General features: G+C 42.9%; 4 protein-coding genes and 1 long non-coding RNA gene across 11 annotated transcripts; 3 read left to right on the forward strand and 2 right to left on the reverse strand.

Annotated features, from left to right (window-relative positions):
* Positions 1 to 586: 586 nt before the first annotated feature.
* On the forward strand, positions 587 to 5,263 carry echdc1 (enoyl CoA hydratase domain containing 1). Its single transcript, XM_086114397.1, has 7 exons — positions 587 to 928; positions 1,507 to 1,575; positions 1,805 to 1,977; positions 3,198 to 3,340; positions 3,642 to 3,694; positions 3,784 to 3,864; positions 4,448 to 5,263. Exons 1-7 carry the CDS (start codon positions 837 to 839, stop codon positions 4,863 to 4,865), a joined length of 1,029 nt encoding a protein of 342 aa, XP_085970523.1. The 5' UTR covers positions 587 to 836; the 3' UTR covers positions 4,866 to 5,263.
* A 336-nt stretch (positions 5,264 to 5,599) lies between these two features.
* rnf146 (ring finger protein 146) lies at positions 5,600 to 13,345 on the reverse strand. Of its 6 annotated transcripts, none has more exons than XM_086114392.1 (3): positions 13,032 to 13,345; positions 12,125 to 12,184; positions 5,600 to 7,731 (listed from the first exon to the last, which is right to left on the reverse strand). In XM_086114392.1, exon 3 carries the CDS (start codon positions 7,717 to 7,719, stop codon positions 6,541 to 6,543), a length of 1,179 nt encoding a protein of 392 aa, XP_085970518.1. In that variant the 5' UTR covers positions 7,720 to 7,731; positions 12,125 to 12,184; positions 13,032 to 13,345; the 3' UTR covers positions 5,600 to 6,540. The 6 variants fall into 6 exon arrangements, with proteins under 6 accessions (XP_085970518.1, XP_085970516.1, XP_085970517.1 ...); XM_086114390.1 differs by lacking the exon at positions 13,032 to 13,345 and adding an exon at positions 12,882 to 13,024; XM_086114391.1 differs by lacking the exon at positions 13,032 to 13,345 and adding an exon at positions 12,839 to 13,006.
* Positions 13,346 to 13,494: 149 nt separating this feature from the next.
* LOC147203294 (uncharacterized) lies at positions 13,495 to 16,559 on the forward strand. Its single transcript, XR_015101074.1, has 3 exons — positions 13,495 to 13,573; positions 14,287 to 14,439; positions 14,609 to 16,559. It is a non-coding gene; the product is annotated as an uncharacterized LOC147203294 (long non-coding RNA).
* Positions 16,560 to 17,015: 456 nt separating this feature from the next.
* On the forward strand, positions 17,016 to 18,247 carry mdh2 (malate dehydrogenase 2, NAD (mitochondrial)). The gene has a single exon (XM_086114457.1). It carries the CDS (start codon positions 17,156 to 17,158, stop codon positions 18,167 to 18,169), a length of 1,014 nt encoding a protein of 337 aa, XP_085970583.1. The 5' UTR covers positions 17,016 to 17,155; the 3' UTR covers positions 18,170 to 18,247.
* A 4,504-nt stretch (positions 18,248 to 22,751) lies between these two features.
* rspo3 (R-spondin 3) lies at positions 22,752 to 56,932 on the reverse strand. Of its 2 annotated transcripts, XM_086114497.1 has the most exons (7): positions 56,193 to 56,932; positions 43,802 to 43,996; positions 42,700 to 42,843; positions 42,227 to 42,379; positions 40,265 to 40,450; positions 24,738 to 24,866; positions 22,752 to 23,742 (listed from the first exon to the last, which is right to left on the reverse strand). In XM_086114497.1, exons 1-7 carry the CDS (start codon positions 56,290 to 56,292, stop codon positions 23,537 to 23,539), a joined length of 1,113 nt encoding a protein of 370 aa, XP_085970623.1. In that variant the 5' UTR covers positions 56,293 to 56,932; the 3' UTR covers positions 22,752 to 23,536. The 2 variants fall into 2 exon arrangements, with proteins under 2 accessions (XP_085970623.1, XP_085970624.1); XM_086114498.1 differs by lacking the exon at positions 24,738 to 24,866.
* Between the last annotated feature and the right edge of the window lie 87,247 nt (positions 56,933 to 144,179).

The raw sequence follows: 144,179 nt of genomic DNA on the forward strand, positions 1-144,179 counted from the left end.
CAGCACCCCCGGCGACCCTAGTGAGGATCAAGCGGTTCGGAAGATGAATGAATGAATGTTTGCCCAACGTGCATGGCAGTATTTATTTGTTCAACAGTGCATTATTTTACCACGACTGCTGCCACATTGGCGAGTCGGCTCTGATGTCATTTCCGCCTATGGACCTGCTTTTACATTCTGTAGGAGACTACTGTATTACAACCTACTATTGTGGCGCTATCGTTATGATATTTTTCTTAAAAATAGCTATATTATTTTTACAATACAGCATATCGAACTTGGTGATTATCGTTCTTTTTCTTTTACTGGACACCAATATTATTTGTTGATCGGCTGCAATGCACATTTTCGTGGGACAGTATCTCTATTTTTTACGCATAAATATTTCATTGGCTCTCGTTTCCCTAAACGGCAGTCGGTTAAGAAATAACTAAGAAGGTAAGCACACACGTCCCTGTCACTGCACACACCGAGTAAAATGTCATCCATCCATCCCTTATCTGACCCGCTTATCCTCGAGGGTCCGTTTTAAAAACTTAATTAATCCTCAATTGCGGGTCTCTGCAGAGGGCGGTCATTGTACGTAGTATCAAATGTCAAAGTTAAAATAGATTCCATCAAAAAACAAACAAACAAAAACACAGCAAATTTCCAGGGGTTGAAATGGCCCAAATCGTTGCTTTTTACATTGCCCCACTAGTTTTCAGTCCAAATTTGGGAGCAGAGAAAATTCACTTGCCCGTACTGCTTGCGACGGGTCGACAAACAAACCACCTTGGTCCTTGGTGCTTAAAGTCTAACCCTGCTGATCCACACAAGTTCGGTAGGTGGCGGTGATGCGCCCGATTGCTGGTTGCAAAGCGCCATTCAAATCAAAGGAGAAGACTTTCTGTTCGCTGTTCGGCGGAGATTCATTTCAACGTTCAAGGTTAGTTTTGTCCACTTGCGCTGCAAAAGTGAGATCGTTATCTACCAATGTGTTCGCACGCAACTCACCCTACAACTTAAAATATGTGGTTCACAGTAAAGAACATGTTATGTCCCCGATACAAACACACTGTGTGACAATATTTTCTTATCGCTGATGCTAAATCCGCCTGAACGCCGTTTCTAAGTATCCACACATCCGTGTTTTTACTCACATTTATTTCGCCCATTCGACCCGGAGTCAGACAAATGTCGCATTCACGTGACAGCACAAGCTTTAACACAGCACGTGATGGTAAGAGCCATCAAATAACACAAAAGTAGCTCACTCATCGGGAGGGTCAAGTTTTTCCTTACTCTTGATTATTATCAAATCACTTGATTCTTCCAATCGACTCACAATGTGAATCGAATCGACACACACACACACACACACATATATATATATATATATAGATAGAGAGAGTATATATAGAGAGAGAGAGCAACGAAATTGTTGTTTTTCATGGTCGTTTAGCCAAATCCATCAATGTACAGTAAATGTAAACATTATGCTTCTGCTTCATGTCCATGCTGAAGGATCATGGTTATCCATGCAGTGAGGCGTCATTTCCTGAGGGAGAGTCATGTGTGTGGCAGCTGGGCCAGGTATGAGAGACTTTTCCCCCTTGTCGAATACACTCTAATGTCAAAAGCTTCAATGTCAAGTCAATGAGATGCAATTGCAACAACAACAACAAAAAAATGCCTTGACAAAAATAGTAATGCTCATTTTGACATTGTCAGAGTGGTCTTCAATTGACATTTGTTATTTCATGCAGAAGACAATTATCTGCATATTGGTTCAATGTGACTTAACATGCCATATCTTCTCAAGGATGTGGCAGAGACAGATGGGTGGCAGAGTTTACACCGAGAAGGATTTTGACCAGGAGGAAACAAGGGCCAAGCTGCTGGGCTTCCCTGGAGGTTCCATTGATCTTTCCAAACAGGAGTCTGGCATTGCCGTCCTCACAATCAACAACCCATCCCACATGAATGCCTTTACCGGTTAAGTTTGATCAAAAACTCCGGATATCCTCTCTGTACATGTCTTTTCTCTTTGCTAATACATGTAAACTAGAAAATCCCACCTAGTCTGCCATTGGCACGTTAGTGTGCCATAAGTCAAGATGGCGCCCGAGTAGGCAGCCGTCGACAAGTGCTCTCATGAGCCTTGCTTTTTTTGTGTTTGCTTTGTCACTTTGTGGTTGTTGTTATGTCGTGTGGACCTGATGTGGACTTTTTTCAGCATTTTTTGGCCATGACATTCATCAAGGAGGAGACTCGGTGCTTGGTGGTTGCGCCTTCTCGGCAGCATGGGTATACCAGCACTGTTTTTGATTGGGAGGAATGTCGGTGCCATTTGACTGTAATGGCCAGCATTTTAAACAGCCCCCGCTTTGTTCAGCGGAGAGATCGGTGCTGTTGGACTGTTTGCGGCTAGATGGATGCAAGGCTTGAGGAGCCGACGATGAGAAGAAAGGAGCGTTAGCGCGGAGCGCCGATGCGGATTTGGAACTGGGAGTCGCGGCTTGGAATTGAAGTGGATTTACATGGGACAGGAGATGTGAGCCAATCTCTTTTTCGTCAATGGACGCTACAGCTTCGTGTTTGTTTTCAAAACTTAGCTTGTAGCAGACGTGTGCACATTTTCAGCATGACGTCTCTGATCCACTGGTGAAAGGACACTTTGATCCTCTCCTCTTTCATCTAAAACTGCTTCAGACAACAAAGTGTAAGCAGAAAAGTGGTGAAGATTGCACGACTGTCTGTGTCCTATGTGTTGTGTTATTTTTGTTATTTTGACTTCAAAATGGCGCCGCGAGAGTGGCTGCCTTTCCAGCAGCTCCTATATTTTGTTGTTCTACTTCTTCCTTTCATAACTTTGCTGCTGTGAATTGGGAATTTCTCCATTGCGAGACTAATAAAGGGGTTCTTATCTTAAGTGATCAACTGGTATGCTGTGGGAAAGTATCGCATTTCATTTCATTGGTCCAAAATCATGAATTACAAATCTTTGTTCATCTATTTATGCCAGCAGCGTATAGTGACAGGCAGAGACGATTAAATGCTCTTTCAGTTAAGTTGAGAAATGACACCATTAAAACCGGTGGATCAACCTTTTTTTCTTTTTGACAAATAGGTTTGGTGGTGTGTCATGAGGTTTTCGAATGTAAAATGTGTTCCTTAGTTCACTAATAGTTGGGAATTGTGCTGTTCTATCCCAGGTACCATGATGGTGCAGTTGGAGGAAAAGGTGAGCCTCCTGGAAAAGTGGGCCGATGGAAAAGGCCTCATACTCCAGGGTGCTGTGGGAACGTTCTGTTCCGGATCGGACCTCAATGCTGTCAAAGAATTATCCAAACCCCAAGTATGACTCTAAAAGTTTGCAGCTCTGAAGCATACACCCTTAAGCAGAGTACTTCTCATACGATCAAAGTCGGCAAATTTTTGGAAGTGTGAAGAATTATTCTGAACACATTCTTTTTTTTCTTTTTTTTTTACGTGTCCTATTCAGCTGCTTGGTCATCCAGAATAGATGACCTGTATTGCTTTTCATGTGGAAATAGTTTGCTTCTGTGTAACGGGGACTCTTGATAAACTCCCACTAGTTATTTGTATTGTGGATGTAAATTATTCTCTCCTTAAGTGATGTTGCTTTTGTCTTGTAGGATGGCATGGAGATGTGTATGTTTATGCAGAATGTTCTGACAAGACTACTCAGGCAAGGGGCCATTTTTATGCCGCACCATTAAAGCTTACGCGGTTTTATGTACTTGGAGCACAATACTCCATGTGGTGTTCCCAGTGCAGGCTTCCTCTGATCTCCGTTGCCCTTGTGGAAGGGAGAGCTCTGGGCGGAGGCGCAGAACTTACCACTGCCTGTGATTTCAGGTACACACACCAATTTTGAACCATCATTTTTTAAAATATTAGGGACCCCACACATGGCAAGGAAAAACAGTGTGAAATGATTGCTTCCTCCTCGTCTAAGTATGTGATGTACTCGAGGCGTCTAACACGGCACAACAAACACACGCACGCGAAATATCCCGACTCCGAGTGTCTTACACTAACCCAGGGTCGTGCCACAGAAGACTGGAAAATACAAAGAAATAGAAGTTGGACTATTAGTTAGCTTACATGCTAAGTACATTCTAATCGTTAACTCCTCTCCTTGTCATTTTATTGTGGTAAATGACACGTTATAAAAAACGCTCAACACAAGCAGGTGTCCCTCTATTTGGCATGGTTACTTTCAACTGTCAGCTTCAACTGTTTGCCAAGCAGTTTTGGGAGGAACAATAACCCTGAAACACACTGCTCACAAGATAGTCTTTTCGAGACTTACGCTCGGGCTCTTGCGAACCTGGCTTGGAAGAGAAGGAGATATGCTTGAATTTTGTGTACCTTTTCGTCAAACAGGATAACCTGATCTTGCTCATAAAATCATTTGTGTCTAATACTTGTTTTTCAGATTAATGGCACCTGGCAGTGTGATCCAGTTTGTCCACAAACACATGGGTGTGGTCCCAGGCTGGGGCGGAGCTGCTCGACTCGTCCATCTTGTCGGAAGCCAGAATTGCCTCAAGTTGCTCTGCAGTGCTTCAAAAGTGGATCCTGAACTTGGCCTTCATATTAGGCTGGCAGACGGAGCTCTCAAAGACCCCCTGGTCGAGGAAGGTGTGGGGACTGTCCGACAGCAGGCGGAGAAGTGGCTCGGTCACTACACGAAAGGGCCACCAGCAGTTATCCAGGCTATTAAAAAGGTCGCCTTGTCAGGGCGAGAGCTCCCTCTAACGGAGGCTCTGAGGACTGAGAGGGAGGTGTTTAGTACTGTTTGGGGTGGTCCAACCAACCTGCAGGCACTTAGCAGCAAGTCGAAATACAAATGAGCACATCATATTGACCAGTCAAATGCAAAAGACTTCCATCATTGCAATAAACCCAACAGTGGAAACTGTGTCGGTCAAACTTGGAATGAATAAAACCTTGCTGCAGTGCATTTTAACAACTAGGATGATGTTTAACCACCGAGAGAAACTGGTCTGAAACTAGTCTGTCATTTGTCATCTAACCTGAAATTGTTCTGAGCGTGTTTCATTGACACGGTTTACAATAGTAGGGTGTCACGCTTCATGAGGGGAAAAAAATCATGTCCATCTTTTTTGCCGTGTTTTCATTTTTATTTTCTCATCTAATCCTTGACCTTGTAAATGTAGTTGTTTTGGTTTTATTAGAGACATGGTGAACATTCACCACACTACGAATACTTATTTTGGATTCAAAAGGGGATGCTTTTGTGACAAATGTTATCTGTCCGTCGAAATTTGTTGTAAAGCAGGGGTGTCAAACTCATTTTTTGTCACGGGCCACTTCGGAGTTATGGCTTCCCTCGGAGGGCCGGTGCAAAATCTCAATGTTATTCATTACCCATGACAATTTGACATTTCGGTACAGATTTCAGCAAGAATCATGATAGTCAACACACATGATTTGCTCCCGCGGGCCACATAAAATGACATGGGGGCCGGATCTGGCTCCCGGGCCATGACTTTGACACCAGTGTTGTAAAGGAAAACAATTACAAGTCACACATATTATTAGGGCAAAAAGAAAGACTACGTGATGATGAAATGACCATTTATTAAATTCACAAACCCAAGTAAAAAAATTGCCAAGCGAAAATTATTACAAAAAAAAAATCAATTTAAAGTGGTAACAACGGAGGAGATTAAGCTCGTAGAATAACTTCAAACTTTTTGATTCGGAACGGCTTGATGTATTTACTTACTCATCGGATTTAAAACCAAAGAACATTTAGCCACACCAAACCCAAAATATCAAGAGCATCTTGTCACATGTAGCGTTAAAATAACTCTCTTCAAACATGCACCAGTTTCACCTTCTATTTTAGCAACACATCAGTGAGGATACTCGGGTTGTAGCCAACTTATAAATGTACAACACTAATGCTTAACATTAAAGTTCCAATTACTTCAAGAGTTTGAACAATTGTAGTGCGAAATGTGTGTAAATATATATATATTTGCAGCAGCAGTTGAGAGGTCAAATGCCTATATCAAAACTCAATGGCGAGTAAAAGAGATCAGGAGACTTTACTGTTGTCAGATCACACATTTGAACTTGGCGCCTCATGAGCGATAGAGAAAAGACACAGACCGCCTCAAGATGATTTCACATACACAAGTGTACTGAAAATTCACAATTTGCTAATTCTGAAAGCAAACTTATCCGAGAGGTTGGGCGTTAGTCAACAGCCACATGTTGAATTCCATGTGTGCCATGTTAGCTGAGAGAGTTAATGATGATTGGAATGCGGCTATTCACAGTGAGAATGACGCAGTTTCAAACGACCCCATTCTCACTCGCTCTCAAGACATGTCGCAGATCGTCAAATTACACGACAGGAGCTCCTGACTTAAAATAAGCAGCCCGTCAGAGCTGCTCGAGCACATAATCAGTTTGTGAGCAGTGAACGAATGAATGAGAGCACAAAAAAGAGAATAAATTAATGGAACCAAACGGTGACTTGATTTCGGACAAACTTCACACTTCAGTCACTGCACACTGGCCATCCGCCATTCGGGACCTTCCGCTCGTAGATGATGAAGGGGGGGAAATGGACTCTGCGCCAGGGAGGGCTCTGTCCTCGGGGTTCAGTCTTTGCCTCTGCGGCCAATCCTCCCATGGCTCCTCATGCTCACCATTGCCTCCCCCTTCCCCTTCATCATGATCTTCTTGCTCGTCATCGCTCCAGTCTCCAGAGCCGGATTCGTCCACAGAGGTGTGAGGGTCAGAGGACCTGGAGGGTGAAGCCTCGTCCTCTTCATCTTCTTCCTCTCCTTCACCTGCCCCAGATCGCTCATGAAATGGAGTGGGCCTGTGGCTGAGTTGGAGTTGTGAGAGAGCGTCCTCCAGCGCGGGGCTGCTGCCGCCAGGTTGACCGCCCAAGTGAGTTGGAGGCCTTGCAGTGGGCAGAGGGGCTGACGTCGTGGAAGGGAGGACCGCGCCCTGCTGTTGCACACCAGCTGCTGTGGTATCGGCTCCATCAGCAGAGTTTTCTCGACCCGCTGCCCCAATTGCCCCTGTGACGGCCTCGGTGTCCAAACGGAGCCCAGCCACTCCCTTCTTAGGAATATCCAAAACATCCCGCTTCATTTTGCGCCGACGTCCGTGTTCATTACGCCTGTACTGCACCATGTTCTCCAAGTCGGCTACATACAAAAACCCAGCGATGAGCATCTCCGCCGTCTTCTTGCCCTTGGAGAAAGCGTCCTCCAGCTCCCGGCTGGTTCGTACATCATATTGCCACCAACCATTGCGGCCCTCGTAATACCAGGCGTGATCACTCACTTCCCCGCCCCGACCTCCCGCGGACGCTTTCAGCTCCTCTGGAGAGAGAAGTGTGGGCCTTTCCAAGAAGTCATCCGGCACTTCCTGTCTGCAGAGAGCACAGCGCTTGCTCTGCCAGGATGCCCCCTTTACACACAGGAAACAGAAGACGTGGTGGCATGGGAGTTGCACTGGGTGGACGCAGCTCTGCAGACAGATGGCACACTCGGGTACAGAGAGCGCCGGGGACGTGTTGTTGGAGCCAGGACACGATGTTTCGGTACTGCTCCCGCTACCAGCGGCACCATTGCTGCTGCTGTTGTTACCGCCGCCGCCTTTCTTACTTGGAGGAAGTGAGCTAACAGAGTGGTCTACTTCCCCACAGCTAGCCATCCTTAGCACGTACTGGAATTGAGATGAGAGAAAAATAAAATCATTACAGAATGCATCACAAGATTGCGGTTCCGTTACTTACACTCTAAGTTTTCATTTGTGATTATAACTTAATCTATTGCAGTTTTACCTTGCTTTTTGTGGGGGGGGGGGGGGGGGTTCCCTTGTAAATTGAACCAGGCAAGAAACTTTTTTTTTTTTTTAATGGAAATTCCGGTTGACAAAAACGAGACCATTATTTGGTGTGGAAATTCACTTTGGCGCCCGTGCACTACTCAGAGTGTGTGTGTGTATGTTTTTGGAGAGGCAGAGCTCATTAATTTGCAAACATGACCTACGTTCGAAATCAATCGGCAGCTCGTGCTTGAACTGTTTCCATCTGTACTTCCGAAAATCTGTTTAACCCCCCCCCCCCCATAATTCCTAAATACAGTGGTACTTGTACAGTACCACACTGAAAAGTGGGGTGTGCAATATTATTCGGGTCAGTGCAGCCATCTCACTGCAGAAGTTCAGAGTATTTCTGAATTATTCAATGTTGAGCTAAATGACTGATAATGATAAATAGTGGTGATGGGCAAAATGAACAGACTTCAACGTGTGCGGTGTGCAGCCACGAAGCAGAGCGTGGATCGGTGATTTAAGCAATGACCTTCAAACCTTCAAGCACCGTACCATGTGAAGGATTCAGGAAGTGGATATCTGGTTTAGCGGTTAGGCCGCGTGTCATTTGAACCATAAAAAAAGTGCAAAACAACATGTTAAATCCATCGCACTGCTTGTGTTGTGTTCACTCCAATGGAAATATGTGCAAGTTGGAACAATGGAACGAGCAAAAAAAAAAAAAAAAAGAATTTTTCCCCAGTTTGGGAGTTGTGTCAGAAACCCCATCAATATCTGTGACAGTGAATGCTACAACTGAAGTTCAGAAATACTTGGCAGAACTGAACATTGACAAACATGAAAATCCACCGCAGTACTGGCAACGACAAAAACATAATTCCCCTAATTCATTCAAAGTGGCCCTCATGTACCTTTTCTACACCAGGATCATCTGTGCCCCGTGACAGGAGAAATCTCAACCCAAAAACCAGAACTTTTTTTTTTAATTGTATCTATTTAAAAGAACTAATACAAAGCACTGTAACACAAGCACATACCTATGTCGAATACAGTTTCATCACTTGTTTTGTCGGGGGAAACGAGACTGTAGTACATTTTAGTGAACTCTTGCTAGTGCCGTCGAGTAAATGAATCACACAGTTGGCTAAAGGTTTCGGTGGTTCATGAGGCTTCATCTCACCATCGCTAATAAATACAGTCCACCTGTGTGTAATCAGTCTCAGGATAAATGCACCTGCTCTGTGATAGGCTCTGATAGGATAAATGCACCTCCTCGACGGGCTGTTTAAAGTGCAAAGAGCATCATGGAGACCAAGGAACACTCCAGCCAGGTCAGAGATGTTGTTGTGAAGACGGTGAAAGCAGGATTAGGATCTAAAAAGATTTCACAAACTTTACACTGTTCAAGCAATCACATTGTAATGGATAGTATATGAGACTACTGAAAACTCGAGCTGGGCAATTTGACGACATATATCGCGAAGATGATATAGAAAATATTTTATTGCGTCCATCGTCATTTGTCACCTGCAGCAAATTGCATGCGATTAAGATGTCAAATGCAGCTTGATTTTTACACCAATGCTTTCACTTACCAATCCTACGCCGCACGGCTGCCACCAAGTGGCACAGTGAACAACGATACAGAGACGTGAATTGTAACACCGTGCGTCACCGTACATAACAAACCTACAGTGCAAAATTCAACCTAAGAGTCAATGGAAAATTAATAAGTTGGGTCAATGCAAATAAATACTATTAAAGAATAAACTACCAAAAACAAACCTGTAATGATTAATAATTTTTATGCCCTCAAGGCATGCTGGGTATGTCTTCAAACAATACAAGCACAGACGTTTTTTTTAATTGTGAGACTCACAAAACACAAAGAATAGCAAAAGTGAGAATCACAGTTCCCCTCCGGCACAGTGATAACTGAATGGTGCAGATAGTCCCGCAACGCCTCGCTGGGCTGCTTATGTCACCTACAGGCGGGAAGTTGGCAGGATTAAGGCGAGACGCCGCTGCAGCTCGTGACAGCCATTTTAGCAACAAGCTTGGTCTGGTTACTACTGCCTGCTAAACACGTTGCAGTTCAGTAGTCAAAGCCTCCGTCATCTCACCTCCAATGGCAGGAGATAAACTACACTTCTTCCAAGCCTCATTCTCACGAAGGGATTACGAGGTGTGATTAACAGAGGGAAAGCCAGAGAAGCCATTCCAATTGCCAAGCTAATGTCATGTCATTGTGAAAGACCGGAATTAAAAATGCTTGGGTAACCGAGTAAACCACAGACGTCTCGCTGGAACTGCGCGAATGCAGAGCATATCCAACTTTAATAAGTGTCTGGAGAGAAAATGATTATAAAACCATGTTATACACAACGCGAAACAGTACGTCAACCGGGAGGAGTAGCCGAGAAGATTAGTATATTCATATTGAGGATAAGTGATTCAGAAAATGGACGGATATAGTCTACCGGATGCTTATAATATGACAAATGTGATTTGCTTTCACAATACAGTCGGAAGTTCTGGTTTTGCCTTGTGAAATCTGCACAACAAAATGCTCTCAAAATTACATTACAGAAGAGCGCATCTTTTCATTTTATTTTTTTCACCAATTTCTGTGAGAAACATTCTTATGCCTCTTATTTAGATTATCTGCATTTGTGCAAAGAAATATGTAGGCTCCTTTGTGTTTGCATTTAATACACGTCTGCTTAATGGGACTTCAAAGTAAAATGAGCGTTGGTGAGCAGTCAATGTGCGCTGTATACATTTTTAGAGAATAACTGAAAATACATTAGCGTGATATAAAATCAATTTATTTGAAAATAAAACTCAGATTCTCTCCTCTTTCATCTATAACTGCTTCTAACAACAAAGTGTATGCAGAAAAAGTGGTTAAGACTGCATGACTGTCTGTGTCTTATGTGTTGTGTTGTATTGTATTATTTTGTTATTTTATGTTCTGTTGGTTGCACTGTGGTTGAGAGGAAAGAAATTTCATCTGTGCTGTATGTTGCACATAGAGCATATTTGACAATAAAGTTGACTTGACTTTTTAATATATACTAATGGCTATAAGCCAGTGTTTCTCAAATAGAAAAACACTGTTTCTCTATTTGAGAAACACTGGCTCGCCCCCCCCCCCCCCCAGGGGGAGCTCCCATCAAGGGGGGCGCGTTTGACCTCGGGGAGGTCAAACTTTATTTTTTTATTTTTACTGTCCTCGAAAGAAGTGCAGTTACTCTACTACATTAGGGGGCAGTAGCGCTCTCATTGGCAGTTTGCGCAGGGAGCATTCGAAGGGAGGAAATATGACGAGGAGTATGTAGCTCTTGGCTTCACTGTGACTACGGTGGCAGACGAGCAAAGATCGGTCTTGCTTACTGTGTCTAAAAATGTTGGTAGCGGACAGCATGAAGCCAAATAAATTAAGGCGTCACTCAAAGACATTACACCCCAATCACGCTGATAAGGTGCTTGAGTTTTTTCAGCGAAAACGTGCCGAATATTGCCAACAATCATGCGGCTTTGTAACTGCTACTTCAGTAAACTAAAATACAGGTCCCGGCTACAAATTGAGCAGGAGCCGAGAGTTGCTGTGTCCTGATTCAAACCTCGCTTCGAAAAGCTGTGCATTGCAAAACATGCTCATTGTAGCCATTCATCCAGACATCATCTTTGACTTAAAAAATATCACCACAAATTATTTTATATTTTTGTTCAGCAGGTTAAAGTTTTTTTTTTAAATATTGTGTTCCTGAGTTAATGTTAGTGATCAGTTTGTATACATTATTTATTGATTTTATGTAATTTTATTTTTCAGTATCGTATGGGTTGACATGGTCAGTCAAAAATGTGTACGGTTTAATTAAGGATTTATTTATATTTTTGAAATTCAGATGCACTTTAAATCTTTTCTGTTACAGTTAATAAAGCTATTCTTTGTTATAAGTTGGTCCATATTTTTTCTTTTTTTATTCTCTTATAGTTTAATAAGAATACAGTGTTATGCAGATATAACAATTTTATAGACAAATTATACTATTTATAGTCACGTGCGAGGAGGGGGGCGGCACGAGATGTTTTCTTCTTCCTAACGGGGGCATGACAGAAAATAATTGAGAAGCACTGCTACAAGCTAACATCTTAGTGTCCATGTTCCATGCACACCCTCAAAAAAAAAACTAACAAAAGGTAGAGAAAATATGACTTTCTTATGGGAAACAAGCTCAACCAACACAGGGGCTTTAAACACAATATGCATACTCACATTAAGTCACCTTAATGTTCATGTATCATGAGACGTGCTGGCGGACCTTCCAAATTAGACCTATAAGTAGTCCACAAGAAAGTATGGCATTTTTAATAAAGTGAATTTTCATCGTCAAGACAAACCATACATTTAGAATTTCCTGGCGTTAAGATTTATGACGCATTTGATAAACAAGATGCATTTCATTCGTGACATTACAAAGAATTTCGACACAGTGGACACAGCTGTTGCTAACATGAACGAGTGTTTGGAACAAAGGGCCACTCTGTTAATTGTCTGACATGCACGGCACCAATAGAGTCGGCAAATCGCTCCACGTTGATGCTGGTGGCCTCTTTGCACCGAAAAAAGTACCTTAAAAAGCAACGTTAAAGCCACTGAAAAAGCAGCTCACGGACGTTACCAACTGCAGGACAACAAAGAGAAGCGCTGTAATATTTACATCCACCTCCCTGTGGTGGATGACAGTGCGAATGCACTCGATGAAATAACGATTGAGAAACGAACGAAGAAAAGGCGTTCAAACGAATACGTAAAATGGCTAAATCACAAACTTGAACAAATTGGTGTTCACGATGGACTCTACTATCGCAACTGCTATTTGCTACGGCTAGCTCGGCTAAGGGCAGTAATTTGACTCCAGCAAATAGACGGGGTTCATGTGATGGCGCTAGCTTATTTTAGTAGGTCGACATTAACAACAAGGAGCACCTTTCCTTTCGCGTCTCTGTTCAGGCAGCTGCTACGAACATACCGTACTGATAATGTCGTTGTCGACTTCTTCCGAACAGCTACATTTAAATCAAGAGGCGCCAATTCCAAAAATCAATCAAACACGTTCCACCGTTTCCTGGGTTTGTTTTCCACCGGATAAAAAGAAAGTGGAGAGACGCATTCAATTTACCTCGGAATTTCGATGATCAATTACGTCACATCCGAGATGTTGACGTTCCAGTTATACAGTAAATCTAAAGGAACACAAACGCCCTAAAAAGAAAAGCGTTTATTCGTCATGTTAGGGAATTGTCAATTTATTCTTTTGTACAAAAGTGAGAAGTACGCAGTGTTATTGATTAAATCCATTTCCGACTACAGTAATATTGAATACAGTGTCGCAAATGTCAAATCAAACGGAAGAGATACAAAGATTGCTGAATTACTTGAAATATGTGCTAAAGTAACTGGTGTTTAGGTGTAGAATGTTATACTTTACGTGATAAAGTACTGATACATATCAGTTAACGTGTAAAACCTTAACTGGACATTCGCCTTTCACCCTTCTCCAGAATGCGTTGCGTATTTTGTTTTGATTAGAGGTTAATTTGAAAAGGTCCAACGAGCAGAGTCCAGCTGCAGACCCGGAGGAGGCCGATTCAGGGAAAGGTAGGTTGAGGCAAGTAACGTTGCGCCGGATTTGACGTCAGAAGGATAATGCCCGATTCCGAAGTAAGTCGCATGTGGATCTTAAAAAGTTTGAAAGGCCCTGTAATTGTAAGATAATTTAACAGCAAAATCAACTAAAATTAAAACGGAGTTGTGTTATTTTAATGCACGACAACAACTACGACGGTAATATTCAGTCGACGAGCGTCAATGAAAACTTTATGCTAACTTGAATCCCGGCTACACTCACATTCTCTCGACGATAGAATATACAGTATAGCGCAGGTGAGGATGAAATGTATTAGCACGCCTAGTTGTTTATTAATTAGATGATAATGTCAAAACGACGTTGACATTAATAATTTAATTTCGGATGAATATATGTATGTTTGTGAATGGGTAAATAAATACTGGTCATTTTTAAAGGGCTTTGGGCTACGTCAAAGAAATACTAAAAGTGCAAAATATGTGCATTCAATTACAAATTCACTGCGCATTGTGTCATGTTGATCAGTTTAAAATATTAGATTTAAATGCATCTGTGCTAATGCAGAATTTTACGTAACATTATTTTCCCTGTACCTCTATATTAATGTCCTCTTCGTTTCTTTGTGACTTTAAAAAGCACTGGGAAAAACACGCAACGTCGTATGGGATCCCTAATACTTTTGACAGTAGCAATTAAAAAAAATCATACTTTTATTATTATAGCCTTAGTTTTCTGTAGAATTATATTGACATGGTAGATTTCACAATTCATTCTCTTTATTTTCCAGATGTATGTCACAATACAACGAGGGACATCTGTCCCTGAGCTGCAAAAATGCAACACATGTTGCAGTATGTACCACTGTCCATTCTGCCAGCCTGCATGGCCCATTAATGGCCCATGTGGAGGGCCATTTTTAACCGAGCAGTATCACATGAAGGTAAGTTTGCGAGACACAATTTGTGTGAGTCACAGTATAGATAATTTTTATTTGGATGGCTCCTAACCAATCACTCAGTGACCTGCTGTAGCTGATCATTTATAAAGATGTTGTCTATGATAATTGTAAATGATTATTTAAAACATTTAAGCTCTATTTTCTATTACAGGGTATACCATTCATAGATGTGGGCTACAATGCCGACCAAAGCTGCACCTCCATTGCATCTATTGCTGTGGAATAATAATGCTCCGGGCACCCTTCATAAATCACCTTTGGACCTTCTACCACTGGACCTTTTACTACTGGACCTTCTACTGCTACGCCACCTGCTGATGCACCACCGTCTGTGCTGCCTGATGTGGCTGCATCATCCATTGCCCCATCTGTTGCCCCACTCTCCACTGCACCTCTTGCTACTGCGCCATGTGCTGCTGCATCCTCTGTGCTGCCTGCCTCTGCCCCACACAGTGCCTCGCCACCTACAGTGCCCATACCGCAAGGTGGACGGATGATAAAAATCCGTCATCAACAGATTACTCAAAAATGTCCCATCTGCCGTATTATGTTCAATAAGAAAAACATTAAAGGGCCTATTGAAAGAAAGCACACTAAAAGGCAAAATGATGTGACAGCAATGCACCACCTCGAGAATGAGTGCATTGATCCCATTAATGGAATATATGCTGTTTCAAAGTCGTACTGTAGTACTTGTATTCCCCTTCATGTTCACCTTAAAATATGGGGTGAAAATCAGCATGTTTCATGTGAATCATCCGACTGCCAGAGAAACATTGAATTTGCATTGAGGAGTGGATTGCCTTCTCATCAGGGTGTACACCTCTGGTCCATAGTATACTGTTCATTGTATGCTTCACACCATGTGCTGAAGGAGACTCTGTCCGAGATGGTTAGCAGCAAGTGGTTTGCTGAGGACAAGAAGCTGCTCTGCCTTGCTCGACAAAAGCATGCCAAAGAAAACAACATTCCATTGTCTGTATACACAAACATTGGAACTCCACAGTCCAAAAAGTGCATATCGATTTATGAACCTACAGTGTCATATTTCAGCCGATTGGGGAGAGTCATGGTGTCTTATGACACAAAAAAAAATACATGGCACTGTCCTTGCTTAAAAACAAACAGATCATGTCCACACAAATACATAGCAAAATGGCACTTATTTGAGACAAATCGGGAGCTGTTTCGGAAAGTACGCACTCCTGATGAGGTGGAAGTGCAATCCACAGCAGCAATGGACAAAGACAAACATGACGAGACTGACTATAAGGACCTAGCCTACCCACCAAGACACATGGAAAAAAAATGGAAAAGATGATTGAGTACTGTACTTTCTCCAGAACAAAACATTGCCCGCTGTTCTCCCTGAACATTTAAGGCTTCCATCAGTGGAAAAGGAATTTCCTAAGCACCTCATCCCATTGGAAATGATCTGCCAGCACTGTCCAGGGAAGGTGTCCCTGAGTGAGCCGGTCCTCATTACTCATATTCACACAATGTACAAATCCTTTTCTCTTAATAGGCTATTATTTATGGTCTCGCCGTGACCCACAAGGTCTCAGTGGCACATGCCGAACACATATTTATCGTTGGACAAACGTTACACACAAGGTAAGAGTAAACTGTCTAATTCTCTTTCAACTAAAATGCAATTATATCCTTACTCCCTTTCTCATGTACCAAATAATACATTTCAAAACATTTCAGTTTCTGTTGCATTTCATGTTTTACAACCTTATTTCAGTGAAAGAGAGGAATTTGAGCAGAGGATCCAAAAGGAGTTGCGACAACAAGGGGAGTGAGTGAGCAGTGCTTTTTCAAAAATACATTTTGTGTTTTATTTTTGAATCCTACAGTGCTTTAGAAATGGACATGGATCATTTAGGGAATATAGGTATACATTTTGGCGGGGATACAGAATCTGGTTCAATTTAGCCATTTTTTTGTTAAACTTAAGAACAGTTCCATCAAGCTTCATACATGCTGGTTTGAAGTTGTGTGATATTGATATTTTCAGAATTTGTTTAATTTATCATAATGCATAAAAAGCCAGGTGTTTTGTAATTATTGTATTATATTAAAACCTTATGAATGATTGATTCTACTCGTCAAACCTGTTATGTTAACCACAGAGTCGAAGAGCTACTAATTTTAGTTGTATTGCAAAGTAGGTCATCAAATAAGTAATTCTATCTCAAATTAGTTTGATTAAAAAAATATTAATAATCTTAACTTAATTTTTAAAGAAAGATAAAATAATTTAAATTCCCTAGTACAATTCATGAACATTTCACTTTCATTTGCAGTCGTATATATATATATCTATATATATTTATAGATAAGTCTTGATAAGTGTATAGTTAAGATAAATGCCTCAACTTACCACAGCCACTCTGGGATTTTATTTTGAAAATCAATTGCCAAAACTTACCACAGCCACTTCCGGCGTATGTCTACCATTGCCTGAAACTACCTCCTCCGAGTCTGCAGCTGGATACTATTGGCTCCAACACGCAGAGGAACGCGCGCTTGCGCAAACTGACGTGACGTAGGATAACGCGAGATTTGTCTGAACGCAGACAGCGACCATCTCTTCCTGTTCGTGAGCTGCTAGAGGACATTGGTGTCACAGAGGAGAGGGATTTGTTGGGTGCTACTCCAAAGCTCGGCGAAGAAAAGACAAAACAATCGCGAAATGTTTTCACGTGCCGTAAGACCTACGATCAGCCTCACCAGGAGCTTGTCCACCTCGTCGCAGAAGCACGCCAAAGTGGCGGTGCTGGGAGCGTCTGGCGGAATAGGCCAACCGCTGTCTTTGCTCCTCAAGAACAGCCCCTTGGTGAGTCAACTCTCACTCTATGACATCGCTCACACGCCTGGGGTGGCTGCAGACCTTAGCCACATCGAAACAAGAGCGCAGGTCAGCGGCTACATGGGTCCCGACCAGCTCGATGCTGCACTGCAGGGCTGCGAAGTCGTCGTCATCCCCGCTGGTGTGCCCAGAAAGCCCGGCATGACTCGTGACGACCTCTTCAACACCAACGCTACCATCGTAGCCACGTTGGCCGATGCCTGTGCTCGCAACTGTCCTGAAGCAATGATATGCATTATTGCTAACCCTGTCAACTCCACCATACCTATAACGGCAGAAGTCATGAAGAAGCATGGATTATACAACCCTAACAGAGTGTTTGGTGTCACCACCTTGGACATTGTCAGAGCCAATACCTTTGTGGCTGAGCTGAAAGGTCTTGATCCAGCCCGTGTCAGTGTGCCTGTCATCGGGGGTCATGCAGGGAAGACCATCATTCCCCTAATTTCCCAGTGCACCCCCAAAGTGGACTTCCCCGCTGACCAGTTGTCGGCATTGACCCTCAGGATCCAGGATGCCGGCACAGAAGTGGTGAAGGCCAAGGCCGGAGCTGGTTCTGCTACCCTCTCCATGGCATACGCTGGTGCGCGCTTCACCTTTTCCGTCTTGGATGCCATGAATGGGAAGGAGGGTGTGGTAGAATGTGCCTTTGTCAGGTCTGAGGAGACAGAATGCAAGTACTTCTCCACGCCTCTCCTCCTTGGCAAGAATGGCATTGAGAAAAACCTCGGGCTCGGCAAGCTGTCCCCCTTCGAGGAGAAGCTGGTGGCTGACGCCATTGATGAGCTGAAGGGCTCCATCAAGAAGGGCGAAGATTTTGTGGCCAAGATGAAGTAAACAGGGACATTAAAGTAGCTGCAGCTTGCCACTGTCATTGGTATTTCCTGTCTTAAATTAAAAGGCTCTTTGACGAAACTCCACATCTGTCAGTGTTTCTTCCTCTGTTGCTTTTCTTTGACTTGAACAATGATCTGAAATTGAATGGATTTTGACCATTGTGCTGTCCCTTTCTCTCAATGGGATTTCCCTTATCTTTTCAGATGTGGTTTCATCCAGCTACAATTTGTGCACTGTTCTCTTATGTCTTATTTTGCAAATATACATTTCACTTCTTTTCGTAAATCAGTATGAATCATTGCTCAAGATGAAATGCTGTCATCAATGATTTTCATGCTCAAAAATGTCACAGAGTAAAACACCAGTGACCATCAATAAACAATAGGTTAAAAATACGGCAAGGCCTGTTTTTTTTTTTAAAACACATTACTTTGTGGGCAGTTGTAGGTAATCTTCCACAATCCGATGAGATGACCAGATTTGTATTATTGTCAATGTTTTTTTGGGTGGGGGGGTATCTTGTATTTACTAACAGACTAACTAGCAAGTGCTGGTGAGCCTATTATGTGGCCACTGAATGTCCATATACGATAGTTTTGGGGTCACCAACTTTGGTCCTCAAGGGCCCCTCTCCAACAGGTGACCACTCGTCGATGATGGCGTGAAATTCATTCGCTTCGTGTGAATAAAAGATGTCCATTTAAGTGCCCTGCTATCCTTCGGCCACTGGCACAACTTTTCTGTCGATTGCGAACAACACATCGCCACACACCGCCGTGGCATCTTACCAACAAGCAATGCAACAATGCTGTTCAATGGAAGGACTTCCCTCGCATCTCTCCATGTGACGTCATTTCCGAAGATTGCCGAAGAAAAGCATTTTCGTTGTCAAGGGCGTTGCTACAGGTTAGACAAAGAATCTGGAAGGGTTGCGTTAAAAAAAATTACGGAAATATGCTTATAATTGTTCAGCCATTGATATTACTCAAAAACATGGTTGGCCAACTTTACTTCACACTTGGTCTTTAGATGTCTCCTTCCTCCAACACACCTGATTGAAATGATCAAAATCATGATAATACTTATGCAGAGCTTGCTGATGAGCTGATCATGTGAATCAGGTTTGTTGGAAGATGGAGACATTTAAAACATGTTCACATCACAGCACCGCCATCTTTCCATTTTCTAATGAAACGCGACAAATTCACTTAAACTCGTGTTTGGCCATGCTGTGACTACTTTTACATTTAATTGTAGATTACATTTTAAATCAAGACAAGTGAGATGGGTCAATGACCAGTGACTGATCACCCTTCCAAAAAAAAACCAAACCACTAATTTCATTGAATTTAGGTTTTAACGATTCAGGAATATAATTAATTGTGATTTCCTCAGCATTTCAATTGTGATTTGATTTGCATTTTTAAAAGTACTTTTCAAATGTATTTCTCAACCATTTATGTTTATTGCAACAAACTATCAGATCTGTTATGCATTATAGAATAGTGAGGTAAAGGCAAATGAAGCATCAATATAAGTACCGGTATATGGAAGACAGTTTTTTTTCCTTTTGTAATTGCAGGTATAAACTGACTAAATATTTTGACGGGCAGTTTGGGACTCATTCACCACAACATAATTGTGCCACACGGGTTGGAGTTAATACCAGACTGTAAAGGCACAAATTCAAGTGCAGGTTGCAACAACAATGTAACCAAATCAATAGCTTTACCACTTCCTACACATCCCTTTGTTTCATGAAGCATGATACAATATGTAAACGTGGACTGCCCGAGTTGAAATACTGTAATGCTGAAATTTTATGTCTGCTCACAAATGGGGGGAAAAAAAGGTCTTGATTTCTCAAGGCTTCTTGATAATGATAATAGGCTGGATTTGAGTCAAAGCCATCCATCCAATGACCATGTGGCACACCGCTCTGCATAAGGCGTAAAAAAAATGTAGTGTGTTTCCGGTAACCCGACCGACCGAGAATTTCTACGTCGAAAAAACACTTGGGCGGCCCGGTAGTCCAGTGGTTAGCACGTCGGCTTCACAGTGCAGAGGTACCGGGTTCGATTCCAGCTCCGGCCTCCCTGTGTGGAGTTTGCATGTTCTCCCCGGGCCTGCGTGGGTTTTCTCCGGGTGCTCCGGATTCCTCCCACATTCCAAAAACATGCATGTCAGGCTCATTGGACGCTCTGAATTGTCCCTAGGTGTGAGTGTGGGCGTGGATGGTTGTTCGTCTCTGTGTGCCCTGCGATTGGCTGGCAACTGATTCAGGGTGTCCCCCGCCTACTGCCCGGAGATGGCTGGGATAGGCTCCAGCACCCACCGCGACCCTAGTGAGGATCAAGCGGTTCGGAAAATGGATGGATGAAAAAACACTTTACGGTCGGCATTTTTTTCAAACAACCCTAGTCTACATTTTTGTGTAGAGGGTTTACATCGGTGCAAACTCTCGCGATATTCAAGTTGAGCGCGCGCGTCGTTTGCCCTGTCGTGTGTCAACAACATTGAAACATGGCGGCGGCCGCGATCTGCGACGACAGTTTAAACCGCGTTTTCTGTGTTAGTTGCATGCTCGCACTGTAATGTTAAGAAAATAACATCCATTGATGTATCGAGAAAAATCAGCGAACTATTTGATGAACACCACGGGCCGAGTAAACACCGAGGGCGGAGGAGGACGTCGGCGTAGGCGGCGGCGCGCCCCGGCCCCCCGAGTCCGGAGCGGGGAGAAAACTAAATAGGCGGCGGCGGGTTCAATGTCTTCTTGTTTTATGTTTTATGGTTATTTTGTTTAAATTTTTGATGGAAAAAAAACTTTGTCCGACCTACCGACCCGATGCTGAAATGTCATGTTACCGAAAACACACTATCTTTTTTGTTTGGCCTAATTAAACAATTAACAATACACCTGAGCTCAACTGATCTGTATAAAGCACACCTATGCTAGGAATCCTCTTATTATCTTCCAGTCTGTACACCACCATGGTAAAAAGTAAAGAGCTGTCCAAAGATTCCATAACAAGATTGGAGATGGGCTCATGGTTGGAATGAGCTGCAAAACCATCAGAGGATGGTTTGTTGAGAAGGTCATAAATATTTGTATGCATTGTGAGGTCATGGAGTGAAATCTCGCAGTGCCCCTGCTCAAGAAGTCACCTGGCATGTCCCTTTTTAGTTGTGGGGTAATGCATTTTGATAATATCCTACATTACCTTCATAAAACAACCCTAAATATCTGATTCTCACTCACGTCATGAGTGAGTAGGCGCCGGTCCCAACCACTCTGGTCCATCAATCTTAGGGCACAAAGCTGGATAGACTTTTAATTACTAATTACTACTACCACTAGCTTCACTAATAATTACCGGTACTCATCCCACTGTTTCCATTCTTCACTACAAGGTACAGTGTGTAGAATTTATTGCCATCTCGTGGTGAAGTAATAGAATGCAATTAACTAAGCTCGACCATGTGCAAATTGAAGAACGCGCACAACGGTACTTCAGAGAGATAAGACTTGACAAACCTACCACAAATTTTTGAGCAGAGATGCAAGCAAAGTGGCATCAAGCAGCGGCTCCTCTTGTTTTATGTTGAGAGGGAAGACATTTCATCTGTGCTGTATGTTACACATACAGTACATTTGACAATAAAGTTTATCCAATCCAATTACCAACAGTTTCTGCTAGCTCGTCCCTCAAGTGACGGAGTAAGTGCAAGTTTAGTCTCCATTGGGTATCCGTTGCTGAAACATGGCCGCCTCCTGTTGGGGAGGCGCGCCGTATTTAATATTTTTTAAATATTTTCCACATTATTGAAATTAATAATGCTGTCCCCTTGATTTTTTGGTCTGAATGCTTAAACTCCAACAGTGATTCTTGTCGCACAATTTCTAAAACTAATATCTCTCGCAAAACCACTCACTGAATTTGCAAAACTAAAACCACAAAGTCTGCTTTGTACTGAGTTTGTTATTTTGTAACCCACAACTCACTGCTTTACACTGAATTTCCAAATGATCAATACACTTCTTGAAAAACTATGCACATTCATGGCAATTATTTACATTATTCTACCAACTGTCTGGAAATTTTGTCAGAGGAGAAAAGTGTTTGACATAATTAGTTGACTTTGCAAAAGCCTGAGCATGAAGCCACAGACAGTTCTGCTGTCCGTGTGGAGTAGAATGGAGGAAGCAGGAAGAGTGAGAATTAGACTTGGTGGGTGAAAATGCAAGAGGGGGAGGGGGTGAGCTAATGTATTTGTGTTAATTGTATGATCCAAAAAAAAAATTACAAAGGTTTGAAGAGTTAAGAAAGACAACAATGTTTTGCCATGCGCTTAAGCAATCAGAAAAAAAAAAAGGTTTGGAGGTTGTGGAAGTAAGCTTGAGCAACTGGGGGAATCCCACAAGCACAAGGAGAACACAGGAACTCCACAAAGGAGGGTGTGACTATTTTGGGCCTCTCATTGTGTAAACATTTTATAAATTACTGATAGTTTGGTACACAAATTATTGCATGTCAACTTTGATCATACACTTGTGACTCCCAAAAGAACAGAGAAGAGATGAGGCTATGAAACCCATTATAGTTTTATTTAACATACAGGTGGCTTTGGATGTTTGTTGAGCAGCACAAGTCCATTTAAAAAACCCCCAGAAAAACCTGGTGGTGAATTTGATTTATTTTCTCACACGCATAGAACTTGTTTTGTTTCCATGACAAAATGTGTGTGAAAAGGTTCAGTCAGAGTGAACTTTGTCCAGGTGCTTGGCTTTCTTTGACTGGGCAATGAAGGTTCCACTACAGTACATCAATTTCTATGATGATTAGGAAACACTCACAAGATGGCAAGAACAAACTCTCTTTATGTCTTTGTCTTTAAAAAATATTCACCAAATAAAATAAAGTAGGTGGATCTAAAAGTCATGAAAAATAAACAAAATGTTCTACATAATGTTGCAAAATCTAGATTCAAAATCCAAGAGCACATCGTTGTACCAGAGTCCCATTAAATAACCATATCAACAAGCTCACTGCTTTTACACGCTGATGTTTTCTTTGTTCTTTAGTACCAGCAGCAGTCTCGGCAGCGGCGCTTTCATTTTTCAAATGAGACATGAGTCAGTGGTGGATGTAAAGGAAGAGTCGCAACACAGAAAAATAAAAACACTTTCAACCTTTAGGCTCCATATGCCCCAATCCAGCTTGTGCATTAACAGTTTATTCAAATCGTACAGGTAGCAGCGACACCCCCGCAGACAGGAGTAGAGATGGGCAAAGAGTGGGTGAGAGGCAAGAGGAGGAGGAAGGTTTTGGGAGGTGTTAGACTTATTTGAACATGTCCACAGAGCTACCGTACAAGGCCCTCCTTGGGGGAGAAAGGCTCCAGGTCATGACCTCGCCGATGCCTGTGCTCCGTTTTGTTCCTGCTGTCTTGGCGGTCCCCCGTGTCTCGAGCCCTCTCACGCTCTCGTTTCTTCTCCCTTCTGACCCCCTTGTTGTCTTTGCGGTTGTTGTTGCGATTCCGCCGTTGTTTTCGATCATTTGGCCTTCGTCCTAAGTTGGGAACAGGGATTTTATTCACATGTTTATCACATTGAGTTGAGATCAATGTAGTGTGATCTCAAAAGACCACATTCCCTAAATACAACTGTGCCTTCATTAAATACAACATACCAACAACATACGATGTTGCATGAGTGAAACTACTTGGGACCACAAACTGAAACCCCAGTATTATTGGAACACTAGTTGACACAAAAGGGCCATCAGTTCCGTTACAGTAAGTGAAGTCTATTGACTGTACTACAATGTTCTTTGCTTTCACTGGAGCTAAGAGCAATACAAATGTTATCACCTTGCTTAACTCTTGCCTGGTCTGTATTCTCAGGGCTCACCTTCAGCTAACACCGACTTCCTATCCACCATGTTCGGTACACTTGCACAACCTGATGAGTTCCACTGTAAAAGCTCTGCAATATTTATTATTGACAGTCCAGAAAGTAATGCTCAATAATGAGTATCACAGTCCCAGAAGTCTTACTCTGTATTTCAATTGTGTCCATTACCTCGGAAAGAGCGTTCAAAACATTTGGTTTTGGTTACCATCTCAACCACATACCCACACATACTATATTTCAAAATTCAGACTTTATGTTGTCGATTTTATTGTATCGTGCAATGCGCAGGTGCACGCAGTGTTGTGTGAATGGTGAGTATACAAGCACTAAACAAAATCATTTTGAACAGTTTGTTGTTGCAATCAACGCGCCTTAAAGTCATTGTGACTAACGACCAGTAGGGGTCAGTCTTTAACAGCAATTCAATTGCCAACCACATCAGCTGTTCCTACCCTCTCTGCAGTGATGAGCAGAGCCATTGTACAAAATAGAAAGCCTTTAAATAAACCCCTCCCCGTATCTGCTCTTGCAACATTTCATAAACAAAACGAAGAGTGTTGGTATGCTGAAAGTTTATCTCAAGCTTGAGCTACAGTATACAGTAATAATGATAATAACAAGATCCAGTCTCAGGGAGCTTGGAGACAGGACCTGCGAGCAAATACAGAGGCCCTTTTCCTGTTGTTGTGCTGCTGCCGTTCATGTGTGAGTGGAACTGAGCAGCACTGCCTGTTGGGCCGCTTGTCTGGCCGCTTTGGGGGATTGTGAAACTGCTGAAGTCTGCAGTAGGGACAGACACAGGGGAGAGGGAGAAAGAGATAAAGGGAAAGAGAGAATGAGATTTCTCCCTGCTCTCCGCTGTGTTTGCCCCCCCCCCCCCTTTGCACAGCCCCTCCTTTTTTGCCTGCTCATTAATCAGAGCTGTCTTCTTGCTGGACCAGGAAAGCCTCATTCTTGACCCTCCTTTTAAGGCCCATTACACGCTCGCACTAAGCTTTTGCAACATGACCAACCTGCTCACACCATCATGCAATAAAAAGGCTGCTATTAAGTACATGCCAATGAACTGTATTCAAAAGGTTAGCCTTTAGGAAGAAAACAATACTCTTTTAATTTTCTATTCTGTTTATGAATGGGGGCGGCCCGGTAGTCCAGTGGTTAGCACGTCGACTTCACAGTGCAGAGGTACCGGGTTCAATTCCAGCTCCGGCCTCCCTGGGCCTGCGTGGGCTTTCTCCGGGTACTCCGGTTTCCTCCCACATTCCAAAAACATGCATGGCAGGCTGATTGATCACTCTAAATTGTCCCAAGGTGTGAGTGAGGGTGTGCATGGTTGTTCGTCTCTGTGTGCCCTGCGATTGGCTGGCTACCAATTCGGGGTGTCCCCCGCCTACTGCCCGAAGACAGCTGGGATAGGCTCCAACACCCCCGCGACCCTAGTGAGGATGAAGCGGTTCGGAAGATGAATGAATGAATGAATGTTTATGAATGTGATTGTGATTTTCAGTCGTGTAGAACTAGTGCAGTGCTAAATGATTCATACTGAACATTGTTTCAAATAGCTGGCGTTGAATCGAAACCTCCCATGTCACAATTTAATTTCATATTTTTTCACATACATACATATTGGTCAGTCAATGTGTTTGTGTGTGTGTGTGTGTGTGTGTGTGTGCTGGGACCAAAATTTGGCCAGAGAATACTTGTCGACGGCGACTGTCATGCGCCGAAACGTAATCGTGATGAGTGGTGGTGTGTGTGTGTGTATATTTTTTGTCGACTGACAGGAGAGAATTTTGGCGGTACAAGGATTCTGCCTGGCGCCAGCAAAATGTTGTCTTAAACCAGTGTTTTTCAAATACTGGGGCGCGCGAGGCTCCGTCAAGGGGGGTGCATTTGACCTCGGGGAACATGCTTTTTTTTTTTACTGTCCTAAAATAATGTGCAGTTGCACATCCACTACATTAGGGGGCAGTGGCGCTCTCATTGGCAAAGTTTGCGCAGGGAGCATTCTCAGGGAGGAAATATGACGAGGCGTATGTAGCGCTCGGCTTCAATGTGACTGCGGTGGCAGACGAGGAAAGATCTATGTGCTTACTGTGTCTAAAAATTTTGGTAGCGGACAGCATGAAGCCAAATAAATTCAGGCGTCACTTAAAGACATTACACCCCAATCACGCTGATAAGCTGCTTGAGTTTTTTTTTCAGCGAAAACGTGCCGAATATTGCCAACAATCATGCCGCTTTGTGACTGCTACTTCAGTAAACTAAAATACAAGTCCGGGCTACACATTGAGCAGGAGGCGAGAGTTGCTGTGTCCTGCTTCAAACCTCGCTTCGAAAAGCTGTGCATTGCAAAATGTGCTCATTGTAGCCATTAATCCAGACATCATCTTTGATTAAAAAAAAAAAAAGAAAAAAGCACAAATTCTTTGATATATTTTTGTTTTGCTGGTTAAAGTATTTTTTTAAATATTGTGCTCCTGAGATAATGTTGGTGATTAGTTTGAATGCATTATTAGTTATTGATTTTATGTAATTTTATTTTTCAGTATCATATGGTTTGACATGGTCAGTCAAAAAATATTTATTGTTAAATTAAGGATTTAATTTTATTTTTGAATTTCAGATGCACTTTAAATCTTTTCTGTTCCAGTTACTAAAGCTATTCTTTGTTGTAAGTTGGTCCATAAAGTTGGTCCATCTTTCTTTCTTTTTTTATTCTCTTATACTGTACGTTTATAAGGATACGAGATGTTTTCCTCTTCCTTTATCTGTGTACCAGAACAGTGTTTTTATTGAGCTCTTGTATCGGTGTTAAACATATTGTGCAAGTTTACCGAATGCCTGCAAGCGTACGTGCACAAATCTAATATGGGTGTTACTGTACATCTACATGATGTGAATAGTGGTAAATAGTAATATTTAAGTATTCTATTCGACTGTATTGAGATCTGAGTAAAAGAAGCTACATGACGGCTTGGATGGATGACTCGATGGACGGATGGAAGCAGTGTAATCGGTGCACTGACTCATTCAGGGTCTGCCCCCGGCCCTCTATAAACACAGGAAGTCCCCTTTGCTCGCATTGTTTTTCCTCTCCTGACACCATAACTATTTACAACAAGTAGGGTGGATTAGTCATACTGTAGACCCCGTGTTTTTGTGGAGCCAGAGGAGAAACTTAATCCATGCCGGGTTGAGGTGATTAGTCGAGTGTTTATCAAAACCAACATGCATTTAGTTTGTTGGAACTGTTTCTGATGGGGTTTTGTAAACTGTGTTTTGACAAGTGTGCAGTGAGCGAGCAATGAGACACGTATCGAGGGTTTTTTTTCAACAGACATCACATTCCCCAAAGTCACACTTCAGTAGTCACGCCGTCCAGTCTATGAGTGAAGATGACCTTACAATTTTACAGTAATAGGCTGCAGTTCTATAAAATGGAATTCATTTTAGCGACGCGAAAGCGATTCATTTGATTCTAAGTATTTAGGAAAGTCTGTACGTCATGGAATATCATACAAAGGAGAAACCACTGTGCACTTTCAATGTAGAATACATTCTCCTGCATTTCGTATGGAAACATCCAGCTATCCATTTACTATACCGCCTACCCTTACATGGATCCGCATTGCAATCAACAAATATCATGTGTCGGAAGCTAGCTGGCATATTAATATCAAGCTATCACAAATAAAGCGATGCCATGTTTATCAACTTAAATGCATCTAATTAATTATTTAATATCATGAATGAATTATCATTATTCAGCTTGTGAAATGATAGATTTTCCTGTGGTGATCCACCCTGAAGGAATCTGTGAGGCCTCAAGACCTCAGCTTCATTCTCTATCTGAAAAACTGATCACAGGCCATTCAAGGATTTGAATTAGAAACAAGACAAACATTTTTTGGAAGCTTTAAAATGTTATCGTTTCATGAATTTTTAACATATTGGTCTTTTTATTCCAGCTCTTTCTGGTGACATTGATCTTCCACGGAAAAGAACAAACAAACAAACAAAAACGATAGTATCGTTTTACATTTACAAACTTCTGCGTGGTCTCCAACTTGGCCTATTCTATGAGACGTTACGGACCAAACCAGAAACCAAATCATAAAAAAAATGTTTAAAAAAAATCTGTACTGTCAATATGAATAAATGCTGTTTTTTGTTTTGTTTTAACAATGAGAGGGAAACTAAAACAAGTTTTAAAAAAAATCTGATTAATTGAGTCATCGACGAAATAATCGACAAATAAAACCAATTCCTCAAATTATCGTTAGTTGAAGGCCAAGTGCCCATTGGGTTTCAGAAAACCCAGCATACCAATTCTACATCGATGTTCACTGTGAAGGCTATAGCAATGTTATAATAAATATATCAGAGGAGGTCTTCGGTGGGCAAGGCGGACTTTACCAATGGGATTTCTTCAGCTGAAGCCTATGGTACTCAAGGCCCTATCAGAGTTAGAAAATAAATACATTTAAACAAGTCCCAGTTTGTTGATTTTCCTGCATATCACTTCACATTCTTGGCATGAGTTGATCATCAAATGCATAAATGTAAGCGCTGATCTGTTGAAAAATGAGTTGAGCATCTCAGTTAGGGTTGGGGAGGGAGTGGGGGGGGGGCTGTATTTGACGGTTAGCCCAAGGGGCCTATGAGTATGTGTGTGTGTGCACACATTCTCAGAGAGGCACAGTGTGGTTTATTGGTGACACATCCTCTGTGGCAAGCGCTCTGACGTCCAGGGAGCTTTTGGCGGGAGACATGGGTTGGATTAAAGGCTATGTGCTGCCTAACGAGTGGAATGCATGTGGCAATGGCTGCCAGGATGTCACAATGAAGGATGTTGGTGTGAGCGTGTATCTCTCCTAGGTGGTTTAAAGAGCTTTCTGTAGCAGACACGTTGATGCATGGGTGTGGCCTTACACACTCGCCAAACTGTTGATTAGGTACACATGTATAATCTCTTGTTGTTATGGTAGTGGACAAGTGTGCTATGGAGGTGTGTGTGTGTAGGGAATTAAAAGGTCAAAGGGGTCAGGCACACTGTCTAGCTACAGAGATACAGAGGGGTGAACAGCAGGTCAATCGAAGTACAAATTAGCCTGCATTAACTTGAGGGAGATGGTGGCGAATGAGAAAGTGTGCGTGAACATTTCCAAGCTTCAGCTGCGGACAAGACTGAAGCAGAGGAAACTTTCTCTGTTTCCTTGTACTGTATTTTACATGCCTCTTTGTGTCACGCGATAACTGCCATTCGGGAAACCGCAACGAATTCAATAGCACACTTCCAGTTTTAGTTTTGTCACGTGAAAGGACAGAAGCACAGCCCTGTTCATCCTTCAACAGGATAGAGCTTTAAATTTACTTGTTTTAGTTTTCATGAATTAGAATATTGATCTACTTTTTATTCAGCCATTGGCGAAGGCTGAAGTTACAATAAGAACTTCTTTCTTCCGTTGCCGTTTGCATTCCTCTTTCTGATTCTTGGTTTCTCCTGGTCTCTATCCGTTGCGCTACGTACAGCTATGTCTCAGCCACATGCTTAACTATGGCTCTGTTTAGTTTTTTAGTTCAGTTCATTCATTCATAGCTGGTACATGACTCTTAAGAGAACGGAGCAAAATAGCCTTTTGTTTTACTTGACAATATTGTGCTCTAATATAGAACCAAAATAAGGATGTTGTAGATGACAACAATTTCACAGAGAAAGATCATCTGAAATAATGGACATAGATTGAGGGATTGGGAAGTGAATATTGGGGAAATTAATTGGGGAAAGTAACCCCTATGCCAATGGAGGAGTGTGGACAGTGAAATAAAAAGTTGTGTGGTAAAGTAATGTAGGGGGGAGGAGAAAACAAAGGGAGAAAGTGGGAGAGAAGAAGAGGATGTATCACTGTCTAAGGGCTGCTGGAGGATTACAGGGGCTCTCAAAGGTCAGAACCCCCCCCACCCCCCACCCACCCTTGCATGTGCAAAACATAAACAGCGAGGAGAGGATGTGGCAAAGCAGATAATTAGCTCCCATTCACCTAAGGGCAAAGGTGACTGGTTAATCACACTAAGAAGCACAGATAAACACAGGCTGCATCATGTCAAAAAAATCTTTCTTTCGTTCCAACATTTAGGTCAGAAGAAAATAATTTCTGGCCATGCAATGGAACAATAATGGTAAATCAAGAAGGTATTAGGAATGATGGTTAACTCATTGAATACCACCCCTTTTCACTGGAGCAACCCCCTCAATCCCTCACATTTTACTGAATTTTGACTGATTTGCAAGGCCCACAGAATTTTCTCTCCTATGGCTATATATACATGCAACCTGTCAAAAGAAAGGTGAGACTCTCTTCTTTCAGCAGAAAAAAAAGTTTGTTTCTATCTTTCTCTGTTCGTTGGCAATCAGCATTAGAAAACTGCTAAGTTTTATGGAAAAGGCCGATTTTCTGCAGAAATCCACAGAAAATGAGCTTTTTGTAAAAGCATGCATTTCAAGCATCATTTCAAGTTTTACACTATTTTTTGCTTTTGTGGCAGCTCAAATACCTCAATAATGTGTTCCTCCTACAAAAGAACATTACAAATAATGTTTTTGTAGCAAAATAATTTATTTGCACACAACAAAACTATTGAACTATGAACAAAAGTGCAGCTGTGGAGAAGATGGTTTTTGGCTTCCATCCAGTTTGTCACCATCGATTCATCCACCACGTCCAGATGCACGACCTATAAATTATAGAAACATAAAAAGTTGCAAATATATCAGAGTGAGGTACAATAATTTTATTTACCTTTCTTTCCACCACCAAAGCGAGGAGTCGTCATCTTTTGGCTTCTGGTTGGACAATCTGTAATGTATAGAAGTATGTACAATTACCACACTTTTATTTTTCTATTTTTTTATTGTTGCTTTCCACTTACATTTCAGCATCTCTCACACACACACATACATGCTCGCACACTGCTATTTACACCATTCATTCCACGTTGCTCAGCATCCAATTTGAAATGAAATGGAATATGAATTTAACACTAGTGGGTTTAGCAGAGCTGAGCGGACCAAATGTGTCCTGTTTTTTTTTTTTTGTTTTTTTTTTTTAAAACCTATGGCGACATGCAAGTCAGCACATTTACGGCGCATATTTTCATCCACATCTACGAGACGCATCAACCGTACATAAATGATTAGTGTTACTGGCAACTTCATAGTATAGCGGGGAATGTAGCGGTACATAAAAGTGACTGATGAGGCATAAGAAGTGATGAAGTTTTGAATGGGAACTTGCAGTTACCTCCTCGTTCCAGTGGCTCTGGCGAGGACTCTCAGCTCCTTTCCGTTATGTCTGAAGGCACGTATTCGTCCGACAGATCGGGATCCAAATCGCTCTCCAATTCATCGTTTTCGCCGTCGTCATTACGAGACGATTCCAACGAATCGCTGACGTGTGCCCGGCGTCGGCCATGCGAAGCAATGCAGCCGACGCCGGCTGCATTGCTCTATGCCGTCATCGCTGGAAGTCGCCGGGGAGATGATTTGTGGGCGACGTGGGGCATCGGGAGGCACAAAATGCTCTGCCAAGCGATGATCGCTGACGTGGAGCAAGTTCATCTTCATCAGATGAACTCAAAACTCAGAGTGAGCTATGCGGGCTGCGTGTAGCACGCCATGTTTGTGCAGGCCGACGTTCGTTTGACGGGTGCCGCTTTCGATTACGTGACCGAAGCATCATTTTCTCTTCCACACAAACACCATCTCCTTTGTTGTTTTGTTTCGAGGACTATTTTATACCGAATAAAAATCCTTTTTAGTTAGTTATTTCCTTTTCTCCATCGTTGCTAGTTGCTAATGTTCCAATCCACTATCCACATACGCCCCTCCTTCACTGTACGCCCTTTCTACTACTTCTGCGGCGTGATCCTGGTTGATTTTTGCACCACTGCCACCCGATGGCCATTTTTTTGCTATTTAACATTGCCGTCAAGCCTAATCCTGTGGTGAGAAGTTGCATCGGACTCTCTTGCACCCTCCCCCATGAAAACACGTGATTGACGTATTAATACGTCATGGGGAGGGAAAGGCTATGCGCTAATTGACGTATTTATACGTCAAAGGGTGTAAATGAGTTAAGAGAAGTGTTACACTTGAAAATTGTACCTACAGTACAAAGAAAGTAACTACAATAACTAAATTGAATTGGCTCAAGAATAAGGAGAGACATTTGTTTGTTTTTATGGAATCAAACCAAAAAAAAGGATTTGCAAACAAAAATAATGGATTTGAAGAAAAAAAATGCAAACAGGACTATTATTTCTGAACTTGAAAAAAGTTCTGGGTTTGTGTTTAAAAAAAAGAACATCTACCCTCATGTCATTAGAGGAAGCACCAGGAAAAACACAAAGCCGCAGACTCCGGGATACAGTCCACAATGGGATAATTGGTATGTTTATTCTCAACATTTCTTTCTTAAAAACAAACCTTTGTGAGCTGTCATTTATCGACGGCCTTTGTGTAACCCACTGGTTCTTAATCTGGGTTCGATCGAACCCTAGGGGTTCGGTGAATCAGTCTCAGGGGTTCGATGGAGCCTCTGCCATGTAGAATAAGACACACGACTCAACGTGTCAATTAGTTCTGACACGTTCGCTTGGCCATCAGTGGCTGGTTCACTTTGTGCACAATTTTAAAACGTATACTTTATACTTATACTAATTGTGTTTGCTTTTTTCTATTTTGCAAATGCATTTTTTTGTCTTGAATTTGTAAAAAGTCATATTTTTATTTTTCAGTCATGAAGGGTTCGGTGAATGTGCATATGAACTGGTTGGGTTCGGTACCTCTAACAAGGTTAAGAACCACCGGTCTAACCATTACAGTTAGCGTTATCATACATTTACAGTACATGCATCATTTTGACATGTTTCCGAGAGCTATTGGCTCATCCATTCTCTGGCTGACCTGTATAATAACGGAGACCAGGTGATGTAACAGTTTGACTGAGGCTGGTCATGATGTCATTCAATATTTGTGGTACGTAAAATTTGGCATTTTAATATATAGGGTCAGGCAAAATGATCTGACACATTTGTAGGTTAAATAAAAGGCAACTAAAGTAAAGAAACAAAAAAGTGATTTTATTTTTGAAAAGTACATATAATGCCATTTCTTTTCATATAATGCCATTTTGCTTTGTTTCTTTAGAATGCCATTGTTTTTTGTTTCTTTTTCAATTACTGGTGCTCACCAGTCCAATTCATGGCAGCAACATTGCACTTTCATTTTGGCAACATTTATCAAAACAAACGAATCTGTAACTGCAACACAACGAGCGTTCCATTTGCACTTCAATCTTGGTAGACATGATCCCATACCAGCTCGAAACACAATCTTGTTATGGGTTACCGCCTTCAGAGCCGCTCGATCTGCATTGAACTGAAAATCAACTGGCCAACCTCGCACTGCCAGAACTCCATTTAATTTTTAAAACAAAACGAAACAGAATGGCATGGAATCTGGTTGGAATTTTCAACTGTTTTGAGTCACTGAAATGAGGCTTGCTTGTGGGAATGGGAAAAAAGTATAAAATTAGTGAGTTAAATAGATAAACAAACTAATAAATGATTAAAATAACTGTGAACGTGGACATGGCCTCAACCTACATTCTAATTCATCACTAGCCACAATTAAGCCACTTTCCAACTCCACCAACGGGGAGCATTAAGGGATCTTACAGGAGGAACTATGATGCTATCTTTGGCAGGCAGTGTGTGTAAGGAGTGAGGATGGCAGGAAAGGCTGAGAGTGAGAGACAGGGGGACAGAGTGCACATTTCACTCACTGCAATACAAATCACGCCAACCCATTTGACTCTTCCCAAATGATCACCATGAGCGACAGCTGTGTCTGTGCTTGAGTATTACGGCAGTGGATAGGTTCGCACAGCCCAAAAGTAGCAGCGTGCAAGAAAGATGCTGTCACATGTGTTTCAACAGTATGTAAATTGTGTACTGGTTTGAATGTGCCTATGTTGGCAGATGTGGGGATAAACCAATCCTGATCCGCTGGTCACCGCGTGCCTCCCTCGGGAAGGATGTTGATGTTGGTCTGGCTGTTTCTGCTCCAGAGTGAACTGCCTTTCTGGTGCATCTCACACACACACACACATACATGTACACACATGCGCGCGCACGCACTCACACACACACACGTGCGCATACACATGCATACGCGTTTGTTCTGCAAATGCTAGGCCCCAGGGGGCTGGATCTGAGCTTGTCTGAGATCTGTCCTTTAACACGACATAGCCCAGCTACAAAATAACCAGCTGTAGTCACCAAGCACCTCAGCAACCACACACATGGTTGACACAGAAAACAAAGCAGAGGGATTTATTTATATATATATATATATATATATATATATATATATATATATATATAGAGAGAGAGAGAGATCTATATATATATAGAGAGAGAGAGGGAGAGAGAGAGAGAGAGAGAGAAAGAGAGAGAGAGAGAGAGAGAGAGAGAGAGAGAAAACAAAGCCGAGGGATATATATATATATATATATATATATATATATATATATATATATATATATATATACATATATATATATATATATATATATATATATATAGGGCGGCCCGGTAGTCCAGTGGTTAGCACGTCGACTTCACGGTGCAGAGGTTCAATTCCAGCTCCGGCCTCCCTGTGTGGAGTTTGCATGTTCTCCCCGGGCCTGCGTGGGTTTTCTCTGGGTACTCCGGTTTCCTCCCACATTCCAAAAACATGCATGGCAGGCTGATTGAACACTACACATTGTCCCTAGGTGTGAATGTGAGCGCGGATGGTTGTTCGTCTCTGTGTGCCCTGCGATTGGCTGGCAACCGATTCAGGGTGTCCCCTGCCTACTGCCCGAAGACAGCTGGGATAGGCTCCAGCACCCCCCGCGACCCTAGTGAGGATCAAGCGGTTCGGAAAATGGATGGATGGATATATATATATATATATATATATATATATATATATATATATATATAGATATAGGCGGCCCGGTAGTCCAGTGGTTAGCACGTCGGCTTCACAGTGCAGAGGTACCAGGTTCAATTCCAGCTCCGGCCTCCCTGTGTGGAGTTTGCATGTTCTCCCCGGGCCTGCGTGGGTTTTCTCCGGGTGCTCCGGTTTCCTCCCACATTCCAAAAAACATGCATGGCAGGCTGATTGGACGCTCTAAATTGTCCCTAGGTGTGAGTGTGGGCGTGAATGGTTGTTCGTCTCTGTGTGCCCAGCGATTGGCTGGCAACTGATTCAGGGTGTCCCCGCCTACTGCCCGAAGACGGCTGGGATAGGCTCCAGCACCCCCCGCGACCCTAGTGAGGATCAAGCGGTTCGGAAAATGGATGGATGGATATATATATATATATATATAAATAAATCCTCGTCTCACCCCTCGGGTGGTGTCCGTCCCTCATTCAGCTCGGGTCCTCTACCAGAGGCCAGGAAGCTTGAGGGTTCTGCGCAGTATCCTTGCTGTTCCCAGCACTCCACATTTCTGGACTGAGATGTCCGATGTTGTTCCCGGGATCTGTTGCAACCACTCATCTAGTTTGGGGGTCACTGCCCCGAGTGCTCCGACCACCACAGGCACGACTGTCACCTTTACCTTCCAGGCTCTCTCCAGCTCCTCTCTGAGCCCTTGGTATTTCTCGAGTTTCTCGTGTTCCTTCTTTCTGATGTTTCCATCACTTGGGACCGCTACATCCACTACAACGGCTTTCCTCTGCCCTTTATCTATGATCACGATATCTGGTTGGTTCGCCATTACCATCTTGTTAGTCTGGATCTGGAAGTCCCACAGGATCTTCGCTCTGTCATTCTCCACCACCTTCGGAGGTGTTTCCCATTTTGACCTTGGGGTTTCCAGTCCATACTCCGCACAGATGTTTCGGTAGACTATGCCAGCCACCTGGTTATGGCGTTCCATGTAGGCTTTCCCTGCCAGCATCTTACACCCTGCAGTTATGTGTTGGATCGTCTCAGGTGCCTCTTTGCACAACCTACACCTTGGGTCTTGTCTGGTGTGGTATATCTGGGCCTCAATGGCTCTGGTGCCCAGGGCCTGCTACTAAGCAGCCAGGATGAGTGCCTCTGTGCTGTCCTTCAGGCCAGCCCTCTCTAGCCACTGATAGGACTTCTTGAGATCAGTCACTTCAGTTATGGTCCGGTGGTACATCCCGTGTAGAGGCTTGTCCTCCCATGATGGTCCCTCTTCCAGCGCCTCATCCTCTGTTCCCCATTGTCTGAGACATTCTCTGAGTACGTCATCCATTGGAGCCTTCTCCTTGATGTATGCATGGAGCTTGGATGTTTCATCCTGGACAGTGGCTCTCACACTCACCAGTCCCCGGCCTCCTTCCTTTCGGCTTGCGTACAGTCTCAGGGTGCTGGATTTGGGATGGAACCCTCCATGCATGCTTAGGAGCTTTCGGGTCTTAACGTCCGTGGTCTGAATCTCTTCCTTTGGCCACCTTATTATTCCTGCAGGGTATCTGATCACTGGCAGGGCATAGCTGTTTATTGCCCGGGTCTTATTCTTGCCATTGAGCTGGCTTCTTAGGACTTGCCTCACTCGCTGGAGGTATTTGGCCGTAGCCGCTTTCCTTGTTGCCAGTTCGAGGTTGCCATTGGCTTGTGGTATACCGAGGTACTTGTAGCTGTCCTCAATGTCTGCTATTGTTCCTTCAGGGAGTGAGACCCCTTCAGTGCGGACTACCTTTCCTCTCTTAGTCACCATCCGACTACATTTCTCAAGCCCGAATGACATCCCGATGTCGCTGCTGTAGATCCTGGTTGTGTGGATTAGGGAATCTATGTCCCTTTCGCTCTTAGCATACAGCTTTATGTCATCCATGTAGAGGAGGTGACTGATCGTAGCTCCATTTCTGAGGCGGTATCCATAGCCTGCCTTGGTGATTACTTGGCTTAGGGGGTTCAGTCCTATGCAGAACAGCAGTGGGGCGAGTGCATCACCTTGGTATATGCCACATTTGGTGGACACTTGGGTAAGTGGCTTGCCATTGGTTTCAAGTGTGGTTTTCCACATCCTCATCGAGTTCACAATGACGGCTCTTAGGGTTCTGTTCACCTTATACAACTCCAAGCATTCAGTGATCCATGTATGTGGCATCGAGTCATAGGCTTTCTTGTAATCAACCCAGGCTCTGCACAGGTTGGTATGTCGGGACCTGCAGTCTTGTATTGATGTATGTATTGATCCATGTGTCCACTTATCTTAGCCGCAATGATGCCTGACATGAGCTTCCATGTTGTGGAGAGACAGGTTATTGGCCGATAGTTGGATGGGACTGCACCCTTTGAGGGATCCTTCATGATCACGATCGTTCGCCCTTCGGTTAGCCATCCTGGGTGAGTCCCATCCCTCAGAAGCTGGTTCATTTGTGCTGCTAGGCGCTCATGGAGTGCTGTGAGTTTCTTTAGCCAGTAGGTGTGGACCATGTCCGGGCCTGGTGCTGTCCAGTTTTTCATTTCTGAGACTCTTTCCTGAATGTCTGCCACTGTTATGGTAACTGGGTTGTGTTCAGGGAGGTTGCTGTGCTCCTCTCTCAGGGTCACCAGCCATTGTGCACTGCTGTTATGTGCAACCTCCTTCTCCCATATGCCTTTCTAGTACCTTTCACTTTCCAGTCTTGGTGGGTCAGCTCTGTTGTTAGAACCCTGCCGCTGAAGGTACACTTTCGCAGGTTGTGTTGCGAACAGGCTGTTTATTTGTCTGGCCTCATTCTCTTTCGTGTACTGCTTTAGGTGGCTGGACAAGGCTTGGAGCCTTTATTTGGCAGTTTCGAGTGCTTCAGGTATGGTCATCTGGATGTACCTCTCGGGTATCGGCCTTTTCATCACACCTCTCTGGGCCTCCGTCAATTGACTCACATCTTTCCGAGCCGCCTTGATCTTAGCCTTGGTCTTTTCCATGGTGGGTAACGTATCTCATGGCTTCCATGGTTGCTCTTATAGCCAAGCATCTCGAGGATCACTGATGCTGAAGCGTATATCAGCTCATTGGTTTCCATGATCGTTACGGCAGGGATCGCCCTCAGTGCTGCATTCACACTTTCCATGAGACTTTCAGGTGGTACTTCACATAGCCGTTGTAATCGGTTTCTAGGTTGCCCAGCTTTCATTCTCGCCATGATATTAGCTTTCAGGTCAGTTGCTGCCTCGTTCAGCATTTCATTCATTGGGGCTGGCCTCCCAATCTCATCATCTGCATTCATTGAGGCTTGCCTCCCAAACTCTAGTATAACCTCCTACTCTGATCTGGCAGCCTGGGGACCTTCACCATGGAATTTGTATGTACCTCATCAATGTCAAGTTGTGACAGCAGTTGCCGTTTGTGGATGTTGGAACACTGAGCTACTAGTTGTTTCGTGGTCAACCGTGACTGTGGGTTTCGAAGTAACCATGCAGCCCACATTCTCTGCATGTAACCCCTCTGACGAGGGTTCCTTGAGTAGTAGCATTCCAACAGAGCCATGTTGTCGCATCTCGCCCATCTCCGCTTTGTTCCAGTAGCCCATTTTTCATCAAGGTACTCTGGTTCCCCAGCACCTGACGCAGACCTTGTTTGGCCGGGCGACGTCTGAGCCGGCATGTCATTCGTTTTATTGTCTCTCATTGTATGAGGTCGGCATTAGCGTGAAGGATCTTGCCCAAGGACCCACACTGGATGGTGTTATGTGCTCTTTTTTTTATTTATTTAAAAACATTTATTAATTTTTTTTGCCCCAAGCAGGATTCGAACCACCGTCTCCCATACGCCAAACCGATGCCTTACCAACCGAGCTATTATGTGGGACAGGAGAAGTAAACTAATCTCTTTTCGTCAATGGACGCTACAGCTTCGTGTTTGCTTTCAAAACTTAGGTTGTCGCAGACGTGTGCACATTTTCATCATGACGTCTCTGAATCACTGGTGAAAGGACACTTTGATCCTCTCTTCTTTCATCTATAACTGCTTCAGACAACAAAGTGTATGCAGAAAATTGGTGAAGATTGCACGACTGTCTGTGTCCTGTGTTGTGTTGTGTTATATTTGTTATTTTGACTTCAAAATGGCACCGTGAGAGTGGCTGCCTTTCCAGCAGCTCCTATATTTTGTTGTTCTACTTCTTCCTTTCATAACTTTGCTGCTGTGAATTGGGAATTTCTCCATTGCGAGACTAACAAAGGTTTTCTTATCTTATCTTATCTTATCTTATATATGGTTGTGGGGCACTAACTCCATAGAATGGGTTTAAATATCGGACTCTTTGTTAACGGTACATTCTTTAAAGTTATATGCATTTTATCAAGCTGTATAAATCAAGTCTCACAAGAAAGTAAATTAGTCCTGCACCTAGAGAGAAAACAAAGCCGAGGGATATACAGTATATATATATATATATATATATATATATATATATATATATATATATAGAGAGAGAGAGAGAGAGAGAGAGAAAACAAAGCTGAGGGGGATCTCTCTCTCTCTCTCTCTCTCTATATATATATATCTGTATATATATATATATATATATATATATATATATATATATATAATGGCATACGTAAATTTGATATGTATATATATATATATAAAATGGCATACGTAAATTGTGTACTGAGAGAGAGAGAGAGAGTCTGTCTGAGGGCAGTGTTCACTCCATTCTATGGAAATGATCATGTTTACTCAGTTGGTAGTTTGCAGTCCTACTGTTTTCAAATCCAAGCGATCTCATGGGAATCGCACAATATCCCCATTGCGACATCATTCTCTCCCCCCCCCTCCAGCCCCCACTATCTCCAACCCAAACTGTCCTCGCTCTAACCACAAAGACAATCCTCTGAGTAAACAGTCATAGTCCTAAGCGGAAGGAGGACTAGCTGCAATTGTAAAAGCAGAGAGGTCTGGACTTCACAATCATGTCCACACGTCACAGTAACAGCTAAATGAGCGACAGGTTAAGATAAAGAATTGTACTGGGTCAATTTTGTTTTGGGGATATTAATACAGTACTGCTGTATATCGAGGTCTAGTAGCCTAACTGGACAATCTTGCTATTCCAGGGTAATCTTCACTTGTTCTCGTCTATGTCACTGTTCCACTGACCTGGACATGTTCTCCTGATGACCACACAGTCTTTGATCTCAGAGATCTCAGGACAAGGTCCGCCGAAAGGCGATGGGTACTGCAGGACCTGCCGTGTGCGGGTCTCCTGCCCCCGTTTGAAGCCACAGGTTGTCCCTGAGCGAGAGCAGGGAGTCCACTCACTCCACTCAGCCACTTGGCAGTGCACTGAAGGGAAAATGAAAATGAAGATGAGGGTTTGTGACACAGGCATGTTTGTTGTGTTTAGGATGTGTTCAAGTACTGCCACTGTTGGTGGTTTGTGTGAAGATGTAGATCAGCATCGCATTTGTTTGAACCATTTTCTCAGTCAGATTTTATACAGGGCGGCCCGGTAGTCGAGTGGTGAGTGCATCAACCTCACAGTGCAGAGGTACGGGGTTCGATTCCAGCTCCGGCCTTCCTGTGTGGAGTTTGCATGTTCTCCCTGTACCAGCGTGGGTCTTTTGCGGGTTCTCCGGTTTCCTCCCACATTCCAAAAACATGCATGGCAGGTTAATGGAACACACTAAATTGTCCCTAGGTGAGAGTGTCAGCACAAATGGTTGTTTGTCTATGTGTGCCCTGTGATTGGCTGGCAACCAGTTCAGGTTGTCCCCCTCCTACTGCCTGAAGACAGCTGGAATAGGCTCCTTGTGAGGTTAAAGCGGTTCAGAAAATGGATGGTAATTGTTTAATTGCCTGGGCCACCTTAGTTGGGGGCAGTCAGTTTTCAACTCCAAAAATGTACTGTAGTATATGAGGGTTTTCAATATATATAAATAGTACTATAAAGCAGGGGTCCCCAACCGCCAGTCCGCGGACCGGTACCGATCCGCAGGGCATTTGGTACCAGGCCGCAGAGAAAGAACTTGCCTTATTTCCGTTTTTTTTATTTCGGAATACGAAAGATGTTTTATTTTGAAAAATTACCGGATTCTCCGTTACATCCGTCTGTGTCACGCTTGACTCACGTCAAGCCACGCTTCTCGGTCACGTGACCGATGACGCTCAAAAACAAAACGCTGAAGCCCGCAAAATGAGTAAAAAAGCTGCTTGGAGATCGCAAATGACGGCGGCCTTAAAAGTACGTTCGAGACAACTGGATTCAAGTTATGGCTTAATACTGTGAGATTGCCACAATAGCACTTTTGCTATTTCCGACATCCTACCTGTGTGAAGTGGGGAGTTTCTGCAGCAACGGCGACTAAAACAAAATTACGAAGTAGACTGGACATAAACCACACACTTGAGGTGTCATTGTCTCCTATTACCCCGAGATGGGACTGTCTGATTGCAGAAAATCAAGCTCCGGGCTGTGGTGAGTCATCATTTTCATGCACTTTGAATTTGCATTGTATCGTATTTTGAAGGCATTAAACATTACCATAGAGATAAGAGTTTTGCGACCAGATTAGACGCTCCTTGTGTTTATTATTATATTTCGAAAACACCACAGTTTTCATGCAGCTCATACCATATTATTTTGTTGTATTAATCCGCCACACCTTAAATGCCAGTCCCTGAAAATATTGTCTGACTTAAACTGGTCCGTGGGGCAAAAAAGGTTGGGGACCGCTGCTATAAAGTATTAGCTTTTGCAAATAAAAAGTTAATAGAGATTGTAGCCGTTGTAAGTTTGAGAAAGTACTGTATTGTGGAAAAGGAACAAAAAGGCATGTACACAGTTTAGGCCAGCTGATCATGCTGCATGTACCAGACGCACACCAAGTTATGTGCCCAGCTTGGATGTCATGCGCCTCTTGGCCAGACTCAGCTGGGAGGGGCCTCACAGGCTCAGCCGAGACCTTCAACAGGACAAGCATCCCAAAAGAAATCAATATAGTGTTTTCTGACAAACTCCTGTGCCGTGTTTTCTGTCCTACCATGTGTGTCCAGCAAGTTGCGGAAGAGATTTGTTTTCTTATTAAATCCTTACGAGATCAAATAGTATACACGACTAACCTTGTGGTACACACTCCATGAGTTTGTCATTGGGTTCATAATCGTCTGGACAGACGCGGTGGCATCTTCCATTGAGCTGGTACAGGCCCGGCTGGCACCTTGTACATGTCTCGCTGTTCACACATAACTCACACTCTGCAGGACACTCTGCAACTATACAAATACAAATCAGAATCAGAATCAGAATCAGAATCATTATTGGCCAAGTATGTAGAACACACAAGGAATTTGTCTCCAGTATAACACGCTGCATTAGTATCATCGTAAACAACAAAATCATTGAACCATTTTAGAGTGACCAGTAGCAGTATTTGTAGTACAAGAAGATTGTATGTACACATCACCCACAGTTTTTATGAATCATCTGCACATCATTCCCAACCTTAATATAATGCACTTTGGTCATCCAACGCCACTGATGAAATGCTCAATTTCTCACAGGTATCTTGACCATTATGAAGCTAAATACTCACTGCGAACACACTCCCTCTGTATATCGCTGCGGACCATGTCCTCGGGGCAGTTATTCCGGCAATCGCCGCGGTGAAGGTAGAAACCTATCCGACAGCGCATGCAGAATTTCTTGTTGAAGCAGGAGTCGCACTCAGGACTGCACTCTTGACAGAGAAACACAGACCCACCACCAGTCTTTATTTAAATGGTACAAACCATTTCATGTTTCCGCTTTGTTAAATATACAGGGTGTCACTGTGCACGTGTGAATGTGTGTGTGTGTGTGTGTGTATACATGTTCTTCTGTCAGGAGAAAACTGTATTGTACTGAAGACAGATTGTACCTTACCGTTAATACATTCTTTTAATTACATTTTTCTAGAAAGAAATGTGACATTTAGCAAATCAGATACTTATAGAGCAGAGGTAGGGAGCTCTGATTACTCGAGAACCATATCCTGTCTGTTTTCGATCTCTCCCTACTCCAATCACCTGATTCAATTGTTCATGATCATTTTCGGCCTCTACAGCGCTTGCCGATGAGCTGATCATTTGAATCAGGTGTGTTGAGCTCCAGAGAGATCTAAAACAGGCAGGATATGGCTCTCGAGGAACCGGAGTTCCCTACCCCTGTTATAGAGGGTCGCTGATGGTGTAGTGGTCCACTCTCCTGACTTGTGTGCCGGCAGTGTGGGATCAATTCCCTCTTAGTGACGGTGTGATTGTGGGTATGGGTGGTTGTCCGTCTCTGTATGTGCCCTGAGACTGACTGGCGACCAGTTCAGGGGGTAGCTCGCCTTCCGCCCGAAGTCAGCTGACATAGGCAACTCCCCGTGACCTTGTTCAGGAGAAGTGGTGTCGAAAATGGATGAATGGATGGATGCTTACAGATAATCATATGCCACATGCTGCATGGGAAAATATATTTCGGGGTCGGTTCATGCACAAACCGTACGAGCATTAGCAGTGAAGAAAAGGTAGGAAGGGATACTTTGTATTGCTGGATGTGAGAGATGATGTTGCGATTTCCCATTACATCCATCCATTCACACACAAGTCTGGCCACTCGTACCATATTGTTATCTTTGTGTTCATTTGCACGGGAAACGCCCATTTGCTTACTTGTGCACGTATTTCTTTCTCGTGAGCGGGTGCCGTAAAAGCCTGAAGGACAGGAAGTCATGCACACCCCAATCTGCTTCATCCCACTCCTCTCCAAATGCATAAAGAAGCGTGGCTTGCAGGAAAGGCAGCCATTGTAGTCAGAGCAGGTTAGACAGCCACCCTGCTGGCACCCTGAACTCACACCAGAGATTTCTGTTGAGAAAATACAGGGGCACAATTATGTATTACTCCCACATCTTGGTAGAAAAGACAAAAAGGCCAATTTTCTTGTGATATCAGCCTCATTTCGTGTGAGTAGTGCAAGTGCAGCAACTGCTGCTTACCCACCACCCCCATGATTTGTCACCTTTTCTTGATGAAGGATGAAGTGCACCTTTTCTAATGCATGTCAGTGAGAATTTTCTCCCTGGTGGGGATTACTCAGAAATTATCATTGTCAATTTTACAATGTGATTTTTTTTCCCATTATGCGAATGTTTTCTTTTTAATTGTAATTTTGAATTCTGATTAGTTGAAAGATAAGAGTTCTAAAAAGTACCTCGCAGAGATAATTAGAATAATTTGGGATGAAAAAAACTCAGAACTCTCCGTATTTGTTTGTGTGACCGCACAGCTGCAGTCAGCAGTGTGCACTTGGAGACAAAGCTGTCGATGATCATGACTGGTCCTCATTTCAGAAACTGGTTACCGATTTGGCAGATGGGTCTCCGTCAAGCTGGGGTGGCTGGCACACCAGAAGGAAAGTCATGGAGATGCGCCTGGCGCAAAGACAATTCAGTGGCAGAAAGTTGATTTAAACGTTATGCCTGCTCAGACCATGTCTAACACTGGCACAGGGTCTCAGAGCTGGTCTGAAGTGGTGTATTTCATTAAAAAATCTGGGAACAGCACACATTAAACTCGCTGAATCATTGTACCGTATTATCTGGATTATAAATCACAGTTTTTGGTCTTGGTTTGGCCAACGGTGTGATTTATACCCTGGAGCGACTTATGTGTGAAATGATTAACACATGATATCATTTCACATGTTATTTTCACATTAAATCGCAAGAGGGGGCTCTCGGCCTGTGTTGATACTTGACAAATTGGCGATAACTGACAAAACAACTGACGATGATTCTGATGTAAGCGACGTAGGAGAGGAAGTGCCACATCTTCTACCACCAGAGTTCGCGGGGTTCTTTAAAAGTGACACAGAGGATGAAGATTTCATTTGATTTCGTGATTTGGAGTGGCACTGATGCTTTGGGAAACTTGTTTGCGCATTCTTTGTGCCATTGTTGTCTGAATAACTCTTAATATGTCATGTGAACACAACAGGCACATTCTCAGTTCGTTGTTTATCCGTCATGTAACATTAGCTTATCGTACACTTATTCAGCCTGTTGTTCTCTATTTTCATTTTTATTTGCCTTTCAATATGACATGTCTGTTCTTGGTGATGGATTTTATCAAACAAATTTCCCCCCAAAATGCGATTTATACTCCAGTGCGACTTATATATGATTTTTTTCCTTCTTTATTATGCATTTTATGGCTGGTGCGACCTACACTCAGGAGCGATTTATAATCCGGAAAATGCGGAATTATATGTTTGAAATCATCCCGCTTTGACGGCACTACTACTTGATCGGCCATGAGTGAAGTCAGCTGTGGCCACTTTCACAGGGGCACCGCCTTCCCGCTCGCAGATCTGCTGCCCCGTGCTCATCTTTGAAATTATCGACATTGGGTCTAACATGCCTCCGTACTGTGTTACACCACACGCGGTGCAGGATTTAGAGAGCCCGGTATCTTGACAGACTTCTTTTGTAAAAATATCTGAATTTTCAGTGAATAATGCCTTTAAGTATGGCTGCCCAACAGCTGTGCGTTTAGCTGCATGTTTGGTCATTGTTTACTTCTTACTATCACTTTCTGTTTACTTTGCCTTGCAAACGAAGGTAGAGCAGGAAAATGTTGACTCTAATTGGCTTCTCAAACCTATTTCTGCTGCGTCTGATCAAGTAAATATGCTCACATCTTATCATCCTAATATCATGATTTTTGAGCCGAAGTAGGCACATCCAGGAGGTCGTTTGCTGGGTGATTGGCATTTAGTGGACATGCTCCACAAAGAAAAATAAATTAAAAACATATATTTGGTCTGTCTCTCCGTGTGGACCGGTGGATCGGTGATTGGGATCCACTGGCCTATGTCATATGAAAGCGTGGGCTCTGTTGTAATGCAGAATTCCTGCTTCGGGGACGACAGAAGCTACACTTTGCAGTTTTAAGGTTGCCCTATTTAGCAGACACAATAAGGGGCAAATTTTAATTAATAGTGGTGGAGCTCCATAGTGTTGTTGTGAGTTGGTCAGAATCATAATCAGAATCATCTTTATTGGCCAAGTATGTAAAACACACAAAGACTTTGTCTCCGGTATAACACGCTGCATTAGTATCATCATAAACAAGGACATGACAAATAGGTATGGAAGGACATTTCGTAATGTAAGTGAACCGGAGTGAACCAAGCAGAGCTAAAGTGATCAGAGGTAGAATACAATACTATGACAGTTGTACAGTTGGTGCAGAAAATAATTGAACCATTTTAGAGTGACCAGTAGCAGTATTTGTTGTACAAGAAGAGTGACTGTGTTAGTGACTGTTTAGGGAGTTAATGGCTAGAGGGAAGAAGCTGTTTAAGTGTCTGCTGGATTTGGTGCGCATGGATCTGTAGCGCCTGCCTGAGGGGAGTAGCTGGAAAAGGTGGTGGGCACGGTGCGGGGGATCCAGGAGGATTTTCCGTGCCCTTGTTTTGATTCTTGCAGTGTGCAAGTCTTCAAGAGTGGGTAGGGCGGTGCCAATGATTTTTTCCGCCGTTCTAACTGTCCGTTGAAGTCGGATTTTGTCCTTTTTTGTGGCCGCCCAAACCGTGATGGAAGAACACAGGATTGATTCGATGACTGCCGTGTAGAACTGTCGTAGCACCTCCTATGGCAGGCCATGCTTCCTCAGCAGCCTCAGGAAGTACATCCTGTGCTGGGCCCTTTTCAGGATGGAGGTGGTGTTGACTTCCCACTTCATGTCCTGGGAGACTGTGATTCCCAGGAACTTGAAGGTCTTGACGGTTGACACAGGGCAGTTGGGTAGTGTGAGGGGCAACTGTGGTGAAGGATGTTTTCTGAAGTCCACGATCATCTCTACAGTCTTGAGCGTGTTCAGCCCGAGGTGGTGTCGGTTGCACCAGAGCTCCAGCTGCTCCACTTGTTGTCGGTATGCAAACTCGTCGCCGTCTTTGATGAGACCGATGACCATGGTGTCGTCTGCGAACTTTATGAGTTTGACAGCTGGACTTGTTGAGGTGCAATCGTTTGTGTAGAGGGAGAAGAGCAGTGGAGAGAGGACACATCCCTGTGGGGCTCCAGTGCTAGTGGTGCGTGGTGATGATGTTGTTCTTCCCAGTCTCACCTGTTGTGTCCGTCCCGTCAGGAAGCTGAGGATTCACTGACAGATCGTAGGGGACACACCGAGCTGGAGAAGTTTGGGGGTGAGGAGTTCCGGGATGATGATGTTGAACGCAGAGCTGAAATCCACAAACAGGATCCTTGCGTAGGTCCCTGTGCTGTCGAGGTGCTCGAGGATGTAGTGCAGGCCTATGTTGACTGCGTCCTCCACAGACTTGTTTGCCCGGTAGGCAAACTGAAGAGGGTCCAGCAGGGGTCCGGTGACGTTCTTTAGGTGGTTCAGCACAAGGCGTTCGAAGGACTTCATGACCACAGACGTCAGAGCGACAGGCCTATAGTCGTTCAGTTCCAATATTGCCGGTTTCTTAAGAACTGGGATGATGGTAGACTGTTTGAAGCAGGATGGGACCTCACACAGCTCCAGGGATCTGTTGAAGATTTGTGTGAAGACCGGAGCGAGCTGGTCAGCGCAGACTTTCAGGCAGGAGGGGGACACTTTGTCGGGCCCCGCAGCTTTCTTGATCTTCTGCTGCTTGAAGAGCCGTCTCACATCCTGTTCGTGGATCTGTAGGGGAGAAAAAGAGGGTGGGGGGGGGTAGATAGAATACTTTCTGGTAGAGGTGTGTGTGTGTGGGAAATGGGGGTGTCCTTTTCAAATCGGCAGAAAAACATGTTTAGTTCATCAGCAAGCCCCTTCTTGTTCACTGTTTGGGGGGATGGCATTCGATAGTTTGTGATTGCTTTCAGGCCATTCCACACAGATGCAGAGTCGTTCGCAGAGAACTGTTTTTTCAGCCTCTCGGCATAGCTTCTGTTAGCGATGTTAATTTCCTTTGTCAATTGGTTTCGGGCGTGTTTGTACAGTGCCCGATCTCCACTTCTAAATGCGGCCTCTTTCTCTTTCCTGAGTTGCCTGAGTTTGGGAGTGAACCATGGCTTGTTATTGTTGAAGGAGCGGAAGGACTTCGTTGGTACACACATGTCCTCACAGAAACTGATGTATGATGTTACAGTGTCTGTGTATTCATCCAGTGTGCCCGTTGAAGTTTCAAAGACGCCCCAATCAGTGCAGTCTAAGCATTCTTGGAGAGCTAGCTTTGCTTCATCCGTCCATTTTTTCAGTCTTAACAACCGGTTTAACACATTTGAGTTTCTGTCTGTTTGTAGGTATTGAGTGTATTAAATGGTGGTCAGAAAGACCCAATGCTGCACGGGCGATTGATCAGTATGAATTTTTGATTGTTGTAGAGCAGTGGTCTAGAATGTTGCCTTCTCTGGTGAAACAGTCGATGTGCTGCTTATATCTGGGAAGTTCACGGTTAAGATGTGCTCTATTAAAATCACCCAAAATGATCAGGGGTGACTCTGGGTATTTTAGTTCGAGTTTGTTTACTTGTTCAGCTAGCGTTTGTATCGCCATGTTAGCGTTAGCTTGTGGCGCAATGTAAACACCGACTAGTAAAAAGGAGGTGAACTCACGTGGCGAGTAGAATGGCTTGCAGTTTAAAGACAGCGACTCCAGGTCCGGGCTGCAGTGTGCGTCGAGCTTCGTGACATCAGTGCACCATTCTTCGTTGATATAGAAGCAAATCCCACCACCTTTCGATTTCCCTGAGAGCTCCGTGTCGCGGTCGGCTCGAAGAAGGCGGAAGCCAGGTAGATGTAGCGCGGAATCCGGGTGGCGGTCACTGAGCCAGGTTTCAGTGAAGCAGAGCGCAGCAGAACGTGCAAAGGTTTTGTTGGTCTTTGTGAGGAGAAGAAGTTCATCCATCTTGTTTGGCAGAGATCGTAGATTAGCAAGATGGATCAATGGGAGTGGTGTTCGAAATCCACGCTGCCAGAGCTTGACTACCACACCGGCTCTCTTGCCCCTCCTCCGGCGGCGTTTCCATGCTCCGTACAGCGCAGCCGCTCCGCTCGCGATTAGCTCAGAAAATCCTTGTGGATTTTCGTGTGCTGGTGAAAAAAGTCAGAGCGTAGACTCCCCAATGCTAAGTAACTTTTCCCTCGTGTCGCCAAAAACTAACAAAAATGACAAAAACAGGGATAATCCTAGGGAGCGTGTAACGAGGCTGCCATACCTGTTGACGCCTGATGACGTAAGTGTGTTTAGTTTAGATTTTTTATTATTGAAAAAAATCTTTATTTTTATTTGTATTATATTTTCCTGTGTGATTTACTATATTTTATATTTAAACCTTTTTTTTATAGTTCACTTAAACTGTTTACCGAATTACTGTCTATGAAACCTCCAATTTGGTTATACTGTCACAAATCTTACAAACATACACAGAAAGAACACAGTGATGCTGTATGTATGGTCCTATTTGTGTACACTTACAATCACTGAGTGTGAGCCAATAACAATCGATGATTCCATGTGTGCCATATCCATAATACAAGTAAAGTTAAGCATTAAAATACTTCATCCACTATCGTAAATTGTATCCTTTTTTAAAGACTTACAAACTTACATTAGTTTCCAATTAACTAACAAGGCACCATTTTTAAAAAAAAATTTATCCTGGACTTAAATTTTCCTCAGAAGAGGATAGTTCGAGCGTGGTTTTTTTCCCCTCTCCCTACCTTGTGGCTTCCTTTCTGAACTCTGACTGTAAATTTCCCCATTGCGGGACAAATAAGGGATATCTTAAATTGAAATGGCTCACCACATATATGTATATACAAGCAGCAATTACTGTACATGTGGGGAATTGTACTCCACCCAGCAAATAAATGTAATTTACAATCGGGCATGGATGACTTACAAGTTGTCGTTTTTGATTATGCAATTGATGTATTCGTATCATGTGGACACAGGCAAGCTGTTGTAGATGTTACTACAAACAGTAAGGATGCAATGAGAATCCAAGAGCAAGATTGTTAACACAAAAGTGAACAGATAATTCAGAAAACAAACACGACCCGTAGTTAAATGTTAAAAACAATTTCGACTCAGCCTGGAATGTCTCCTTATGAACTCATGTCCGTTACATCCTGTCCTTGCCAACACATAACATTCGGTTATTTTGTAATATTTTAGTTCTGCTTCAAAAACCTTCGATCCTCTTTTCCGAAATCATTCACCCTTGAACTCAACTGTTCCCACTCAAAATCTTAGAAGGCTAAGTGTCGCTGTACACTGTGACTTTGCAAACTATTTCAGAAATAAAATCGATGACACAAGTCTTGTCTTGTCTTTGAGCTCTTCAAAATGTACGTTTTAATAAATCTGCAGAGTCATTTTGACCGGAGGAAACGCGCTGGTTGACACAAGGACACTTGGTTGAGTTTTCTCCCAGGTAAATCCAACACCCAGGAGGCATCCTAATCAGTTGTCTGATTAGGAAGCCTCCTGGGCGCCTCCCTGGTGAGGTGTTCCGGGCATGTCCCACTGGCAGGAGAACCCGGGGACGACCCAGGACACGCTGGAGAGACTATGTCACCCAGCTGGCCTGGGAACACCTCGGGATCCGCCGAGAAGAGCTGGAAGAAGTGGCTGGGGAGAGAAAAGTCTGGGTTTCCCTACTAAAGCTGCTGCCCCCGCGACCTGACCCCGGATAAGCGGCGGAAAATGGATGGATGGATGGATGGGTATTTTCAACATCCTGCATTTTAGATCCAATTCCCCCATCACTTATAAATACTTTTTATGGATTCTTTGAGAAACAAATTTGGCATATAGTCAATTTCTCTCTTCAGATGGGTGTATTCCCCGCCGACTTTAAAATGGTGGGGCTGAAGCCCCTTCTGAAATAGAGCAGTTTGGACCCCAGCGTTTTTAATCATTACAGACTTACTATCCAATTTATTGTTTTAAAGTAAAATTTTAGAGAAATATTTTTTTCTCTAATAAAATCATTTTTAAAAATATAAAGAATCCATCCATCCATTCATCCATCATCTACCCCGGGTCGCGGGGGCAACAGCTTTAGCAGGGAAGCCCAGACTTCTCTCTCCCTAGCTACTTCTTCTTCCTCGGGGTCTCCTCCCGGTGGGACATGCCCGGAACACCTCACCAGGGAGGCGCTTAGGAGGCATCCGAATCAGATGCCCAAGCCACCTCATCTGGCTCCTCTCGATGTGGAGGAGAAGCGGCTCGACTCTGAGCCCCTCCCGGATGACCGAGCTTCTCACCTTATCTCTAAGGGAGAGCCCGGACACCCTGCGGAGAAAACTCATTTCGGCCGCTTGTAACCGGGATCTCGTTCTTTCGGTCACGACCCATAGCTCGTGACCATAGATGAGGGTTGAAACGTAGATCGACCGGTAAATTGAGAGCTTCGCCCTTTGGCTCAGCTCCTTCTTCACCACGACAGACCGATACAACGTCCGCATCACAGCAGACGCTGCACCGATCCGCCTGTCGATCTCTCGCTCCCAATATAAAGAATCTTTGAGAGAAATATGAATCTGGTTTTAGGATGAACCATAGTACAGAGACAGCTTTTTAAAGGATTTTAAATGATACCAGGTGCTATGCAGACGTGATAAAAACTCACAGTTTTGGCGCTACTGGATCGAAGCGCTGCTTTTGATACAGTAGATCACCACATTTTATTAAACGGACTTAAAAACCCGGTGGGCATCTTTGATACTAGTTTGAACTTGTTTTATTCCTGTGTCACAGCCACATGTTTCTTTGTAAGTATGGATACTTACTCCTCCAGAGTCCATGAAATTAAATGTGGGGTTCCCCGAGGTTCTATTTCAGGCCCAATACTTTTTAATCTTTACATGCTTCCCCATGGGGGCGTCATCAGGAGACACGGCATCAGCTTTCACAGCTAAGCTGATGACATACAGCTTGGTATTGCCCTGTCTCCTGACAACACGGGGCCTATTGATACCCTTTTAAATTGTATTTTGGATGTTAAGTCATGGATGGCAGGGAATTTCAATTAGGACAAAACTGAGGTTTTAGTTAATGGCCCTGAAGATCAGAGAGAGAAACTTTTACCCAAACTACAGTATCTTAAACCCTCACAATGTGTGAAGAACCTGGGCGTAATTTTTGACTCTGAGCTTAGTTTGATTCCTCATGTCAAAAATGTAACTCAGAGTGTTTGTTATATCTCAAGAATATTGTCATGGTTGATCTGTTTGGGACCAACAGGTGGCTCTGTAGTGCTCCTCCTACAGCGGCACACCTGTTGGTCATCATGTCATTAGCAGGTTTTCTGTTAAAAGGACTCCCGGCCCGACCGCTCAGTGTCGGGTCATTGTTGCTGTCACAGCTTCTGTTGGTTCATGTTTGTGCCTTGCTGCCATGGATTTTTGTTTGCTTTCACCTCGTTTTTATGTCTGCCATGGGTTTTTTGTTTTTGGAGTCTTGTTGTTTTCAGGACTTTTTTTTGTTCTGGATTTATTTTTCTCAATGTTTTGTTCAAACAGTTTGTCAAGTTCATCCTGCTCGTCCCTCCCTCCTGCCTGCTTTTTGGGGTCCTCCACCACGTTGGTGACAAATATAGCCAGAGTCCCCTCCCGACCCTCCATTCTCTTTCAAGTTTACACATCCTGTCACTGAGATGATTGTAATGCTCTGGTCTTCCTAAAAAGACTGTACTTGAGAACTCAGCCGCAGGAGTCCTGACAAGGACCAGAGGGTGGGAACACATTACACCAGTTTTAAAATTGCTGCATTGGCTCCGTGTGCGTTTCAGGATTAATTTTAAGATGCTTTCATTAATTTTTAAATGTCTTGTCAGCGTGGATGAGCTCCCCTTGGGTGCTCTTTTCCTCAAGATTTCTCTGTGCCTTGCTATGTCTTTTTAATACAGTTTATCAGGGTGTGTGTGTGTGTGTGTGTGTGTGTGTGTGAGAACACAGTCATGCTTATGGACATATCTATCTGTATATGTTCAGAAGAGGGGGACGGTCATCTTATGTTGTATTTTGGATGTGTTAATTGCACAGTACTTTGAGTTGCAATTTTGTGTATGGAACGTGCAACAAAGTTTGATTGGCTGAAGAATAAATTGAAGACCAAACATGTGAATCTTTTGAAAGGTGGAGCTCACTCCCATTCACTTGAATGTAATGGCACGGTATGTATGGTGTTCATGTACATTTTTGCTACAAGCTTTATTTCAACCACAGAAGTACATATAGAATGAATGTCATAAAACACAATATATGTGTACTGCAGATCATGTATTGCTATCGCTTGGCACCACGAGACTGGTGGCTCAGTCCCCCTCGCGCAAAACCCAGAAATGGATTTTTCACCTGTGTTAAAACTGCTGTGAATTTTCATTGATTATAATTTGCGACGTTGTGACATTGTGCAAGCGCGATGAAACTTTTGCATCACCACACAATCAGTGGCCGAGACTCGGCCACATGTGAAATCTTGTGGCAGAACCCCGCACACTGGGTGAGTGTTCAAGGAGTTGCGCCGCATCACTCAGTGTGCGGTGACCCTTAAAATGGAGGGATTTGTTTTTGTGCTCACCTCACACTGACAAACTCATATGGACAGTAATATTATGTACAACATATTAAGATGTTCACACACTTATAAAACAGCTCACAAGAACACAGGTGAACAAAAAGATACCGTTGGTGTGTTAGTTGATATAAAGATGACATTTATTCAAATTGTGTTCTTTACATATTAATAATTAATCAAGTTTAAATCAAGAGGAAAATCTTGTGGAGTCTGTGAAATTTTCAGCACCAACCTCCCTTTCCCTTAGAATACACTGAAAGAAAGCCTTGGCCATGCGGTCTGTGATACTGCATGGTAACTTTGGACAGTTGACTTGTAGTCTCTCTCAAGCTGTCTTTCTCTCTGACATTGGTATTCATTCACCACCAAATTCCCCAAATGATCCCCCTGCTCACAGTAAACAATATCGACTTTAGAAGTGTTATGTGTAAAGACCCTCTGATAATCCCACATGCAATGGACTATCCTTTGTATAATGTATAATGCAACAAAGACAAGTACAGAAGTTTAACAACAAGCAAAGTCAATTGATGTATATGGATTAGAACATTTATTGCCCTTCATCACTCATCCTTGGGGCAACTGAAAGGCAATATATAAAGTCATCTCAGAAATTGAGACGACCGGTAATTGTCTGAAGAAAGTTTCTTGCATGCTGTTTTTTTTCCCCTGTATCCACTATTACTGCTGAAACAAGGCACATTTCCAATTTGTGGGACTAATAAAGATTATCTTAAATTAGCTTCAAATTTGTGATTGTATTCCAGTTGCCCACCCCACAGTAGAAGTATTATTTAGATTGTGTTCCAATTGTGTGTACTATTAGGAATACTTGATAACTCAACTATGGTCAAAGTGGTGTCTATCGCAAATTTTCATAATACTGTATTGTGAATTAAGTATACTTATGGAGTTTCATTGTCATTTATTATTTAATTAGTAACGTCTTCATTATTATCAGCGTGTTTTTTTTGTTGACTGCCTGGGAGAATTCCTTTCCAATCAGGCACGTGTCGGCAGTTCTAAAAAAGTTCACGTTATGAACTAGTCACTACAATAAAGTTTTAAAGCACAGGTACATGACAACATCTATTTAGACAAAACTCCACGAACACTAGTTGATATTTTTGAAACATTTTCTGGATATTTTTTTTCGTTTTGTTTTCCAGGGGTGATATCTGGAGTAATATCCTGGCTTCGGGTTCATACTGTTGGAAAGCCAGGCTCAGCTTCAACGATGAGTGAAGCTACCAAATGCTGAATGTAACCCCGGGACTCCCTCAAAACTCAATTTAATGCAGTGCACTGTCATCCCTGGAGGCAGTTACCTCGCAAATTTGGCGGTCGCAAAAAGTCCTCATGATGGACAAAACCGATCAGGGGTCGATCATGAGAGGTAAAGAAAACGAGACATATGTGGGTAAATGTCGATTATTTTGCTGTAGATCAGACACTTTTATATGCCACGTTGGCAGGGAATACGTGGAATATTCCAGTTATCAGCTTGTCTCGAACAGCTTTGGTCACATAACACATCTGGAGACCCTCAGCGATAAAGTGGCTGTAGGAAAAACTGAAGAAATACACTATTAATTGTTGTTTCACAGCCTGATAGTAGGGGGCTAAAGAGACGAGGCACATTGTTGGATCCCTGGGAGATGGGACATTCCATCCCATAAGAGTTATTCCCCGGCTTGAACAAAGTAAACACTGGCATTTTTTTTCATTAGGGTATTTTCTTTTAGAATACGTTCTCAGCATTCAAAGGCCAATCTACGTTGTGTTTTGATCAGGTGTTAAAAGTAACTTGTATTTTAACAAACGTGCTGCATATAAGACAACAAAATCAGCACATACTTTTCTTTATAACACCTGTCATTTCATTGAAAGTACATGTACTTGTCAGGGTTTCGCGTGATCTGGTTCATTGTAGCCACTAGGGGGCGACTGGAACCAGCTCACTCAGCACCATACACAGCACAGCGGAAAAGAGCACAGCAAACAGTTAACCACCACTGCCAATTAAGTCATCCACTAAAGACAGTCCAGTTAGACGGACACTTTTGGCCAACAGAAACAGTGGTCCCTATGCGGATTAACCTAAACGTTAAAGCGTGTTCTCACTTTGTTGCAAACGGTTGTTTTGAGTACCTACAAATGCACAATGACTGAGGTAAATTAGGGTAGCCTAAACATTGAGGGGCACAAGGGGACTGACAACTCCTGTCACAGTGTGCTGAGTGGAGCTAGACCACGAGGGTGCTGAACATGTCATATAGGCTAACTACGTTTTTAGAAACTATCAGTGATGAAACAATTCTGAATTTGTTTATATAATAATCATACTAATAATGATCATTTTTATTTGTCAATATCATTGTTATGGTTGTATCCGTTGTGTGCGGGGATTGCAATGAAACCGTAAGGCAGTATCATAAAATAAGTGTTTTCAGGTTTCTTATCACATGTTGGTGCTTGTACTCACGTTTATGTTGCCAGTGCCTGGAGGTGTTGTGCTGCTGGCATCCAGTGTAATCCATGCAGTGCAAGATGATCAAAACAAAGGAGATCAGTTTTAATTGCATAGTAGCCCAAAGATGTGACTGGTAAAAGCCAATGTCAATGTTCACCGAAAATACGAGGTGGCTCAAAGAATCCCTTTTCGATAGTGGCAGAGAGTAGATGGTGGATGACTTCTGTTTAGACAGAACGCGGCCCCCAACAATGTGGTGATATTTGGTGATGAAAGTGCACAGTGGCCCAATGATGCCTGGGCCGCTTGGACTGTAACATCCTGCACGGGAGCTTCATATGTGCAAAGAAAGCCAGAAAGACAACAAGTCAGGCATCCGAGTGTATTCTTCCCAAACAAAAAGCAAGAATATCATCTGGTCAAAATGATGGCACGATGAAAATGACTCAGAGAACGTTTAAATTATGATATCCATGGGGAAAACTCCAAGTGGCCTCCTCTCGCTCCTCTGCTGCGTCCCGGTGGAGGCGCGCCGTGCGTCCTGGTGCTGGTGGCGCGCTGATGGGCTCCCCTTCATTCAGCATCAAAAGTTACAAAATACACCCTCACAAACAAGACCAACTACTCATTAGCACACAATACTAAAGTAAATTAATAGATCAAACTCGCACGTCCCCTTAGTGGTAGACGCCTCTAAAAAGTACATCTCCGTACTTCGAGCGCTTTTTCGCCTTGCGTGCAGCAGTCATTCACTCCCCTTGTGTCGTCTCTCTCTCTCTCTCTCTCTCTCTCTCCCTCGCTCTCTCTCCCCAACTCCCCCCGCCCACGAGCTCAAAAGTTTATTTAGAGGGCAAGCCCCCGTGTCAGAAAGAGGGAGAGAGTTTGCAGCCTCTCTTGGCCTCCTGCCTCCCACCGTGCACCCTTGCCTTGCTAAAAAGTGTTGGCATCAATAGAAAGTGAAAGTTAAAAAAAATCCTCATGATTCTTTTATGAAAAAAATTATATATCCAGGTATATATATATATATTTATATACTGTATATATATATCTCAGAGGTGATTGCTCTAAGACTGCAAGGGAAGCTCAATTTCCCCAAAATGTCAAAAAGTGATCAAATATACTGTATGTGTGTAGTGTGTGTAGACATATCATTGACTAAATATGTCTTCAATGCGCTCAACTTTTGTTCCGAATCAGCTTCTTATTACTGGTTACGACGTGACTCTCTTCTAATTCCTTCCCGCAGCTTCACTGTGCTTTAAACTGTGTGGATGCTGAGCGTCTACACTCTAGAAACGAGACGAGTCATTGGATCAATGCTGGTTTTGTCCCGCCTATCGGACGCTCAGCGTCTTTGGGAGTCTATGGACAGTGGGCGTTTATCAGCTGGCCCGGACGCTCAGCTTTTCTGCATGATGATTGGATGATCTGTCTGAGGCTGAATCGCTTTTTGATTGACAGCGAAATGAGCCAATCACCACTTATGTGAAGGCATCCTTTTCAGTTTTTGAAAAGGAACGGAGAGTAGAAATCACGTATAAATAAACTGACATATTTTATGATGTAGGCCGAAATTGAGCTTCCCCTCCTTGACAGACCAGCATCCGTCACTGAGAGATCTATTGATCTATCTATCTATCTATCTATCTATCTATCTATCTATCTATCTATCTATCTATCTATCTATCTATCTATCTATCTATCTATCGATAAAAAAAAAAATCCTCGTCTCACCCCTCGGGTGGTGTCCGTCCCTCATTCAGCTCGGGTCCTCTACCAGAGGCCAGGAAGCTTGAGGGTTCTGCGCAGTATCCTTGCTGTTCCCAGCACTGCACATTTCTGGACTGAGATGTCCGATGTTGTTCCCGGGATCTGTTGCAACCACTCATCTAGTTTGGGGGTCACTGCCCCGAGTGCTCCGACCACCACAGGCACGACTGTCACCTTTACCTTCCAGGCTCTCTCCAGCTCCTCTATGAGCCCTTGGTATTTCTCGAGTTTCTCATGTTCCTTCTTTCTGATGTTTCAGGGTGCTGGATTTGGGATGGAACCCTCCATCATGGTTAGGAGCTTTCGGGTCTTAACGTCCGTGGTCTGAATCTCTTCCTTTGGCCACCTTATTATTCCTGCAGGGTATCTGATCACTGGCAGGGCATAGCTGTTTATTGCCCGGGTCTTATTCTTGCCATTGAGCTGGCTTCTTAGGACTTGCCTCACTCGCTGGAGGTATTTGGCCGTAGCCGCTTTCCTTGTTGCCAGTTCGAGGTTGCTATTGGCTTGTGGTATACCGAGGTACTTGTAGCTGTCCTCAATGTCTGCTATTGTTCCTTCAGGGAGTGAGACCCCTTCAGTGCGGACTACCTTTCCTCTCTTAGTCACCATCCGACTACATTTCTCAAGCCCGAATGACATCCTGATGTCGCTGCTGTAGATCCTGGTTGTGTGGATCAGGGAGTCTATGTCCCTTTCGCTCTAAGCATACAGCTTTAGGTCATCCATGTAGAGGAGGTGACTGATCGTAGCTCCATTTCTGAGGCGGTATCCATAGCCTGTCTTGGTGATTACTTGGCTTAGGGGGTTCAGTCCGATGCAGAACAGCAGTGGGGAGAGTGCATCACCTTGGTATATGCCACATTTGATGGACACTTAAGTAAGTGGCTTGCCATTGGCTTCAAGTGTGGTTTTCCACATCCTCATCAAGGTCGCAACGAAGGCTCTTAGGGTCCTGTTCACCTTATACAACTCGAAGCATTCAGTGATCCATGTATGTGGCATCGAGTCATAGGCTTGTATAGATTGTACATACATTGTAATCAATCCAGGCTGTGCACAGGTTGCATCTTTCCGAGCCGCCTTGATCTTAGCCGCCAACCGTCTTTTCCATGGTGGGTAACGTATCTCATGGCTTCCATGGTTGCTCTTATCGCCAAGCATCTCTAGGATCACTGATGCTGAAGCGTATATCAGCTCATTGGTTTCCGTGATCGTTACGGTAGGGATCACCCTCAGTGCTGCATTCACACTTTCCATGAGAATTTCAGGTGGTATTTCACATAGCCGTTGTAATCGGTTTCTAGGTTGCCCAGCTTTCATTCTCGCCATGATCTTAGCTCTCAGGTCAGTTGCTGCCTCGCTCAGCATTTCATTCATTGGGGCTGGCCTCCCAATCTCATCATCTGCATTCATTGGGGCTTGCCGCCCAATCTCTGATATGACCTCCTCCTCTGATCTGGCAGCCTGGGGCCCTTCTGCGTTGTACCTCATCAATCTCAAGTTGTGAGTTGGAACACTGAGCTACTAGTTGTTTCGTGGTCAACCGTGACTGTGGGTTTCGAAGTAACCATTTAGCCCACATTCTCTGCATGTAACCCCTCTGACTAGGGTTGCTTGAGTAGTAGCATTCCAACAGAGCCATGTTATCGCACCTCGCCCATCTGCGCTTTGTTCCAGTAGCCCATTTTTCATCAAGGTGCTCTGGTTCCCCAGCACCTGACGCAGACCTTGTTTGGCCGGGCGACGTCTGAGCCGGCATGTCATTTGTTTTATTGTCTCTCATCATTGTATGAGGTAGGCATTCTCGTGAAGGATCTTGCCCAAGGACCCACACTGGATGGTGTTATGTGCTCATTTTTTTGACCCAAGCGGGATTCGAACCACCGTCTCCCGTACGCCAAACCGATGCCTTACCAACTGAGCTATCCAGCCGTTGTTTTTATATATATATATATATATATATATATATATATATATATATATATATATATATATATACATATATGGTTGTGGGGCACTAACTCCATAGAATGGGTTTAAATATTGGACTCTTTGTTAACGGTACATTCTCTAAAGTGATATGCATTTTATCAAGTCAAGTCTCACAAGAAAGTAAATTAGTCCTGCACCTAAACGGATACAGTACTATGTAATATTTTGCATTTGTATTGTGTTATCATCAACATCTACATTTTGAATTCATAGATAGAACATGAGCCCAATAGACTTTTATTTATTTTACTTTGCCAATCACCAACCCATTTAAACCGGATCCATGACCCAATTTAGGTCCTGACTTTGGGAGAGATGGCCAAGACATAAGCCCCATTTTACAAATACCTGTCTAAGGGGTTTTGCCCCACAGGCCCTTGATAAAACTTGAAAAATAAATATTTTAACTAAATATTATTTGGTACTATTTAAATACAATTTCATGAAAGTAAACATACAGTAAGTCAGAAAGCACATCAGCAATCCGTTTTAACAACCTTAGAAGCGACAGTAATAACATTTCTTGAGTTAAAGGAGGGCATGGGAGGTTTTCAACAGTGTCATAACTTACAAAGCAAGAGTGACATGGAACACATTTCCTCTAGAGGGAGTCAGCTCCATGGAAGCACACAAGAGCCAGCGAGCATCACAACATTATGGACAACTTGCACTCGCACTTGACCTCCCCTTGTAGAGTTACAACTCTGTGTTATTGAAATCTAGAAGCAAGAGAAGCAAAAAAATAAAAAAAAGCAAAGCAAAAAATTTAAAATCAGCATTCTTTCCTCTTGAATAATGACAGTGCATCTATAAATATCATCAGTCATTACTGCCACCAGACCTTCAGTCAACAATCACATTTAGATATGCTTAAATGCTGAGACGTTGACATTCCTCCTTGTTTAATGAAATCTGAGCAGAGCAGTCAAAAGAGACCCTGAATCCTCATTTGTCTTTCAAGGGTGGATGTGTATACAGAAAAGTATACATGAGTCCAATACTTCTCTTCTCTGTGGCTTCTGGTTTTCCATCATCTTTGGGCCGAGGAAATCAATGCAAACACAGTGGTCTTTCTCTTTATGGCACTACTTCTATGTTTGCCCCGCTCAAAGCCAGAAACAGTACAGTCAAGCTTAGCTGAGTCTGATTCATTGTTTCAAACCCTTTCACCTCCTGTGAGCCTGCTTTCTCGAACTCCACATTTGATCCTCCATCATGGATGATGAGTGTTAGGAAATAACATACAAAACTGTGGCAAGTTTATTTTATAGTCATACTGATTTGGACATAGAACACCAGAGTTGCTCTGCTAGACTCATTTAGAAAAAGAAATTTGATCTAATATAGGGGTCGGCAACCCAAAATGTAATATAGGACAAAAAAAACAAAAAACAAATACAGGGTGTTCCAAAAGTCTTGGGCACATTTTGACATTGAATATCTCGGAAACTAATAAGGATATAAAAACGCATCTGGTAAATTCAGAAAACTTGTAATCTCAATTTTTACATGGAATGTTCAAAGATGTTCAATGTGAGCACCATTGGTCACACGACACACATCAAGCCAATAGTCAACTTCTTGCCAAATGCGTCCCAGCATTGCATTGTCAATGGTTGCGACAGCTTCTGTTGTTCATGCCTTCAGCTTAAAGCATAAGCACCCATCCGTTATTAATTTACCGTGCCATTTCACTATGGACTTCCTCTCTGGTGGCTCCTTTCCGAATTTTCTGTGAAATGCACGTTGAACAACAGTCCATGATTCAGTTTTTGCAAATTCAAGCACACAAAACACCTTTTCTGGTTGAGTGAACGTCATTAATGGGTCTGAAAAGAAATAAAAAAATCAATAGGTTTACGAAAAACCTAATGTAATTAGCTTTAAAATGGCACGACTTTTATCTTACTACCATTCATAGTTAAAGAGATATGGGGACTTCAAATGTGCCCAAGACTTTTGGAACACTCAACGCAACTCAACTCAACTGTATTTATAGAGCACTCTCAACTTTTTTAGTTTAGATTTTTATTGACTCATCTCCCCAGTTCTTGTGTGACCTTGCGCGAGCCGCCATCATTGTAGAAAAGAAAAAAAAACATTATTGCCAAAATGGCAGATAACTAGAAGGTCAAATACAAATGAAACTTTGAAGGTTGTCAAGTCAAGTCAAGTCAACTGTATTTATAGAGCACTTTCAAACAGCCATCGCTGCATACAAAGTGCTGTACATGGAGCAATTTAACATATACAGTACAATAAACAGTAAAACAAATCGGTAATAAAGACGGTAGAAAGCACCGAACAGTAAAACCAAGAACAAATCTAAGTCATGCTGAGTCGAATGCCAAAGAATACAAGTGAGTTTTGAGGAGGGTTTTGAAGATGGGCAGTGAGGAGGCTTGCCGAATGTTCAGTGGGAGGTCATTGCAGAGAGAGGGACCAGCAACATAAAAGGCTCGATCCCCTTTGAGCCTCAGTTTAGTTCTTGGTACTTCTTGTAATGTCTGGTCCGCAGACCTGAGGTGTGTAGGGGCGGATGAGCTCAGAGAGATAAGGTGGCGCGAGATTATTCAGGGATTTGAAAACAAATAAGAGGATCTTGAAAATAACTCTAAAATGTATGGGGAGCCAGTGAAGGGATGCCAGAGTAGGAGTTATGTGCTCCCTCTTACGAGTACCAGTCAAGAGGCGAGCAGCGGCATTCTGGACCAGCTGAAGGCGCTTAATGGAGGACTGGCTGACTCCAAAGTAAAGGGCATTGCAGTAATCGAGCCGGGATGTGACAAAGGCATGAATTACTGTCTCAAAGTGTTCATGAACGACTTGAGCTGCAAAAAAATAAAAGCCTTCTATAAAACGTACAATGAAGGAAACACATGCCGTATGTACTGTATGTAGGAGAATGGACTCTCTCAGAAATGTTATTTATTTTTTTGTTGTGTGTTCACAAACGCCCCCATCGAATTTATTTTGTGATTTCCTCGCTTGATTTTCTATTTTGGTGTATTATTTTCGTTTTTCTTGGTGTCATTGAAGTGATCATTAATTTCTGTTTTTCGGAGGCTGTCTTTGAACGCCTCTCGAGTCGAACGAGAGGAGAGAAGGCACGGAATCGGACGCAGACGTGTCTGTTTGTCGAGATTCTTAAACGCATAAATAAAGTGTATGTTTAAAAAAACCAACACCACAGCTCTCCTTTTTTTCGGAGCTGCAACATATGTCTATATCTGTATGAGCTATATTAGCCTACTATCAAAATGACTAAGTTTGTTACAATTACACGATGAGCCTTCATGATTAAATTGTGGGGGGGTTTTTTGTGCAGTGCGTTCTGTCGAACAGGGGTGCCCAACCTTTTTTGACTGAAGATCTACTTTTCGTTCAACCAACCTACCGCGATGGACCCGCGCATACACACCACACTTACAGACTTACCTACCATCATCGAGATCTGACAGAAACCATATTTAAAACAAAAACAATAAATTTCCCTCCCACATCTTTTTCCATTTTCAAACATTTTTTATAAAGCTCCAGGGAGCCACTAGATGGCGCGAAAGAGCGGCATGCGGTTCTGGAGCCGCGTGTTGCCGACCCCCGATCTAACACGAAGGCTTGTGTGCAAGAAGTTATATTATTCCAAGACAAAACCGACATTGCATGTTGTTGTGTTCCCATGAAATCTGCTAAAAGTTGTTAGCCCCCCCGCCCCCAAAGCTGATACACCCATCCCTCACCTCCAACCGAGTAGTCCTCTAAGTGATGTTGAGGAAGAATGTTTCTCTTTGTGTCCTGGACTTTACAAGCCTGTCCCCAGAGTGGGTGCATGTGTGTTTGAAAGTGGGTGAATTGTGTGTATGTGGCACTTGGGTGCGGAAGGTGAAAGTCATTTGGTCAGTCCATGTCCAGACCGGTGAGAGAATCAGTCGACACCTGGAAATGAAGTCGGGCAGGTGCTTAAACCCTCCTGCACAAGGGTCGATCCTCCTCTCTCGAACACCCCATTGAGTACTTGGTTCAAATTTGCTGCATTTGTAACAGTATTTGAGAGCGGGTTTTATGTTACGGTCTGTGTTTGTTTCGTTTTGAAGTAGTTGGGATTTGTCCCCTCCCAACATCCATTACACATGTCATGAAAACAACAGTTCGTAACACTGTTCAACACATTTTTAATACATACCAGTTATTAAAATCAGAGATGCAGGTAAATTCTCCCAACTTTACGGGTTTTTTTCCTCTCGCACATTAGGTTTTTTTTCAGACCAATAATAACATATTAAGTGACATTTTTAATATGTAAGAGGGTCAAATATTTGTAATATTTAAGATTTAAAGGGATACTAAACAGCTTGCGGACATCACATGAGCCATGATTGGTTGTTACCTGAGCCCTGAGCACGTGAGATGTCATTTTCAATTAACAGCAAGAGGCAAAATGTGTTTTTTTTTAAAGGTGTTAATTGGACATGAATTCATCATAGAGAAAATAACTTTTCTCCTGTTGAAATTAGGTAAATAAATTTAGTATCTCATTCAGGGTTAGGTGCAGTTTTTTTTTCTGAAACACTTTCAAGCAGGTGTGCCCAACCAGTCTTTTTTTTTTTATGACATGACAGGAAGTCAGTGTTGCCAAACTTAGTGACTTTGATGCTGCATTTAGTATTCTGCTATATTCAGAACCTCTCGAGCGACTTTTTTTTCAAAAAAGTGATTACTAACAATGTAGCAACTTTTTCTGGCGTTATTGGAGACTTTTGGAGTCTGTGTGATGAAAGCACGTTGTTCTCAATGAGCATTGCCTGGAGCTGTTGTGGCCCCACCCCCAAATGAAGCTGCTGATCGCACCAGGTTTACAATCTGGGCTGGATGTAAATGTAAAACTTTTCTTTGTCTGAAATAAATTAAAAAAATACCAACAAATAAAAATTACAAAGAAAAAAAGAGAAGGAACCCCCCCCCCCCCCCAAGTAAATTACACACACTGATGACATCATTGAGCGATGTTTAGGACAGCCAATAGCTACTTTCCTTACCGATGAGTTGGAAACGCTGCTGGAAGTTGACCGCTGTTAACAGTAGCGAACAGCTCGCGATTACAGCGGTTTTGACCCCAAAACGTCCACATGGCTGAGACGAAACGATCCAAGAACTACCAATTTCACCCTGAGTGGGAGCAAGATTATTTTTTTGTTTATTCCCGTTTAAAGCCTGTTTGTTTGATTTGCAATGCAACGGTGTCTTTGGTGATGAAAGCGAATCTGGAGCGACATTTCACAATGGTACACAGGAGCTATGAGACGGATTTCCCTGCACTTTTCACTTTTACGTGCCACAAAAGTGCGGGATTTGAAAGCAAACCGAAGACGCAGAGTAAGGCTGCAACTATTGACACTGCGTGCTTGCCAAATATAACAGGCCATTCAAAGACGGCAATATTGTGAAGGAAGCCTTTCTCGAGGCAGCGGATAGCCTTTTTGATCACTTTAAAAAGGAAACAGAGATCGTAGACGCCATTAAACGAGAGCAACTCTCCCACAATACTGCTACAAGTCGATGTGATGGAATGGCTGTGGATGTGGAGGAACAACTCAGGAAGGATATTGATGTATGTGAGTGCTTTTCCCTCCAATTTGACAAGACAATGGATATCGTGGATGTGGCAAAATTGTGTGTTTTTATCTGAATGTTTTTTCAAGACATGAGCACCAATGAAGAGCTACTCACCATTTTGCCATGAAAAGGACACACCAGATGTGAGGATATTTTTTATGCTTTTATGGGATTTTTTTAGCGGGACAAAACAGTGGCTTTTAGATTTTCTCTTTCCTCACTTATCTTACTGGTCAGCTCAGTGAATTGAAATTAGAGCTGCAGGGTAAGGGTAAAGATGTAGTCAACACGATAAGTTCAGTGAGCACATTTAAAAGCAAGCTAAAGCTGATGTCCAACCGGCTGCGACTTGGTGACCTGTGCAACTTCCCTCACATGCAAGCAGAACTACAACGTCAAGGGAAAGGTGTCATGATTCTGTTTGGGACCAACAGGTGGCACTGTAGGGCTCTCCCTGCAGCTGCACACCTATTGGTCATTTTGTAATAAGTGCTTTAAAAGGACTCCCAGCCCGACCACTCATGGTCGGGTCATTGTTGCCGTTTGTTGGTGTCATGATTTGGTTTGGGACCAACAGGTGGCACTGTAGGGCTCCCCCTGCAGTTGCACACCTGTTGGTCATTATGTAATTATTAGTTGTATAAAAGGACTCCTGCCCGAACACTCAGTGTCGGGTCATTGTTGCTGTTTGCTACTGTCATGTTCGTTTGCTGTTCCTTTACTGCTGTCAGGTTTGTTTCGGTCATGTTTTGGTCACGGTTCTGTTTTAGCTTCACTTGTTATTTTTGTTTGCTACTTTGGACTGTTTGTTTTTGGATTTAGTTTTCTCTGTGTTTTATCAATACACTTCTTCAAGTTCACCCTGCTCCTTCCTCCTGCCTGCTTTTTGGGGTCCACCACCACCTCGCAAACGTGACAGAATGACCTGACCACCTGGACCCCGCAGGTACTAAGGACTGGTCCCTATTCCACCATGTGCCTGGCGGAGCGCGTCTGCAGCCGACACCCTTTTCCCTTTCAGGCAGCGCTGGTGATGCGGCTGTCCTGTTTTCGTCTCGTCAAGCCACGTCTACGGTGGGCCGAGCCCCGTCCGCGTCCACGTTGAGCCGAGGCTCGTCATGTGTCTGTTCGAGCGGATTCACATTCACTTCCACGACGAGCCATTCCACGTCCACGCCCACGTCAGGCCGAGCCCCTGTTCACATCCGGCTGTCCCATGTCCCCCGCTACGTCGAACTCCGTCCACGTCAGGCCAAGCCCAGCCAAAGGGTTTCCGTCGCTTCTTGTTCCTGTTCCCTGGCGAGGCGAAGGTCGCCGTCGCTTTTGTTCCTGTTCTCCGGCGAGGCAAGGGTTGCCGTCGCTTCTTGTTCCTGTTCTTCGGCGAGGCAAAGGTCGCCGTTGCTTTTGTTCCTGTTCTCCAGCGAGGCAAGCCTTTGGACAACTTTGGGACATCTGGGATCTGTCCCTTGAGGGAGGGGTACTGTCATGATTTGGTTTGGGACCAACAGGTGGCACTGTAGGGTTCCCCCTGCAGTTGCACACCTGTTGGTCATTATGTAATTATTAGTTGTATAAAAGGACTCCTGCCCGAACACTCAGTGTCGGGTCATTGTTGCTGTTTGCTACTGTCATGGTCGTCTGTTTGCTGTTCCTTTCCTGCTGTCAGGTTTGTTTCGGTCATGTTTTGGTCACGGTTCTGTTTTAGCTTCACTTGTTATTTTTGTTTGCTACTTTGGACTGTTTGTTTTTGGATTTAGTTTTCTCTGTGTTTTATCAATACACTTCTTCAAGTTCACCCTGCTCCTTCCTCCTGCCTGCTTTTTGGGGTCCACCACCACCTCGCAAACGTGACAGTTGGTTGCTGTTATGTTTGTTTCAGTCATGTTTAGGTCATTGACAAGGCACTGGGGGCGTCACATAAAGGTAATGATGGATCCATGAGGCCTCATGAGGCGTGTCGACACACTGTGTTGATTCTGTGCTGATACTGTGTTGCTGACCACTGCCACCTGCTGGACCTTCAAGATCCCTGCAGCCAACCCACTTGACAGACTGAACTGACTGATATATTTGTTTGTTTATTGGACATATAAAATATACAATACGGTAATAAATTGGCAAAAAGTGAAGGTAAGATTTGAAAAGGAAAAAGAAAATAGTCATCATCACAAATATATGTTCAAAGGAGTAGAAAGAAGTAAAAAACTTATCGAGTCCTACCCCTTCTTATATAATATATGAATTGATCATTTTTCAATACAGAAAAGAAAGCATAAAGTCTACATATCAACAAATGCTTTTACCCTTATGTATGCTGTACTTATCTATTTTTACAACTTTGGGTTTGTATATACATACTCATTGTAGCACATTTATGTTGATTTTCTCATATTCATAATGGATGCTACATTTCATTAATATATTTAATAATTTCATCAATGTAATTCTGATTCTGTATTGCTATATTTCAAAAGTGTATCAAATTTATCAGCTAAATTCTGATTTGTGTAGTTTTTTTGTACTACTCTCGAATTCATTTTTGAACTCAGCAAGACAGTTACTCATTTTCAGGTCCGTTTCAGAATTATTCCACAGATTTACACCTATTACAGATACACTCCTTTGCTTGATGTTTGTTCGTGTTTTGGATTTTTTTGTATATGTTAGTACCCCTTAAATTATGACAACTTTCTCGAATTTCAAAAAGCTTCTGGATGTTTTGGCAAAGGAGGTTATTGTGTGCTTTGTACATTAATTGGGTGATTTTGAAGTCAACCAGGTCATAAAATTTAATTGTTTAATTTGATAAACAGTGGATTCGTGGGTTCCGTCTATTTGGAGCCAGTGATTATTCTGATTGCTTTGTATTGTCATTTTAAAACAGGGAGTGTGTTTGTTTTACTGGCATTTCCCCATATTTCCACACAATAGGTCAAATATGGAAATAATAAGAGTATAATGTGTACAAGGATCTCTTATTCAGCACATCCTTAGTTTTATGGAGGATCCCTATGGTTTGGGATATTTTTCTTTTAACGTTATCTATATGTGGCTTCCAGCATAGTTTTGCATCCATGACTGTTCCAAGAAATTTTCATAAGGTCATTCATCGATGCGATTTGATGATGAAGTGTATACAATATCATTCACATCCATGCATTCATATTGCAACATTCAATGTGTTTCAATCATGTGAAAATCATGTGAATGAGGATGCTTGCGGGCTTTGACTTCCCAAATTTTTATTTAGAAAAATAAGATGCTCCAATGTTTTGAATTTCGGTCTGTTGCCTTTTTTACAAGCAATTTCTCCTGCTGTGGAGAACACACGCTCACAAGGGACAGATGAGGCTGACGTACAAAGGAACTCCTTTGCGAGGTGGGAGAGGTTTGGGAAAGAAGTGTCTTGGTCCTTCCAGTACAACAGCGGGTCTTGGTCACGTGCAATATTCCCCTGTGCCAGGTATCGCTGGACCTCAGATATTGCATCTGCTGTTGCACCTCTCCCCAGTCTCCCCACGTCATCATCCAGATGGTGCCACAGGCCACCTAAAAACAAAACCCAACAAATTGGCATTTAGAACAGTTTCCAATCACAAACTAATAATGATGTTTGGCCAGCCCTGCGGTAAGTAGTAGGTAACCGCTGTAGCTCACATGCAGACAGTGCCTATTTCGAGTGGCAACAGTGGAATACAACATGCCTGATGTAGTTGCAGAGGGCTGCGATGATGGGCTCCGGGCTGGGCCTCGATTGTGCGCCCGATGACACGCACGCACTCAGACCGCAGTCTGGATTTGGCCTCCGTGCACCTGGAGGAACTGCAGAATCCAAGTGATTTGAATCTGGGGTCGAGAAGTATTGCTATGGTTAACACACTCATAGACTCCAAACTGGAAGCAGTGTCTGTGTCTCGATGCTTGAGGTGTTTTTTCACTGATTGGCAATCACTGATTGCCAATTAATCATCAAAATAGTAACCGTGAAAAGATAAGCGAATGGCTGTATAAATGGCGTATTCCTGGGTGTATCGGGAACTTCATTCTCATGCTTTGCTCGTTAATGCCTCAACATGGTGGAGGTGCTTTTGTTGGCATATGATAATTCGACCTGGCAAATTCAACATTTCACCTGCAATAAAATGTGAATAGCAACTAAGCGTTACCTTGAAATGGATTTGAATTAGAATGGTACAACACGTCAATAATCTGAGAGGCACTTGGTGAGAGAAGTAGATTTGACATGCCCTATTATCCAGGAGATCAAAATGGTCCTACACTGTGGATAATTTGCGTTTCTGCTCCATAATAGGCAAGGCACGAAGTTCGTGGCACGAACTTTGACAAGCGAGCGAGAGTAAGGTCTGGCTTGTTTCGGCAGGCGGCATCGTGTCGCCAGACTCACTTCCTTATAAACACTGTGTGGCGGGCTTTTGCTGCGTCGACGCCCCCTGGACTGAGTCGACGCCCCCTCTACTGAGTGACGCAGCCGGGACTGTGTCAAGCAGCCTGGACTGTGTCGACTGCATCGATGCAGTTCACATGTCGGTCACGTGATGTAACGAAGCAGCACACGCACCGACACATGGATTGCTCTGTGAGCCCGACGCATGCGTCGACGCATCGGTGTCGCTGGACCCATCACTAGCAACTTGTAGGCTGTGCACCACCAGTTGCTTGTCTGTACCAACTGAAAAAAGTAGCATGGTAAAATGTACTGGAACTCTGATGGCTCATTTAAAGGTATTGATGGGGAAATGTAGCAATATTATGAAGTTTGATAAATATCTGCCATCTTTGTGGCTAGTTTTGTATTTTACAAAACAGGATGGTTTTAATGTGAGGCGATTATCAGCTTTAAATTTGTTTCATGAACCAGTTGTATTTTTTGATCCATCTAGATCAGTGGTGGCCAACCTGCGGCTCGCGAGCTGCGGGTTGCCGAAGAGCCAGCCAAAGAACCGTATACGGCGTTTTGGCTGGTTCAATGCAGCTCTCGGGCTTTCGCATGCAAGTGTCAAAAACGCTTCGGTGGTGGCGCTGCCATTCGAACAACGGCGCTAAGTACAGCAGAATTTAGGATTTCAGCCTATCATCAATCCCGTTACTTGATTGACATACAGAGCAATGAGTCAGATGACAACTAAATGTGCAAACAATGGTGCTAAGCTAGTCAACCTCTGATTTTAAGGCAGGGGTGCCCAATAACTTGATCGCGATCGACCGGAGCCAGCGTACTGGTCCCAAGTCGACTGCGAGGGGTGAGAGGAGGAAATGGGGAAGAAAAAAGATTTGTGTGTGTCTGTGTTTCGGATTCGTACATGCTGTTGCACATAGTGGTGTGCGTGTGTGCATGCATATGCACGTGTATGCATGGATGGGTGCCCGCGTGCATGCATATATGCTTGCACATGCACGATCGGGTCGATCGCCGGGGATTGGTCAAAAATCGATCTTCGGTCCAAAAAGTTTGGCCAGCCCTGCGGTAAGTAGTAGGTAACCGCTGTAGCTCACATGCAGACAGTGCCTATTTCGAGTGGCAACAGTGGAATACAAGCCAGATTTGAAGAGGATTGTTCAAGAGAAGGAATGCCAGAGGTCCCTGCACTAAGGCGCTAAGAAACATGCATTGTAAAAGGAAAACATTATTATATTTCGAAAATATAACGTATGATTTTTGTTTGTGGACTTGGTTGGACTGAGAGTTTGTGTGTGTGAGACAATGCAAACAATCTTCATTGTTGAAAATGACTGGCCTGTGGTCTTATTACTGTAGGAGTCAATTTCTGTCATTATTATGTTGGTGTGTGGCATTTACAATAAATCTGGCTGAGCAGAGGCCTGTTTGTGTGTGTGTGAGAGAGAGAGAGAGAGGGGGGGGGGAGAGGAAGGGATAAGAAAACCTTTATTAGTCTCGCAATGGAGAAATTCCCAATTCACAGCAGCAAAGTTTAAAAGGAAGAAGTAGAACAACAAAATATAGGAGCTGCTGGAAAGGCACCCACTCTCGCGGCGCCATTTTGAAGTCAAAATAACAAAAATAACACAACACAACACATTGGACACAAACAGTCGTCCAATCTTCACCACTATTCTGCATACACTTTGTTGTCTGACGCAGTTATAGATGAAAGAGGAGAGGATCAAAGTGTCCTTTCACCAGTGGATCAGAGACGTCATGCTGAAAAATGTGCACACGTCTGCTACAAGCTAAGTTTTGAAAGCAAACAACAAAGCTGTAGCGTCCATTGACGAAAAGAGATGAGTTCACTTCTCCTGTCCCACGTAATCCGCTTCAAACTCCAAGCCGCGACTCCCAGTTCCAAATCCGCATCGGCGCTCCGCGCTAACGCTCCTTTCTTCTCATCGTCGGCTCCTCAAGACTTACATCCATCCAGTCGCAGACCATTCAACAGCACCGATCTCTCCGCTGAACAAAGCGAGGCTGTGAAAAATGCTGCCCATTACAGGCGCAAGACACAAGCGCCGCGGGACTGTCCAGCAATGACAGTCAAATGGCGCCGACATTCCTCCCAGTCAAAAACAGTGCTGGTATACCCATGCTGCCGAGAAGGCGCAACCACCAAGCACCGAGTCTCCTCCTTGATGAATGTCGTGGCCAAAAAATGCTGAAAAAAGTCCACATCAGGTCCACACGACATAACAACAAACACAAAGTGACAAAACAAACACAAAAACAACAAAAAAAAGCAAGGCTCATGAGAGCACTTGCTGACGGCTGCCTACTCGGGCGCCATCTTGACTTCAAAGAGATGCGGTGATGTTTATGTTTGCCCATGTGTATGATGCGGCTCTTTACAGTAACACAGTAAAAAAAATGGCTCTTAAGGGGTGTTCACACGGCACACATTTGCATCGGTGCTGCATCGACCTATTTTGTTGCTATATATCTTACACCGACGTAAATTTTGTGGAGCGTTCACACGTAAAAAGCTGCTTACTAAAGAGAAGTGTGTTAACCCCGGTGCAGCCCCACTTGTGTTCACACGGCAGTTTCTGCGGCCGTGCAATACGATAATAGTAATAATACGGAAATAAAACATGCATATTCACAAAGTAAGTGTACTTCCTTTTCCCCACCTTGTTTTTGACATATCGAAAAACTATGGTTTATACATCTTCAGACAAATTAACGCTGTGCTCTATCAGACACTGTAAAAGGATGAGAGAGAGAGAGCAACGTACCTGTATGTAATCAATTCTTCTCACACGTCGTAGCGAATCTACCCCTGTAGCGTTCACACGTCCAATTTTATATTGGTGCTGCCCTGCAAACTAGCATTTACTCTGGAGTAAATTTTTAAACTACCTCCTGAGCAGAGTTAAATTTGCTCCGGTTTAAACTTTTTTCAGGGGCTACACCGGTATAACTTTGTACGTGTGAACACTCTACGGGGGCAGCCTCGGTGCTGCACCAGAGTAAAAGTTGCCGTGTGAACACCCCTTTAGTCTCTGACTGGTTGGCCACCCCTGATCTAGATAGCACTCATACCTGTCAACCTCGGTTAATAGCTGCCCTTATAAATGATTACGATTCCCCTTACAAAGCAACAAAACCCGTACAACGGTTCACCGCGCGTGCGCACATCATGCTTTATCAATCCCACCGTTTTGTTTTCAGTGTTGGGGGGGGGATGCAACAGATTACGTTATGTGGTTGCTATTTTCGTCCGCAAACTGAGGAATCGCACGGATGAAAGTTTGAAATGGCGGCAAAAAAAACTCACCAAGGTCTACTAATTACGACATTTAAGAAATGGGAATGCTAGTCAGATTTTTCGTATGAATTGTCCAAAGGGCGTATCACTAAACTCACCTGTGACGTATGCACAGAACGCGAGAGCGAAATACGACACGAGGCACGATTACGAGGCAAATTGGTCATTCGATTTGTAGGCTAATCGCTGTGAAAAATATTATGAAACAGTGTTGGTTATTCTATAATTTACTGGTTGTAGCATGGTAACTTTATGAATAAAACATTCATCACAAGGTGTAGTAATGCTAATGTTAACTGTTGGTAGAACTCATGATGACGTGTGTTAAATTCTTTCGTCAAATTGATCGTAGATTACACATGCATCGTTTTGGGAAGAGGATGTCAAGCCACATCAATACTTACCTGTATTCATGATTACCAGTAAATTAATCTTTGCAGTGTCAGATTGGAAAAAATACTCTGATGATGCCACATGAGTACACCAGTCTTTGATCCATTTATTTTTTGGAATAAACCTGGAGTATACAGCTGCTGATGTAATGTTCATTGTGAATGCATAGTTTTCAAACATTGACCCTTGAAACATTATACTTTTGAGTGTCAGAATATCAGTCAAAATAGAAAAATGGGTTCCCATGATGAACGTTTACGGAACCCAACATTAGTTACCGTGGTTTCCCATTGGCTAATCCGACGGAACCGAAAAACGGTTACCGTGAATTTCCGAAATCCTCAGGCCTGCTACTGAATTATTTAAATTTTTGCAGCATTTGTTTATAATTGTATGTATATGTTGTTGTTTGTGTTATTATCATGTGCAATTTAATAAGTAGACCGTTTCAGAATTTGAAATTTGGGACCCTCTCAATGCATAATGGCACTCATACTTTTCTGATCAGCAAGTCCCTGAGACTCGCTGACGGTCAACTGTAAAATTATCACTGCAGAGATTACCGCTTTTTCTGCACTCAGTGATTGACTTCTATGCAAAGTCATTTCTCAACTTGTCTTCCGTGCCATGTCATGCCTGTTGAGTGTTGATTTACGGTACTTCATATTAAGAAACGACTGCACTAAAACATTAATTCATAAATGTATAAGACGAGGATTTTTGTTTTTGTATATACTGTATTTTGAAACAAGTTTACCCCAGTGACCGCATTAATCGCTAAGAGTGCAGTACAGCAGCAAAGAAATTTTAGAGGAGGTCTGGATAAAATGTTTCGTTTAAACTTTAAAGCTTCTTAAAGGGCAAGTCTGGGGCATGTATGGATTTCAGAGGTTTCAATCCAAAGTCCATCTGAAACTAATTACACTAAAGATTGCTCGGCTTAGGATAGATGTCAAATTTATTGTATTCATATGACATGTCACAAATCCATGTATTTCAACCTTCTTAGGAAAATGATGCTCATAATCCTCTGCTACATCAGGGTAAATTGTGTACCAGCACAATCATGAAGCTCCCGCACATGCCTTCTGAAAAATTCATTCCCTCGCCTATGACTCATACAATTCACCGATGACATGGCCTGTCTTGATCCACTGTGCTGTTGCAATCTTATAAATTAGCCTGGGCGCAGCGTGGACCACCATTGGTAACGTGCACTTCACTTTATATTTTTTCCTGATGCTGCGTGATATAAAACTGCATCTGGCAGTCCTGTACATTCCCTCAGCATGAAACAAACATTGACGCCAATAACAGGTCAGCAGTGGGTTCATGAAAATAGATACCCATGTCTAAACGCACGCATGCACATAAATGAAGGATCTGGAAGTTCCAAGAATTAATGATTGATTCTTGAAATGTTATTACTTGCACAAATGATACCATTAATATACAGTGATGTGTTCCTCGAGCCGGTCCTTGGCCTCGAGGACCGGCTCGAGGACCGAAGGGCGGTCCTTGGTCCTCGGCCTTGGCCTTGGAGTCAAGTCCTTGGCCTTGGCCTCGGGTTGCCGGTCCTCGGACTCAACGAGGGATTAGAGGTATTAAATGAAGGTATTAAATTAATTAATGTAGTATTAGTGGTAGTGGTAATAATAGTAGTACTCAGAGAATGTTTAGAGATTCAGCCATCTCGTTACCTCTGCGTCGTGCGTCTAGACGCATAATTTTCCCACGGGACGCACAGTTCCAAATAATGTGCGTTTTTGGGACGCAAGGAAATTTCTCAGTCAAAACAAATAAACAAACAAAAAAAAACCTACGGCAAGCCTGAGGATTTCACGGTAACAATCGTTATTGGTATCGTGCCGTTTCCGTGGCGTCATTTTAACGGTACCGAAAAATAGTTTAACCATAAAAGTCACCGCACACGAGTTGACTGTGTGATCAACGCGATTTCACTGTGCCTGTATGTGTGTTTGTGGTGTGGTGTTAGATGAAAGAGGAGAGGATCAAAGTGTCCTTTCACCAGTGGATCAGGGACGTCATGCCGAAAATGTGCACACATCTGCTACAAGCTAAGTTTTGAAAGCAAACACGAAGCTGTCGTGTCCATTGATGAAAAGAGATTGGCTCACATCTCCTGTCCCACGTAATCCGCTTCAACTCCAAGCCGCGACTCCCAGTTCCACATACACATCGGCGCTCTGTGCTGACGCTCCTTTCTTCTCATCGTCGGCTCCTCAAGCCTTGCATCCATCTAGCCGCAAACAGTCCAACAGCACCGATCTCTCCGCTGAACAAAGCGGGGGCTGTTTAAAATGCTGGCCATTACAGTCAAATGGCACCGACATTCCTCCCAATCAAAAACAGTGATGGTATACCCATGCTGCTGAGAAGGCACAACCACCAAGCACCGAGTCTCCTCCTTGATGAATGTCGTGGCCAAAAAATGCTAAAAAAAACCTTTCCACATCCGGTCCACATGACGCTACAACAAACACAAAGTGACAACCCCCCCCCCCCCCCCCCCCCAAAATCAACAAAAAAAAGCAAGCCTCATTAGAGCACTTGCCGACGGCTGCCTACTCGGGTGCCATTTTGGACATCATAGATATATATATATATATATATATATATAAAGAAAATGTTTAATATTCACAGTAGTTAGCTGTAACTTAGCAAACTTATTTCCACAGGTTTCACTGTGCCCTGTCGACTTTTGTTCCTATGAGAAGATTTGTTTTGAAATCTCAACACTCTCAACATTTGTTCTTCGAGGTTCTATTTTACCACAATGGAATGCCAGCTGTCTTTGTTTGCATAGAAAAACAATGGAGAAACAAAAAAATATCAGTTGCCTCTAAAAGACTAGCGTCATATTGTCTAAATTTCTACAGTTTGAGCTTCAGGAAGTGTTTGACTATCGCTTAAAAAGGCATCTCCTTTTAAGGACTTTTAAGTAATTTGCTTTCGCAGCTGATAATGCCATTTACTGCAATCCAAAAATGTAAAGTCACCAGGTGTCGTTCCAAGATGTAATTAAGGAATAAGAATTAAGTGTTGTTTTTGCTCGTCTGGAAACCACAAAAATCTGTCGGTATGTTTAGGCCAAACCATATTGCAAGTTGCAAGTTCTTTGGCTTTGTGCTGGCGGAGATGAAACCATTTCATCAGATTTCATGTCATGATCAAAATTAATGTGACCTTTCTTTGCAGTACATTGTGTAACTCGCCTGACATCTGGTTGCCACAAATTCATCATCTCCTGAGTGATTAAGTCATAGCTCAACGCCTATTGGCAAACATGATTTAAGCAGGTCAAGGAGTTAATGAGAATGAAAAAAATTATTCACTTGAGCTGAGATTCTGACTTGGGTCACAGATTGGTGAGATGAATCTCTCCTCCCGGAGACCAAAGACCCTAACGGGAACCAAGTGTTGATTATCATCACACAACTAATCCATTTCATGTTTGAAAAACAGTCAAATAAAAATACCAAGGACCCATAAATCAGTGGTATTCAAGGGTGGGTGTTTTTAAATCAAAACCAAAGCTTATGTCTGCTAATGAGCAGAGTGGGAATGTTGAGCATGGACAAGTCTGGTGCACTGCACGCAAGACAAATCCACTGTTGAAGCAGCTGGTTAAAAGTGAAAACATGAATAATTGAGGGGGGAAAAATGACAAAAAAAAAGAGACAGAAATAATTTCTTGGGTTTATTCTATTCAAATAACCTTCGAGACTATGACCACTAGATTGGTGACCTGTGTGTTGAAGCTCATTAAAAAGAAAAAAAAAATGCAAAGCTGTAGCTCCTATTTCTCTGCACTTGGACTGTGGCCCATGGTGACCATTTTCTGAATACAATTGTCTCCAGTATGTAATCTTTCGTTTTATTCTCGATATTCTAACCACATTATTTAGATTGTCAAAGAGATGCAAATCAGATCTTTTTAGTTGTACAACACAAACTGATATTTCAAGAGAAGAAAAACAGCAAAAACTGAAGCTGTGGTTGAATTTATGAAGTGCTTGAGAGAGAGAGACGTTATCTTTATCCTTTCTGGATGTGCTCCCTGAGTCAAATGTGAAACCTACCCTGTGCCAGCCCACAGAGCTTTGAGTGCACACAAGCTCCATGTATGTTGAGCACACGGGGCCAGTAAAACTTGAATGATCCTTCATTGGACGAGAAGAAAAGGCAACTGTCAGCAGTGGCTGTTTATAACCGGTGATAATAGTCTCCATATAAATGCAATGGTAGGCTTATTATGGATGTGACTATGACATTAGAAATAAGGTGCATGATGCAAAGTGAGGCCAGCCGGCAGCAACGTTTTTACATGGATGTATCTGACTTTTAAAAACAATTGTCCTGATTTTTTAGAAGCGTTAAAGTGGCCGCAAACGTTCATTTGCAAACGTTTCATTGCAATGTTTCAAATGAAATGGCAAGAAGGTAGTCAAAATCACACATGCTACCCTGACCATTTTAAAATTTTGAGGATTATTCAAATCACTCGACTGGATACCCTACTTAACCGCATCATACAGCCTGTATGTCATAGAAGGCTGGAGTTTAACATCTCCTACGAAATGCCTCCTCTTTTCATGGAAATACCATATGATTTAGTGGAAAGACAATCATGCAGAACATGCATGCAACACTAATGTTTACAATTTGAACTTCAAAAATATATTGCTACTTGAAGGTTCGCTGATTTATTGACACAGAAGCTCTGGAAAAAACAGCACCAGATTACTTGGTTCTCTTTTCCACATGCCATTGACCCCATCCTGAAAATGACTGCATTTTAATCATTTATTGGGCCAAAAGGTAATACATCATTTTGCTCAAGCAGAAATATAAAATCAAATAGATCGTGTATTTATCCACTTTGGTAGTTTTCAATCATCAAAAGAAATAAACATTATGTACAGTAACATCAATTGAAAGAAAGTACAATCACGTACAGCAGTGGCCACCAACCTTTTGAAACGAAAAGCTCCATCTTGGCTCTTGATTAATGTGGAGGGCCACCAGTTTGATTGTATGCACTTTTGAAATCATGTTGCTCAAACTACCTTCATATGTTATAGTTAATGATATTCATTTCTGAGCGGCCCACTGGTCGACAGGTTAACACGTCGGCCTCACAGTGCGGCGGTGCAGCGTTCGATCCCGGCTCCGGCCTTCCTGTGTGGAGTTTGCATGTTCTTCCCGTGCGTGCGTGGGTTTTCTCCAGATACTCCGTTTTCCTCCCACATTCCAAAAACATGCATGACAGGCTAAATTGTCCCGAGGTGTGAGTGTGAGCGTGGATGGTTGTTTGTCTCTGTGTGCCCTGCGATTGGCTGGCGACCGGTTCAGGGTGTCCCCCGCCGACTGCCCGAAGACAGCTGGGATAGGCTCCATCACCCCCTACGACCCTTTTGAGGATAAAGTGGATCGGAAAATGGATGGATAGATCGATGGATGGATGGTTATTTATTTCTGAGAAGAAACTGATCACATCAGCAATTTCTCACCATAATTACGAAACGGATAAATATCAATTGGCCACACTTTATTAAAAATATCTGCCAGTGTTCACATTTTGAAATAACCATTTCCACAATATTCCTGGAGAGTCACAGTGTCTTCTCACTGGTGAGCTATTTTTGGAACAGGCCCGCGGGCTACTCATGTAGTCCTTGAGGGCTTCATGGTGCCCGCGGGCACCACATTGGTGACCCTTGATATACAGTATGTATACTGTTTATTGCTGTTTTTTTATTTAAAGTAATATTATGTTTTTCTTTAAAATGCTCTGTATCTTGCCTTTTTAAGTCATTTGTCCTCAGAGTACAGTAATCCCTCGTTTATTGCGGTTAATGGGGACCAAAACCACCCGCGATAAATGAAAATCCACGAAGTAGCGACCAATTAACTTATATATTTAAAAAAATGCCCCACGTGGGCCTTTGCACTTGAGCAGAGCGCACACACACACACACACACACACAGGCCAGCGATCCCGCAGAGTGCAGCAGACGTGATTAGTCAATTAAGGTTGTTCAGACAATTGAGGATGGAGAGACCTCATTTTGTTCTTATAAGTGTCTCTCTCTCTCTCTCTCTCTCTCTCTCTCTCTCTCTCTCTCTCTCTCCCTCCCCCTCCACACACACACAAAGGCCAGCGATCCAGCTTGTGCATCAGACGTGTTTATCATTAGTCAATTAAGACAATTAAGGATGAAAGAGACCTGCTTTTGTTCTTATAAGCCTCCTCTCTCTGTCTCTCAGCAACACACATACACTCACCTGTGGCCCATGCGTGCCCCACGTGGACCTTCCGCGCTTGAGCAGAGTGCACACACACTCACACTAGCACGCATCGTAAACAACACTGAGCACTGATTTTTGCGGACTTCAAAAAAAAAAAAAATTTTTTTATGAATGAAAAAATCCGCGATGCACCGAAGCCGCGATAAACGAACCGCGAAATAGCGAGGGATCACTGTATTTACAGCCCAAAGCGTATCTGATAACTAGACAGCTTTGTAGCCCTGACCCTTACAGCTGCTAGCTAGCCATCAGCAATAAGCTTTACTTTGGCTACTTTGTATGTACATGCAAAGCAGGGTACACAGATACTGACGTAACCAATTTTTAAAATGTGGGCAACCGCACATGTGGCTAGGAAAAAAAAATCTGCAAATTTGTGCTTACTGCTCTGGGAGTTTATGGTGTACTGGAGATAAGTGACACACGCCAGACATATAATATCTCCACCGACAAAGTCTCCCATGCTCGACTGAACTGTGGAAGGCAGTATCGTGCCACAGGGCGTCCAGAAGATGCAAAGAGGAAAGATTAAGATAAGAAAAGATAAGAAACCCTTTATTCGTCTCGCAATGGAGAAACTCCCGATTCACAGCAGCAAAGTTATGAAAGGAAGAAGTAGAACAACAAAATATGGGAGCTGCTGGGAAGGCAGCCACTCACGCGGCGCCATTTTGAAGTCAAAATAACAAAAATAACACAACATAACACATAGGACACAGACAGTCGTGCAATCTTCACCACTTTTCTGCATACACTTTGTTGTCTGAAGCAGTTATAGATGAAAGAGGAGAGGATCAAAGTGTCCTTTCACCAGTGGATCAGAGATTGGCTCACATCTCCTGTCCCATGTAAATCCACTTCAATTCCAAGCCGCGACTCCCAGGAATGTAATAAAGGGCAATCTAGGCTAACTATTATCTTACCTGGTATTTAAATTTCGGTTGCTAGCGCATCACCATTGGCATTTTTTTTGTGGTGGATTACTGGTGAGAAAGATGACCCAAACACTCAACACCAGCTGTTATTCAATTGCTTCAGGTGATTCCGTTCCATGTCACCATCATGGAATCCACGCCTTACATACAGACACATAAGAATGTACGGCATTAGATGTTGAACACGTTTAATGTCCCGGACCGTTTTCAATCAAGGCAGGAACAAGAATACTAAACACACCCTGCATCACAGGATAATTGCTCAGCATAATATTTCAGAGACATCCCAAAATTGTTGACTTTGATCGAAAATTGGGGAAAATACTCAAACTCACCCCAATTAATGCTATCCGTGCACTTCAAGACAAAGTTCAGAACTCAATTTTGTTCTACTTTTATGGCAACTGTGACAATATTACAAGAAATGTGCTTCTTGTCCATTTGTTGCGGTGTTTTGTGGTCTGTTTGGTCTTAACCTCTGTAGGTCTACACCAGTGGTCCTCAACTAGAAATGCTGTAGGTCCACTTTTTTTTTTTTTTTTTTTAATAAGACCAAGGTCCGGTCCCATGCACGGCGGTCATGGGGAGCAGGGCTATATGCCCATTTAATATGGTCAAGCCAAGCTTATACAAATCAACACTCCTCACAACCAACCAATAATGGGGTGCATGAAAATAACAATTATTCACTTTGACAGTACACAGCAAATAATGAGAGGTATTGTGTTGAGGCACAGGAACTCTTTTATTTTGTTAAGTTGTGTTAAGGGCTCCTTTTAGGGAAATAAGTCATTTTTACTTTAACTTTGTTAGTTGTCTTTTTTTCCCTTAATTTAACAAAAACAAAACAAAATACTCATTTTACCAAAATAAATACTAAACATGAAAACAAAAACATCCTTTTCATTTGTACAATTCCCCTTTTCACATCCCCTCTGAAATCACTGAAAAATATATCAGAAGAGGAGTTAAGAACCATTTTAAATACTGACACAAGGGAGCACAGGAATGTGCAGTGCTGTTCTTCCACTAAAGGTGAATGCAATGTCTGAGGCATGCAAATATTATTTGAGGACGCCATTGTGATGTTCATTTACCATGTTGCGGTGTTCTGCTGTTAAACAGCTGCAAAGATCCCCGGGTAGACGGGAGCAAAACTGCACACAATCGAAACCTCCCGTGATTCGTCTTGTCTAATTGTCTGTGTGCGGCTCTCCTGGGCTGAAGCTGTGAGCACACTGTGGCGTCGCGCATGCGTCTGTTTCCTGACACAATCATCTATTTTGAATGCGTGTGTATTGGGATAGACGCGTGCTGACGCTTATGTATGGGCACGCCTTAAGTTCAGAGGAGCCAATCAGCGCATCGTATATGCTGACGCTTATGTATGGGCACACCTTAAGTTCAGAGGAGCCAATCAGCGCATCGTTATCGCCGACATGCCCTGCTAAGCCAGGGTCTCCAGTTAGTCAAACATTATCCACACACAGTCGCGCTGCTGCGGTCCTCTGCAATACATCTGTTAGTGCACGCAAAGAATACAACGGATAATTTTAACAAGCGATCGCGGTAATGCGCAGATTATAGTCCAAACATCTAAAATGTATAACGTAAAAATCACTTTATAATTTATTATTTTATACAATTTGCCGAGGGTCCGGACAGAGGAGGTCCGGACAGAGGAGGTCGGCGGTCCGGTCGTGGATCGCGGTCCGCCAGTTGAGGAAGACTGGTCTACACTGTAGAACTAAACTGCAGATAGACCACAAATACAATTATTTTCTTTGTGAAAGATTTAGCTTCTGCTTCCTTTTTGCAAAAGACTGAAGCAATGTCAAGGCAGATGTTTGTTAACTACCACAATGTTGAACAAGGTGATTCTCAGAAAGTATGGTCCAGTGTAATGATCCAACGCTGTTCCACTTTGAAAGTCATTCTCTTCTTCGCTTTACAATCAACATGTTTCACTGCTTACAAGATTGCAAATGTAATGCGGAGATAAAGTAAACGACTTGACAGAGATTTGTGCAGTTGTTTGCGTGAGAATGGATTTTGAGTGGTTAAAAAAAATAGCTATCGTGACCACTTCTTCTTCGTGACATGCCAACACACTCTTGGACTGAAACTAAAAGCCTTGTATACCTTAAATTGCATCAGTTTCAAAAACACTTAAGCCCAATACATTGGCAGAATGTCAATGCAACACAATACAGTTTAATGGAGTCCCACACCGTCCATAATGTGGTAATACCTTGCCAGAAGAAATTACGTGAGATTTGTTTCCTTCTGTGTTACCACAAATGATTTACTGCTGTACTTACCGTACACTTCCACCAGAACGACTTTAGTAAGTTGCGCTGGAAATTTAATGCGTTGGTTCCCTGGAAATGTTTGTGTTTTTTTAAAATTCTGGGAGGAAGACCGATCTCTTAGGTGATGCTGTGAAATTAATGACATCTACCTGAATCTGACATCTGGTGGGTGGTGCAAAGATGACAATCATTGCATCAGTGTGAAGACGTCAGGAAGGACGGACAGTCCACAGTGGAGGAGCAGTTGTGAAAGTGCTCTCCAGCTCAAATACCTTGGTGTCCGCCTTTCTGAGGACCTCACCTGGAGCTTAAACACTTCCTATCTGCTGAAGAAGACTCAGAAACATCTCTAATTCCTTGGGATGTCATGACGTGCTGGACTGGGGAGCTTTGTCTTGAGGAACTTCGACAGATGTGTCATGGAGAGGGTCCCAAACATCATCATCATGGTGTGGCACTGCAGTTGCAGTAAAGAAGGCTCTTCAAAGGACGAAAAAGGCTGCTCAGAAAATTGCGGGCAACAGCCTTCCAAAAACTGCAGACGTCTTTTCCAGCAGATGCAGAAAGCTCTCTGCATCATCACAGCTCGGAGTTCCTGCAGATCTAGTGCATTTTTTTATTCCATGCTCACAGTAATAATAATAATAATAAATGCTCTTGCGATGCGGAGGCCCAGTCTCATTCGGCTGGGTCGTCACAGTGCGTAGAGCCGCTCAGCTTCACCAGGGCCCGCCAATAACCATGGTCATGAGCCAAGTCCGCTGCATCCTCCAGGGTAAGGCCCTGGTGCTTGTGATCCTCCCTGATGACATCAAGCCATCTGGTGTGGGGTCTGCCGCGTGGCCTTTTCCAGCCGGCTGTCGCTGGATCGAATGAGAAGATGGCACAGTTGGGTGTTCCGGGGGTAATCGCAGGAGATGTCCAAGCCAACGGATGCGCCTCTGAGCGGCCAGTCGGTATGCAGGGGGCTGAAGAGTATGTTTTCGGACGTCTGAGTTGGCAACATGGAGGTGCTCACAGTGCACCTGACAATATGATGACTCAAAGTGAACTAGAATTTAGACCAGCTAAAAGCAGGGCTCTGATGTGGCATAGGCGGGGTAACAAGATGCCTGTGAGTGGACTGGTCATTTTCCTGCCATAAGCCTTCTCAACAAGTGTTCCAAACAAGAAAATCTTTTTTTTCCTGCCTTTTCCCCAAACTATTGCAGTCAACAATGACACACGTACAAGGCATGGCCACTGACAAACGCTGTTTTGTTAGCAAGGCTTGCCCACCAATATGTCTACAGATAATGTTTAGGATCCCAGAAATGCAGACACAGACAAAATGGGAAAACAAAAAAATGTATTATCAAAAATGCAAAGCCGACAAAGTCCAAAACAGAAAACGGATCACAAGGATCCTGGAAAAACAATACATGAACAAAACGTGCATGCAAAAGGAAAGGAAATAGTTAAACCGAGATTACCAAACGAAATGACAAGAATCCAATTCAAACGACAAAACAAAAGCAAGATCAAAGACTATCCTTACACAAACGTGGAACTAAGGGAACAAGATCGACTATGACGAGAGCAAGAGCTCTAGAAAACAAACACTTGAGCAAGAGCAGCAATAAGGATAATAATCCGGCAAGCTGCAGGCAATTTGTCAATCCTTAAATACAAGGCTGATGAAATTTGGCAGCAAGTGTGCACACAGAAGGGAAGACCCACATCTGCCACCTGCTTGAGAAACACAAGGACAGGATCATGATAGTCTGCCGGCATGCATTGTGGGAAATGCAGAAACGCCCAAATCCTTCTCTACTATTACTACTCCTTCTTGCTTTTCCTCCTCAAACTGCCCCTTGTAACTGGGGTACCCCAACAGAGACATGTTTCCCTTGAGGAACATCAGCTTCTGGAGGTTCCCACTGGCTAGGATGGGCCTCATTGGCCTGAGGATGTCTCTGGCTGTGGAGAGGAAGGGAGGTGATGGATTTGATGAACAAGTCTACCTATGCCTGCTTGTGCTCCTTGGGGTAGATAGACCTGGCTTACAGCTGAGGCTTCCAATCCTGGATGCTGGCCCTCAGCATCACAAAAGTGGAGAACTGCCGACAAACAACCTTTCATTACAAAAGCAAGCAGGCTATTGATGCAAATGCACCAACGCGTGCTGCGAAACATTATTTGTACAAGGTCCTCTTTGCTTTTCGGGTTAGTGACTGGGAGATGGACGGAAATCATTGACAGCGCTTATTCTTTCAGTGTTTCAACATTTCCGTTAGTTGTCAGCAGGCTTGGGGAGTACCTTAATATATGTAATATAAAAAACAAACAAACAAAAAAAACCTATTCCGTAAATTTACAGAATAAAATCACGTCATTAGATTACAGGTGCCTTTATCAAAAATGTGAATTATTTTGCAGGATTACATTTTTAATGTGGGGAGAGAGAGTCCCCAATCACCCACTCTTAATTTATTGGGCGATTTCCCTGAGTTAAGCTCCATGGTCGTCCCACATTTAGGTTTTTGTTGGCCAATGATTAAATGAGACAGGTTTGGTACGTGTTGGTCTCAGCACGGTCAGTTTTGAAAGTGGCTCGCAGGGAACGGATAGTGACTGTTTTAGATCATATTTGCTGAAGGATTTATTCCTTCATTTTGAAAACTTGTGCAAATAAACGTGTGCGTTGTTAAACTCATCCGGACAGCTTGTTACCACATGAGGAGCTAGCAGGCACCACCAGGCCCGCAATTTATAAGTAAATACTTAACTAATTCCCGTCATGAATCACACACATCTTTACTGTTCAAATGCCAAATTACCAATATCATATGCTAAATTTGTCACAGAGAATACAAAACAAAGTACAAATGTTTTTTTCTGTGTTGATGTCACAAATCATCATGTCAAAATTATGAACGTGTGCACATGAGTGTATACGTGTATGTGCGTGTGTGTATATGAGACGGGCGGATTGAAGCGAATTCCTCTCTTTTCTTTTACCTTTCATCCGTAACAAAAATTGGTTTGGAAAGGTTTGAAAAATGAAGCTATCAAAACTAATTTTCCTCATTCTATCTATCTATCTATCTATCTATCTATCTATCTATCTATCTATCTATCTATCTATCTATCTATCTATCTATCTATCTATCTATCTATCTATCTATCTAAATGTGAGGTGTTGCCTTCAGGTGCAGTTCGAAAACAGCCATTGTTTGACATGGTCTTCATTCCATTCCTCGATCTATCCATCAATCTATTCATCCATCTATCTCTGCAGGATGGTGCACAAGTGGTTGTAAAAAACTTTGCTTCTCTGCCTCGCAGTTCTCATGCTTGGATTTGAATTACAGATGCTCGGGCTTCCTCTGGCATTCCAAAACCATGGTTATTAAAAAAACCAAATGACAGAAAAAAAAAGACAAATATGTAAAAATATATGTCATATTGATTTTTGGTATTCATGTATTTTTTTCTCAACATATTTGGTATGGAATGGTCCAAAAGTACAATACAATACAATACATGCTGATTTATATAGCGCTTTCACAACAGCGACAGCTGTAACAAAGCGCTTCACAAAACAGTTAACATAAAGTAAAATAATAAACACCCAAAAGTAATCAAAAGTATTCAAGTTACATTGTTGTAATATTATAGTAATTGTTGGATTATGTTACAAAATATATTATTTAATGGGTAATTAGTATTTTTCGGAATACATTTTTAAAGTAACCCTCCCAACCCTGGTTGTCAGTCCGCTAGCAAAATGGGAGTCAGAGACGGACTGACGGACCTTGAGTCTGTACTGACAGACTGCCCATTTACGCCAACCGACACTGAAGAGCACATTATTTTTGACAAATCTATAATATTCTGCAATATCATAACATGGACAGACTCATGATGAAGAAAATCACGTCCTATTAATCATTGTGTTTGTGTGATATATTTTCGCTCACATATTTTATCAACAATACTGCTAAGAGTGAGAAGATTCCTAATTGATTTTCATTGTCCACAGAACACTCGCAATTCAAAGTTCTGTTCTACTCTGTTATGTCTATGCTATCTAGTCACTGGTGAGCGCTTTGGTGGTCTGGTCAGTCTGCTTGTTTTGACTCATCAATACTTTTGCCCTCTTGGTCTTTCAAAAATGAGATATGATGTTCCGGACATTTCCCTAAATCATGTGATTGTGTGCAAATATCTCTTTTAAATGAGCAATTACATTTGCTTCTGTGATAATCAGCATTTTATTGAACCCCTCACACCACCTAAAACCCCCCCACAAATGATGACATTCTTTTGCAAAATGACTCACAATCCAAATTATTAGTAGCAGTTTCAAAAAACAAATGTCGTTTTAAAGAATTTGATCAAGTTGTACATTATCACATTGGAGCCCTTCATGGATATCACTTCAGCAACTCTCTCAAATTGAAGTTGAATGTCCATGACTAGTTTCTGTCTGTATCTCATACCCTTAATCCTCCTGTTGTCCTCAGGTCAAAATGACCCGTCACTGTGTTAAAAACGCCCCAAAAACACCCTAAATGATATTTTTTTAACTTGAAATTTTATGACTTTTCCTAGATTGGCCCCAACTGCAGAAAAATTGAAATTTTGTTTTTATTCACATTTCCATGGAAGCTCTACAAAAAAAAGTACAAAGGTGGTCTTCGGGTCAAAATGACCCATGAGGCAAATAGGGTTGAAATCAAGGGCACTAAGTTATTTACACACCATAGAATGTTTCAATGTTTTAGTTGTGTCTCAGATCAATTAGTAGAACACGTGAACAAGACAGTAGCAGACGTAAACAAGACAAGTTCTCGAAGATGGCAGAACTCTTTTTTGCGGATTTCAAGGGGTTATAAAGGTGCTACAGAGGACAGGACTCCGAATTCTCTCTGTGCTGACGCCATGAGTGTGCGTTATGACATTCAAGAGGCTCTAGAGCTGATTATTTCTGCTGTCCAGCAAGACAACTGATTCAGAAGAGGAAGTAGAGGATGTATCAGAAGAAGATGGGGAGGAATATAACCCAGAGTATGATGAATCATCTTCAGAACAAGAAGAAATCCCTGAAGCTGAAAGAGAGACTTTCCTTTCAAAAAATGGCAAAATAACATGGTCCTCAGCAGCATACAACCAACAAGGCAGGCATGCAGAACAAAACGTACAGGAGCTCCTGAGAAACCTGATGATCCACCTTCCACAGCCACTTCCCCAGCGAGGGCAAGTAAGAAGAAGAAATGCCAGTTCTGCCCTCAAAAGAAGGACTGTAAAACACATACTGTGTGCTATAGGTGAAAGAAATATATATGCAAAGGCTGTGCACTTGCATACTGCGCTACATGTGCTAATTAGTTAAATGGGTTATATTATTTTTCATATTTTTGTCTTGTATTGTATTGTCCTAAATAGTTTACTGGAGGAAAAAAAAGAAAGAAACTTTAGTCATTGGAATGAATACAAATGCATCCATAACTCATTTTCGCCCATTTTTTCCTTTTCTTAAACTATAGAAATCCAAGTGAAGAGGGAGAACTATATCACACATAATGTGGTGAAGGACAAGTTGTTTCTTCAAGTAATATGAAATTTGGTGTTTAAAATTCAATTTAGCTGCTTATTTGGGGGGTTTAGTGAAGATGGGTCATTTTGACCCGGAGGACACAGGGTGTGTACAGGAAATGAGGACAACAGGAGGGTTAACAGCTAATTCTTCAATCATATTTTTAGTAGCATGGGATGATGTGTTTTCATTTTGTGTGATTTTTCTGGGGAAGGCACAGTTCTTTTTATACAATGGCAGGAAATTGTAATTTCGAAACACCACATCTTTCGCAGGGGTCATTTTGACATCTTAAATCACAGGTGTCAAACTCAAGGCCCGGGGGCCAGATCTGACCCACCACATCATTTTATGTGGCCCGCGAAAGCAGATCTAACATGTCAACTTTCATGATGCTTTCTAAAATGTCTACCAAAATTTTTAATTCTCATATGTAATTAAGAAGAGAGATATTCTCAGCATTTTCTTGTTACCAAACCCCTCATGATAGTAAACAAGAGTTGAACGAGTTGAAGCGGTATCTAAAATTTGGCCCATGACAAAATGGAGTTTGACACCCCTGCCATAAGTCATCCTAAAGAGGCCTCCTATATATCACTCTCCATTATTCCATAGATAAAAAATAACATACACAGTGATAATTTTACAGTTCACCACCAGCGAGTCCCAGGGACTCGCTGATCAGAAAAGTATGAGTCCCATTATGCATTTCGAGGGTCCCAAATTTCGAATTCTGAAATGGTCGACTTATTCAATTCATATCATATGATAATAACACAAACAACAACATATGCATACAATTATAAATAAATGCTGCAAAAATTTAAATAATTCAGTAGCAGGCCTGAGGATTTCAGAAATTCACGGGAACCGTTCTTCAGTTCCGTTGGATTACCCAATGGGAAACCAAGGTAACTAATTTGGGGTTCTGTAAACGTTCATCGTGGGGACCCATTTTTCTATTTTGACTGATATTCATAATCAAGAATTCTGAAACTCAAAAGTATAACGTTTAATGGGTAAATGTTTGAAAACTATGCATTAACAATGAACATTACATCAGCAGCTGTGTACTCCAGGTTTATTCAATAAAATAAATGAATGAAAATATGTTGTACTCATATGGCATCATCAAAACAGCATACCACAAAATCTGAGTATTTTTTCCAATCTCACACTGCAAAGATTAATTTACTGGTAATCATTAATACAGTTAAGTATTGACGTGGCTTGACATCCTCTTCCCAAGACGATGCATGTGTAATCTACTATCAATTTGACGAAAGAATCGAACATAACGTGTATCATTAGTTCTACCAACAGTTAACATGAGCATTACTACAGTATACGTTGTAACAAATGTTTTATTCCTAAAGTTACCATGCTACAACCAGTAAATTACAGAATAACCAATACTGTTTCATAATATTTTCATAGCGATTAGCCTATACAGTGATCCCTCCCTATTTCGCGGTTCGTTTCTCGCGGCTTCAGTGCATCGCAGATTTTTTCAAACATGTTCATAAAGGTCCGCAAACGGTCCGCGAGGAGCAGCGAAAGTCAGCAAAACAACAGTGAGTCACATAAAGCAACATATACAGTACATGTGGGGTGAGGGGGGGGGGGGGGGGCTGAGAAGATGCAAAGCCATGTTGATTGGCTGTGCGTCTTCTTTCTGTCTTAGCACGTGGGTTACTCTTTGATCTTTAATCAGTGTCAAAGTGTTGTTTATGATGCGCTAGTGTGTGCGTGTGTGCGGCTGAGAGAAAGAGAGAGAGAGAGAGAGAGAGAGAGAAAGAGAGGAGGCTGATAAGAACAAAAGCAGGTGTCTTCCATCCTTAATTGTCTAATCATCCTTAATTGACTAATCATAAACACGTCTGCTGCACGGCCGCGGGATCGCTGGCCTGTGTGTGTGTGTGTGTCTCTCGTAGTTTTTTTTGTTTTGACTGAGAAATTTCCTTGCGTCCCAAAAACGCACATTATTTGGAACTGTGCCCCTCGGGAAAATTGTGCGTCTAGGACGAGGGACGCAGAGGTAACGAGATGGCTGCATACAAAGTCTGATTGATAGACAAGCAGGAATACAGATGTCTTGAAACCTGACGCGTTATCTGGAAAATAAAAGATTTCAAAAGATCAAAACTTCTTGAAAATATCATCCATCCTTTCATCGATCGATCGATCGATCCATCCATCCATTTTCTAATCCTCACAAGGGTTGCGAGGGGTGCTGGAGCCTATCCCAGCTGTCTTCAGGCAGCAGGCGGGGGTACACTCTGGACCGGTTGCCAGCCAATCGCATAGAGGAGAAAACATTTGTGCTCACAAAAACAACTAGGGACAATTTAGAGCAGAAGTAAGCAAACTACGGCCCGCGGGCCGGACTCGGCCCGTTGGTCTTTTTAATCCGGGTCGTCGAAGGTTGGTACACAATTAAGGTTCGATATAAAGTAATTTGATTTGGACTTGCATGACATGCATTTCAACGCCAGGTGGCGCAGTTACTTGAAGTTGCAGAGCACAATGAGGGAGGGGGAGACGATACGGAAGCCGGATGTAGCGCCCACTCAAGGAACTCCCGCTCGATACGACGGAATAAGTGTGTCCGCGCCGCTATTTTCTATCATTGAATCCAAAACAGCGACATGCAAGTGACTCGTTATTGCAGTGAGTGTTACTGGAATTGCGAACATTTTTATGTCCTGTGGATCATGGCATCCAAACAAAGAGGAACAGTAATGGCCGCGGAAGAGAAAGTGAATTGTATTTGATTAAACGAAGCGGGTTACAAAGTACGAAACATTCAGGATACACTTGGAGTCCGAAAGATTCAAATCTACGAGACCTTGAAAAACGCGAAAGCGATTCTTGCTCAATCCGATTATGGCAATTTCCATGCTCAGAGTGAATTGCTTGCGGCTCTACGGACAGTCGAATCAATGAACGTTTCCTGGAATGGTTTGACTGTTATCGTGCTAAAAACTTTACGCAAACTGGACCGCGAATAAGAGAGGAAGCGAGTTCCATCGCGCTATAGGCATCGAAGAATTCGAAGCGTCCCGTGGCTGGCTTCAAAAGTTTGTTGCATGACATCAGCTGAGCAACGCTGTCTTGTGTGGTGATCGAGGGGAGGTCACGTTCGAGACAGTGAGTGAGTGGAAAGAAAGCCACCAGGTCTTTTACTTGTCTCATTTTGTAGCAAATAGTCCTAACTTTGTTATATTTTGTCATATACCTGAACTGTATGCTGCAGCTTTTGGGCAATATATTGTTGCACTTTGTTGCTTGTGTTGTCACACATGTTGTGAACATACTTGGACGTTCATACAGGACATATACCATAGTTGTTTCAATGTTCGTATTAAAAAAAAGGTGTGGTAATACTTTAATGCTTTTGTTCTGTTGATGTTTGGTATGGACTGTCAACATATGCAGTTTTTTATATGTACCGTATCTTGTGCTGACCCGGCCCACCTGTCAAATTTAGAAATCAATGTGGCCCCCGAGCCAAAAAGTTTGCCCACCCCTGATTGAGAGTGTTTCATCAACTTGCCATGCAGGTTTTTGGAATGCGGAAGGAAACCGGAGTACTCGGAGAAAACCCAAGCAGGCACTGAGAGAACATGCAAACTCCACACAGAAGGCCAGAGCCGGAAATGAACCTTACACCCCTGCACTGTGAGGTGGACGTGCTAACCAGGCCACCACCATGCCGCCCGTGAAAATATCAAACGTTCTAAAATAAAACTGACAATACAACTGAGATGGTACACCATCGCTTATTTCTATTTTCTCAACGTGCTACGCCGCAGCACGTCACCCGCGGCCTCGTGACCCAAAGCATAGCTGGCTCAGCCAGGGTGGAGCAGCACAGAGAGCCTCTAAAGCGGTGGGGCTCAAGAATATGGTTGACAAGGCTCCGGTTCCATTGGCCTGGAAGGTATGACAGGCTGGTGAAGTGGTAACTGTGTTGTTGTAGCGGAGCATTTTTTTTTCAAGTACAAGTGTGAGTGCAGATGTACAGTATCAGCACTGACACCAGGACTTATCGGGATAGGTGCCTCCCAATAAAATGACCTCGGAACTATGGATACGATGTTTAATCTCAGTTATGAAACAGTCTGTCATCAGACTTCAGGTATATTTCAACAATTTGAAATTTATGTCATAAAAGGGTGCTTTATTGCATTGCTCCGTTGGGCTGTTTACATTATTTCAAAGAAGTCATTTGGGATTCTGCAACCAAGCACTGCTTAATCAAAGACACAGGCAGAGGGAGTGCAGCCTAAGAGAAAACTTATAAAGTGAACAGGAATGCAAAAAGAGATGGAAAGTTTAAGACAAATGATTGCATGTGCAAATGAACCAAAACCAGTGGCGGACCGTGCATTTCAACCTTCGGCCGTCAGTGACGTCATATACATTAACACAACACAGTATAGGCTCGTCAAGCAGCACTTTATTTCAGGAGCTTTTAAAACCATCAAGTATGCTTTCACAATTCAGAGCAGGAAACTAAATTTATAGATATTGTCAAAAATAAAAAGATGATTTAAAAATACTAAACCAAATTACGCTGTGTGATCTTAAACAAGTCTGTCCGATAAATTGCGCAATGTCGCAGTTTCATATAAGACACCAATCAAACAACAACAAAACAAACTATTCTTTGAAAATAAAGTAAACAGATCATTTGCATTTTGAGAATCAGCTATACGACAGCAAATAACTGACGATGTTGAGCAGCTGAGATTGAACGAACTTTAGTGCACGAAGGTGACGACAATGCGGCATTATAAATTGCAGGTGAGCAGATTTATTTGATACATTTTTGTATCTTTGTCATTTTATTTCATTACCATTAATTTAATACGAATGAAATAAAATGACAAGAAGAAATGTAAAATAAAATTCATTTACTCACCAATGTAGTGCCTGTTCACTGAGCTGCACATCTACGCGAGTGTCCCCAAATGTTTTTAAACGCACCGCAGTTTGTAAGTGCCCAGCCATGCTCTGATGTTTCCTTGCTGCCTTGGTAAAACAACTTAAATGGGTAAATCCACTGTGGCTCCAAACACCAAATCGGTACGTTGCAAGCAATAGGCATTCCCAGCAGTACAATTTGCAGCCTTTCTCAGAGGCTGTGAGCCACGGGTACCGTTCATAATTGCTCGTCTGAAAATGACGGACAAACCCTTTTCCTTGCTGGGACAGGCTAGCTAGTGCAGGAGTTGGGCAACCTCTTCGCACAATACCCAGCTTTTCGTGGAAGGTCCATCTTGAAAATTGTGTGGAAAGTAGTTCAGCAACCAGATCAACGTCTTCTTCTTCGGCCGTTTTGGGTTAAAATGCAGTGATAGCTCCCTCTGGCAGGCGCTAATCCAATCACCGAATGCGCACGTCCAGTCTCGACGAAAGGCATTCTAGCTGGCCCCGGTGCGCAGACTCGTGATCTGATTGGCTATTGCAACCTGACTGTTCCCGTTCATTTACAGCGCACAGGGGCCTGCTCTGTTTAATCTGAAGGCCCCGAGCAAATTGAATTTACCTGGCAACACAAGCTAGCTGAAATATGATTGGTTAAAAACTCTACCATAATTAATAAATTATTTATCGAGTGGCTTTCAATGTTATTTAAAATAACATTGAAAGCCACTCGACTAAGTGGAAATAATATGGCGTAAAGAATACAGAGAATAATTTTGTTTACATATTTATGAAAATAACATGAATTAAATTTATGTTATTGTATGAATGTTTAGGCCAGCAGAGAAGGCCTTGCTGGCCCTGAGGGTCCGCCACTGACCAAAACACTGATGGCATATGATACATATTTTAATTGTTAAAGCAGGTCATGAACTCTTATAAGTCAGTTTTTGGGAGTGAGCGATATTATCCTCTTATGTTTCATTTTGCATTGGGAGGTTAAGGGTGGCGATCTATTGAGCTAAAGATGAGTATTAAGGTTTCGTGTGAGAGTGGAAACTTTATCTTTGCAGAACTGGAAGATGACCGGCTTAGATATATCCCATGATCTCATTTTCTCCATCAAGCTACTTTAAACTTGTATTTGTGACACTAAAAAGTGAGAGTCAAAGATGATTTTCATCATGTGCACCTTAGAGCTGTGTAGGCATCTCTATGTATGCTCTAACGTACAAACACACATGTAGCGTTGGAAGAAGAAACAGTCTCGTAAATAATGTAAATTAAGCATCATATTGACGGCCAAAATACAAATCCTCCTACTCAAGAGCTCGTTTACCTACCAATTGAATAGAAGCCCTTGTGGCTAAAGACCAACTCATATCACATCGGAGGATTTGTATTTTTGCCATTGATATCCTATGCGATTTTCTATGACTTAAGTGATTCGTTTTCAGCAGTTTGATGGATCACAGTGCACCCATTTGTGTTCACTGATGCATCAGAACTGCTTGTGACTTGACCATGAAAACCACAATGAGTAAACAGCCAACATAGACACTTGTGCAACTTTAAAGGGAAAGTCAAGGCCAAAATGTTCTCTTCAATAACATGTCCCATGCAGCCTCAACAGCCTAAACATGGCATTCTCATGAACATTGCAGTTATGGAATAGGAGTTAAGCAGTAAAATCAACTCGCTTCAGAAAACAGGCCATGATTGGTCGTTACCCGATCCCTCACCAACTCTGATATCATTTTCAGTTGACAGAAAGTGGCTAAATGGGCAGGTTTTCGCTGCTGCTATCAAGCGCTTCCATTCTTACATTTCACACCTGTCTGTCCAACCCCCCCCCCCCCCCCGCCCTTCCAAAAAAAATTTATAAGCGTCCGTGCATCATGGGTGAAAGGTTAATGGTCACTTGAAATCCTATTTGAGTCACCACTATACCGACAGGACAAGATAGTGTACAAGAGGGGTGCCCATTATATCGATCGCGATCGACCGGTAGATCACAGACTGGTTCCAAGTCGATCGCGAGGGGTGTAGAGGAGAAAAAAACAAAACAACCATTTGTGTGTCTTTGTGCATGTTAGTAACATATTTTTTGTGTTCATATACACTGCACCCGAATCATCCTATCACTCTCATTTTCACAAAAAGTATCAACTGGCAAATCTTTAACTAACGGTGGCGTGTGACCTGTGTCACCGGAAGTTGTTAGCGCTCAGCAGTCTGCAATTGCAGCTTGTGATCAGAGCTGTTGCGCTACATCTTTTATCGTTATCATTATTCTCATTCAGAGTTTGTTTCGTGTACAATTCACCGAGGGCATGGGCAAAGAAAAGGAATTTAGAGGGCCGAGGGAAGCACTTTAAAACGGTACGTGTGAGCATTGCATGCCTCCGTGTCAGGCTGTTGCTCATCATGGCGTGCGTGTGTATGTGCGTGTCCGTGCGCGGGAAAGGTTCGATCGCGGGAGGTTGGTTGATCAAAAAGTCGATCTTCGGTCCAAAAAGTTTGGGCACCCCTGGTGTACAACATGCGAGCACACAATTTATTGTGAAAAGTGTGGACCACTTTACACACAAAAACTATAAATTATGAACAGCATGAACAAATTTACACACAAAAAAACCACTTTTATTCCCCCGTGTTCAGCCTCCTGCTGCTTCTCCTCCTCAAACTGCCCCTTGTAAGTAGGGACATGTTCCCCTTGTGGAAGACCAGCTTGTCAAAGCTGGGACTGGCCAGGGCCGTCCTCCGGCTTTTGGAAAAAACTCTCCAGAACAGCGGAACGAGTGGGGTGTTTTTTTAATAAATGAGTCCACCCACGCCTCCCTGTGCTCCGCCGGCGCGCTCTAATGAATTACGTGCAGTTGGGTGACCAGTGGCGCGTTTGAAGCGTTCTAAGGCAATTTTTGTCCTTAGCCCATTTCAACAAGGTACATTGAAATTCACTTTTGGCCGCCTCACGTTGGTATCAAAAACATGCTTTGTACGTTTTTGATACCAACGTTTTTGATAGCATGCGAATAAAAATGCAGATGCAGCCAAATAAAGTAAAAACACACACACACACACACACACATTCACACACACACATGCAAATGATTATGCAGATGCTGCTGAATAAATTAAAAACACACCCACACACCCACACACTCAAACACATACCTGTATATTTAGTGTGGGATGGGACTGAGAGACTTACAACACAGCCAGTTTTTTTAACCGTCTGGATTGAATCGTTTACAACTGTTTCCGTGTCAAGATCGCATTTAGTTGCCAACACCACCACCTTTGGTCACTAGACTCACTGACGAAGTGTAGACTTTTTTGTATGGAGGATGGGTGCTCCCACTCTTATCTGCTTGAAGCAAAGTGAAGTCACTCCCTTCCATATACAAACGGTGCACACGCACCAATCAAAATACACATCACATTCAGTCTGAAGTAGTGTATTGGAGGATTACACATGCAAGACAGGCTGGGCATTTTTCTGTCAGTCATTAGTGAAATGTGCGTCCGCATGTACTTGATGGGTAGGGACAATTAAAGGGAAAGATGAAAACCCACTTCCGTCCTTGCTTAGTCCATTCTTATTAAAAAAAAAAAGAAAACCTTCTCGTCCTGCGTCCTCAAAATGGGCGTCCATCCAGGACGGATGAATCGTTCCATCCCAGGGGGACGGAATGCCCATCTCTGACTGTTGGGGATTGACTTCCCCTTCTAAGTAATTTGAATTGCATTCTCTTTCCACACTTTTTATGTCTGTTCTATGACCTAAAAATGCTGAGTTCACACAACAAACACTTGACTGCGGTAAAAGGGAACAGCTGCATCAGTCATTGTAATCTAATGCAATCTTCATGTTTCAAATCCCCCCCAATAAAATAGCAGTATGACAGTACATGAGTACATGAGTACATACGTACTCTAAAGACATCCTTGAATGCATAACTCAAAAATAAATCCAGAATTGCTGCAACGTGAAACATGACCTCTGGAGGGAGAATGGGGGCACCTGCAGGACAGATGTTATAGGATATAACATGTATTAAACAACTGGATAAAACTCTGGAAACATGTTTTTGGCAGCCACTTTTCAGCGCACATTCCCGTCAAGTACTTTGGGACTACTTCTCACTGAGTCTGCAAAATTTCCTTTTGGATGTACAGTACAGATGTCTGTCTAAAACCTTGTAAATGATGCAGCTCCTTGCAATTGATATACGACATTTGTACTATTCCATGTGTGAAATACATTGTGCATGCGTTTATTGTAGATTTTCACCTAATAAAACAGATTGTGCGCATTTCAATGTAGTGCAAAGTGTTTGGGCCATACTTCCTTCTGATGTTAAGCAAATTAATTTAGAAACTTTCCATTTGGGTTTTGTGCCATCTGATACAAAAAGTGCAAGCTACAAAGGAACACAATGTATACGGGGCATGAAAAACAGATTTTCCTAATATACGTGAATGTGTGTGTATTTGTCTTTGTTTGGGATGAGGTACTTCGGGGCGAACCGTGAATCCCTTTGAAGACTTAAATTAAACTGTATCTGTGTGTCTGTTTGTGTTGGTATCTAAGTGTTTACAGATCTTCAGTGACACAATCCCCTCGCCTTGTGTGCAACCTGAGAAAACCATTTACTGTACATTACCAAACACACTGTCACATCGAAAAAGAAATAAACTCAGGCTCCAATCTTGAGTCACAACTTCAATCTACAGTACTTAGAAAAAAAATACTTGAAGAAATCAAATCTTAATGAATGATAAACACACTTAGAGGAGAGCTTTTCTTGCCTTGTCAATCAAGATGCTGTGACACTCAGCTCATTCACCTTTCGTTATCCTCCCTTCATCCCACTCTCCCCTCGTCTTTCTCTCAGTCATAGCTCATTGGAAGACAAACATCCTGAGCCTGAATACACACACACACACACACACACACACACACACACACACACGCACACACACACACACACACACGCGCAAATCACTGCCACCCTCCCAGCCCCATCTTAAAAAACAACCCTCCATCCCTTCCTCCCCTCTCAGCTAAGCTTGAAACCGTATCCTACCTGCAGCGTATCCTTTACATGCATTCATCAACGTCAGCCATTTGGACAAGGTCTAAGAGGGTAAGAAAAAACAAAAGACAACATTAAATTAGAAGGAGAGCAAGCGGGAGAGAGAGTTGATGTGTGGTTGCTAGTGAGATTTGAAAAAGAGGTGTCCTGGAGAGAAGACATGCATGGAATCAGTAGCATGGCCACTTGCTGAGTGTGGGTGTCACACACAGATTTGGGATGTCTGTCTCAGTGTTAACTCAGTGACTTAATCAGGATCTCGAAGAACATATTTAACTCAATAAATGGCATCACTTATGAGTACATGTCACAATGTGAGGCATACCTGTAATATACCGGAGACAAATTCCTTGTGTGTTCTACATACTTGGCCAATAAAGATGATTCTGATTCTGAAATTGAATGTGTCAGGTTTCCGGAAAGCTCCGGACAGAATCGGACTCCAGACTCGGAAAGAATTGACGAAAATGTTTATTAACAAAATGGGTCGCAAGACCAACAAAGTTCAACAAAGAACACTGGTACAACACCAGGAATACAAGACAAGCAAAAATGCTTGCAAAAAAAAGGCCAGGATAAAAACAAACGGAAATTGCTTGTCAAGAGACAAGAAAAAAAAAAAGTGTAAAATACAAAAGTCGTGACAAAAACTACAACAAAAACCTACGAACAAAGATAAGTACAGAAAACCTGGCGGGAACGAAAAACGAAGAATAAGAACATGGAATGTCCAGACCAAGATTGACCAATCATTTTGCAACCGAGAGCTTCGTTTTGGGTTCTGATCAATGTCAAGAGCTACGAGCTTGATACAGCCTTCTGAAATAAGACATTTTCTGAAATTGCTTTTCTTAATGTTGCTGTAAAAAAAGTCGGTTCAGGATAAACGGTGTTGAAAATAGATGGACGGATGGTAGGATAATGTTGCTGTTCAACATTTTCATCTCATATTTAATCATTAGGAAACATCAGAATCAATATGCAAAACTCAATTTCTCGAAATCTCAAACCGTGTTTACATTTTCAAATTCTTACTTACATTACTAGAAGATCACGATGTCCTATCACTGGTGAGCTATTTTTATAACATGCTCGCAGGCTACTCATGTGGGCCTCGAGGGCTACTTGGCCCTTTTTTGCCACCTGCTGGAGAAACACAAAAACAAGATCATGACAGTACCCTCCTCGTAACGAACACCTCCTGGCGGACGACCTGGTTTAGCTGGATGGGATGAGTGGAAGGTACGGAGGAAGATGGGTCCAGGCTCAAGGAGCAGGAAATACCCTGCCATTCCTCCGGTACATAACCCTCCCAGTCGAAGATACTGGATGCCTCTGCGCCAAGAATCAAAATTTTCTCTTACAGTGTACACAGGATCCCTGTCAATCACACATGGAGGCACAGGTGGGGTGGGAGGAAAAGCTACAGGACTGGATACCACAGGCTTGAGCAAGGATATGTTGAATACTGGGTGAACCTTTATAGTGGGAGGTCACCAGAACTTGACAGAGTGATGGCTTCCACCTCGAATGGTCCCGTGAACTGTGGTCCTAATTTGCAGATCCAGGGTAGAGAGCCACACCTTCTGCCCAATGTGATAGTCCGGCGCAGCGTGTCGTCAATGGTCCGCAATAACCTGATTGCATGAGGCAGTATGTGGCTCTGGCCTTCCTCCAAATCCTATGAGTGGAGCTGGACTGAGAGGATCTCCACTAGCCCCTCCTGCGACGAGAACAGTGGTGGCTGGTAATCATATGCCAACATGAAGGGAGACCACCCTGTGACCAATGAGACGGGAATGATGTGTGCTCACTCTACTCAGGGCAGCTGGGTGGCCCATGACATAGGCTGGTGGAGAAGATAAGAAAACCTTTATTTGTCCCACAATGGAGAAATTTGCAATCTACAGCAGCAAAATTGAAGGAGTGGGGAGGGGGGGGGGAGTAGAAAAGAAAAACGAAGTATTGCATGCACAAAATAATGTTTAAGAAAAATGCAGAATGCAATATAAAATATAAATATAGATACAAGTCCGTGTTGGTAGACCAGTCAAGTTTATTGTTGAGAAGAACACCCAGGTACTTGTAGGAGGCCACCCTCTCTATGTCCGTACCCTGGATGTTCATCGGTGCTGGTGAGGACTGTTTCGTGCGGAAAATCCACAACCAACTCCTTAGTTTTCCCGGGGTTGATCTGGAGGTGATTCTGCAGGCACCAGTCCACGAAGTCCTCCGTCAGTCCCTTGTACTCCTGATCATCTCCTTCTGTAATGAAGCTGACAATCGCGGAGTTGTCAGAGAACTTCTGAAGGTGGCAGGTTGGAGTGATGTAGCTGAAGTCCGAGGTGTAGAGGGTGAACAGGAATGGAGCCAGGACAGTCCCCTGCGGCGCCCCAGTGCTGCAGAGAAACCTGTCCGACTCACAGCTCTGTGCCCTCACGGACTGTGGCCAGTTTGTGAGGTAATCTGTAATCCAAGATATGAGGTGGTGGTCCACTCCGGCGTGCTGCAGTTTGTCCCCCAGTAGGTTGGGCTGATGGTGTTGAAGGCACTGAAGAAATCAAAGAACATGATCCTCACAGTGCTCCCAGCCTTCTCCAGGTGTAACAGTGCCGCGTGGAGAAGGTAGATGATGGCGTCCTCCACGCCGATGCCAGGCTGGTAGGCAAACTGCAGCGGGTCCAGTTACGAGCTCACAAGCAGTCGCAGGTAGGAGAGGACGAGTCTCTCCAGCGACTTCATCAAGTGAGACGTCAGCGCCATTGGTCTGTAGCTGTTGAGCTCCTTTGGGTTGGGGGTCTTGGGCACTGGCACACGAAGTTTTCCACAGTTGTGGAACTTTGCCCAGCTTCAGGCTCAGGTTGATCATGTGCTGGACAACGTCACACAGCTGGTCGGAGCAGGTCCTGAGGAGCCGGGAACTGATGTTGTCCGGACCTGCTGCCTTCCTCACCTTCATCTTCCTCAGATGGTTCCTCACCTGTGCTGTCGTGACAGACAGGCAGGAACCAGGAGACAGACTGAAGGTTGGGGGAGTGGTGCAGTTGTTTGTTGTTGGAAGCTGGTCGTGAGAGGAGGTGAGGGGAGGTCCACAGTGAGAGTGGGTGCAGCTGCAGGGGGCGCTGGTGGTTGTGGGGAGGGACAGATGTCTGGTCAAACCGGTTGAAAAAATTGTTTCGTTCATCTGCCCAGTCCTTGTCTTTCTCAGTCAATGTCTTTGGGCTTTTGTGGCCTGAGATGGTTTTCAGGCCCCTCCAGACACCTGTGACAATACTGGCCTGCAGCTGGTCCTCCATTTTCATCCTGTAGGCCTTTTTCCCCTCTCTGATCCTTCTCCTCGGCTGGATCTGCACGGCCTTCAGCTCCTCTCTGTTTCTCGGCACAAACGCCTTCTTCTTCTCCTTCAGGAGGGCCTTTATGTCAAGAGTAATCCACGGTTTGTTGTTGGGAAAATACCGCACAGTCCTGGTGGGTACGATGTTCCCCTCACAAAAGTTTATGTAGTCCGTGATGGTGTCAGTGAGTGACTCAATGTCCTCTCCATGAAACTCACTGAAGAGCTCCCATCTGGTTGAGTCGACGCAGTCCCGCAGAGCCTCTTCAGCCTCCATGGACCATCTTCTGACCATGCGGGTCACAGCTGGCTGCCTGTGCACCAGGAGTTTGTACACAGGCTGAAGATATACCATGTTGTGGTCCGCTCTTCCAAGATGAGGGAGGGGGCGGGGTGATTATGCTGCCTTGGTGTTGTCATAGAACAAGTCCAACATTTTATTGTCTCTGGTGGCACAGGTTACATACTGAGTGAAGGTTGGGGGGGGGGGGGGGGGAGGATGACAGAGAGACATGGTTGAAGTCCCCAGAGATGATCAGCAGGGCATTAGGGCTCTGTGTTTGCAGCCTGTTCACGACAGTCATCAGGGCATCACACGCTGCATCGCCATATGCCAACGGGGGAACGTACACCATCACAGACAGCTATGACGTGTGAGAATCTCCTCGGGAGCTAGTGCGGCCTGAGGCTAATGGCTAGCAGCTCAATGTCCCGGTTGCAGAGTTTCTCTGATGGTGATATGCCCAGGATTACACCATTTGTCATTCACAAAAACAGCCAGACCCCCTCCTGTTCTCTTACCACTCTCTGCGTTCCTGTCCGCACGTACGAGTTGGAAACCTTCCAACTCGGCGTGTGTGTCCGGAGTGATCGCTGTTAGCCATGACTCCGTGAGTAGCAGCAGGCTAGCCTCCGCGTTCGCGCCGCTAGCTCGTCCATCTTGTTCGGGAGCGATCTTACATTCCCCATGACGACGGATGGGAGGACGTGTCTGTATCTTTTACTCCTTCTGCGGCGCTCCTTCCCAGCCCGACACCCCCGTTTCCTCCTCTTCAACTCGCAGGGTTTTGTCTCTGGTTTGTCACCGGCCAGTAGCCCGCTGTTAGCCCGCCATGCTAACATCTGGTCCGTAGTGTAAAAAAAAGGGGGTCGCGCGTGCGAGCGGGGTTCCCATCCACAGGAAACGTAAAAAAATAAAGTAAAATAATGGAGATGAGCAGAAATGAAGATGCCCATCTCCCCCTTATGTGTGGGGTACAAAAACACACAAAACAAAATGGGAAGAAGAAATAAATAAAATAAAAGGACGAAAAGAGGCTCAAACTATCAAAATATGCGCTGCTGGAGAGGCAGCTGCTCAGAGGGCGCCATCTTGAAAAAAAAAAAAGACAGACACAGCGGAGTGCAGATTCCAGGTCTTGGTTTTTCCTTTCAGTTTGCCCATCAAATTGCCAGTTGCGGAAAAAAGGCTCGCTGTGGGCCCCAGGTCACGGCACAACCGCTTCCAAACCTGGGAGACAAATTGTGGACCCCAGTCAGAAACAATGTCCATCAGGATCCCATGAATGCGGAACACTTGGTGAATGGCAGTCTCTAAAACAGTTGGAAGATTTGGTAGTGCGATGAAGTGGGCAAACTTGGAAAACTGATTCAGTATGATAAGTATGACTGACTTGCCTCTATAGGAGGGAACACCATCGCCATGCTCGAGGTGGAGCCGGTAGCAGTTACAGTAATCCAGCCGGATGTTGGTGAGATGTCTTGGCACATGCACAGGCGGAGTAAGCCTTGATGAAGTCCACCACATCCTGCCAAATCTCCGGCCACCAAACTCTTTGTGCGACAAGTTGAAGTGTTCGGTTTATTCTCAGATGGGGAGCCACCTTGGAACTGTGCCCTGCTGTTCTACTTCAGCGCGCAGATGTGGGGGCACAAAAAGCTTTCCCATGGGAAAATTGTGTCTGCGGGTGGAATTGCATTCAGAAATGGAAAGAATTGACCAAAAAAGTGTTTTAACAAAAATAGTTTGCAAGTCTGACAAAGTTCAACAAAGAACACCGGGACAACACCAGGAAAACGGGACAACTAAAAATGCTTGCAAAAAAGGCAAGTATAAAATCATAAATGGAAATGTGTATACAGTAATCCCTCGTTTATCGCGGGGGTCACGTTCCAAAAATAACCCGTGATAAGTGAAATCCGTGAAGTAATAATAATAATAATACATTTTATTTGAAAGCGCTTTCATCAAACTCTTAGACACTTTACAAGAGCTTAAAACACAGGATAAAAATGTGCACTTAAAACAAGCATACATAATTTACAAAAGCATATTTAGATGAACAAAAAGCAAAATGGGTAAAAGAGATTAAAAGGTATTAAAAGCATTGCGGAACAGATGAGTTTTAAGGGATGATTTGAAGGATTGGAGATCAGTACAGTTGCGGATGTGTTGTGGTAGAGTGTGCGAGAAGGCTCGGTCCCCCCAGGTTTTGAGCTTGGTCACGGGGATGGCGAGGAGGTTTGTGTTTGAGGAGCGGAGATTGCAGGAAGGAGTGTATTGGTAAAGAAGGTCGGAAAGATAGGAGGGGGTCTGATTGTGAAGGGCTTTATAGGTGATTAGGAGCAGTTTAAATTGAATACGCTGGGGAACGGGGAGCCAGTGGAGGTTTTTAAGGACGGGGGTGATGTGATCACGAGTGCGGGTGTGGGTGAGTAGGCGGGCGGTGGCATTCTGGATGTACTGTAGGTAAGTAGGATTTATATATAAAAAAAAAAGCAAAAAAATGTGAGAGGGACTCATCAAACGTGCTGTATGTTTCACATACAGCACATTTGACATTAAAGTTGCATTTGGTACTTGATAGTCAGCTTTATTTTTTACAGTTATTGTACAAGACTGAACTATGGATACAATGCAGAGGCGATTGCTCTAGAGCAGGAGTGCCCAAACTTTTTGGATCGAAGATCTACTTTTCGATCAACTAACCTCCCGGGATCTACCCTTCCCGGCGCGCGCATGCGCACGCGCACACACACACGCACACGCACACACACATACACATACACAGGCACACGCACAGGCACACGCACACACACGCGCACGCCATGATGAGAAGCAGCCTGAAACGGAGGCATGCGACGCACTTTTGCAGCCTGTTAACTATCGTAGCTCACACGTACCGTTTTAAAGTGCTTCCCTGGGCCCTCCTAGATTCCTATTCTTTGCCCGTGCCCTTGGTGAATTGTACAAAAAGCAAACTCTGAATGAGAATCATGACGATAAAAGATAGAGCGCAACAGCTCTGATCACAAGCTGCAATTGCAAACTGCTTAGCGCTAACAACTTCCGGTGACGTAATCACGCGTCACCGTAAATTTAAGATTTACCTGCTTTATTTTATTTTTTAAATGTTTTTTTGGTGAAAATGAGACTGATAGATGATTATTGTGCAGTGTACATTAACAAAAAAAATCAGAATAACAGTTGACACGGCCACATTAATAGATAACATATTTATAAATAAGATTGACCATAAAATGGAAAGTGGACTTCTCATTAATGACATAAGTGACCACCTACCTGTTTTTGCAGTTTTTCATAATTATTTGGATAGAAAAGCTAAGTCAACAACTCACATAACAGAAATAAGACTAAGAACCCAACGCTCCACCGACGCCTTTAAGCAAGACCTAGAAAAACAAAACTGGACCGAGGTCTACTCAAACGAAGACCCAAATACAGCGTTTGAAGTATTTCAGTCTACCATAATCTCCTTATATGATAAACATTTTCCATTAACTAAGGTCTCCAAAAAGTATAAAGACCCAAGTAAGCCATGGATAACGAAAGGCATAGAAAACGCATGTAAAAAGAAAACAATTTATATAAATTGTTTTTAAAATTGAGAACTGAAGAAGCAGAAAAAATATATAAGACCTATAAAAATAAACTAGTAAATATTATAAGAACCAGTAAAAGAGATCATTATCATGCACTATTAGAGCAGAATAAAAGTAACACACAAGAAATATGGAAGATACTTAACCAAGTAATCAGAAATAGTCCTAAAAAAATGGATTATCCAGAGTATTTTATCAAAGGCAAAAATACTATTTTGGAAAAAACTGCAGAAATAGCAACTGAATTTAATGAGTATTTTGTCAACATCGGCAGTAACCTGGCAAAACAAATTCCTGATCCAACAAACTTGTTTGAAATAGATAGATATGTAGAAAAAAACTCCTCCACGATGTTCCTTACTGCTGTAAAACAAGAAGAAGTATCAAATATTATAAAAACTTTTAAAAATAAAAAGTCAACTGATTGCTTTAATATTGACATGACAATAATAAAGCAGATTATAGAATATGTAGTGCGACCTTTCACGCACATATGCAACCTGTCATTCAAAGCTGGTATCTTTCCATCAAAAATGAAAATTGCTAAAGTTATTCCAATCTATAAAAGTGGAGAAAGACATCGGTATACAAATTATAGACCAATATCACTACTACCACAATTTTCAAAAATATTAGAAAAACTATTTTCTCGCAGACTTGATAGCTTTATACAAAAGCATGCGCTGTTAAGTGAGAATCAATATGGCTTCAGGGAAAAACGGACCACCTCAATGGCAGTTATGGAGTTTGTGGAAGCAATAGCCACTAATATAGACAACAAAGAATTTACTGTTGGGGTTTTCCTAGATCTAAAAAAAGCTTTTGACACAATAGATCACAGTATATTATTGAAAAAACTAGAAAGATATGGCATTAGAGGTGTATCTTATAAATGGATAAAAAGTTATTTAGAAAACAGATATCAGTACGTGCAACTCAACAATAAAAAAACGAATCAACTGAAAATCACTCACGGAGTTCCTCAGGGGTCAGTGCTTGGTCCAAAACTATTCATCTTATATATAAATGATATCTGCAAGGTCTCAAAACAATTTAAATGTGTCCTATTTGCTGATGATACAACTTTCTACTGTTCTGGAATAAATCTGAAACAGCTCCTGACAACCGTAGAAAACGAATTAAACAAATTAAAAAACTGGTTCGACAGAAATAAATTGTCACTTAACCTGAAAAATTCGAAGTTAATTGTTTTTGGCACAAGACCAATCAAACACCAAGCTAAAATTATGGTAAACTCAATTGAGATAGAAAGAGCGTATGAAACCAAGTTTCTCGGATTAGTAATAGACTCAAAACTATGTTGGAAGCCACATATCGATAACGTAAAAAGAAAAATAGCCAAAACCGTAGGGATCCTCTACAAAACCAAGGAAGTGCTAAATAAGAGATCTTTGTACACATTATACTGTGTGGAAATATGGGGAAATGCCTGCAAAACAAACACACTCCCTATTCTCAACCTACAAAAAAAAGCAATTCGAATTATTAATAGATCAAAATATACGGAACCCACACATCCACTATTTATCAAATTAAATACGATGAAATTTTATGACCTGGTTGACTTTAAAATCGCCCAATTAATGTACAAAGCACACAATAACCTGCTCTGCCAAAACATTCAGAAGTTTTTCGAAATTCGAGAAAGCAGCTATGATTTAAGAGGTACCAACTTATTCAAAAAACTCAAAACAAGAACAAACATCAAGCAAAGAAGTGTATCTATCAAAGGTGTTAATCTGTGGAATAATCTCGAAACGGACCTGAAAATGAGTAAATCGCTTGCTGAGTTCAAAAACAAATTCAAAAAAATAGTACAAACAACCTACATCAATCAGAGTTAAAATGATAAATTCAAAACATTGAATATAATGATAAATCAGAAATAAGTTGATAAATAGAGAAAGGTATATAAATATCCATTATGAATACAAGAGAAAATTGACACAAGAGTGTCAGGGTGTGGAAGTATATAATCCCGATACAAACCAAAAGTTGTAAAAATATCACGGTAAAGGGTAAAGTATGAGCCTTAATGGAGACTTCTTTCTATTTACTTTTTTCTTTTCTGATTGATATAAAAATGATTTATTAGATACAATCACATAACGGGGTAGGACTAGATAAGTTTTTTACTTCTTCCTACTCCCTTGAACATAATAACTGTGTTGAATGAAGATTGATTTCTTTCTTTTTACTTTTTTTATCTACCTTATTTTCTGTCAAATTATTACTGTATATATGTTTTATGTTCAATAAACAAACAAACAAACACAAAAAATATATCACTAACATGTACAAAGACACACAAATGGTTGTTTGTTTTTTTTCTCCTCGACACTCCTCGGATCTACTTGGGACCTGTCTTAGATCTACCGGTAGATCAGGATCGACCTAATGGGCACCCCTGCTCTAGAGGTATAGGACTCTTCTCTGCAAATTAAACCAGGATAAAAACTCATTCATACCGCAGGCAATCATCTTAATCAATAAACAATTAGAGGGAGGCAGACAGACAAGCGGAATAACATGAGGGTGGTGGGGGTGAGGGGGGGTGCACATGACTGTACTGTAGTGTCCAATGTGTGTAGAGTATAAACTGTCTTGTCTTGTATGTAATTGTCCTAATTATGTTGTGTTGTGTATGTGTATGTTTTTTGCTCAATGTATGTAGCAGCACAGAGGGAATGTCCTCCGAGACAAGTTTCTCCTACAGGAGACCTAATAAAAAGTCAAATCAATCAAATCAAATCCCTAAGACTGCAAGGGAAGCTCAGCTTCCCCTAAAATGTCAAAAGGTAAGTGATCAAATATGTGTGTACGTACAATTGTGTGGACATGTCACTGACTAAATATGTGCTACAACGTGCTCAACTTTTGTTCCGAATCAGCTTCTTGTTACTGGTTACGACGCTACTCTCTTCTCATTGTTTCCCGCAGCTTCACTGTGCTTTAAACTGTCTGCACGCTGAGCGTCGACCGCGCGGACGCTGGGCGACTAGAGAGTTCAGTGTAGGTTGTCCCAATGCATTGAAACGAGACGAGTCATTGGACAAATGCTGGTTTTGTCCTGCCCATTAGACGCTCAGCGTCTCTGGGAGTTTATGGACAGTGGGCGTTTATAGGCTGGCCCGGAAGCTCAGCTTTTCTGCATAATGATTGGATGATCTGTCTGAGGCTGAATCTATTTTTGTTTGGCAGCGAAATGAGCCAATCACCGATCTTATGGTGAAGGCATCCTTTTCATTTTTTTGAAAAGGAACAGAGAGTAGAATTCACGTATAAATAAACGGACACATTTTATGATGTAGGCCGAAATTGAGCTTCCACTCCTTCACAGACCAGCATCCGCCACTGATACAATGAAACCAAAGACCAAAAATTTGCAAAGGTAAATTTGGCAAGCTGTACAGAGACGAGGTGCGGAGACTGTTCACGTTGGTCAGTCCCTTAGCCAATCAGGATGCAGAACACAATTCACTGTTTAAAAAAAAAGCATGAAAAAAACTGCACAAAAAAAATCCGTGAAACAGCGAAGCCGTGGAAGGTGATCCGCGTTATAGCGTGGGATGACTGTAATACAAAAACCGTGACTATAACTATAATGAAAATCTATTTACAAAGGCAAGTGCAGAAAACGGGAACAAAAAACAAAGAGCAAGTACATGGAACGCATCACCCAACCAGCGCAAAGTATTGTACTGAATGTCCCGCCATTCCCGAGCAGATCATATTGGAGCAGTCCCACTTAGATACTGTGGCAAACTCTTTTGAGTGATTCACATTAGTAATCTTGCTTTTGCCAGGTTAGAAGTCGACATACTTGATTTGCTTTTCGCGGGCCACACAGTTATGTGGTGGGCCTTGAGTTTGACAACTTAACCGAAGTGATTTAAAGTAGAAGTGAACTAATGTTTGCATCCAAGAAAAAGGCAGAGAATTGTCAGGTAGATAATTACTACAGTGAAACTCCTCGACAACGAAATCATGTTTGCAGCAAGAAAATTTTCACAACAGGGGGGTTTTCACTGTAGCAAATTTGATTTCAGATGTATGCACACACACACACACACAAACGAATGTGTACACGCACACACAAACGTATGTGTACTCTATTTTTATTCCAATAGTGCATAAGTACGAGCAATTATTTGACACTTCATATTGTCAGTGTAGAAAGAAAAAAAGGGAAAGAAATTGCGAAATTTACGATCAGCATTCACTTCCACTTAAATCAATTTCTTGGATAATGTCTTTTATTTTGCTTGCGCCGTCTTTCATTTTGATCACTTTTACCCTCTCTTCCAGCATCAGAGCTCTTCTTGCCTTAGCTGCTTGACATCCAAAGGTCCGTTTTGTCGCCATTTTAGCAATGCAACATCCATCCTCGTCTGAATCTAACAATAACAAATACTTCCTGGCATGCAATGAACTTTTAAGCCAGCTACGGGACGCTTCGTAGTCCTCGATGGCCATAGTTAGCTCTCGAAAGCTAAAAACCTTATGCCAACTGGAGCGCTTCTATCTCATTAGCGCTCCAGTTAGCATAAGGTTTTTAGCCTTCGAGAGCTAACTATGGCCATCGAGGACTACGAAGCGTCCCGTGGCTGTTTTTAGTATGATAACAAGTAAAGCATTCGAGGAAACGTTCGTTTACTTGAATGTCCTTCGAGCCATAAGCAATTTACTCTGCGCAGCTAATCGGATGCTACGGATCTAGCTTCAGTATCTACACACATAGACAGTGAGGTCCCTCTTGGCCAATCGGAGGGCAGGATGATGCTCTGTAAGCCAATGGCAGAGCAGCCATGAGTATGTTGAGTCCAGGAAACTCGCAGCTGTGACCGAAATAAACATCGTTCACTATGTAAGCCAGTGTGGTGGTTGCTGTTGCCTTTTTTCAAACGAAGCAGTAGAGGTCGCTGTTGGATAAGACTTCGTTGTAGTGAATGTCTTTGCGAGGCTGGAGCAGAGAAAATGATTTTGTACAACGCAACAGGGGGGTTTTCGTCGTATGGGGGGCAGGAGAATGGGAATTGTGTTCATGCATGAAGATTTTTTCACATAAGGGGGTATTTTCGCCCATGTAGGTTTCATTCTAGAGGAGTTTCACTGTATGAGGCAAGATTTGATTCAAGTCAATCCGAACTGATTGAGACAAATTCCATTTTCACCAGAAAATGTAATTAAGGACGATATCGAGGGAAATGATGAGGGTGATTTGTTTTGCTTCCCAACCATATGTGGATGGACTACGACTGCTTGAAGTCAAAGCCCCTCATTTATGGGCAGAAAGCATTAAGAGGACTGAGGAAGCTCTTTGGAGTGATTTGTGACGCTTTCATCTTGGGCCGTCTTCTGGTCAGACAGAGATGTGTTCCCCGACTGGGGTGCTTGAGACTGCCAGAGTCACTCAGTGAAGTGCGGAGGTTCTGGGGACGTTTGAGGTCATGGAGAACAATGGAAAGTTGACAGGAGGAAAAAGTGGTGCAGATGCCATGTTTCAACGTTTTTGAGTGAAATTAATCATAGTTACCAAGTTATACTCTCTTCTCACATGAATGCTCCTCACTTTTTACATGTGTAAAGGTAAATAAGTTAAAGTTGCAAGCGTCACTGATGAATGAGCCGTTTGCTACCGATGCAATTTGGTGTCAGAATTCCTTTAGAGGTGTTGATTGAATTTTGGCCTTTGTAATTGGCCCCAAATTGTTGCTTTTCACCATCTATTTTTTTTGGATTTATTTATTCGTTTTTCATTTTGCGGGCGGCTTGCAAGTCAATGCTTGCTTCAATTTTAGGATCGCCATCATGTTGTTCAGGCTTGGATTGTAAATTTTGCAGCTGTGACCATCTGCACTAAGATTGTCACCACATGCAATTAGAATAACAATTTAAAAAGAAACAACAACTCCACCCATCCATCCTCCCATTTTCATAAACTTGTCCTCATTCTGGTATGAAAACACAGATGCTTCACAATTTAATAAGTCCCAACTTTTTTTCACTTTTATCCAACTGTCAGCCTGATGAGAGGGCGATTTGGTGAATTCCCTTGCAGGAGATTGGGCAGGTACAACCAGTGGATATGGCATATTCAAACACAAATGGCGGACATTTCTCTGAATTGATCCTTTATTGATTTTTTTTTCCTTGTCATGACGATCATGTGTGCATATAAATTCATCAAGCTCACCAGGATCATACTTGTTTGTTTTTTTATGACAAACATTGTATGTGAACCACCTTGTATGTATTATTAAAGAAATCAGCTTTATTTGTATCATGTCAGCACTAAGATGGTTTTGAGGAAATGATAATACAACGCATGCTGATTTTTTTTTTCAAACATCCTTTATTTGAGCCTTGTGGTGTCACAATGGTGTGGAACCCAAATCATGCATTTAGTCACATGAATCATCTTTCATACAAAACATGGTGAATGCAATTACTGAGACAAATAAAATGCAAAAGAAAAATCAGATCATGAAAAAATTTGACAAAATCTAAATGCAAAATGTGAATGCAAAATGGTAAGTGCGTTAAAGTCCGATGGTGCAATTCAGATCACGGTTAATAAAATCGAAAAGAAGAACACAGAGTTCAATCATCTAATGATCACATCTAATGTAATCTGTCTGGTGATCATACTTTAGGGCAGATAACAATTAGTTTCCAGAGGGCTGATCCAACTGGAAAGCCGCAACTGCATCACTCCTTATGCAGGCTTAACTGATGGTTTGGAGGACTCCCCTGTGAATGTAGGGAAGACGGCACGAAGGACGCACAGGAGTGGGGGAAGATAGGGGAGGACTCTTCAGCCTGTTTGTTTCCGTTCAGTGTTGAAAGACTATCCTTTCATCTGTACTTGTGTACTGGTGTCTGTCGTCACATGAAAGCAAGCAAGCAGAACGTTAGGGTGCGGAGATTTACGGACTTGAGACTTGGTGTTCCCGTGCCCCACTTGTTTAAGTGGCCTGACTGACTGATCTCCCTCCGAGATCTTTGTCTACAGCAGATGTGTGTGTGTGTGTGTGTGTTCAACTTTTTGCGGGTCAGATTTCAGATAATACCGTGCATCCTGCTGATTTATTCAAGATGGTACTGTTGACAGGCCTTTTAATAGAAGTGACTAAGGCTCATTTGTTACGGTCCAGAATATAAATTGTCCCAATGCTTTTGGGCACTGGCATTCATTACAGTATTTTCTTTTGAGGTAAGTGCGCCTCATTTTCAAATTTCATATTTAAGATACTTGTATTCAAGACATCAGAATCAGAATCAGAATCAGAATCATCTTTATTGGCCAAGTATGTAGAACACACAAGGAATTTGTCTCCGGTATAACACGCTGCATTAGTATCATCGTAAACAACAAATCATTGAACCATTTTAGAGTAACCAGTAGCAGTATTTGTAGTACAAGAAGAGTGACTACGTCAGTGACTGTTTAAGGAGTTAATGGCTAGAGGGAAGAAGCTGTTTAAGTGTCTACTGGATTTGGTGCGCATGGATCTGTAGCGTCTGCCTGAGGGGAGTAGCTGGAAAAGGTGGTGGGCAGGGTGCGGGGGATCCAGGAGGATTTTCCGTGCCCTTGTCTTGATTCTTGCAGTGTGCAAGTCCTCAAGAGTGGGTAGGGCGGTGCCAACGATTTTTTCCGCCGTCCTAACTGTCCGTTGAAGTCGGATTTTGTCCTTTTTTGTGGCGGCCCCAAACCAAACCGTGATGGAAGAACACAGGATTGATTCGATGACTGCCGTGTAGAACTGTCGTAGCACCTCCTGTGGCAGGCCATGCTTCCTCAGCAGCCTCAGGAAGTACATCCTCTGCCGCGCCCTTTTCAGGATGGAGATGGTGTTGACTTCCCACTTCATGTCCTGGGAGACTGTGATTCCCAGGAACTTGAAGGTCTCGACGGTTGACACGGGGCAGTTGGATAGTGTGAGGGGCAACTGTGGAGAAGAATGTTTCCTGAAGTCCACGATCATCTCTACAGTCTTGAGCGTGTTCAGCCCGAGGTTGTGTCGGCTGCACCAGAGTTCCAGCTGCTCCACTTGTTGGCGGTACGCAGACTCGTCGCCGTCTTTGATGAGACCGATGACCGTGGTGTCGTCAGCGAACTTTATGAGTTTGACAGCTGGATCTGTTGAGGTGCAATCGTTTGTGTAGAGAGAGAAGAGCAGTGGAGAGAGGACACATCCCTGTGGGGCTCCAGTGCTGGTGGTGCGTATTGATGATGTTGTTGCTCCCAGTCTCACCTGTTGTGTCCGTCCCGTCAGGAAGCTGAGGATCCACTGGCAGATCGTAGGGGACACACCGAGGTGGAGAAGTTTGGGGGTGAGGAGTTCCGGGATGATGGTGTTGAACGCAGAGCTGAAATCCACAAACAGAATCCTTGCATAGGTCCCTGTGCTGTCGAGGTGCTCGAGGATGTAGTGCAGACCTATGTTGACCGCGTCTTCCACAGACCTGTTTGCCCGGTAGGCAAACTGGAGAGGGTCCAGCAGGGGTCCGGTGACGTTCTTTAGGTGGTTCAGCACAAGGCGTTCAAAGGACTTCATGACCACAGACGTCAGGGCGACAGGCCTATAGTCGTTCAGTTCCGATGTTGCCGATTTCTTGGGAACTGGGATGATGGTAGACTGTTTGAAGCAGGATGGGACCTCACACAGCTCCAGAGATCTGTTGAAGATTTGTGTGAAGACCGGAGCCAGCTGGTCAGCGCAGACTTTCAGGCAGGAGGGGGACACTTTGTCGGGCCCCGCAGCTTTCTTGATCTTCTGCTGCTTGAAGAGCCGTCTCACGTCCTGTTCGTGGGTCTGTAGTGGAGAAAAAGAGGGTGGGGGGGTAGATAGAGTAGTTTCTGGTAGAGGTGGGTGTGTGTGGGAAATGGGGGTGTCCTTTTCAAATCGGCAGAAAAACATGTTTAGTTCATTAGCAAGACCCTTATTGTTCACTGTTTGGGGGGATGGCATTCTATAGTTAGTGATTGCTTTCAGGCCATTCCATACAGATGCAGAGTCGTTAGCAGAGAACTGGTTTTTCAGCCTCTCTGCATAGCTTCTCTTAGCGATGTTAATTTCCTTTGTCAATTGGTTTCGGGCGTGTTTGTACAGTGCCCGATCTCCACTTCTAAATGCGGCCTCTTTCTCTTTCCTGAGTTGCCTGAGTTTGGGAGTAAACCATGGCTTGTTATTGTTGAAGGAGCGGAAGGACTTCGTTGGTACACACATGTCCTCACAGAAACTGATGTATGATGTTACAGTGTCTGTGTATTCATCCATAGACGGCCTTGTCTCGAGAAGCTGACATTTTGCCCACAGCAACTGCATTTTGTACAGATCAGAGGTCAACTGATGGTTCGGTCTTCGACCTTCCACGTTCCACCGTAAACTGGTTTGTGCAGACTTGATTGGAAAGCGGCAATTGCTGAAATGAATGATTAGCCTTTCAATTTGATTACATAATTACACTTGATCTGTAACTTGATCCGGGTTACAACCTAAAACAAAGGACACTACAGAAGGAAGAAGACAGACATTCAGCCACTGCTCATCCGTGGGGATCCTGTGGAGAGGGTATCTGAGGTTTGGTTCTTGGCCATGCAGATCACGGACAACCCGACTCAGAGCACAAACACAGCACGCGTCAAGAGGAAGGAACAGCAGAGAGTGCACTTCTTGAGGGTCCTCAGGAGTAACAATCTGCCACAGAAATTGCTGGTTGGTTTCTCACGCTGCTCCACAGAGAGCATCTTGACTGTCAGACAGACGTTTCAGAATTCAAGGGCATACTCAGAAATCGTTTCTTTGCCAAAGCCATCGCTGTATGAAAATCAGGACACATGGCCTTATGGTTGGTTCATGAATGGATATACTGACGGGCTTTGATTATTTTTGATATTATTTTCTGATTTTGTTATTCATTATGCTGTGGATTTTATTTTCTCTTGATCATGCACAGCGAGAAGCACTTCAATTTCATTGGTCTATGATTATGACACTCAAGACATTCATTCATCTATACATCCACACGAGGGGTGGCCAACCTTTTTTGACCACCGATCTACTTTTTGAACAATCAACCTCCTGCGATTGACCCATTACCGGACATGTGCGTGTTTGCACGCATTTACATACACATGCCATGATGGGCGACAGCCATAATGACCCCTAAGATGAAAAACAAAACAGAAAAATTAAATAGACACAAGAGTTTGTGGGTTTGTGAAAAGGAAATCACTGCCTACCTTCGTCGAGACCTGACGTGGAGGCATGGGACACACTTTTGAAACGTGTTAACGATCGTTGCTCACATGTATAGTTTTAAAATGTTTCTCTACACCCTCCAGATTCCCATTCTTTGTTGGTGCGCTCGGTGAATTGTGCATGAAACAAACTCTGAGTGAGAATAACAATAAAAGCTATCTTGCAACTGCTCTGATTGCTAGCTGCAATTGCAGATTGCTGATCGCGAACAGCTTCCGGTGATGCAGGTCATGCGTCACCGTAGGTTAACGGTGACCTGCTTTTTTTGTTTTATTTTGTAAATACTTGTTGTGAAAGTGAGACTGATAGGATACTCAGGCTGCAGTGTGCACTAACACAAAATATATCATATCAATAACAAGCACACAGACACACAAATGTTTTGGGTTGTTTTTTTTTTTCCCCCTCTACACCCCTCACGTTCGACTTGGGACCATGCCCACGAGTTACCGGTGCATCGCGATCGACGTATTGGGCACCCCTGATTCACACTGTCCAGGGTGCTGAGTCAATTGCTATTCATAGTTAAAATATTGAAAAGCGTATTGTATGAAACTTGCAACACAAGAATGAACAAAGCCCATTAGTGAAAAGGTTGTTTCTTGAGTATGCATCGTACAAACGACCAAATGCAAATCAGCGTACAAAGCTGTAATTTGGACCATGTCAAAAACTTTTTTTTTTTTTTAATCCAAGTTATTTGATATTCCCTACACGGACCGCCCTCTGCTGGGACATGACAGTTAAGATTTATTCAGGTTTTCTTGAAATTTTTGCTTGATTTGTGCAGCGAAGGGGGACGTGTGCGCAATATGATGATGAGGATGACACAGATAGATCGCCATTTGTCCAGCACAACACTGCCAGCAAAATACAAATATGCGTAAATGTGTTGTTTTGCTCACACGATGTGAGTGAAGTGATATGAAGGCAGCGTAACAGCCACCAATGAGACATGCCACAATAATCTTGAAACGTGGAAACGTTTCTTCATTTGAATAGGAACAGTGACTAAAAATATATATTTCTGTCGGGCTAATCGCATGGCATGTCTCTCATAGTTTCATTGTCTGGTAGCTTGCTTACTGTACTTTGGGTCTTCGTGTTGCCGATCGGTTTCAATATATTGACAAAGTAAATGTGAATGTGAAATTTGTGATTTTAGTCCATCTATATTTTCCGCTTGGATCTTTTTCTCCCCGAAAATTGTGACAAATGAATGTTTAAAAAGTTTTTTTCTTTTACACACCAATGTTGAAGCCTCTAAATTCCATTAGAGCCATTAAACATGGCAGAAAGTGCACCTACCACTTTGTCACATGAGGCTTAAAGCCAATGCCTGCGAGCTTTACGGCGAACAAGGTGAATACACCTACAGTACATACTCTCATACAAAAGCGGTTGTTGTTTGGAAGCCTCTCTTTTTTCCACCTTGGTTTTCACCTTGGTGCAGAGATCTGCGCGTGGTGTACTGGCAACATGGTTCAGGAAGAGTCCTCTTATCAGCTGAAGCTAAACTGTAGCGCAACAACCCAGCAACCGGTTCTCGTCCAGCTCCAAAGAAATGTACACGATGTGCAGACACCATGAACACTTCGCACAAAGTTCATCATGTGGTGGGTGGGGCAGCTGGAAGATGAGATCTGTGTGTGCGCGTGTGTGTGTGTGTGTGTGTGTGTGTGTGTGTGTGTGTGTGGCGGGGGGGTGTGGGGCGTGTCAATGCTAGGTCACATGGATTGAATCAACAGGTTAAAAAGCACTTGAACATTTGACATTTTGTGTAAAATTACTCAACATGTCATGTGTCGTATGTGCTACAGTTCTCAACATCTACTTTTGTATGTTCCACTTTGTATGTCCATCTCATCTGCCTCTTCAAAGCAAGAGAGCTCCCAAGTGTCACCACCTTTCATCCAATCAAATGCAATTGTGAAGAAGTGAAAAGCGAGAGGCAGGACACAACCACACCAAGACAAAATCCGAGCACCGCAATTGTTGGAACCAGATGGCTGTCGTTGGATATTGTCTGTGCTGTTGCACTCAGAGTCAGCGCACCGCTTGAGACAGAGACAGTGCAGACCCCAAGGTTTGGTTGATTGACATCTTTCAACCGTTCAATGCACAAATACTGTAAACGGATGTGTCACATACAGCCAAATACAAACAAACACACACACACACACACACACAACACACATCGTAGAAAAAAGAACCTGCACCCAGACAATCAAGAAAATCTGTTTTTCAGATTTGAATATAAAAATGTCATGACATATTTTCTGTGGTTAGGTACACGGTGTTTCTACTTTTATTTTATCTTTCAAGCTCAACATTATGATTTAAAAATTTCAGCATCTAGCCTGTTGCAGAATAAATAAAACATCAAAACCGTCAGTGTGATCTACATGGAGTCTATGTGGGCGAAGTAACTGTCCAAGTGGGAGACAATTCGATAATGATAAATAGTTTGGTGACTTTTATTGTAGAGATGAAATCCAAAGCCCGCTCTTTTCAGATCCCAAACTCTGACCGCAAATCAGTTATCTTCACAGCTTGTCCTCTTCTGTCCAAATGGAATGAACATATGGGGAAACGTCATGTCTACTAGTGTAAAAAGGCAAAGGAAAAGAAAAATATAATTATCACATTTCCTTTCAGTATCTTGGGGTCTTGTTCACGAGTGAGGGCAGGAGGGAGCGAGAGATCGACAGGCGGATCGGTGCAGCGTCTGCTGTGATGCGGACGTTGTATCGGTCTGTCGTGGTGAAGAAGAAGCTGAGCCAAAGGGCGAAGCTCTCAATTTACCGGTCGATCTACGTTCCAAACCTCATCTATGGTCACGAGCCATGGGTCGTGACCGAAAGAATGAGATCACGGATACAAACGGCCGAAATGAGTTTTCTCCGCAGGGTGTCCTTAGAGATAAGGTGAGAAGCTCGGTCATCCGGGAGGGGCTCAGAGTCGAGCCACTTCTCCTCCACATCGAGAGGAGCCAGATGAGGTGGCTTGGGCAGCTGATTCGGATGCCTCTTGAGCGCCTCCCTGGTGAGGTGTTCCGGGCATGTCCCACCGGGAGGAGACTCAGAGGAAGACCCAGGACACGCTGGAGAGACTATGTCACCCAGCTGGCCTGGGAACGCCTCGGGATCCCCCGGGGAGAGCTGGAAGAAGTAGCTAGGGAGAGGGAAGCCTGGGCTTCCCTGCTAAAGCTGTTGCCCCCGTGACCCGGCGGTAGAAGATGGATGGATGGATGGATGGATGGACATTTCCTTTCCTATGAATGTATCTGTAGGGCTACCTAAATGGACTTTGTCAAAAATGTCAACACTTGGCTTGTCCTCTAAGGGTGCTGCCAGTCGATTTAATATCAGCCTGCCACGTTTCAATGCCAGCCAGTCAACACAGCCATACCTGGAAATTACTTTCCCCTATTTTTCCACCAAATTGCTAGCAGGTGTTAGTTCCAGCTTTTGTCTCCACTCACTCGATGTGGACCTTGCCAGGCTTCTCGAGAATGTCAGGGTAACATTAGCTGACAATGTACCAGGATCAGAGTTTAAACCCAGAAACAAAAACATTACGCCCCACACATGCTAAAATTCACTTTAGGATCACTTTATATCAATAAATGAGCATTTTATTTGCAATAATCACAAGTCACATTATTTCCTCAATCGGAAACGCTAAGGAAAGAAGGAAAAAAAAAGATAAGGGAAAAAAAACATCCCATGGAATTTGGGAGCTGCCAGACTTATAGCTGGAACATAATGCGTCTGACTCAAATGGTATTGAACGATGATCCCCAAAACTCATTTCTACACCTTTTATCTTCATTCGAGTAACAGGTAAACACAATCTTTTCCCAGCAGACATTGGGCCAGAGGTTGGGTGACAGCGTGGGCCGATCGCAGGCTTTCAACTTCAGACTGGAGAAATAGCATTGCGGCGGTAAAGGTTTGCCCCGTCTATGCTTCATTTCAAGTTTTTGCTTTTCAAAAGTCCTGTTGTGATCATAAGGCAGATTACATTTGCGGTGGTGCAAGCTCTTGGCAAGCCCGATCAAAACTTTCAACATGAGCATTTATTGAAAAGGATTTGTCATTTATGCACCACACCATCCATTTTCTCATCTTTATGAGTACAACCCTGCCACCAAGGTAACATGTGAGGACAGAGTCAGACTTGCTGAATAGTTTTCGCTGTGCGGTTTTGACAAATGGCTGCACTCTGGTTTCACATGCCTGTTTTGATTCATGACTATACAGTAATTGTATGAATTCACAGAGGGAAGTGTATGCACAGCCTTCACTTCAACTGATTTATGTAGTCATCCATATGTATGACTTGGTCCTCTAAACATCACGCCATGTACTGTACTTGGTTGCATGAGACAAACCTTAATGGCCACAAGAAGAGCATCTTGAGAATGCACAACCCGCTTTGGTTACAACCACTGATTGTAACCAAATAACTAAAGAATTGTTATACACAGACTTTGTGCCATACTTGTTTATTGATGTACCTTTTTCACCGATTCTAGCCTTAAGTCTTGTTTCATATGATGCCACAAGATTTGCACAGCCTCAGTAACTTTTTTTTCTTTTTTTAAAGTTTTGTCCGATGACTTGTAGCAGCACCTCCAAAGCGCTATCCGCCATTTAAAGAAGCATCCTGACGGACGAACAAGGAAGTGGTGGTAAATAAAACAAAATATGTCTTGCCTAATGTTTTAGGGTTTTTTTTTTTTTTTTTTTTGGGGTGGTGGGGGTACCGGTATGAAAGTGGGTGACCCAGACGCCAAGAAGTATTTTATAAAGCAAGTATTGTCTTGCAGACTTCTCCATATTACAAAGCTTCCACTTCAGGTCATGATCATCGCATATGCAGAAGTGTCTCTTCTTCATTTTTCTGAGATCATGTGTGGTCTCGTGACATTTTTGCCTCGGAGGACTATGTTTTGAGATTGATGGTGGGACAAAATCTTAGCATACGTATGGTGCTCTGTGTTGAAATTATCCAAGCAGACCACACACACAATACAACCAAAACTCTCAGCTGTACTATGAAACAAACCTGTCTCGCAGGTCTGAAAGGTCTGCTTTGACTTCATGCGTTGTTTGTTCTCTGACATACTCTGTCAATTGTGGGACTTAGAACGAAAGGCTAGCCATGTCAAGTAAACAGCCTTTGCCACAGGTGGAATCTAATTAGGCGAAAGTGTGTTTCAGTAGAGCTATCCAAGTCATTTACATTTTGGAGATTTCCCTCCACACAGAGATGGCGTTGAGGAGCTTGAAAATAATAACTTGGACAACCGGTCCCCAAAGGGCATGGTTCTTTAAAATGACTCCCCTTGTCTTTCCGTGTGTACGACACAGATGCATACTTTCCTGGAATGCTGCAAAAAACAAAAAAGAAACAAAAAAGGGTTTCGGAGGTGGTAGCCGTTTGATGACGCATATCCCCATTTCTTGTTTTTTAGTTTAGATTTTTATTGACTCATCTCCCCAGTTCTTGTGTGACCTTGCGCGAGCCGCCATCATTGTAGAAAAGAAAAAAAAACATTATTGCCAAAATGGCAGATAACTAGAAGGTCAAATACAAATGAAACTTTGAAGGTTGTCAAGTCAAGTCAAGTCAACTGTATTTATAGAGCACTTTCAAACAGCCATCACTGCATACAAAGTGCTGTACATGGAGCAATTTAACATATACAATAAACAGTAAAAGAAATCGGTAATAAAGACGGTAGAAAGCACCAAACAGTAAAACCAAGAACAAATCTAAGTCATGCTGAGTCGAATGGTAAAGAATACAAGTGAGTTTTGAGGAGGCTTTTGAAGATGGGCAGCGAGGAGGCTTGCCGAATGTTCAGTGGGAGGTCATTCCAGAGAGAGGGACCAGCAACAGAAAAGGCTCAATCCCCTTTGAGCCTCAGTTTAGTTCTTGGCACTTCTAATAATGTCTGGTCCGCAGACCTGAGGCGCCGGGCAGGTGTGTAGGGGCGGATGAGCTCAGAGAGGTAAGGTGGAGCGAGATTATTTAGAGATTTGAAAACAAATAAGAGGATCTTGAAAATAACTCTAAAATGTATGGGGAGCCAGTGAAGGGATGCCAGAGTAGGAGTTATGTGCTCCCTCTTACGAGTACCAGTCAAGAGGCGAGCAGCGGCATTCTGGACCAGCTGAAGGCGCTTAATGGAGGACTGGCTGACTCCAAAGTAAAGGGCATTGCAGTAATCGAGCCGGGATGTGAAAAAAAGGCATGAATTACTGTCTCAAAGTGTTCATGAGAGAGGAGAGGTTTTATTTTGGCCAGCTGTCTAAGGTGAATAAAGCTGGATTTAACAACGGCACCAATTTGCCGATCAAGTTTGAAATCACTGTCCAGTTTAAGGCCCAAGTTTGAGACTGTTGACTTAAGATAAGGAGACAGGGGGCCCAAGTCTCCAGGATGGGATGTACAAGGGCCACTGGGACCAAACAGTATCACCTCTGTCTTCTTTTCATTGAATTTCAAGAAATGAAATTTCTTCACCTTCATGAATCACGTTGCTTCTAAATCGTGCCACGAGGATGGCTTGTGTAGTTCTGCTAATATCACGTGACCGATTGCTTTCCAAGCGACATACGTGCCTGATTGTTTTGACGAATCGACCTATGTCTAACTACTACATCATGAATGTGCGTGTTTTGTGTGTTGGTAATGGTGGACCAGCATTTGATCACCTTTGAGAAGGGTAATTTCAGTTTGACGGTTTTCTTCAGTCGCCTTGGTACAGTTCTCAGATCAGAATTTACATTTGCAAATTCTCAAAATAATTAGCACACAGCAAAACATCATGTTTTCCCTGCAAAAGCAATTTTCTTCCTCAAAATCCTGAATACATCTCCCAAAAGTAAATATCCATAACATTGAACATGTCAGTGCCATCCGAATGATAAGGCTTTGGGTGTATTAGAAAATACGCTCGGAGTGTTCACTGGTTAACTCCAACCACTTGGAAATTCAGTGTGTTGCTCAAATTTTTAGTTTGGAAATTCTGAGTGTACCAAACACAAAGTACCAGTGGGCGCACTAGACACTCCTGTGCGCCACCAGTGGAAACATTTCAAACACAAGCTGCTGAGTGGTTTAGAACAGGTGTCCCCAACCCCTGGACTGCGGACCAGTACCGGTCCGTGGGTCATTTGGTACCGGGCCGCACAGAAAGAACAAATAATTTACATTACTTCTGTTTTATTCATTTCGGAATCTTAAAGAAAGAAGTTGAACCATTACTGGATTCTCTTATAGCCGTCTACAGTATGTCATTCTTGACGCAGGTCAAGGCGCGCTTCTCGGTCACGTGATATGTTACAGCTAAAATGGAACCCAGGAGCTAGCAAAATGAGTAAAAAAACAAACGCATTTGGAAAGTTTCTTTGGGAAGGGGAAAAGGCCCAGCCAGGAGACAGAGGAGTAGCCTACGACTGTCAAGAAAAAGAAGGTTACATTTAATTGACAGTATCAGGAGTCTTACTTAAAATACGGATTTATCTCAATCCTAGTCATATTTTTCATGCACTTTGTGTTTGCGGCATATCTTATTTTGAAGGCACGTTTTAACGTTTCCATAGTGACCAGAGAATGTTGCGGCCAGATAGGACGTTCCTCGTGTCATGATTCGTGTTTATTATTATGTTTCAAAAATACCACACTTTTCATGCATATGATATATTATTATATTGTTGTATATTTCCGGCCTTAAAGGCTGGTCCCTGAAAATATTGTCTGACATGAAACCGGTCCATGGGGCCAAAAAGGTTGGTGACCTCTCTGCTTTATGGCATGATGGATAAATACAACAAAATATATGACCTGCATGAAAACTGGTGTTTTCGAAACAAAATAAACCTGAATCATGACACAAGGAAGGTCTGATCTGGCCACAACACTCTCTGGTTACAATGGTAACATTTAAATGTACCTTTAAAATAAGATACACTGCATATACAAAGTGCATGAAAAATATGACTTTCCATCGCCACACATTATGCAGAGTGGGCTTGTTGCGTGGGAATCTCCCGTTGAAATAAATCTGTATTGTAAGTAGGACTCCTGATACTCTTTCATATGTAGCCTTCTTTTTCTTGAAAGTCGTAGGCTCCTCTTCTGTTCTCTGGCTGGGCCTTTTCCCCTTCCCAAAGATGTTTGTTTTGTTTTTTTACTCATTTTCCTAGCTCCTGGGTTTCATTTCAGCGGTGACCTATCCCGTGACCGAGAAGCGCGCCTTGACCTGCGTCAAGAGTGACATACTGTAGATCAGGGGTGTCAAACCTACTTTCGTCGCAGGCCACATTTTAGTTACCATTTCCGTTGGAGGGCCATTATGACTGAAATCAGATAAAGAAGTCAAGAATAACAGTTTATTTAACTGTTGTTTAAGGTTACTGTAATGAGGTGTTTGGCAACAACAAAATGCTTACAAATCTTTCTTATTTATTACATATGAACATTTTCAATTTTGGGACATATTTTAGCAAGCATCATGGAAGTTGCCTTGTTTGATTTGCTTTCGTGGGCCACATAAAATGATGTGGCAGGCCAGATCTGTCCCCCAGGCCTTGACATTGACATATGTGCTGTAGACAGATGTAACAGAGAATCCGGTAATGTATTGATGTATTATTTTCAATTTTTGTAGTTTCATTGAAGTAATCGTTAGTTTACATTTTTCTGAGGTGATCTTGAACGCCTCTCGAGTCGAACGGAAGAAGGCACGGAGACAAAGACGTACCTGTATTTGTTGAGACTGTTTTAAAAAATTAACACCACAGCTTTCCTTTTTTTGGAGCTGCAACACAAACTTATTTAACACAAACTAGCGACACAGTTCACTGAACCAACAGCAAGTTATAACATTGGAAGCATGAAGGAGCCATCTTGAAGTCGACGTATGACCATAATGACAAGACGCACCGGATTTTAAGGCGCTCGGTGAGCTTTTAAGAAAATGGAAGACTTTTTGGTGCGCCCTATAGTGCGGAAAATACGATACTTTCCACTCAACCAAACCACACCACCTGGATACACCTACATCAACAAGCCCCACCTCACTAGCCGAGGTGGTGGGGGGGCCTCAGTCCATAAAACCGACTTTAATATCCACCTCAGCCGCTGAGTCATTTGAACATACCACCTTCAAATTCCCTGGTTCCTCCCCGCTGGTCATTCCTGTTATCTACCGTCCCCCGAAGTTCAACTCATCATTTTTCTCAGACTTCTCCGATTTTGTCACACAGCCCTCACCTATCTCACCTTCCACTCTGCTCCTTAGCGACTTCAACCTTCATGTCAATATCACCAACTGCAAGCATGCCTCTGAATTCCTTGACCTTTTGGACAGCCTTAACTTCACTCAACATGTCACCTTCTCCACCCACACCCACGGCCACACTCTAGACTTGGTCTGTTCTCCTGTTCTCACCATCCAAAAACTCCCTAGCACCAACCTCAACATGTCCGATCACCTGGCTATCACTCTGGACCTCCACCTCGCTATCTCCCCTCCCCAAGGAAAAGTGCACCATATCATTCAGAAACCTCAAATCCATCTCCCCAACTGACTTTTCTACCTCCAACCTAAACCACCTGTCTATATTACCTCCTCCACTGTCCCATGACCCGACTGTTCTTACCAACTACTCTCTCCTCCTGTCTCAATCAACTCACCCCTATTAAAACCAAATCTGTCTCCTTCACTCGCTCAGCCCCCTGGTACATCCTGGAACTCCGCAAACTTAAAACCCGAAAACGCCAGCGCGAAAGACCTAATAATAAATCCGGTCTAACTGTTCATCTCCTCGCCTATACCGATCACCTTCATACAAGACCGCACTCAACTCCAGCCACTGCGCCTACTATTCCAACCTCATCCACACAGACTTCAAAAAACAAAAGGCTCTCTTCTCAACCATCAACAAACTTCTCAAACCCAGCGACAATATTTCAACCTCTTTTACCGTCAACAAATGCAATTCATTCCTATCCTGCTTTCAATCCTCTACAGTTCACTAACCACCTCACCCACCCCTCTTCCCTTCTTACCTGCCTCCATCCCATCAACTGCTCCACCCCTCTCCGAATTCACACCCGTCTCCACAGCTGAACTCACCAACATCATCTCAACAATGACATCCTCCACCTGCATACTGGATCCCATCCCATCTGCCTTCGTCAAGCACTGCTTTCCCACCATCTCTCATCTCGTCACGAACATTGTCAACTCCTCCCTCAACTTTTCCTATGTCCCCTCCTCACTCAAACTGGCTGCTGTAACCCTCATCATCAAAACACTCGGACTCAACCCTAACATCATGAGCAACTTTCGACCCATCTCCAACCTCCCCTTTCTGTCCACCTCAAAAACATTTCTCGGCTGTGCCCCTCACTTTCATTCAACGCCGCTCAAACCCTCATCCGCGCTTCCATCACCTCCCGTCTTGACGAGCATTCTCTACGGTACAACCTCCAAACTCCTCAATAAACTACAGTACATCCAGAATGCCATCGCCAGCCTTCTGACCCACACCTGCACCCGTAATCTATCACCTCCGTCCTTAAAAACCTCCACTGGCTTCTCCGTTCCCCAGCGTATTCAGTTTAAACTTCTCGTACTCACCGAAAAGCCCTTCACAATCAGGGCCCCTCCTAGAACACCGTTGCCGTCTCTTTCCCCCGGTTTGGCAGCAACTCAGCCCAGCATGTCCTCTGAGGTGCCCTGAACCCTCCACCTCCTTGTTATGAGGCTGCACAAACCGGCTGCGTCAGATCCCTTGCCCAGGCAGATGTCCATTACAACCCCACTTGCAGCCCTCGGAATCATCCAATATGGCCACTGGGGGTGAAACATACTGCAATACCTCTCTGACGCAAGCTCCGTCATTTCAAGCAGGGACCTAGGTGAGCCAGATGTATCTGCAGGTCACCCAGTTGAAGTGCCTGGAGGAAAAGGTCGCAGGCCAATTCACACTGAGTGTGAGGAGGCACAACGACATGTGTGCAGTGAACCAGCCCTTCAATGTTGTTGGCAAGGTCTCTTATAGACGCCTTTGTTTGCTACACAGTTTTGAGCGCAGCAGGCTGGCCCTAGTGCAAAGTTCAAAACACCTTTTAAATCAGAAATAACACTGCTTAGCAAAAACAACAAGTCTCATGAACAACACACACATAACCCAATTCATTATGCTATTTCTAAAAGCACCCATTGATTGGAGGTCGAAAGTGGTCCTTGAAGTGCCTACTTAACAGCAGCCAATTTTATATCATCTGCAAGTGAAGGTGTTCTTGCAGTTACTTTTACATTTAATTTCCATTGATCAGGAAACAAAATGGCTGTGTTTACATTACAATGGGCGCAAACGACAATTTCTACCTGCCCGCGTCTATGAAAATACGAAAGGAAAGAAAACACATCCATGCGTACATTTGGACCGCGCGTGGTGCTAGACTTTTGCTGAGCTTCAAAATGTTATGTCCGATAAAGCAACAACAAGGGTTTCGGTTCTCAATATTATTAATATGGTTTGTAGTCCTACTCTAAAAATAACAGAAATTAATTAAACAGTGCATGATCATTTACTTGTGTGCTCATGGATTTCAGGGAAAAGCAATATTGCAAGGCAACCTCAACAAAACAATTATGAGAAAGGCCTTGTTGGAGACTATTTGGTTATATGGAAGAATCATTCCTTGGAGATTAAACATTGGACATCATAAGATTTTGAACAAAGGATAAAACCAAATGGGTTGCACATGCAATCAGGCAAATCTGAAAATGATTCATTGCTCATGTCTTCAAAGAGTAACATTGACCTTCACAAATATTCAACTCAGTTGCTTCCGACACTGTAACAACAAATATAATTGAGTAAAAAAGTGTCCTGTTTTACTCAGTCAGCAGGCATGTAAAACAAAAATCTCTCTCAACATAAATTCGACTATCATCCATCGGCATCACGCCGGAGAGAGAATTCCATGAATGAACATGTTGTAACCCAGTGTGAGGTAATCACATTTTTTGAAGCGCACACTCTGGCTTCACACAGCATGTTTTGATGAGAACGTTGATTGTTACTGTCTGATGAAAATGTGTATGTCTCATTTCTATATTTGTCTTTTTAAGGAGAAGGACAAACAAAAGAGCAAACCCATTTTTTTTAGAAAACATCACAAATGGTTGTTGTTCTCAGTTTATCTCGGTTTCGAATGATTTGGTTTGATCGTCATTTCACAACATTACAGGCATACAGTATGCAATTGATTTGAGTTGCAGTACAGTAGTAAGCATTTCGTAATTTTACTGTCTTCCTGGCGATATTCAAAATCCACAGATATACAGAACATGGAGGAGAATCACGCATTAAAAGGTTTAACATCCTCCAGTGAACGAAGAGGTTGTCATAAGACAGCACAACATGATATTGCCTTCATTAATGCTAACTGCATTTTCATATCTGGTGTTGTACATACTACAATTAAATCAAAAAGTTGCTAAAAGATGGAAATAGAATGACTCAGTCCAATAACTTGAGGACATTCTTAAACCACAAACTAGACAATAGCACAATGGAATCTAGCAGAGGATAAAGGAGACAATGAAATGCCACTGGCTAACATTCAAAAAGCATGGAAAGACTTACAATACATTCAACATAACAATTTGTTGTCAAAGAATTATTATTGAAACACTATAAATTCCATTTTTTGATGCAACATAAAAAATGAGTCACTATCCTCTATGTTGTGGTTCCTACATGTACCAATAATGATAACCTGTAACCTGATAACATGATAGGCTGTCCACTGTAGTAACCGTTGTCTCTGAAAGGGTTAATGCAACCACAGGATAATAAACTCAAGCACTGTGTGGAAAATTAAACTACATGCCATAATGTGTGTTTAGGGCATTACCACAATCCCAGCGGTTTCGGGTTTAGAGAAAAACAAAATTACAATGAGAAACCCAACAAATGGAAGAAAAAAAACACATTCTTCAGATGTTTTTTCCAAAGTCTTTTAATGTTTTTTCCAAAGTATTTTGTGATACTGTGGTTTTTCTAACACTATTCAAACATTTTAAAATGTGCAATGTAAACCCAAAATGGCAAAATAGATCCATCAATCAAAGGCAATGGCCAAACACATCATTTGCTAACAGGAGGTGAAATTGGCATGTTCTCGAACTCATCTGCCAAATTGGATGGTACTTGCTGCCCTGCCATGGCATGAATGACTCTGTAAATCCAGTATTAAAAAGTGAATATGAACCTGTGAAAAATGAAGTGGATACCAAAATGAGGTTAAATAATAATGGTGGCCAAACGTGATTGAACTGCACAATCACAATAAACAATAAATGCTGACAGCAACTCACACCTGCATATCAGGCAATTGACCCACATAGGTAACTCACTGAATCTGAAAAACTATTCTTTACAGGAAACACATTTTTAGCGTGCCACATTTAAAACACAATTTAATTTTTTTGGACTAATACACACAGCTTAGCATTTTTATCATCACCCACATAGCATAAATGCCAAAGCAAATTTTCAATATTTTTGGAAAACAATAAAAAATACGCGTGGCCCGGTAGTCGAGTAGTTAGCACGTCGATTTCACAGTGCAGAGGTACCGGGTTCAATTCCAGCTCCTGCCTTCCTGTGTGGAGTTTGCATGTTCTCCCTGTACTTGCATGGGTTTTCTCCGGGTCCTCTGGTTTCCTCCCACATTCCAAAAACATGCATGGCAGGCTGATTGAACAATCCAAATTGTCCCTAGGTGTGTGTGTGTGTGTGTGTGTGTGTGTGTGTGTGTGTGTGTGTGTGTGTGTGTGTGTGTGTGTGTGTGTGTGTGTGTGTGTGTGTGAGCGCGAATGGTTGTTCTTTTCTGTGTGCCCTGCGATTGGTTCAGGGCAACCGGTTCAGGGTGTCCTCCGCATACTGCTCGAGCACGGCTGGGATGGGCTCCAGCACCCCCCACGACCCTAGTGAGGATAAAGAGGTTCGGAAAATGAATGAATGAATGAATAAATCATTTTTATAGCACACATTTTTTATTTTTTACTGGGTCTTTTTCCTTTCACTTACTTGTTCCCCCATAAGGTTGACATTTTTGTTACGATATCAATAAATAATTATAAAAAAAATGATTATGCTATGTGGCTGACAATATATGTGTACAGGGTTCTAAACTAACACCCTCCAATCCACCACATGCGGGTTAAAATTTTAAATCTTACCAGCCAATTTGCCCTGTGATGCCCGATTTCCAAGTATGGCTTATTAACTTTGTTCAACTAAATGCAGAGTCACACTCAGGGCAACTCTTCCAATAAGACGATCTGGTGTGAAAGGAGTGTCATGATGTGTAAAGTTAATGGAGCACTGTGTCTGATGAGCGCGGTGCTCTCTCCCTCTTCGAGGCAAAGCTTGCAGCGCAGTGAATTTGACCCTTGTGGGGATAAGCGGACAATGAACGGATGGAAACTCTCCCTCTCTCTCTCATATAATTATATAATAGAGAGAGAGATAGATATAGATAGACATAGATATATATAGCTATATCTACTGTATAATATGCAGTATAGACCTATATCTAGAAAAGGGACATATATAGTGTATATATCCCTTTTCTAATCCACGATCCTCACAAGGGTCACGGGCGTGCTGGAGCCTATCCCATCCTTCTTCGGGGCAGTAGGTGGGGTACACACTGAACTGGTTGCCAGCCAATTGCAGGGCACACAGAGACAAACAACCATTCGTGCTCACAATCACACCGAGGGACAATTTAGAGCAGGGGTGCCCAGCCTTTTTTGAGCAAAGAACTATTCTTCGATCAACCCACCTCCTGCGATTGACTCGTTACCGCACGCAATTACACACAAATGCCATAATGAGCATTTGCCATAACGGCGCCTAAGATGAACGAAACAGAAAAATAAAGTAGACACAAAAGTTTATGAGTTTGTGAAAAGCAAATCACTGCCGACCTTCGTAGAGACCTGTCGAGGATGCATGAGACAGACTTTCACAGCGTGTTCAATTTTAAAATGCTTTTCCCGGCACTCCAGATTCCCATTCATTGCCAGTGCCCTCGCTGAATTGGACAAGAAACAAACTCTGAATGAGAATAATAATAACAATAAAAGGTATAGCACAACAGCTCTGATCGCAAGTTGCAATTCCAGACTGCTGATCACTCACAACCTCCGGTGATGCAGGTCATGCGCCACCATAGGAGACTGATAGGATGCGAAGGGTTAGGCATGCACTAACACAAAAATCATATTACCGGTCATAACACGCACACAGACACACAAATGTGTTGGGATGTTGTTTTTATTTTCCATCTACACGCCTCCTGATCAGCTTGGGACCACTCTGCGAGCTTCCATAAACCTGCCACGCATGTTTTTGGAATGTGGGAGGAAATCAGAGTACATGCAAATTGTACACAGGAAGGCCTTAGCCGGAATCAAACACTGTCCCTCTAACCAGTCGACGAATGAATGGATGAAGGCTAAATGTTATATTAGACAAAATGTTAAGAAAACATGGGGTTGTTACTGCAAACAGCTGTTCATTCTTCCATCCACGTCTCAGTGTTTTAATTGGCAAAATGCAGTTGTGCACTTACATGAACATGTCAAAGCAAGCTGACCAAATATAGCATGCTTTGTTCTTCAAGGTGCGATCAAGCTTTTGGGACAACATCAGCAGCACCTCTCTTCAAATCATAATAGGACTTTACTAAGTTTGTATTCACACTTGGGCCCATCCAAGCTGATACCACCACTGCATCCACACTCGCAGCTTTCTTAAAAATACAGTACAGTAAATATTCTCTAGTGCGGACTCGTGTTTGCGCTGTCCAATTTGTCCTGATAACAGAAATTCCTCATTTGGGAAATGAGCATGGTACATGTCCTTTGTGAACCTGCAAGTATGTTGACCAAATGCACGTGTAACATCACAATCAATAAAATGCAAAAATATACTGTCCAAAAACTGTTTACTGCATATAACAAAAACTGCAATACTGTCCAGGTACAGGTGTATAAAAAAAGAAAATCACAAAAGTACAGCACAGTACAGTATTTTAATGCTTATTTTTTGCCTGCCTTGGGGAAAAAATTGGTCTATTTTTGATTGTTTTGTTGCGTGCATTCTTTAGCTTATGACAACGTTCGCCTGCGTGTCATACAGTTTTCTTGCTAGTTGCAAGTAACTGTCCCGTTGATCACCGATGTCTGGTGATTCTTGTGCATACTGAAGGATTTTTGTTGCCACTGGCATTGCTTCCTTGCTGGATGGTGGCTTGTCATCAAGAGTTGAATCGATGCCTTGTTTTTTAAAGTTTCGTAGATTTGCATCTTTCCGACTCCCAAGTGTATCCTGGATGCTTTTTACTTTGTGTCCAGCCTCGCTCAAACGGATGCATTTCACTCGCTCCGCTAGTCATGACAGTTCTTCTACATTTCGATGCCATGATCTACAGGACGCAAGTGAATAAAGTTACATTTTTTCGCAATTACAGTAAAACGCACGCCAATAAAAAGTCACTTACACGTCGTCGTTTCGAATCTGATGAATGAAAACGGCGAAGCGAACGTTTCTTCCGTCGTGTGGAGTGGGCGCTCCTTTTTAAGCTAGTGCCGGCGATCGACGGGACGTAAGTGAATAAAGTTAAAATCTTTCGCAATTAGAGTGAAACGCACGCCAATAAAAAGTCACTTACACATTGTTGTTTCTGATCTGATGATCGAAAAATGCGAAATGAAAACGTGTCTTTCCGTAGCATCGGGTGGGCGTTGCGTGTATTTAAGCTCCCGCGGCATGACGTCTCCATCCAGGTTACGGGTAGTGGAATTTCCGCTTATTAAGTTTCGGTTACATGTAATATCGGAGTCAAAATGTTAATGCATAGGTTTTTCTTCCGGGTGAAGGAAATTCCTTTTCATAGAATTCCGGGGATGGGAATACTTACTGTATATCTCTGTGGCCCAGTACTGAGTGGTCCACAGACCAGTACCGGGCCGTGGACCGGTTGATGCGGCTCCTGTAGTTGTATGTAGTCGTATAATATGCTTTATTCTAACTTAGACGAATCAGATGCAACCCAAATGCGTATCACCATCCAATAGGGGAACAGTATCTAAGGGCATTACAAACACTAATGAATTTAATTGAATAAGAATACATTGGGTGGCCCGGTGGTCGACTGCCGTGTCGGCCTCACAATGCAGAGGTACCGGGTTCGATTCCAGCTCCGGCATTCCTTTGTGGAGTTTGCATGTTCTCCCCGTGCCTGTGTGGGGTTTCTCCTGGTACTCCGTTTTCCTCCCACATTCCAAAAACATGCGTGACAGGTTAATGGAACACTCTTAATCAGTGGTCCCCAAACCTTTTCCTGTGAGGGCCACATAACCTTTCGCTTCTGTGATGGAGGTCCGGGGTCAGTTTGTCACAGGAAAAGTGTGACTGCAAGAGTACCTAAATGTAAAAATGTATTGCTTTCCAGGAACCCACACAAAATCAAATATCCTTTTCTGGATTTTTCACAGAACAAAAGTCAGGAAATACATAATAAGACTATTAATGAAATAAATAATAACTAAATAACCCTCCACAGGTTCTTCACAGAAAAAAAGCCAGGAAACGAATTACACCATTTATGAAATAAATAATAATCAACTTTGCTCTGATGAAGTTTATGCATTACACCACAACCTTCATGACAGAATCCCAAGTCAATACTTTGCAGCACAGTGCTTGCTGGTGTATTAGGCAGTGAATTTGAAACCCCGTTCTTCCATCTCCCAGTTCATGGGTCCTATTAGACCCCCCGAGACGCACCCACCATACTCGGACACTCGTCAGTTGTGTTGCTGGCCAGCTTTGACCAGTCCAGGTCTAACTCTCCCAGAGTTTGGTGCACTTTGCCGAAAATATCCTCCCCCGTCATAGTCCCTTTGAGACTTTGAAGGTCTGCCAGCTCCTCGCACATCTCAAAGTTCACGCTAACGCCACTAATAAAAATTAGCAGTTGCACTGTGTCCTGCACATCCGTGATCTCATCCAGCGCTAATGAAAATAATTATTTCGTCTTCTGCTGCAGCTGGGCATATATACATTACCCGCGATCTTCAGTACGTCTGGTGATTGTACTCGCTGATAGACTCACGCTATTGAAGACGTCTTTCTTCTCGGGACACACTTCCTCCGTGACAGCATTCATGCATTTCTTGACAAACTCTCCATCAGTAAAAGGTTTACTGCTGCTTGCTATCAGTTGAGCAACACGAAAACTAGCTCGAACAGATGACTGGTTCAGCTAAGCTTGGCGTACAAATGTATTTTCCTGAGCTAGCATTCCACTTTTTAGTTTTGACAGTTTGCTAGATTTGTCCTTGCAGTCTCTTGTATTTGTTGCTGTGTACTGCCACCATCTCTTGACTGATGAGACAGACAGCCTTTTCTTTGTGTTGAACAAATAAATAAGCGTTTGTCCACTTTGCGTTAAATACCCTGAATTCTGCATCTATTTTTCTCTAACCTTTTCGCCATAATCCCGTTCTCTTCAAGAGGGGCGGGTTTAGGATTTTTTTCTGGGGTTGCCAGATAACAGCACAGACCGCAGAAGGATGGAACAAATGTCACCTTATATGTGTTTATGAAATAGTTACTAATTAATAGTTAATAATGAAAATAGTTCAGAACTAAGGAACATTTTATTGCAAAAGCCCAACTTTATCATCAAATACAAATCCACATAGCTGAAAAATAAATCAAAATACTCTGGTATTTTCAGGGGGGCTGGACCAAATTCAGAGGTGGGCCGGATCTGGCCCGCGGGCCGTAGTTTGGGGGCCATTGCTCTAAATCATTGGTGCCAAATGGACGCTTGTTTGAGGCCCCCACAGACGACACCACAGTCATCGATCTCATCAAAGATGGCGACAAGTCTGCGAACCGACAAGAAGTGGAGCAGCTGGAGCTCTGGTGCAGCCGACACAACCTAGAGCTGAACACGCTCAAGACTGTAGAGATGATCGTGGACTTCAGGAAACATCCTTCACGACAGCTGCCCCTCACACTATCCAACTGCCCTGCGTCAACCGTCGAGACCTTCAAGTTCCTGGGAATCACAGTCTCCCAGGACATGAAGTGGGGGGTTAACACCAACTCCATCCTGAAAAAAAGCCCAACAGAGGATGTACGTCCTGAGGCTGCTGAGGAAGCATGGCCTGCCACAGGAGGTGCTAAGACAGTTCGACATGGCAGTCATCAAATCAATCCTGTGTTTTTCCATCACGGTTTGGTTTGGGGCTGCCACAAAAAAGGACAAAATCCGACTGCAACCGAAAGTTAGTACGGCAGAAAAAAATCTTTGGCACCGCCATACCCACTCTTGAGGATTTGCACACTGCAAGAACCAAGACAAGGGCACGGAAAATTCTACTGGCCCCCCCTCACCCTGCCCGCCACCTTTTCCAGCTACTCCCCTCAGGCAGGCGCTACCGATCCATGCGCACCAAATCCAGCAGACACTTAAACAGCTTCTTCCCTCTAGCCATTAACTCTCTAAACAGTAAGCCTGAGAACAACTTGGACTCGGACAACAACTTTTTCAAGACCGCCCGAGCGCGAGGGAGCCAGTGACGACCGACCGCGAGGAAGCCAGCGACCGCGAGGAAGCCGGGAGACAACCAGCCAGCGACCACCGCGAGGGAGCCAGCTACGACCGCAAGGGAGCCAGAGACGACCGAGAGGAAGCCAGCGACGACTGCAGGGGAGCCAGCGACCGCGAGGGAGCCAGCTACGACCGCAAGGGAGCCAGAGACGACCGAGAGGAAGCCAGCGATGACTGCAGGGGAGCCAGCGACCGCGAGGGAGCCGGGAGTCAACCAGCCAGCGACCACCGCGAGGGAGCCAGCGACGACCACTAGGGAGCCAGAGACGACCGAGAGGAAGCCAGCGACGACTGCAAGGGAGCCAGTGACCGCGAGGGAGCTGGGAGACAACCAGCCAGCGACGACCGCAAGGGAGCCACCGACCGCGAGGGAACCAGGAGACACCCAGCCAGCCAGCGAGCCGGGAGTCAACCAGCCAGCGCGCGAGAGAGCCGGGAGGCAGCCAGCCAGCGAGCGTGAGGGAGTCAGCGACGACCGCAAGGGAGCCAACGACCACAAGGGATCCGGGAGACGTCCAGCCAGCAACCGCGAGGGAGCCAGCGACAACAGCGAGGGAGCCAGCGATGACAGCGAGAGAGCTAGCGACGACAGCGAGGGAACCAGCGATGACCACGAGGGAGCCAGCGACGACCGCGTGGGAGTGGGAAATTCACATCCCAAAAACATGGACTTCCAACCCTTTGAAGATACTGACTATCAGCCATTCGACCCCGAGAACAATTTGGACCCGGACAATAACTTCTTCAAGAACAAACAAAGGGTAACAAACTCTGACTATTACCTGGATGAACAATTCAACACTAATATAAAATTGGAAAATGCACTTTCAGTAAAACACTTAAACAGTAGAAGTCTCTATAAAAACTTCACAAAAATCAAAGAATACCTGACTAAATTCAATACATTTAAAATAACTGCCATATCAGAAACTTGGCTTGACGAAGATAAATCAAGTGAAATGGAAATAGAAGGTTATGAAATGTTTGCTACTAATAGGGAAAACAAAAAAGGAGGGGGGGGGGGTTGCAATATATGTAGACAAAGCACTTAAATGCAGTAAAATTGAGAGATTGACAAACACAATAGAAAACCTCATGGAATGTCTAACCATTGAAATACATTGTAAAAAGGCATCAAATATCATCACAAGTTGCATCTATAGAACACCAGGATCATGTATTGACACATTCAATAAAAAACTAACAGATATGCTCAGTTACTACAACGATAAGAAAACACGAATAATATGTGGTGACTTTAACATTGACTTATTAAACCCAAATGGACACAAAAAACAACTGACTTCATAAATACTATGTACAGCAACAGCCTTTTCCCAGTAATCCTGAAACCTAGCAGAATAACAGTTGACACGGCCCCATTAATAGATAACATATTTACATATAAAATTGATCATAAAATGGAAAGTGGACTTCTCATGAATGATATAAGTGACCATCTACCTGTCTTTGCAGTTTTTCATAATTATTTTGATAGAAAAGCTAAGTCAACAACTCACATAACAGAAATAGGACTAAGAACCCAACGCTCCATCGATGCTTTTAAGCAAGACCTAGAAAAACAAAACTGGACCGAGGTCTACTCAAACGAAGACCTAAATACAGCATTTATACAATACAATACAATACAATACATGCTGATTTATATAGCGCTTTCACAACAGCGACAGCTGTAACAAAGCGCTTCACAAAACAGTTAACATAAAGTAAAATAATAAACACAACACATAACATAAAACACGGACAGTCGTGCAGTCCTAACCACTTTTCCGTCACACGCTTTGTTGTTTGAAGCAGTTTGAGATGAAAGAGGAGAGAATCAAAGTGTCCTTTAACCAGTGGATCAGAGACGTCATGCTCAAAATGTGCACACGTCGGCTACAAGCTAAGTTTCAAAGTCAACAAGAAGCTGTAGCATCCATTGAAGTATTTCAGTCTACCATAATCTCCTTATATGATAAACATTTTCCATTAACTAAAGTCTCCAAAAAGTATAAAGACCCAAGTAAGCCATGGATAACGAAAGGCATAGAAAACGCATGTAAAAAGAAAAACAATTTATATAAATTGTTTTTAAAAATGACAACTGAAGAAGCAGAAAAAAATATAAGACCTATAAAAATAAACTAGTAAAAATTATAAGAACCAGTAAAAGAGATGATTATCATGCACTATTAGAGCAGAATAAAAGTAACACACAAGAAATATGGAAAATACTTAATCAAGTAATCAGAAATAGTCCCAAAAAAGTGGATTATCCAGAGTATTTTATCAAAGGCAAAAATACTATTCTGGAAAAAACTGCAGAAATAGCAACTGAATTTCATCAGTATTTTGTCAACATCGGCAGTAACCTAGCAAAACAAATTCCTGATCCAACAAACTTGTTTGAAATAGACATATACGTAGAAAAAAACTACGATGTTCCTTACTGCTGTAAAACAAGAAGTATCAAATATTGTGAAAACTTTTAAAAATAAAAAGTCAACTGATTGCTTTAATATTGATATGACAATAATAAAGCAGATTATAGAATATGTAGTGCGACCTTTCACGCACATATGCAACCTGTCATTCAAAGCTGGTATCTTTCCATCAAAAATGAAAATTGCTAAAGTTATTCCAATTTGTAAAAGTGGAGAAAGACATCTGTTTACAAATTATAGACAAATATCACGACTACCACAATTCTCAAAAATATTAGAAAAACTATTTTCTCGCAGACTTGATAGCTTTATACAAAAACATGCGCTGTTAAGTGAAAATCAATATGGCTTCAGGGAAAAACGGACCACCTCAATGGCAGTTATGGAGTTTGTGGAAGCAATAGCCACTAATATAGACAACAAAGAATTTACTGTTGGGGTTTTCCTAGATCTAAAAAAAGCTTTTGACACAATAGATTATTATAACAATAGTATATTATTGAAAAAACTAGAAAGATATGGCATTAGAGGTGTAGCTTATAAATGGATAAAAAGTTATTTAGAAAACAGATATCAGTACGTGCAGCTCAACAATAAAAAAACGAATCAACTGAAAATCACTGATGGAGTTCTTCAGGGGTCAGTGCTTGGTCCAAAACTATTCATCTTATATATAAATGATATCTGCAAGGTCTCAAAACAATTTAAATGTGTCCTATTTGCTGATGATACAACTTTCTACTGTTCTGGAATAAATCTGAAACAGCTCCTGACAACCGTATGTCATGATTCGGTTTGGGACCAACAGGTGGCACTGTAGGGCTCCCCCTGCAGCTGCACACCTGTTGGTCATTAGGTAATTAGTGGTTTAAAAGGACTCCCAGCCCGACTACTCATTGTCGGGTCATTGTTTGCTCTTTGCTTCTGTCATGTTCATGTTTGCTGTTCCTTTGCTGCTGTAAGGTTTGTTTCGGTCATGTTTTGGTCACGGTTCTGTTTAAGCTTCAGTTGCTATTTTTGTTTGCTACTTTGGACTATGATTGTTTTTGGATTTTGTTTTCTCTGTGTTTTATCAATACACTTCTTCAAGTACACCCTGCTCCTCACTCCTGCCTGCTTTTTGGGGTCCACCACCACCCGCAAACGTGATAGAATGACCCGACCACCTGGACCCCGCAGGTACTAAGGACTGGTCCCTATTCCATGTGCCTGGCGGAGCGCGTCTGCGGCCGACACCCTTTTCCCTTTCAGGCAGCACTGGTGATGCGGCTGTCCTGTTTTTGTCTCGTCAAGCCGCGTCTACGGTGGGCCGAGCCCCGTCCGCGTCCACTTTGAGCCGAGGCCCGTTACGTGTCTGTTCGAGCTGAGTCACATTCACGTCGACGACGAGCCGTGCCACGTCCACGCCCACGCCCACGCCCACGTCAGGCCGAGCCCCTGTTCACATCCGGCTGTCCCATGTCCCCCGTTACGTCGAGCTCCGTCCACATCAGGCCACGCCCAGCCAAAGGATTGCCGTCGCTTTTGCTCCTGTTCCCTGGCGAGGTGAAGGTCACCGTCGTTTTTGTTCCTGTTCTCCGGCGAGGCGAAGGTCGCCGTCGCTTTTAGTTCCCGTTCCCCGGCGAGGCCCACGCCCACGTCAGGCCGAGCCCCTGTTCACGTCCGGCTGTCCCATGTCCCCCGTTACGTCGAGCTCCGTCCACATCAGGCCACGCCCAGCCAAAGGATTGCCGTCGCTTTTGCTCCTGTTCCCTGGCGAGGTGAAGGTCACCGTCGTTTTTGTTCCTGTTCTCCGGCGAGGTGAAGGTCACCGTCGTTTTTGTTCCTGTTCTCCGGCGAGGCGAAGGTCGCCGTCGCTTTTAGTTCCCGTTCCCCGGCGAGGCAAGCCTTCTGGACAACTTGGGGACGTCTGGGATCCGTCCCTTGAGGGAGGGGTACTGTCATGATTCGGTTTGGGACCAACAGGTGGCACTGTAGGGCTCCCCCCTGCAGCTGCACACCTGTTGGTCATTAGGTAATTAGTGCTTTAAAAGGACTCCCAGCCCGACCACTCATTGTCGGGTCATTGTTTGCTCTTTGCTTCTGTCATGTTCGTTTGTTTGCTGTTCCTTTGCTGCTGTCAGGATTGTTTTGGTCACGGTTCTGTTTTCGCTTCAGTTGCTATTTTTGTTTGCTACTTTGGACTATGATTGTTTTTGGATTTTGTTTTCTCTGTGTTTTATCAATACACTTCTTCAAGTACACTCTGCTCCTCCCTCCTGCCTGCTTTTTGGGGTCCACCCGCAAACGTGACACCGTAGAAGACGAATTAAACAAATTAAAAAGCTGGTTCGACAGAAATAAATTGTCACTTAATCTGAAAAAAATCGAAGTTAATTGTTTTTGGCACAAGACCAATCAAACACCAATTTAAAATTATGGTAAACTCAATTGAGATAGAAAGAGCGTATGAAACCAAGTTTCTCAGATTAGTAATAGACTCAAAACTAAAGTATGTTGGAAGCCACATATCGATAACGTAAAAAGAAAAATTTCGAAACTGACCTGAAAATGAGTCAATTGCTTGCAGAGTTCAAAAACTAATTCAAAAAAATAGTACAAACAACCTACATCAATCAGAGTTAAAATGATAAATTCTAAACATTAAATATATTGATAAATCAGAACTAAGTTGATAAACAGAGAAAGGTATGGAAATAGCCATTATGTATACAAGAAAAAAATTGACACAAGAGTGCCAGGGTGTGTATGTATAAAATCCCGATACAAACCAAAAGTTGTAAAAATATCACGGTTAAGGGTAAAGTATGAGCCTTAATGGAGACTTCTTTCTTCTTACTTTCTTTCTTTTCTGATTGATATAAAAATGATTTATTAGATATAAACATATAACACGGGGTAGGACTAGATAAGTTTTTTACTTCTTCCTACTCCCTTGAACATAATAACTGTGTTGAATGATGACTGATTTCTCTTTCCTTTTTACTATTTTATTTACCTTATTTTCTGTCAAATTATTACTATATATGTTTTATGTTCAATAAACAAACCCAACCAAAACCAACTCTACCTGTATAGTGGCTCTTTTTTTGCACAACTCTGTGGAACAGCATTACCGTTATAATCATTGTAGCTCCAGCTCTGTACTCACTTGCACCCCTGTCACTGATCTATATTCCACAGCATCAGACATTTTAAATCCCTCAAAGACATCTGCATAATTGCACACTTGTACTACAAATACTGCTACTGGTCACTTTAAAATGGTTCAATGATTTTCTGCACTAACTATACAACTGTTATAGGATTGTATTCTACCACTGATCACTTTAGCTCTGCTTGATACTTTGCACATTGTCTCACAGTTGTCATTGGGTGGTACCACTGCACAACGGTACACTTGCATTACGGAATGTCCTTCCATACTTAATTGTCATGTCCTTGTTTATGATGATACTCGTGCAGTGTGTACTACTGGAGAAAAAATCCTTGTGTGTTCTACTTGGCCAATAAAGATGATTCTGATTCTGACCTTAATATGGATAATTGGATCAGCAAATGGATGGATGGAAGAATACACTGCGGCTTCTTATTTTTCTGAATGAAAAAATTATTTCATTACACAATAAAGATGTTTGGGTACATGTGAAATATCGCAACAAAAAAATCGTTGCAGGATACTATCAAACAAAAGTGGTTTTGTGTGTGTGTGTGTGTTTACAGTGAACCCATTGGTCCAACTTAGATGTTCCAGTACAGACAATTGTTGCAGTCAAATCATAGGGTGTACTTTGTTCACACAGAAGGTAACCATATTTTTTTCCTACCGACATATTGTCATATTATGGACAGCATGTGACTTGATTTAACAGTTGTGTCGCACTGACATGCTTCCACTTTTTTGGTAAGAACTGTTTTTTTTCAACTGATGCATTCGAAACATAAAGGGCTCTTCAATTACATGGTCGTGTTGGCATGTCACAAAGAGGAAATTGTCGCGAGGGCTATTTTTCACCACTCAAAATACATTCACACGCAAATGACAAAAGAATTCTCAATAAGGTTGTGCATTTAATTTCTGCAGTATGCCTTCAATATTGTAAACACTATAATCTTGTGAGCTGGCCATTTATATATTTATCAGTAGCTTCAGACTTTGAGCTACTCCATCTATGCTCTGTGTCTTCATTTCGCTTCATCCAGTATTACAAATCATTCCAGAGTATCTGCGCCATTATGGCTACGAGAACATATTCCACATTGGGATGAAATCATTTTGGGATTTTCCCTTGACTCATAATTAGATTTGTAGCATTCTTCCTGCCTTTATTTTCCACTCATCTATCGTGTTTGTATCAAATAATGTGACTTTGACATGCTCTGTTGTCTGCATGTTAAACCAGAATGCCTCATCTGGAAACTGTGTCGCAAAATTTCGCCTCGGACGACCCTTGGAAAAAGTGAATGATCTTATGTGAGACCAGCAGTATGTTAATCTTTTATTTAATGCGACATTTGATGGATTTTCATAAAATAAAACTTATGACCTGTTCCAAAAGGGTTGGATGGGGCTTAATTTCATCCATTGCGCACAATCCACAGATTTGGAGCCAATGTGTTGCATGAAGTTTTCATAACCTCTTGTCCCGTCTCTTTTTTGGTTTGACGTGCTCATTTACAACCTGGACCACGCAGCATATGTTGTTCATGCCAGGCTGAGCTGTTATTCCTTCCAAAGGGTGGATTATGTGGAAAATACTGAGCCAAATGCTATTTCCTGTCAAAAAAAAAAACAATTGAGAAAAAGGCCAAAAGCAAATGATCACATTTATTACTCAAGACTACTTAACCATGCCTTTTCGTGTGTGATGAGGCTGTACTTGTTGAACAAAGGTTACAGCACTTCTTTGGAGTAAAGTCGAGTTGGTTCCCCCTGCCTGACAGGATTTACATGATTTATCAGTCAAATAATCAGTTTTGTGTCGCTGATGGTGTAGTGCAGGGGTCGGGAACCTTTTTGACTAAGAGAGCCATAAAAGCAAAATATTTGGAAATGTATTTCAGTGAGAGCCATATATATATATATATATATATATATATATAGTTTTGTGTATATATAAAACTGTATTTTAAAAGTGATTTCAACAAAATGTCAGTATAATAAGCCTCTGAATGTATTTTTTAAAATAATTTTGTGATAATACTCACCATTAATGTGAATGGTTTTCCGATCCTCACGATTGCTAAAAATCCAGCAAAACTATCGGAATGAAAGTCATCTTGCCGGGTCCATACGCAAAGTTACTGCTGGCTTGCTTGCACACTGCTCAGTAGCTTGCACGCTTCCTTTCGGCTGTCTCTCACACAGTGTTTTGATGGGAACGTAGCATGGGGCGTGTCAAAGTGCTGCTCTGCATTTGACCGTTTATCGATGGTATTTTGTCTTTGCAAATCAGACACACCGCAGAACCCGTTCTCTCCACAAAGGCGAATCCTTCTGTCCATTCGTCCTTAAGTCTACCAAACTTGTCATCTTTTTTTCTTTTCGCCATCTTATTCGCGAAGGATTAGCTTTGAGCTA

This window comes from Hippocampus guttulatus, chromosome 6 (assembly GCF_054856545.1).
Source record: "Hippocampus guttulatus isolate MCC_2025c chromosome 6, RoL_Hgut_1.0, whole genome shotgun sequence".
Taxonomy (NCBI): Eukaryota; Metazoa; Chordata; class Actinopteri; order Syngnathiformes; family Syngnathidae; genus Hippocampus; species Hippocampus guttulatus.

Coding starts and splice junctions, on each gene's coding strand:
- rnf146 (XM_086114392.1), bottom strand. CDS start 7,719: ATGGCTAGCTGTGGGGAAGTAGACCACTCTGTTAGCTCACTTCCTCCA.
- echdc1 (XM_086114397.1), top strand. CDS start 837: ATGCGCCCGATTGCTGGTTGCAAAGCGCCATTCAAATCAAAGGAGAAG. Junction 929..1,506: donor GATTCATTTCAACGTTCAAG/GTTAGTTTTGTC, acceptor TCCATGCTGAAG/GATCATGGTTATCCATGCAG. Junction 3,695..3,783: donor GTTCTGACAAGACTACTCAG/GCAAGGGGCCAT, acceptor TTCCCAGTGCAG/GCTTCCTCTGATCTCCGTTG.
- mdh2 (XM_086114457.1), top strand. CDS start 17,156: ATGTTTTCACGTGCCGTAAGACCTACGATCAGCCTCACCAGGAGCTTG.
- rspo3 (XM_086114497.1), bottom strand. CDS start 56,292: ATGCAATTAAAACTGATCTCCTTTGTTTTGATCATCTTGCACTGCATG. Junction 40,451..42,226: donor CATGGAGTGTGTACCACAAG/GTTAGTCGTGTA, acceptor TTTTCCCTTCAG/TGCACTGCCAAGTGGCTGAG. Junction 23,743..24,737: donor GCCTCTGTATTTGCTCGCAG/GTCCTGTCTCCA, acceptor TTCCCAACTTAG/GACGAAGGCCAAATGATCGA.